The 144,179-nt window shown below is 37.5% G+C and overlaps 1 pseudogene; it reads right to left on the reverse strand.

Annotated features, from left to right (window-relative positions):
- Positions 1-32,353: 32,353 nt before the first annotated feature.
- Positions 32,354-32,445, reverse strand: LOC149179259 (U6 spliceosomal RNA; annotated as a pseudogene).
- Positions 32,446-144,179: the final 111,734 nt, after the last annotated feature.

Raw genomic sequence — 144,179 nt, forward strand, 5'->3', positions numbered from 1 at the left:
AAAAACCTCCTTCAGTTTATGTACAGGTATTATGATTTGAGAGAAATTCCCAAACTACACTTGCAACGGGAGAGTTGTTACACTTCTGTATAGTTTGACTTCAAGATAGATTTTTAGGGATTTGGAGGTGGTGTTGGCAGTGCTTAAGGATTCTACTGTGTATCAGACATCCTAAGATTTCCAATGGTACCTTCAAATAGTGATTTGGATTAGTGAAAGGCATCCAAAAGTGCTCTGTAAGTTGGAACTACGCGTTTGTTAGAGACACCTTGGGTTTTTGTAGTGACCTTGGGAAAATCAAATTTTCTCCCCGCCGGAGTGTCCGAATTACATTCTTTATGAGTCCATCTTGTAGCAGACTTCAAGAGATTTCCAATGAACTATCAAGTTTGCAATTTGGAGCAGTTTAAGGCCTCCAAATGCGTGTTACAAGTTGGCGTTGTGCTTTTGTGAACTGTGATGCACTTCTGAAGGTGGCGCCATGCTTTTGTGAACTGCGCTATGCTTTGTCCCTACATTTTTCCAACGGCACTGCTCTTGGGACAGAGTAGCCTGAAACTTGCAAAAACTCACACAAACTTCAAATTTAAGTTTGCATTCCTATTCCTTACTCTTCTAAGCTGATCAACAAGTAAGTACCATCATCTTACTCACTCTTTTCCTTTGGCAAAGAAAGTGCAAATGGTGAATTGTGTTCATCTAGGGTTTATGTGAAACTTCATGCTTCAAAGCTAGTGCAAATGATGGGATTTGTTAGTTATGACATTGAAAACTTTAAAATTTGTCATCTCATACCTCTGTACATATGTAATTTAGCATATCATTCACTAATCAAGTCATTTACCTTCAGTTTACCTCACCTTTACACAAACCCTAGCTCATACCTATCATTTTGAACAATTTTCCTAACGGGACTGTTTTTAAAATTATCTTACTCATCTCTCTCTCTCTCTCTCTCATTTCAATCCATTCAAACTTCCTAAGTTTTCTACCACCCCTATCCATCTCCCAAAATTCCCCTATTATCATCTCCCTTCCCTAACTCCCTCCTTTCATCATTTCCTTCCTTGAGCAAGAAAAAAATCAGCGTAAGGCTAAATAAATCATCATGGAGAAAGAGAATTCCAAGGTGTTGCAGAAAGGAGGCAAAGGAAAAGTAGTGTTGGAGCCTAGTGAACATGAGTAGCATGAAAAACAAGTTAGGAAAAAAGGGCCAAGGACCAAGGGACTCAAAAAGGCATTGAAGGAGGAGAAAGCACATAATCTGCTAGATGAAGACCTAGACATGGAGGGCAGAATTTCCTTGGAGATAAATGAGGATAGAGAGTATTGGCTAAGTAAGGTCAATGACCACTTAGAACAACTTCTTGAAAAAGAAAATAGGGATTATCAACTATTGAGACACATGGCCCATCATTATCAGACCAGAAACATGATTTGCAACATCAAGTTCAAGTAGTTGAAAAACAAGCTAAAGGAAACCCTAAAGGACAAAAATCAGAGGGATAAATTGGAGATGCTTGCTGAAGAATCCATGAGGGAATTACATACCTCATTTTTCACTTCATGATCAATTTTTAAGGTTTTCTGAGCATTTTTGGTTTTTTGAGAATTTTGGTGCCAAATTCAGAAATTGGGCTAGTCACAGAAGCGCAACACCTTGGGGTTGTGTTTTTTCCTCAGGGCTCTGTTAGGGCCTAGATCGACCTCAGGTTGAAGGAAGGCAGGTCTAGGGTAACATCAAACCACGCTTAACCTGGTAGCTAGCCCTACCAGGTTGGGAGAGGGCTCTCTCCTTGTCAATCTCAGTCAAGATGATTGAATCAAATATGGATTTTAGGTTAGGTATAGTAGCTCAAAGGATTTGATTGGATTTGTTTTGGGTCGAAAACAGCAAGAGAAAGGATGATTTGGACTTTGGAATCAATGTCAGTTTCTACTGGCAAACTTGGGGCAAATTAAGTGCCATGTTCAGCCAAGTGAAGATTGTAAATGTCAGAAGTATAAGGGAGAAAGCCCGCTGCCCTGCAGGCATCAAACAAAGGATGGATCTGCAGCAACAACTTTAGATGAAAGAGAATAACGAGGTTGCTCAACAGAGCATCTAACAACAGATGAATTTTGATAAAACTATCATTACAACTAACAACAAAATCATCATGAAAGGAGCATCATTATGGATGAATTCCTAACATATCACTTAGATAATGCTGAAACAAAGGAGAAAAACATAATGTGTAAATGAATTACAGGAGAAAAAACATACTGAACATTTAAGCACCGTGATGAATCCCAGGCCTAAAGGGCAAAAACTGCTTTATTATGATATTCAATAAAACTTTACACAGTCCAAATGCTTCTTTGCTGCCAAAATCCAACCTCTACACTATGAAATTCATAAAATATATACATTTTCTCATCCTTGTACTAAGGGAATTGAGCTCAACCATTTTCTTCAAAATAGAATCAGTTACATTAAACTTGGACCGAATTTCTGAAAATAGGTGTTGAAGATGAACTCGTATCTCCTAAACCATAGCACCTGTTACAAAACTGAAAGAGGTTTTTGTAGATAAGGTCATGTTGGAGAAAAACCTCTCTCAAATTTTGGAAATTCATTTCCAGTTGCTCGTAATCTGTGCCACAAAATCATCTCTAAAACAGAAAATCATTAAAAATTTAAATCTGTGAAAATGAGCTGTAAAGATATAGTCACATATCCAAATTCATGACACCTGTGACTAAACGGAAAGAGGTTTTTGTTATATGGCTCGTGGTTAAAAGAAACCTCCATGTGTTTTGCAAAATTACTTTCCATCTGTTGTAAAAGGGCACCTCACTAAAATGACTAAAACAATAAAATAAATGAAAAATTGGCTTTGTTTTAATGCAGGCTCCAAATATCACTGCATATATCCCACATAGTAACACTTGTGCATAAAACGAGGGAGTTTTTTGTTATTTGGTATGTGATGGACAAAAACCTCTTTCACTTTTGAAAAATTCATTACCATTATTTCAGAAACTGATCTTGTAATAAACTTGTCATTGTGTGCAGCAACTGACCTCAAAACATGCATAACCAAGAATCACTCATTCATTTCGATCATATCTTCTGATCCAGAAACCAGTTATGGGAATGTGATATACCGTTGGAAATATTTTTCCGAGAATATTCTGATGGAAATACTTAGGATATGATTTGCACTGAATATCATGTGCAAAAAATCTTTGAAAACCAGACGTAGTAAGAGCCCATTTTGATCCCTGGTGACAGGCTGTGAAGACTGGAACTAACAGGTTCCAAATGACAAATGGCTTACATTTTTGGAAATCTAATGATCTCCTTTCAAAATCCATTTCATCATATTTTTTATAGAGGGACCAAATTTTGAGAAAAAGGCAAAAAAGGGGCCAAAACATTCTGCCCCTCTTTTTGACAGGCGTTGCGCTTCTGGGGACACCTTGGGAGAATGCGTTTTTGAAGGCCTTCGCATGGGTCATTTTAAAAAATTCAAGGTGTTATGGAAACTAGACTGGCAAATCACATTGACCATTCTTTGATATCTTCATTTGGACCTCAGGAAGGCACCTTAAAGTGGGCTCAAATTCGGCGTTGCGCTTCTGCAAATCTCTGTGTTCTTCATTTAAATTTCACTGTGTAATTTCCTAGTTTTTAGTTTGACTTCGTCAAAGTAAAAAATCTTGATGTAATTGAAGTTATTTCACTGTTAGATGATGTAATCATGAATAAATAGACATGATAGGTTTTTTTTATGGTTTATTAGGGCTCATTAAGGAAGCAAAATCCAAAACAAAGTCTAAAAAAAGTGTTTGTATTTGAACTTCTCACTCTCACCTGTTGGTTGAGAGAATATTGGAAACAATTCCACCACCTAGGAATTCGGCTCCTAAAGGTGGGGAAGTGGTTCAATTGAGTCTATATGTATCATTTCTCATTCAGAGAGAAGGGTTGGACTTTTGTGGAGAAGGCTTATATCTTATGTTCTCTGCAGCTAATACAAGAGCAGTTGCAGCTATATTTCAGGAACTCTAGTTCAGTGATTCTATGGTGTTGTTTCCTTTTCCTATCAGTTTCTAATGGATAAATCATCTCTCTTTACATGATTTATCTTCTTCCTATGAATTTCCTTGCAGTTATATAGACAAAAATCTTGAATTTAAGCTCTGTTTATGTGGAAATCATAATTGTGTTTCTTTTCTTCTAAAGCTAATGAATACATGCTTTTACATGCTCATTAGGTTCTCTGAAACTCACAAATCTATACTGACATTGACAAACACTCTAAGTGCACCATAACATTCTAATATCTAGAATCTATTTATACTTGTCTCTGCATACTTGAGGCCCTGACCTAATTACATGTTTTAAACCTTAGTCCAACAAACCTAGAAAACCTAAATTCACAAATACTCAAAACAAACTTATACATCTAGCCTAAAACTTGTTTCTTTACATATATTCAATGAAAAATCCTTTGACTGATCCCTCTCTGGTTCAGTAGAGCTAGCTATGAGATGAAATTGGTTCGAGGTTACCTCTTTCAATCTCTTCCTCAACCTAGGAAATTGTAGGGGATAACATTTTGGCGTCATTGCCTCGGAACACGTGCTATATCTTCCTTGGGAAAGAACGACAAAGATTAGATCTGATTGCTAATGGTGAATAGTGATCAGACACAGAACAACTGTGCATCTTTCACCTGGCGACTCCAGTGTCGAAGAATCCAAAGGTTTAGAATTCTAATGGTGACTCCACTGTTAAAAAATCTAGTAGTTTGAAGAACTTCTTGGTGACTTAACTATTTTCAAAATGGATTCACCTGCTCAAAGGCATGCTCCTATGCATCAAAATCATATTCCTGGTTTTTCGAATCGTATTCCTTGTATAGATTGGCAAACAGGGCTATTAAAGTTTAAAGGTCAGGATGGAGAAGATGCTAGTTTGCATTTGGTCAAATTTCATTTTCATATTCACAAATTAAAGACTATGTTTCATAAAGATTGTCTGATGAAGATCTTCATGGCTAGCCTAGAGGAAATAGCAAGGAAATGGTATGAGAGTCTACAATCTGCTAGTTTAAATTCTCTAAAGGATTTTCATTCAGTTTTCTTTCAACATTATCAAAGCTGCAATTTTTCCTTATCAATGATGGATAGATGTTGTGAGATTGCTCAAAAATTCATTAAATTCTTGAAAATTCATATGGGGATGAAGAATGTGTGGAAGAAGATATATTAGAATCCCTTTATGATTTTTCCTCCCAACAAGAATTAGCAGTTTCCTCCTTGGATGAAACAGACTAAGATCAAAATAGAGACAAGCATATTCCTGATTTTGAAAATCAAAATCACCAAGCCAATGTTGATTTCTATAAAACTCAATGTTCTCCTCTATCTGAAGATGAAATAGATTAGCTCTTGAAAAACCATGTTACAGCCCAAGTTAAGGTAGGTTTGCAGTTCTCTCACAGTCAAGAATCTGTAAGAGAAATTTCTTCCATTATTGAAAATGAAAATCTGGGCTTAAATGATGACAGTCATGAGACTGATGAAACTATACAAGAAGTTGTTGTGAGTAAGCCAATTTGTGATGTAGATTTCCTACAAGGAGATTAGCTAACATGGATTGTTTTCTTTCATGAAGAGGATAGGGCTGAAATGTTTAATAATATTGAAGAATGTGTTCTGTTCAAGGATGATTTAGACTATGAATTGGAAGAGTATGAGTTTGAGATAGACAATATGCCAGAGATAAAATCGGAGTTTCTCATGCTTGAGGAATTTGCAGCCAACACTCAGGTAGCAGAAATTCATATTTCCCTATGCCTTCCTATGGATCAATAACCAAGTATTATTTTAGATCAAAATGAAAGGAGTACTTGTATTTTTGCTGGATTTCAAGACCAGGTAACATTTCAGATTTTTAAGGATCCTTACAATGATTTGCTACAGTGAACAGGGAAGATGTATTTTACTATATTTATGGACCACATACATATGTTCAGTGGACAGTTGGAGTGGCCTATCTTTTAATTTTTCTACCTTCTCAAGGAAATTAAGAGCACAATTCAAATAAGTATCCATTTTCTAGATTGGTTACACTGGACGGATCATTACACATGATTGTATATACGTCTTCAGCAGGTGGGCAATTATAATCAGGATTTGAAGCCCAAGGTGAAGGCCCTAAGATCCTGATGGTCTGCTGCCATAAGTAAGTTTAGTCAGTATCTTTTTTATATTCAAGTCAGTCAGTTTTCAATTTGAGTTTAGTCTTTGCATTTTGACTCCATGACCAATGAAATAAGGCTACTTGGTCTACCATGTTCCTGACACCTCCAAGGAGCTGCCATCCCCAGCTGGAGCCAATGTTAGTGTCAGTCAGTTTAGCCTATCACCAGTGATCAAATATGCTCTTACAAGGTGTTGTTAGGGTGTCAAGTCAAATTTTTGTCATTTCAATGAATCTTCAAATAAAAATTTGGTCACTAGCTATTGTGTCTAGGTCACTGCTGCTCCCTTCACTTACTCATGGTCTTAATCACTCATCATGGTCATTGTCTTACTCGTGTTATTATATCTTCATTTAAGTGTCTTGGGTCATGAAATGGTTAAATTCCTCATTTTAGGTCATGGTCTAGGGTTTCACTCCATGTGTCATTATGATACCATCGGTCAAACCAAAAACATGTCCATCATGTAATTCATAGGTTAGAGGGAGTTAAAAGCTTAGGAAAATCAAAATAAAGGTAACGGTAATGTTTTATTTCAAATAAGACAATGCTGCAGTACAATACCTCGTCTCATCATTTCTCATGGGGCCATTTTTGCTTCAAAATATGTTTGTTTGTTTGTTTGTTTGCTTGTTTGCTTGTTTTTTTTTTTTTTTTTATGTAAGACTAATTCTATTAAAAAAGAAAAAATAAAGTTACAACAAGGCCCTGCCTCTTCCTTTGTTTCTAGAGTTCATCAAAACAATCGAAGCTTCCCCAGATTGGGGAAACCAGCTTGACATTGCCAACATAACCAACATATAGCCCTGAACAGTCATCAACGTCTCTGGACTTGACAACAGAACAACAAAATCATCTATGGACTCGAAAACATAACAAAAAAATCATTGACCAGACAATCAAACTACAAAAACATTAACTGACTGGACCAACCCGTCATCAGCAGAAGGCATATCTGGCTCGAGGGTGGCACCGAATGCCAAGAGGCGTCACTTGTCATCTTCCTCCTCAGGTGGCTCCTTGACCACGAGGCAGGCATATTGGTCCCAAACTATACCTTTCCCTTTCTCATCACCACCTGGCTGCTCCTTAGAATGTTGGGTGCCGCTTGAGCTGCCAGCAAACCCGACCGTCAAGGCTGCGCCTACAGAGTTGCCACCAGCCCACTGTATGTCTCCTTCGTGAGCTTCTCCTCCCTGCATTTTGCCGTGACTGGGGCTTTGGCCAGAATCCTTCAAATTTTTCTCAGGACCCCACCCCAAATCCAGAATTCGCACCGCTTGTGAGTGCTCTGTAGGATTTCTTGCTTGCTCCCTGTTCAGCTCATCTTCTTCCGTGAAGACTATGGTCACATTGGCAGTTATGATGGGTCTATTCAGACGGCTTTGGAACCTGAATTGGGTAACATGAGGGACAGGGCTAGGACGTAGCTGAGGAATTGCAGAGTGGAGCCTGAAGTCGTTGGGAAAATCCGTTAATGCCATCCCACGCCCCTGCCTGCTGCACGTATTGGGATGTCTGAGCGATGACTTGGGAGGAGGCAGGTTTTCCTGGTACTGAGGGGGAGAGGGGGGAGATGAGATCTGCGCTACCTGAGGGCGAGAGCTGCCCACTCAAGTTCCTACATGGCGACTTCTCATTCTATGCCTGACCATGCCCATGAGGTCGGAGAGCAAATTAGCAGGGTAAGCAGTCGGGAGGGGATATTGGTAATGAAAACAGGGCTCCTGAGCAGGATTTACAGGGTAGAGCTTAGAGTGGGAGAAATGGTATCCATTTCCAAGATCAATGCAACAGAGGTTCTAGCAACGTCTCCTTGTAGCTGTTCTGCTACAAGAGAATTCGGCCTGCGGCGGATAGCAGCTAAGGAGCGGAGGATGGTTTGAAGGCTCAGGGGATGCCATTCTAATTTCAATTATTTCTAACTCTCGGCCTGAAGGGCCATTTATTATGACCTACGCACTGGCCAGGTTTCGTCTGCGATGAGCCTGGGTTAGAGTGCGTTTCACCGGCTGGCAGGTCCTTGCACCGGCAGTTCAAATGGTTTTCATTAATGATCTTGAGAAACACCTTCATCCGGGTGCGCTTCTTCCTCTTGAATCATTTCCCTCTACACCAAGTTCTTATACTCCAGTGTCTGTTATTCAGTGGCCAGCATAGAGAGAGTATCTGTATGTAGATCCTTTCCACTTTCTACTCCTATATTCACCAATAGGTCAACAACTTTGTTTCCTTCCCTTCGAATGTGCTGGAGATTGATTACCCTTTCGGTGGATAGCCAAGTTTCAATTAGTTTTAGTCGACTCTCCAGCCTCCAGCTGTTGCTCACCTTACTTGAGGGAGTTCCTTGCAAGATTTTGGTGACCATATTTATAATGATTTGCGAGTCTCCTTCTATAACAAGTGGAAATAGTCCATGTTTTTGAGCTAAGATGAGTCCCTGCCATAATCCTTCTAATTCTGTTGAGTTGTTAGTGTTCCATCCATGTGAGCCGAGGTAAGTAAGACAAGGATTACCTTTATGATTTCTGATTAAACCTCCAAAACCAGCCTTACCTGGATTCCCTTTCGAAGCTCCATCAAAATTTAGCTGGAACATGTGACGGGGAGGAGGAGCCCACTTATCTGGGATGCTTCTTTTTACTTGAGTTTTTCCTTTGATTATCAGTTCTTGATTCCACTGTAGATTCCAGTTTGTCCATATGTTTTGTTCCTGTGGGGTGGAGGGGAAGTCCTCCTCAGACCAAGTTTGTAGAAGTAGAGTTTCCCTTATGTTTTGACATATTGTGTTCCAAAGGTTTTCCACAGGCATAGATTGATCCTTGAAGATGCGTCGATTTCTCTCCTTCCATATTGTCCACATGAGAAATCCCGGAATTAGCTTCCATAAGGAGTTTAGAAGCTTACTTTTGAAAGGATTTTGTGCCTAGTTTCTAACAATGGAAATAATATCACCTTGTGACCTCCCATCCTTTTGGCAGCGAAAGTTGACTTTTTCCCAAAGCTTGTGCGCTAGTGGGCAAGAGTTCATAATATGCTGAGTGGTTTCCTCATCTTTCTTACAGTTGGGGCAAAAGGAGGGCCCGTGGAAGCTTCTCTTCCTGAGGTTGTCCCAAGTCAAGATTTTTTTGTGACATAAGAGCCATAGAAAGGTTGAGATTTTCGGCCAGATTTTGGGGTCCCATATTTTATTCCAAAGAGGGTCCTTGACAATGTATTCCTTCATAATGATGTAATATGCCTCTTTTGTGGTGTAGGTGCCTTTTTCCTCATATCCCCATTGAAGTGCATCCACTTCCTCAGAATATTGTATTCTTCTCTTTGTTAGTTCTATTTCTAGAGTTTGTTTTGCCAGTTCTGTGCCTTGTCTTAATATGCTATCCATGCTGCACCATTACCTGTTACCCTGCATTGTGGAAGGAAGCCAGAAGTGCCTGACTGTGCTTGACGATTACATATCCTGTTCCGGGATTTGATGAGGAAATAGTAAGTCCTTTAATTTGGGTTGTTGTTGCCATGAGTTGTCCCAAAACCTTGCTATATTGCTATTTTTAACTTCCCAGAAGCTATGTTGTTGTATTAAGAGCTTGTGTTGCTTGGCCACATTCCATATTAGCGATCCTAGGCTGACTTTTGAGATTCGAATTAATTCTTCTGTGGGTTGACCGTTAGCATACTTTGTAGTACAGAGATTGGCCCAGGGAGTGGACGGCACAGAGAGCCATTTCCACCAGATGCGAGCTCCCATAACAACATTGCTTTGATAGGGATCATGCAGACCCGTTCCTCCTGCAGCTTTTGGAAGGCAAACTGTGTCCCATTTGACTAGAGCCCATTTGCGCTTTTGATCAGTATTACCCCACAGGAAGGATCTCTGTAAACGTTTGATCTCTTTGAGTACCCATTTGGGAGCAGCTAGGATTGAGAAAAGATACAACGGCATGGATTGTAGAACCGCCTTGATCAGGACAAGACGACTAGCCATGTTAAGGGTCCTATGAGTCCAGGAAGATAGGCGTGCTTCCAAATTTTCTAAAAGTAGCCTCCATGAGGAGTGTTTCAGAGCTAAATCCATCAAAGGAGCACCAAGATACTTGGAAGGAAGAGTGGCAATAGAGAATCCAAGGATTCAAGCTATAGAAGCTTGGGTGACAACGGGAGTATGGAAAAAGAATATCTGAGACTTGGCTTTATTTATTTTGGCTCCTGAGGCATTTGAAAAGTCTGTCAATATAGAATTTAAGTGATGAGCTTCCTAAACTGAAGGGTGACCAAAGAGCATATTGTCATCCACAAATTGCTGGTGGGTGAAGGTGGGAGAGTTAGGGAAAGTCAGGCCTTTAATTTTCTGGGAAGACAACGTAGCTTTAATACTTCGCCCTAGACCTTTCGCCATTAATACAAAGAGGAAAGGGGAAAGAGGGTCTCCCTGCCTAATTCCCCGGGAAGGCTGAAAAGGTGAGGAGGGAATTCCATTGATCAGGATTGAGAAGAAAGAGGAAGAGATGAGACTCATGACCCAGCGCGACCAAGTTGAGGAGAAACCAAAAGCAGTAAGGATTTTCTGAATGTAAACCCAACTTAAACTGTCAAAGGCTTTTGAGAGATCGATTTTGAGTAGCATACCTGATTTCTTTGTGCTCTTCAGAGAATGGATGATTTCATGAGTTAGGATTATTCCGTCCGTGATCTGCCTGCCTTCTACATATCCCGACTGCTCTGGCGATATGAGAAATGGTAATAGCGGCTTGAGTCTTGTGGCTACAATTTTTGAAACAATCTTGTAGATGACGTTGCACAGGGCGATGGGCCGAAATTTGTCAGGGGTATTAGATTGAGCCTCTTTTGGGATTAGTGCTATGAATGTGGCATTCATTGCCGGCAGCATCCATCTCAGTGTTCGTGATTCCTCCACAACCTGCCAGACTTCCATTTTGATTAACTCCCAAAAATTATGGAAGAAGTTGGAAGTGAACCCATTGGGACCTGGCGCCTTTCCCTCTTTCAACTGATGGACCACATTTTCCACTTCCTGTAAGTCGATCGGCTTGAGTAGAAGTTGATTGTGCTCCTCTGTGATGACTTTGGGTATATTCCTTGTAATTTTTTCTATTGCTTGCGTTCTGTCAGCCTGTGGTTCTTGATGGGCTTGCTTAAAGTAATTGAGAAGTTCGAGTTCAATTTCTTCATGTTTTTCCACTCTTGTCCCCTGCTCATTTTGTATGTGGGTGATGTTATTGTTCATTCTGCGCTGAATAGTAGTTTTGTGGAAAAATCTTGTGTTTTTTCCCCTTCCTTTAGCCACCTGATGCGAGATTTTTGCCTCCAGAGCATTTCTTCTTGTTTGGCCCTTTCTGAGATCTGTGCTTCAAGAGATTTTTCCTGTTCTATATAGTCCTCTGTTCTGCCCTCTGTGATAATCCGTTGCTGCAGCCGCTTCATGTCTTGGTCGAGAGCTAATTGAGCCTGGAAGATGTTGCCAAACGTGGAATGGTTCCATTGCTTTATTTTTCCTTTGAGGTGTTTAATCTTCTGCTGAAATTGGAGTATATTTGTACCCTTTGGTGGATTATAGTTGGTCCATTTCGATTTAACTAGATTTGCAAATTCTGGATGTGTCATCCAAAAAGCCTCAAAGTGAAAAGGCTTGTGACTTGTGCTGCCTGGTCGAGACCATTGAAGAGAAATTGGCTAGTGGTCAGAACCTAAATACGGCAGAATTGAAGCTGAAAGGTCACCTCCTAAGTGGATTGCATTGTCAAAGATTAAGAATCTGTCTAGGCGAGATGCAATTTGTTGGGAGCCTGTTCTTTTGTTATTCCAGGTGTAAAGACCATTGTTGAAGGGCATATCAATAAGCCAATTTCCTTGAATGTATTCTTTTAGATTGTTACTTTCCTTATCCAGATTGTTCCTTCCGCCTCACTTCTCTTCCAGCTTGGTTATCATATTGAAGTCACCCCCATTTATCCAAAGTGGATGAGACCTATCTGCATTGATTGAGGACAGGGTATTCAAAAGTTCTACCTTATGCACAGCCTCCTGGGGAAAATATACATTAGTTAAGAGTCCATGTATATTGGTTCCTGTAATATGGAATGTCGCTTGAAGGAAATTCTTGTTGGCATGTATGTTATTGAGCTCAATGTTACGAGCATCCCATATAATTGCTAAACCTCCTGAGGCGCCTGAGGCATCTACTGCTGCTACTTGACTACCAGGCCAAGCTTTTGCTGCTATTCTGTCAAGAGAGATGGAATTGCATTTAGTTTCCTGCAAAAAGAGAATTTGGGGCTTTTCTTGCTTTATCATATTTTTGATCAGTCGGCCTTTCCCGGGGCTATTGAGCCCTCTTGTGTTCCATGAGATGATCTTCATGATGGAAGGTTAGAGAGAGAGTTGGAATACTTCGTGAGCTTGGAGTACCTTCCTGACTCCACAAGCATTAGCCCAATGCGTATGGTGCGTTGGAGATCCATTTTTCTTCCTCTTTTTTTGAAATCTTTGCTAATGTTTTTCCCATCCCAGAGACTTCCAGTTTAAATATTGAGTGATTATTGCCTTTGAGCTTTGGATAGAATTGCTTCCAGATTCTCCAATTGCCTCTCTGGAATTTTGTCATAATTCTTTGCTTTGCATGCCTGTTCCAAGCCAGGAATATCCAAATCCCCTATGTCTATGCTCTCTGGTTCTTCTTCCATATGCTGTATATCTCTTATTTCTTCTGTTGTTTCTCATGCCTTTGTAGGGTCGGTCTGCAAGTTGTCTACCTCCATTACTTGGGAGAACCAAGTGGGGATTGTGCTTTTAGCCGTAGTGGGAGGATATGTGATTAATGATTCCTTTTGGCTTTCCTTGGGATCGGACTGAGGAGATTGACTGTGCATCCCAGGATCTTCCTTGGAGGAGGTGTGGATCTCAGAGTTGTGATTATCTTGCTGGGCTAGAGCTTCAAAAGTATTGCTCATGGAGGGCTTTGAGGTATTAGCTTGAGGTTTCTTAGGGTTTGAAGTAGGTCTCTTATGGTTTTTTTTGCGGTTGACAACTTTTATGAAGCCGCTCAGCAGAGATATTCGAGGGTTTTTGAGTTAAAGGACAATCCCGAAACAGGTGACCCAATGCATGGCATCTCCTACACCGGAACGACACATGTTCATAATCAATTAACTGGACCCATTCAACATCATCGTGAAAGATACTTACCGCGTCTGGGAGAGCCTTATTGAGGTGCATATAAACGCAGAGTCTGGCATAAGAAGTATATCGTCGGAGTTTTGTTTCCTCTGCTGTTTTGACAAATTCACCCAGACCATTTCCTATGACTTGTAAAGTATCCTCGTCCCAATATTCCATGGGAAGAGAATAGAGACAGATCCAGACTGGTGCCCAGCTAAGATCCTCTTTTTCTGGATTGAAGTGCTTCACCCATCCTCTCAGAAAAAGACCAGCTGCGTTAAAGAAATAGGGCCCTCCATCTAGGACCCTGTTTCTGTCCTCTAAGCAGTTGAATATAGTTGTGAAGAACCCTTTAGGTCCTAGTTGCAGAGTTATATGTCCTTTTGGCTTCCATTTAGCCATTATCCAGCCGTGCAATGCTTTTTCTGTTGGCCACATTCCTATGAATTTTCCTATCAATGCATGGTCTCTCATGTAGTGGATCTAAGCATTGATCCGTTGACTTGGAAGTTCTATCTTCGGACGCTCAGCAGCTACTGGTCGACAGGTGCTTGAGGTAATCTGGGGATTTTCTCTATCACTCGTTTTAGTTTCTGGTGGTGCTGTTACTTCCTTGTCTTCAGTTGGTTCAGCTTGCTTGGTACCTTCCTCGCGCCGCCATGAAGAGTTGTCAGCTCTTAGGGGAGGCGCAGCATCCTCCCCTAGGGGGGTATTCATTCTTCTGTCACTGTTCCTAATTGGGTGTGGGCTTTTGATGTAGTTCTGGAATGACACTGGTACAGTGTTCTGCTCAGATCTGCCATTGCAGGTTTTGCAAAAACCCTAGTTCGCTTTCTCATGGAACCATCTTCTTCTTTGCTTCAAAATATGTTTCTGACCAAATGGAGAAGAATTTTACAAAAGGGAAAGAGGTTTTTGTCAATTATAGGTCATGGAACAAAAAGCTCCTGCACTTTATGTACAATTATTATGATTTGATAGAAATTCCCAAACTACACTTACAAGAGGAGAGCTGTTACACTTATGGAAAGTTTGACTTCAAGACATATTTTTAGGGATTTGGAGTAGGCGTTGGCAGCATTTAAAGACTCTATTGTGTAGTTGACATCCTAAGATTTCTAATGGTACCTTCAGATAGTGATTTGGATTAGTGGAAGGCATCCAAAAGTGCTTTGCAAGTTGGCGCTGCGCTTTTGTTAGAGACACTCCGGGATTTTGGAGGGACATTGGGAAAATCAAATTTTCTCCCTGCTGGAGTGTCCAAATTACATTCTTTATGAGTCCATCTTATAGCAGACTTCAAGAGCTTTCCAACGCGCTATTAATTTTGTAATTTGGAGCAGTTTAAGGCCTCCAAACGTGTGTTACAAGTTGGCGGTGTGCTTTTGTGAACTGTTCTACACTTCTGAAGGTGGCACTCTGCTTCAGTAAACTGCACTGCACTTTGGCACTGTGATTTTGCCAACGACACTGTGCATGGGGCAAAGTAGCCTGAAACTTTCCAAAACTCACCCAAACTTCAAATTTATTCTTGCATTTGTATTCCTTACTCTTATAAGCTGATCAACAAGTAAGTACCATCATCTTACTCACTCTTTTCCTTTGGAAAAGCAAGTGCAAATGGTGAGTTGTGTTCATCTAGGGTTTATGTGAAAATTCATGCTTCAAAGCTAGTGCAAATGATGGGTTTTGTTAGTTATGACATTGAAAAATTTAAAATTTGTTATCTCATACCTCTATACATATGTAAATCACCCTATCATTCACTAATAAACTCATTTACCTTCAGTTTAGCTCACCTTTACACAAACCCTAGCTCATACCTATCATTTTGAACAATTTTCCTAGCAGGACTATTTTTTAAATTCTCTTACTAATCTCTCTCTCTCTCATTTCACTCCATTCAAACTTCCTAAGTTTTCTACCACCCCTATCCATCTCCCAAAATTCCCCTATCATCATCTCCCTTCCCTAACTCCCTCATTTCATCATTTCCTTCCTTGAGCAAGAAAACAATTAGTGTAAGGCTAAACAAATCATCATGGAGAAAGAGCAATCCAAGGTGTCGCAGAAAGGAGGAAAAGGCAAAGCAGTGTTGGAGCCTAGTGAACATGAGGAACCTGAAAAACAAGTTAGGAAAAAGAGGCCAAGGACTAAGGGACTCAAAAAGGAATTGAAGGAGGAGAAAGGACATAATCTGCTAGATGAAGACCTAGACATGGAGGAAAAAATTGCCTTGGAGATCAACGAGGATAGAGAGTATTGGATAATTAATGTCAATGACCACTTAGAACAACTTCTTGATAAAGCCAACATGGGTAATCAACTATTGAGACACATGGCCCATCATTATCAAACCAAAAACATGATTTGCAACATCAAGCTCAAGTAGTTGAAAAACAAGCTAAAGGAAACCCTAAAGGACAAAAATGAGAGGGATAACTTGGAGATTCTTGTTGAAGCATCCATGAGGGAATGACATACCTCATTTTTCACTTCATGACCAATTTTTAAGGTTTTCTAATCATTTTTGGTTTTTTGAGAATTTTGGTGCCAAATTCAGAAATTGGGCTAGCCACAGAAGCATAACGCCTTGGCGCTGTGTTTTTTCCATAGGGCTCCAAATGACAAGTGGATTACATTTTTGGAAATCTAATGACCTCCTCTCAAAACCAATTTCATCATATTTTTCAGAGAGGGCCCAAATTTTGAGAAAAAGGAGAAAAAGGTGTTAAAAATCAACGTTCTGCCCCTCTTTTTGACAGGTGCTGCGCTTCTGGAGACACCTTGGAAAAATGCGTTTTTGAAGGCCTTCCCAGGGGTCATTGTCAAATATTCAAGGTGTTTGGGAAATTGGACTGGAAAATCTAGTTGACCATTCTTTTAGACCTTTATTTGGATCACAGAAAAGCAGGTTAAAGTGGGTTCAAAGTCGGCTTTGCTTCTACAAATTTCTGTGTTTTTCATTTAAATTTCAGTATGTAATTTCCTAGTTTTCAGTTTGACTTGGTCAAAGTCAAAATTCTTGATGTAATTGAAATTAGTTCGATGTTAGATGATGTAATCATGAATAAATAGACATGATAGGTTATTTTTATGATTTATTAGGCCTCATTAAGGAAGCAAAATCCAAAACAAAGTCTAAAAGAAGTGTTTGTATTTGATCTTCTCACTCTCACCTGTTGGTTAAGAGAATCTTCGAAACAGTTCCACCACCTAGGAACTCGAATCTTGAAGGTGGGGAAGTGGTTCAATTGATTCTATATGTATCATTTATCATTCAGAGAGAACAGTTGGACTTTTGTGGAGAAGGCTTGTATCTTATGTTATCTTCAGCTAATACAGGAGCAACTGCAGCTATATTTCAGGGACTCTAGTTCAACGAGTCTATGGTGTTTTTTCCTTTTCCTATCAGTTTATAATGGATAAATCATCTCTCTTTACATGATTTATCTTCTTTCTATGAATTTACATGCAGTTATATAGAGAGAAATCTTGAATTTAAGATTTGTTTATGTGGAAATAATAATTGTGTTTGTTTTCTTCTAAAGTTAATGAATACATGCTTTTACATGCTCATTAGGTTCTTTGAAAATCACAAATCTATACTACATTGAAAACACTCTAAGTGCACCATAACATTCTGATATCTAGCTCATATTTATACTTGTCTCTACATACTTGAGGCCTTGACCTAATTACCTATTCTAAACCCTAGTCTAGCAAACCTAAAAAACCTAAATTCACAAATACTCAAAACAAACTTATATATCTAGCCTAAAACCTATTTCTTTACATATATTAATTGAAAAATCCTTTGATAGATCCCTCTTTGGTTCAGTAGGGCTAGCTATTGAGTTGAAAATGGTTCGAGGTTACCTCTTTCGATCTCTTCCTCAGCCTAGGAAATTGTAGGGGATAACAACTTCTTCCCTCCTTTCCCTTGAGATCCTTGTTCTGGAGCTTAGCTTGCTTGGGAGCCTAGATGCTTTGGTTGGTCCATAACTTCCATTCCCTGCTTGGATTTATATTATTGAAAGGTGTCTTTGTATAGCTGTTTTTATTCCTCTGGGATGAATCTCTCATCTAGTTGTCGCGATTCATTCAATAGTCATTTCATCACTTGTTCTTCTTTGTTGAGATCCTTCTTCTGGTAGATGATCTCCATGTTAGCTTGGTCCAACATTTGCATGGAGGCTTCTTTTTCCTGGGGTTCCTCTTCCGCTTTTCTTTTAGTATTCGTCCCCCACTTTTGAGGAGTTAGGTGATTTTCCAGGCCCGTCTTTGTGTTAAGTGTTTCCACCCCACCCTCTTCCTCCTAAAGGAATTCGTAGCGATTGTGGTTTCGTAAGCCTTTTCCACTTGGGGAGTGATTGGGATTTGGTAGGTTCCTCTGGTTTCTTTTCCTTCTTTGGAATTCCTGGAAGCCCTTTGCATCTTCCTTTTCTTTGGTCTCGCCGTTTCCATTGGATGCTTCTTGCTGTTCACTCTGATTCATAGGGCATGCACGAAACAAGTGCCTCTACTCATGGCATCTATGACATCTAAAATCTATATGCTCGTAGTCTAGGGGTTGTTTCTAGACCTTATCATGGTATTCTAGCTCTATGAATTTAGGCAATGGATTTGCTATATTCATGTAGATGCAGATCCTAGCATATGATGTATACCTTCCCTTTTGTGTGGAGTCTGCAACCTTGACAAAGTTTCCAATGGAGTTTTCGATCCCCTCTAAGATCTCTGGATCCTAGAAGTCGACTGGTAGGGAGAATAAACGAACCCACACTAGTGCCACTAAGATTTTTTCCTGATCAGGGTTATAGAATTCCTCCCAGTGTCTCATAAAGAGACCAACATTGTTAAACAAGTATGGGCCATCTTCAAAAAATCTTTCTTTGTCTTCTAGGTTGGTAAAGATTACTGTAAACTAACCTTTTTCTCCCAGTTTAAGCTCAATTTGAACTTTTGGCTACGATCTATGTTGGATCCATTTGACAAACTCCCTTTCTGCCAGCGAGACCCCAATAAATTTACAAATTTGGGCATGGTCCTTCATATAATTCCTGTATGTCTCCAATTTGTTGTTGGGTATGACAAATCATGGTTTTTTGGCATCCCTTGGAAGACATTGACCTCTCAAGCATACTTGCCATTGAGATCCCAGAACCAGAGGTCCTTTGTTGTTGCTGCCGTGATTGCCTAACGTCGCTGCTCCTCGATTGCTTGTTTCTCCTGCCGCTACATTCTGGTAGGAGGGGATCTCTCTCCCCCTTGTTGCAATACTCATACCTTTGTCAGAAGGCTTGGGCATGGTAGGTACGGGTGCTAGAGCCTCCGCTGCCAAGTGGTTGATGCATAGATGTTAGGGTTTATAGACTGAAACCCTAACCAGAAAAGTTAAATCACTCTTTGTTCATATTCTTTTCATTTTTTTTTAAAATACGATTATAAAATAATATTCTCTTTATTTTAACTAATTTTGAACTTATTTGTTCTTCCTATATTTTCTAACTTCTTTGAAAAAAAAAAAATTATTGGAAGTCACTTATATATAAATATAAAGAGTTTCAACAAATATTTTTTATTCCATCTAATTTCAATAAATATAACATATTAAAAAAAAACATCTTAATTAATTAAAAAATAATATTTAATATTGGCATTGTCTACCAAATTTACAATTTTGTCTAGAAGGTGAAATTTTTGCAGGAATCTAGCGATTGTCTTTCAAGAAATCCAATCTTGGAAGTGTTTGAATTGTTCCGTTAGAAATCGATTCAACACCAGGAACCTCTCCATGGAAAATTTTAGGGGTTAATATTCATAGGTGGGCTAATTTTCCATGATCTTTAAAAAAAAAATCGTCAATTTCCATTTTTTATAAAAATGATTAGCCCAAATTTTACATTATAAAATTATTTTACCTTAAAAACTACCAACATTATATAGAGAGTATATGTAAAATCATTATAAATTTGAACACTTTTACAAATACATCAATAACCATTTTATAGTTTGCATATTAAGGACTACTGAGATTCGATAATATTTTAAACTTTAAGATAAATTCCATCCTTAAAATTTTCCCTAAACCCCTCAAGTACCAAAAATCCTGAATCTTGACAACTGTAACTTGAATTTCCAAACATTTCTGTTGTATTTTCTCAAATTCTGCAGTAATTTCCATTGTTTTCCCAATGAAATTATTGCCTTAGACTACAACTTCAAGATTTATAGTGTTAATAAATGAAAACTTAAACAATATTTAATGTTTATGGTATTAATAAATGATAAAAAAATAGATGATTTTTATACCTTCCAAAGATAGAGCATATTGTAATCAGTTTAAAAATCAATCTTTGACTTTCAATTAATTGCTTTGAATAAAAATGTTTCCTAAAGTTTTATAATAGTTCTCAAATATTTAAATATTAAACCAAATTTTTGTTAATTATAAAAATAATTTATGATTTTTACAAAAATTATATTGCAATTTTATGATTGGTTGAGTACAATGATATGACTAATTTTACTAGGTTTAAAATTTATTTGTCAGAAACAAAAATTTACTTAAAATATTTTAAAACTAAAAAAAAAACTCATATTAACACGTCCAAAAAATTAATTATCAAAGTTTAATTTGATGTTGCACTCAGTGTTTGATATCTACACTCCAAAAATTCCTCATCATTTATTTATTTTGTTATTGAAAATTAGAAACAATGTCGTAAATTATAAACTACTTAATCTATTTGGCTAACTACTTAGCAAAGCGCATAACAATCGAAGAATGGATAACTTTATTTACTAAAGTGCATATCTCAATCACTAAACCATGTGGTGTAGATGGGTTTTAAAATGTAGTTCACTCTCTATACTTTTCCTTGCTTCTATAGATTTGTTACATTCCACATTTATTAAGAAATAATTTCGTAACCTGAATAGTATGATGTTATGAAACCAGCTCACAAAAATATAGAAAAGAGAGATGAACGCCTTAGAAATAAGCCTCTTCAAGGGGGAAACCTCCTTTACATTACACAAATGAATAATTCTTGGATGATTCAAATGAAAAAACCTCCTTTCTATATATAGGAGTTTAAGGGGTCACAATATAACCAAGCCGACCTAACAATAATAATAGAAAGGCACAAAAATAACAATAGAGGGGTTCTATGGGGCACAATAATAACAATATGGGGACAATAGGGGCACAACAATAACAATAAGGGATACAACGACAATAGTAATGGGGGAATCACTAGTATTATAGGGACCTAACATGCCCCTCTCCTTCAAAAAAGTGTTGTCCTCCACGCTTGAGTAGTTCTGGATGCTTCTGTATAAAATTCTCATCCTCCCATGTGGAATCTTCAACGGGTAAGTTCTTCCACTTGATGAGATACTCTGAAATTGATCGATTTCGTAGCTGTCGAGTTATTCCTCATCAAGTTCTGGAAATATTGTTTGAACTGGAATCTTGTCACCTATAACCTTCTTTAAGCATGAAACATGGAAAGCTGGGTGCACTCAGGAAGCTGCAGGAAGCTTCAATTTGTATGCCATAGTACCTATATTTTGCAACACCTTGTACGGACCATAATACTTTGGTGATAATCTATTATCCTTCTTAACTTGCTTGAGGGACATTTGTTTATATGGCTGTAGACGTAGGAATACCCAATCACCTACATCGAAACTTCTTTCGCTGCGATGTTGATCTGCCTACTGTTTCATTCTATTTTGTGCCAAGGTGAGGTTATCCTTTAAGAGTTGGAGAACTTGTCGCTGATGCTCGATGTGATCTTCCACTGCTTGAACCTTAGAATTTTCTATTAAATATGAAGTGATGGATGGTGGATGATATCCATAAAGTTCCATAAATGAGGTCATTTTTGTTGCAGTATGGAAGGAAGTGTTATACCACCATTCAACCAAAGGCAACCATTTGACCCATTGTGCCTGTTTATTAGATAAAAGTAACGACTATATCCTTCCAAACATTTGTTTACTATCTCAGTTTTCCCATTAGATTGAGGATGATAAGATGAGCTATGAGCTAACTAAGTACCAAGACAAGAAAATAATTCTGTCCAAAAATTTCTAGTGAAAATGGGATCTCTGTCGCTTACAATAATATTTGGGTTTCCATGTAGCTTTTGAATTGTTTCCATAAATGTAGTAGAAACTATACTCGCTTTAAATGGATGAGATAATGCACAAAAGTGTGCATACTTGGTAAATCTGTCAACTACCACCATGATAACACTCTTTCCTTCGGACATGGGTAAACCTGTGATAAAATCCATTGAAACCTCCTCCAAACGTTGGCTTGGAATGGATAAAGGTTGTAATATTCTTGGGGTCTTAATTATTTCAACTTTATTTTGTTGGAAAACCAAACATTCCACCACAAACTTTTGAATATCCAATTTAAGGCCATCACCCAAAAAATCCTTCTTAACCCTATGGTAGGTTTTTAGAAATCCTGAGTGCCCTCCTAAGGGAGAGGTGTGAAATTCCCTAAGAATATTTTGTTTGAGTTGGGAATTCTTACATATGTATAACTGATCCTTGTACCATAATGAATCATTTTTACAGCTAAATGTATCAGATGTACTGGGATCTTGTTGTATCTTTTGAATGAGTGCCCACACTATCTCGTCATTCTTCCATTCATGCCTCCTTCGTTTATCCAATCTGGTTGGATAATAGAAATGGCGCAAAGAAATGCTTCCACATCCTCATACTTTCTTGAGAGTGCATCTGCCACAACATTTTGCTTCCCTTTTTTGTAGATGATTTCAAAGTCATAACCCAACATCTTTGTGACCCATTTTTGCTGCTCTTCTGAAGATAATATTTGTTCTAAAAAATATTTAAGACTATCATGATCTGTTTTTACCTTGAAGTGTCTTCCCATTAGGTAGGGTCACCATCTCTTAAGTCCATGTAGTATTGCTAACATTTCCTTCTCATAAATAGCTTTGTGTAAATACTTTCCTCTGATTGGACGAATTTTGAAAGAAATGAGTCTTTCTTCTTGCATTAAAAGAGAACCAATTCCATTTCCTGAGGCATCACATTCTAGAATAAAGGTTTTTGTGAAGTCCGGTGTAGCTAAGACTGGTGCTTGGCACATTGCCTCTTAAAGATGTTTAAAGGCCTTCGTTGCTTCTTGAGTCCATGAAAATGCATCTTTCTTTAATAATGTTGTTAGAGGTGCTACTATCCTCCCATAATTCTTAACAAACTTGCGATAATACCTTGTCAACCTCAGAAATCCTCGTATATGCTTTATGGATGTGGGGATTTTCCATTCCTTAATGGTTTTAATTTTGCTAGGATCTACCTTAACACCTTCATGAGATACAACATGACCCAAATATTCGACCTTTTGTACTCCAAAGAGACATTTCGATATTTTTTCATATAATTGTTTCTCCTCCAATAGTTTGAGCACCATGTCAACATGTTGGACATGATCCTTTCAAGACTTGTTATAGATTAGTATATCATCAAAAATTACTAACATAAATTTTCTAAGGAAGGGTTTGAAAATGGACTTCATCAAAACTTGAAATGTAGAAGGTGCATTAGTAAGGCCAAAAGGCATGACCAAAAATTCATAATGACCCTCATGAGTTTAAATTCCATTTTTGGAATGTCTTCAGTCTTCATTCTGATTTGATGATATCCTGAACTAAGATCCAACTTGGTGAAGTATATTGATCCATGCAATTCATCCAATAATTCATCAATGAAAGGAATGGGAAATTTATCTTTAATAGGGAGCTTGTTGAGCTCCCTATAATATGGACACATGCGCGATGATCCATCGTTCTTGTGAACCAATACTACTGGAGAAGAGAAAGAACTTTGATTAGGTTGAATTATACCAGCCTCTAGCATTTCTGCAACCATACGTTCAATTTCACTCTTCTGGACATAGGGATATATGTAAGGCCTGATGTTTGGAGGAAAACTTCCTGGAATCAAATTAATGGCATGATCATGATCACGAATAGGTGGGAGGCCTTTGGGAGTCTCAAATACCTTGGAATGATTGGCCAAGACTTTTTGGACATTTGGAGAAATGGACGATTTCGATGTGGGAACCTCTAGTGAACATAATTGTGCAATTATGCCTCATTGTTCTTTCTTTAGAAGCTTTGTCATTCCGTTAGAGTTGATTATCTTTCCTGGTTTCCCTGCGATACCCCTTAATTCAACTTCCTTTCCTTCTGAAGAGAATTTCATGAAAAGTTCTTGAAAATTAAAAGTTATTGTACCCAAGGATTGTAGTCATTAGACTCCTAGTACAACATTAGCACCACCCATTGGAATGGAAAGCATTGGGCTATTCAATACATATTCTCCCATGGATAGCTTGATATTATGGCACTTTCCTGAGCAATTTATGGTTCCTCCACTTGCAACCATCACTTGACACTTTGGTGCTGGATATAGGAAGCAATTCAATTCCTTGGCTATCTTATAATGAATAAAATTATGGGTACTTCCCGAATCAATCAACACTATTACCTTTTTCTTCTTGATATGCCCTTCTATCTTGATAGTTTGAGGAGTGGTAATTTCAACCAACGCATTACAAGTTATGGTCAGATTCATTTCTTCTTTTTCTTCATGAGTCATGCTAGAGCTTTCAGTTTGCTTACTAGGTTTTTCCATTTTCTTTCTTCAGGGCATTAATTACTGATAATAATGCTTCACTATGCCCTTTGAATTCCTTCAAACTAATTTTTCAAACCAAGCTTATGCAAAAATTTTAAAAAAACTACACACCTTTTTTCACTTTGTAGGAGCTCGATATTGAATCTGATGTGTCTCTGTAATTTTGGATCACCCAGGTCTAAAATTTCTTCCTGTGGTAACCCTTTGAGTAATATTTCTAAACCCACAAGTCTGATCAAGATTGGCTTCTCCAATGAAGAGTTATGACAAATCTCCCACGATGACCTGCGTATAGACTGGTTTAGTAGAGCGAACTTGTACGATGTGCTGTGGGTCATTGTTTCAACTTTAGGTTCTGATAATGATACTCAAAAAAACTACAGTTTGTCCTATATCTATAACTTCTTACGAAAATTCAATCTGATGCTCAGAGTGAATGTTATGACGATTTTCCCAAGGTGACCTGTTTGGAATGTAATTCGGGGGTCTGAAAAACCCTAACTTCCTCAGATTATATCTCCTACAATATAGCGAGACAGGATTTGAAATTTGGACCGGAGCTTCAGCTCGATTTTTTCTCAAATGGGTTTATTTTTTAGCTTCTGAAACGTTGCAGAAAAACAATTATAGTGAAAATTGCAAGATGACCTGTTTGGAGCAGCGAAACCTTAGAATCCAAAGCTCTGATACCAAATGTTATGAAACCAGCTCACAAAAAGATAGAAAAGATAGATGAACGCCTTAGAAATAAGCCTCTTCGAGGGGGAAACCTCCTTTACATTACACAAATGAATAATTCTTGGATGATTCAAATGACAAAACCTCCTTTCTATATATAGAAATATAAGGGGTCACAATATAACCAAGCCGACCTAACAATAATAATATAAAGGCACAAAAATAACAATAGAGGGATTTTATGGGTCACAATAATAACAATATGGGGACAATAGGGGCACAACAATGACAATAAGGGATACAACGACAATAGTAATGGGGGAATCACTAGTATTATAGGGACCTAACATATGATGTCTATTAATTTATTATGCTTGCCTACCGAGTAGGTTTATATTGTAATAGGTTTTTTTCAAAGTTTTTTTGATTTTTCTGCTTTTCAAATATTTTATAAAATTGATTAGAAATTATTATATTAAAATAAATTTTCTAAAAATTAAATTTATTTTTAAAATTTTAAAATTTAATTATTATTTTTTAATTAGTTAAATTAATAATTTAAATATTTTTATAAGGTTTATTTCTAATTTGTTAAAAAAAATATGTATAAAATATAATTTTGAAAAAATATATATAATATTAACACTTATACTGTAATAATAACCATTTGTATCAATTTAAATATATTGATTTTAAATTTTATAATATTATTGTGGAATATAGATAGTTTACCATATCCAATAAAAATTTTGTTACACATTAAAGTATAAATTTCATAATATATTATAAGGTTGATACTTAATGTAATTGACATTAATACTTTTGTCTTATAAGTAAGTAAATAGCAACTAAATAATATGCTTTTGTCTCATATATATAAGTAAGTAAATAGCAACTAAATAATATGATACAATCTTAGTTAATCTTTATTAGCTTTTTGTTAATTATTACATGTATTACCTTTTGCATTTATTTTATAATGACATAGGAGATAGAAATAAAAATTTAAATAGAAAAAACTGTAATAAATGTCATTTCATGTTTAGTATTCATTTCAATATTAATAATTTCAATATTAATAATTATTTAGTATTCATTTTAATGTTAATAATTATTTTTTCCAATGTTAGTGTTTACAATTTCATAAAGGATTTTTCTTATAAAATTCATAAAAGATGGATAAATTAAAAAATATTTATATGAAGAAATATTAGTAAATGAGAACTTTAATATTTAGGTTTATACTTGGTATTTTAGGATACTACATTGTTCTCTATGTTTTGACTCAAAAAATTTGAAATTTCAAGTTTATGTGACCTTTTTTTTGGATTCTTAGGTGCTTAGGTCCAATTGAAGATAGGCAAATGAGACTTATACAACTCCTTGGTTTATATTCTCTTCATGTAAACCTTTATGGTTGGACATGTTAAAATCACGTTTTCTTTTTTTTTGTGAATCTATTTCTAACAACTAATGATTTAGAATTATATATGTAATTTTAGTTCTTTATTGCTTTTACTTTGATTTAGCTAGCAATTATTTTTTACATAAGAAACAGGTACTAAGCAACAAAGCTGCATATTACAAGAGTTAATGTTTGCAATATTATCATGTATAAATAATGTGGAGCATCTATTTCTCGATCAATCAAGTCAATCTTCGAAAATGCCGTGATTAAACGTGGAAATTGAGAGAGAAATAACAAAAGTATGAAGTCATCCTCGCTCAAAATTAGACGTTCTTATGAGATTTCGCTATTTTCCGTTGTCCAACTGTCTAGGCAGATTCCACCGTAAGGCGAATGGGTTTTATCCACACATTCCCTTTCATCTCTATTCATTTTTCCCAACCTTTAGAAATGCCAAATGTCGGTCATGACAGGATGCATGTGGATGCTTTTGATTGCGGGGCTGTGGGGCAGAAGAGATAGGACGAGGATTCTACTTATGATGCTTATAAATATATTCTTCTCTATCACCCGTTTCAATGCATTTCTTCTTCAATATATTCCTCTCCGTCGCCCATTTCCATGCATTTGTTCTTCAACTCATCTATCCTGATTCCTCAGTTCGCAAGTCTACGCAGGTTATTTCCCCTTCCCATAAAGTTGGGAGGATCAATTCATAATTCCCAAATTCCCTACAGGGTCTTCATCAGAAGAGCTGTTGTTAAAGTTTCTGGCCATGGCAGAAACCATTTGTTAAATGTGAAACGAATTGAAGCTGACACAACTGTATTCTTATCACTGCCCACGTCGAAAGACACCAACTACGCCTTTCTATTACACCGTCCATTGACTTCACTGTGCAGTCATGTTTTCCATGAATAATAGACATCTGTGGTTTTTCTGTTCTCCATTCTTGTTTGTTTTGTTCTCTATTTATGCTATAATTTGTCTTTGTACTCTGTGTTTCTCCTATCAACTGTTATCATAGCTAAGGGTTGTGAATGTGGAGATTGCCATGGAATTTTTTCTTACGGTAAACATTGAACTCCTATTCAGAGGAATCAGTGACTGAGTTGTGAGTGATATTGTTGCTTGACCGAAGGCGTAGACTAACGCTGAAGGTTGAGGATGCTGAGAAATTATTATGCGTGAGTCTAACGCCGTGGATGCAGAGATTCCGCTGGACGCAGTGAGTCCTTCATCTTCTTAATAGGCCCGTAGTCTTTGCAGAAAAACTGAGCGCTAATCAATTGATCTATTGCAGTGTCCAGATGTTATGTTTTTGTTGCAGTGTTACGGTATTTATTTTGGCATGTGGAAATGAGGCTTAATGCCTCTCATATTTTTCCTTGGGTGTTCTTTTTAAAACCTTTTATTAATAAGTGAAGCACGAAGCGGATTACATGTTTTACAATCCTATATTATGTATGTTTTATATTTATTTTGAGAAATATATCATCATATATGTTTTATAATTATGGTTAATTTTGTGAAGTTTGGATATTTTAAAAAGTAAAAAGGGGGTTAATTTTTTTGAAGTTTGGACATTTTAAAAAGACAAAAGGGGAAAGGTCATCATTTGTTAGATGCTATTTTTTTTTAAGGAGATTCATATTGGCTTTTGAATTTAAAGTTGGTAAAGTGTGATAACTAAATTTTTATATCATAAGTGGAGCTTTGATCTTTAGGGGCATGAGTTTTATTGAGAATGGAGACAACAATTATTAATATGGAGAAGTTGAGCAAGGCTAATTTTTCCCTATGGAAATCATAGATGGAGGATATGCTGATTTTAAAATATCAATATTTTCGGATTGAGGGCACAACAAAGTAACCCTCATCTATGACAAATTAAGAATGGAATAAGTTAGATAGAAAGGCGATTGCAACAATCTGCCAATATTTAGCAAAGAATGTGTATTTAAATGTGTTCGGAGAAAAGATGACAAAAGGATTATGGAAGAAGCTCCAAGATCTATATGAGAAGAACATGACATCAAACAAAGTGTTCTTAATGAAGAAGCTTTATAATTTCAAGATGAAGGAGGGTGCTTCAGTTGCTGAGCACTTGAATGAATTCAATATTATTACTAGTCAACGTGCCTTTGTTAAAATCATTGTAGATGATGAAATTAGAGCTATTTTGTTAATGTGTTTTATGCCAGACAAATGGGAAAATTTAATTGTAGTTATGAGAACTTCAGCACCTGCAGGGCCCTAAAGTTTCATAATGTCAGCAATAGTTTAATGAATGAGGAGCTGTGACGCAAGTCAATTGTAGAAAACTAGGGAGGAGAAGTTGTAGCTCTAGCTGATCGTGGTAGGAGAACTGATCGAGGGCGACAAAGGTGATCAAGACCGAGAGGATGGTTGAAACCAAGGAGGGGAAGGATCATCTACTTTCATTGTGGTAAACTCATGCACATGAAGAAATAATGTCGAGTTTGGAAGAAAGGACAAAAGGATCAGAAGCTGATCAGTACAAATCACAAGTCATATAACACAAATAAAGGTGAGACTACTGCTATAGTCACATATCGTGATGTGTTATTTACTGTTTTAGTAGAATATGCATGTTTATATACATCTATTGGTAGCTTTCATTGGATCCTTGACTTTGAGCATCCCACCATGGAATACCATGCAAAGATAGTTTTGTTGCATATAATCCTGGTGATTATGGTATAGTTCATTTGGGGGATAATGATTTTTGCAGTATTTTTGGAGTCAGAGATGTCCATATCAAGATGAAGGATGGACAAGATATATTGTTGAAACATGTGAGCCATGTACCAAAAATGTGCATGAGTTTGATCTCTATGGGACAACTAGATGATGAAGGTTATTCCACAAGCTTTGGAAAAGGAGGTTAGAAGATTAGCAAAGAAGCATTGGTCATGGCTAAAGGACCCAAGACAAGAACATTAAATACAATGAAGGCAATGATAGGAAAATCAGATTTGGCTGTTGTCACAAAAGAAGGAAATTTAGCAGATCTATGGCATAAGTGCTTGGGTCACATGAGAGAGAAGGGCTGAAAACTCCTTGTTGGTAAAAATTTATTGCCAGGTTTGAAATCCTACAATCTTGATCTTTGTGAGCATTGCATATATGGTAGACAAATAAGGGTTTCATTCCTTAGATATGGCCATGACAGAAAGAAAAAATCGTTATAATTGATACACTCATATGTGTTTGGTCCTGTTAACATCAAGTCATTAGGAGGAGCATCATATTAGTAACATTTATAGATGATGCATCTAAGAAGGTTTGGGCCTACCCTATGAAAAGTGAAAGTGAAGTGTTTGAAATATTTCAAAACTTCTATGTTGTTGTTGAAAGACAGTAACAATTTTCTCAAGTGATTGAGAACATATAATGGTGGATAATATTGCTCAAATTCATTCAAGGAATACTATAATAAGTTTGGCATAAAACATGAGAAGATTGTGCCTAGTACTCCTCAACAAAATGGTGTTGCAAAAAGGATGAATCACACCATTATGGAGAAAGTGAGGAGTATGTTGTCCAATTCTTGTTTGAAGAAATTTTTTTAGGCAGAAGTAGTCAATACAACTTGTTACCTTTTAAATAGATCTCCAACTACAACCTTGGATGGAGGCAGTCCTGAAGAAGTTTGGACTAGTAAGAAGTTGAATTATTCTCATTTGAAAATATTTGGATGTGAATCTTTTTTACATATTCCTAAAGAAAATAGAACTAAGCCAGATGATAAATCTATGAAATGCATTTTTTTGGGATATGAAGGTGAAGAATTTGGTTATCGTCTATGGGATCCAGTCAAACATAAAATTATTAGAAGCAAGGATGTTATATTTAATGAGTTAGAAATGTTTAATACATATGTAAGTTAGGTGGAGGTCAAGAAATTTATTGATAGGTTTGAAGAGTAGTATGAAGACATCCCACCAATGCAAGAAAATGGACAAAACATTTAGTAGCAGGAAGGACTACGAGTGGAAAATGATGAAAAGCAAGAAGAAGGAATCTTACAAGAACCTTTACAGGAGATACAACCTGATAATCCACCACCACAGTTGGTTTGCAGATCTTCTAGGCCTCATAAGCCTTCACAAAAGTATCCTCCTTCAAACTATATCTTATAAGCTAATGAAGGTGAGCCTAATTGTTTTCAAGAAGTTTGTGAAGTTGAGCACAATAAAGAATGTAAGAAGAAATGAACTCTTTGCTAGAAAATAAAACTTGGGAGTCGATAAAGCTTCCAAAGGGTAGAAAGGCTTTGAAAAACAAATGGTTTTACAGGATTAAGCATGAAGGTGACGAAAAGAAGGAGAGGTATAAAGAAAGGGTGGTGGTAAAAGGATTTTCCCGAAAAGAAGGCATTGACATCATTGAAATTTTCTCACCTATTGTCAAAATGTCATTGATTAGATTCATTCTTGGTCTTGTTGCTACTTTAGACTTAGAATGTGAACAGTTAGATTTAAAAACAACTTTCCTTCATGGTGAATTAGAGGAAGAAATTTATATGGAGCAGCCAGAAGGCTTCATAGGAAAAGGAAAAGAAGACCTAGTTTGTAGGTTGAAGAAGAGCCTCTACGGGTTGAAACAAGAACCTCGAAAATGGTATAGTAAATTTGATTCATTCATGTTGGAACATGGTTTTCATAGGTTGGAAGTTGACCATTTTGTATATATCAAGAGGTATGATCAAGGAAAGTATATCATATTATTTTTATATGTGGATGACATATTGATTGTTGGGCATGACAAGAATATTATAAATAGGTTGAAAAAATATTTGGGCAGCAAAATTGCAATGAAGGATTTGGGTCTAGCACAACATATATTGGGCATGCAGATCATGAGTGACAATAAAAACAAAAGGTTGTGGTTGTCACAAGAAAAACATATCAAGAAGGTGCTTGACAGGTTTAATATGAAGGATGCCAAGCCAGTTGGCACACCCTTTAGAACCCACTTCAAGTTGAGTACTGAATTATGTCCTAGTAATGGCAAGGAGAAGGAATAAATGAGTAATATTCCTTATGCTTTAGTAGTTGGTAGCTTGATGGATGCCATGGTATGTACACAAGGATACATTTCATACTCAATGGGAGTAGTGAGTAGGTTTCTTTCCAATCCAAGAAAACAACATTGACAAGTAGTAAAATGGATGTCGAGGTATTTCAAGGGTACTAGTCATTATTGTTTATGATTTGGTCATAATGAGATTGTGCTTGAAGGTTTTACAGATACAGATATGGCTAGAGATATGGACAACAAAAATGCCACTACAGGTTATTTGTATACATTTGTAGTTGGAGTAGTTTCTTGGGTATCAAGGATACAAAGAATAGTAGCTATCTCTACAACAGAGACAAAGTACATAGCTACAAAAATATATTGTAAAGAGATGTTGTGGATGCAACGATTCCTAGGAGAGATAATAATAAATCAGGACAAGTATGTGCTATATTGTGATAGTCAGAGTGCCATTCACTTGGTGAAAAATCAAGCATTTCACTAAAAAAACAAGCACATTGAATTAAGGTACCATTGGATTTGGCATGTGTTGGAGGAAGGACAGTTATCCTTGGAAAAGATCCATATAGATAAGAACCCTACTGATATGCTCACTAAGATTCTATGAAGAAATAACCATGAGTTATATAGAGGCTTGGTAGGACTTGGTGTGATTTGATTCATGATTCTTCATTTGGATTCAAGTGGGAGAATGTTAAATGTGAAACCAATTGAATCCGACACAACTGTCCTCATCTGTCTTCTTACCATCGCCCACATCAAAATATACCACCGACGCATTTCTATTACACTATTCATTGACTTCATTGTGCAATCATGTATTCCACATGAGAGAATTGGAGAGTTCTAGATCTTCCCCCACCTATGAATTTGTAATCTCTCCTCTACCTGAGTAAGCCAAGGCAAGGTCTTCCATGAATAATAAACATTTGTGGTTTTTCTGTTATTCATTCTTGTTTCTTTTGTTCTCCATTTCTTCTATAATTTGTCTCTATTCTCTGTTTTTTGCTTATCACCAATTTGGCTAAGGTATTTTGATCAGATCATTTGCAACTTTCCAGTTTTTTTTTTTTTAAATATCAACCATTTATTTATGTGTGCCATTTTTTGGGCAGGGGCCATGTTAATCTTCTCTATATAGTTTTATTTTTATTGGATGTCTCCTAATTTTTTTTACAGATAAATATCTAGGCAAACAATGTTTCTTTGTGTCTGTGGATATGAAATCCAAAATCTATTATAATGTTAAAGAAAAATGTCATTATAGGTGATCCAAGCAGAGTGGACACATACATGATAGTGTTGAGAAAACAGATCCTAGAGCTTTGAATGTAGGAAATAAATTACGCACGTTGACAACACTGAATGAAGTGGGATAAGTTCTGGTCCATTACTTACGCAATGGAAATTAAATTCTCCATCGACAATATACTTACCGTAGGTGTTAAATTATGTATCATGGAAGCTTTCAAAATGATGATTTTTTTTTTAAATTACCTTTATTAGTCATGAGGCATAAGACTATAGAAATCGAGTTTTAATCTCAGCATTAATATATTTGCAAGTAACCTAAAGTTTTTTGTTGCTATTTCATGAAATAAGATTGATCAAGCTATCAAATAGATGCATTGATTTTTACGTCGAATAAGAGTCAAGTTTTTTGTTGCTATTTCATGAAATAAGATTGATCAAGCTATCAAATAGATGCATTGATTTTTACGTCGAATAAGAGTCTTTTTCATCTTATTTGGCCTCTTCCTGAGGTGAGGAGGCCATAGAGATTATATCATAAGGATTAGTTTCATTAATTTTCTAAATATAAACTAATGTTGGTATTAGTTTCTGGCATGAAATGTTTGGTTTGTGAGGGGATCATTTGATTAGTTACCGAAAGTCCTTGGTACCACAATGTGTAGGAAATCCTATCAGTCAACTTCCACAACACCCACCAGTACTGGCCAATCTCCCTTCATATCGTGCTTTCACTTGGTCAACAACTTAGTGGTGCTCGTCTTAGCCATTATATATTTCTATTCTAGCAAGCTAGCAATCCATTTCAAGTCCTTTTAGTAGTTAGCTTGGTTTTTGGGAAGCTCGCTGACCAGGAAGATCGTGTATTCATTTCACTTTCACTAGAATCTAGGAATAAGGAAGACCCGTTATGGATGATCAAAACTTTATTCTCTACCTATCGAAGTGCTCCATCCAGTGTCCCTTGTTTTTCCTCTTGTGGATATTATACATGCTCTTCTATTTTACCTGCTTCAGTCTAGAAATGACATATAAGGGATTGAAGTGTCTGATGAGAGTGAGCTTTAGAACAAAGGGGACAAGATTGTTAAGTAAGGAGGGGGCATACATATGCAAGGGAAAATGTATTTTTTTATAATTTTGTCTTACATGTTGCTTTTTCTTCTTTCCGTCATGTGGTTCATTCCTTCTGCAAGTTTTACACAATACAACTTGCAAAATTTCAATTGCTTTGCATCTGGTACAAGTTTTTAACTAACAACTCCCACTGATGTCGTAACTGATCAAGGGGCTTCTCGAGGTGGAGTTAGGAAGATGCTACTATTATTACAACAATGCTATCATTTTTGGCAGACATAGGAGGTTGCTCATGGGCTGGTTCATCCTACTGCTATACTCCATGGGGATGCTAAACACTTGGACTTAGACTAGCACTGGAGCTAAACCAAAGCAATAGATCACCAAATATAGGGTTGCAACCATTACAACAATTATCAAAAACTAATTGAACCATATAATCCATATAAACAACGCCGTAGCCATCACACCAATCTCCACCTCCAAGTCTTCCTTAGCGTTCCTGCCTAAGAAATATGGCAATGGGTAAGAAATTTTAGCATGAAAGGTTTTAATTTCTAAAAATCATTAGTATCCATAGCAGGGGGTCAATAGAAATATAATGAACTCTCATCTTTATGCATCAGAAGCCAAGCCTATCAGATTTCCGACCAAACAACCGAGAGTTTGTTGCAACCTCCTAAAAGGCTAATAAATACGAGAATACAACTAACTCCACGATGACATACTAAAAATCCAATACCGAATGAGGTATAATTCAATCGAATAATTCATCAACCCAACAACGAAAGGAGTGAACAACATATAAAAGGCATATAAGGAGGAAAAGTAAGAAAATACATAGGTCACATCATCATTTAAAGATCGAGATTGAAAGCCCATAGCCAAGGCATCTGAGGATCAATAGAAATACACACAAAATGAAAGTACATTTGAAAAATGGAGAGCACACTTGCATAAATTCAACAATTCTTGAAGCTTCCTATTCATTCTCATTCTTCCACTATTATGCACGATCTTTGTAATTGTGGTTCCTTTCAGTATTATATCCTTCCCCCCCAACTCTTGCTAGGTACTCTTGTTGGCCCCTGTACAGAGTTCCAAGCCGCCAACTACTAATATAGCTTTGTTGGTTTTAAACAAATAGAAAAGAGAGACCAAAATTCTAAATCTAAACAGCCATATGGTTTACCTTACCTAGGTGTTTCTATTAAGAAAAATGAAAGGTTTGCATACATATACTAAAAACCACATAAAAGGATTAACAATGAGAACAATACCAAAGTTCAACATCTGAACGAAAAGCAACATATTACAAATCGAAGCTCAAAAATATGGTAGGAAGAGTAGGTGAAAGCACTATGCTCTTGCCATAAAAATAACACAACAACGATCTTAGCGCAAACAAATTGGAGGGACTTTGTAAAGCCAAATGTGAAATTCGGTAGGGAAACGTATGAAAACTGGAGAAAGACGGTTTTAGAAAAACATGATTGTGTTCAATAGAGAGATTAAAGCAGAGTCTCATGACATGTATGTCTTTGGCATAATAAAGATTTAAGACTATTGTGTACACACCTGTGCTACATGGAGGAGTTATTCTACATATTTTATATCTGATTCTCAATAGCAATTATTCAACTTATTTTATATTTAATTCTCAACTTGTGTTCACAGAAAATGTAATTAAAAAAATATATATATATATAGTTGACAGAAAATTTAATAAAAAATAAAATATAATAAGTAATATTGATGCAAATGGCTGAATTTATATATTAGCCTATTTCTCCTAAATTGGTATAAAAGAGTAATTACATGCCTCTATAACTAATTCAATACCCTTCTTCTAGATTACTTATATCAGAGACATACTAGGATGTTACAATGGTGGGCTACTTAGCCATACTAAGTATATTTACAACAGTACGAGCATAACGAGATTTAGTATCACAACAAGGAAGGCTGCGAAGCAGCTAGTCCCTGCACATAGCTCAGAATGATCCAACCAGCTTAAACATATGTACAGTGCCGATATAAACCAAAGTTAAATTAATACATAATATATAAGTAAAAGAAAGATGAAACCAACCAGAATTGACGTGCATTATTAAAGGATTAAAAAAGAAGTCCAATGCACACTTTCGCAGCCTTGGAATTCATAAAACGAGCTCATTTTACCAGATCCAAGCCGTAAAATGAAAAGGAAAACATCATATCCAACATCGCTTTCAAATGACAGTGCCGACTGTAGAATTGAAGATAATCCTCCAGGTTTTCCTGGTCAAGTTCCAGTGCAGAAAATGGGAAAGCATAAGTAAATAAATGTGCACACACGCGCTGAATGAATACCGAGTCTATTCTTTATGACATTCCAAGCCGTAAAATGCAAAAGAAAACAACATAGTATAATTGGCCAAAACAATTCGTGCAGTAAATATACAGTAACAGACGTGCGAAAAGAAATTGCGAGTGATTTCCTGTATCAAATCCTAGGTAACATATGCAAAAGAAAACAAAAAGCCAAAGTCCGCATTGTTTCAGTCAAAGCGCAAAACCGTAAAAACATAAAACTTATTTCGAGCAGTACAGTATCAAGCTGCAAGCCGTAAAATGCCAGTCTTTTATTCCTCAGATATGCATAAAATACAAAAGACGTGTGCACAATTTCAAGAAAATCAAGAAAAGCTAAATTTATGTTTATGAACACCATTACTGCAATTACAACTGTTCTTCTTTTTCAAACCCAAGTCATCGCCATCAAAGTGTTCAGTCTGAAATCTGTATACAAATGAACCAATATTATAAACCTACCAGTGTCTCGCACAGTTGCTCTAACACTATATCCTCGCTCAAGCAATCGCATGATGAGCCATGACCCTATGAACCCAGCAGCTCCTGTGACGCACACTGTTCCTCGATGGACCGGAGGATTCAAAGGCGTTTCTTGTGTTAAGGCAGTCTGCTCTTCGCCAAAAGCCATTGCAGTATCCTGAATCAACCGGCGAGCTAAATTTCCAACCAGCTTAAACATATGTACAGTGCCGATATAAACCAAAGTTAAATTAATACATAACAGTGCCGACTGTAGAATTGAACCTGCATCAAGTTAACCCTTGTCCGGCCGGAAGTGTGCACACTAGCGTTCTCCTCTAAGCTTCTAGTTATGGGAATAAACGGATATGTGTTTATTTCTGATGGCCAGCTAACTCTGAGCAGGGCAACATCGACTTAGAGAGGTGGAGTTAGAAGATCGATTCCCTGCCCTTCAAACAGAAGACGGACAGAAGACGGGCATGTCAAAAATAAGCACTGGAATATTCTTGAGCAAGACAGGATTGAAAATTATATATTGGAATGGATTCTATCGAGCCCTTGGTTGCTGTAATAGCAAATTCTTGGCTCGGTTGTTGTTCAAGAGTGCTTCCCCACACACCTGGGTGTTATGGTTGTTGCAAAGCATAACGCAAGAAACCGGCTATATTTCAGGCCAAAATTGTGATAATGGAGTTGTTAGACACAGTCAGTTGTAAATAAAACTCAAAGCACAGATATCGCAAGGAGAAGACCTTAAAATAAGTTAGAAAAGTAAAAGTGGAGCCCATTTCACTCGACAGATAAAGATTCAACGGACTTAAGGTAAGGGTTTTTTGATGGTAAATATGCAAAGAACTCTAGCCGCAAAGTGACAAAACCAGCAGAAGACTCCAGAGACTCATGAATACGGCGTATAGAAATGCAATAAGGTCATTAAGAACGCAGAAAAACCCTAGCACTATCTTTTGGATTGTTAGGTTAACCTAATACACGTGGCATCACGGATAATCTCCACGCCTGAGCGTAGAACAATCCAGAAATCCAAAATTCATTGCATGAGATTTGATACAAACATTAACATAAATATAACCCATTAAAACCACATTCACGAACCATGAGAGACTAGTGTCATTTATTAAAAAAATGCCTCATTAAAACATTACAGTGAGCCAGCATGCAAGTTTGGACTTATAATAATGCAAAGTTTGGACTTATAATATATGTAATCAAATGTTTTAGATATATTAAGCATATTGTTTTCACCATCACATAGACTTTGTGTTAAGCATTATTAATGGTTTTCATTTAGTGTGCTCCAACTGGTTGCTCCTCGTCTCTTCCAAACTCTCAACTGTCAACACTTGGCAGCGTGAAGATTGTCGATCTCATAAGGGTAACAATTGCCCTTTTCCTTGCTTCACTCCGGCCATTCGTGCCTCTGCCGCAAGGAGGTCTCGGCTCATCCACTAGTTGCAGCCCTCTACGGTGACTCTTTCTCCATCTTTGGAGAGAGGAAGATTGATGCTACTTCCTATGCTTTCCCTGCTTCCTCACGGTAAACAGAGTGCACCAGAGTGCACTGGCTTTGGCTCTGGATCTGCTGCGGAATCTACTGCTTGCAGATAAACAAAGTTCATTGCAATTAGTTCTGTCTCTGCGACCTATGCCTATGTATCTCCTGCTTGCAGATAAAAAAAGTTCATTGCAATTAGTTCTTTCTCTGCGACCTATGCCGGTGTTAGCGACGAAGGGATTGTTTGCAAGAGAAGGTTGCCAAGTTAAGATACGAGCAGGAGGCATGCCACGCATAGTATAAAAACGGGCAAAGAAGAGGATTGATGGATAGAGGGAAGATACATATATTATATAGATGCCCCAAAAAGCAGTAGGAATCGGCTGTTGGTGGAAGGTTTTGCAGGAAATGAATCACTAGTATAAGAAGGGCACAAGGACATCTTTATCTGGAGCTCTGTGTTTCATCGCTTTCTTCGTCCCTCGGATCTCTGAAGATCAGGCAGAGCCATCTGTTAAAGGCGGTGATAAACACGACCCTGGTTAATGCCAGCATGTTTTCTTAGGGTAGCTGACCTGAAAAAGAATTTCCCATGACGAGTGAGAGAAAAAGAGTGGTGCACACAATACAATACAGGACTTCTTGCAGCAGACAAGCACATCTGCGAAAAACAGCCCGTCGTCAGAAAAGACTGGACATGAGTATTTGCAAGGCGCAATATATAAAAAAGTAAATTTACCAGGCTTCATGTCGAGACCAGCTTATTATACGGGCATTCAAATCGCTCTTATCCGCTCTCGAGTCCATGGCTGAAGAAGAATAATATAAATGCTTAAAATACAACTGTAAGTCTCTGTTTAGATTCAGAACCATCAAATTAGTTTGAAGTTACAGTTAGCCATGGTTCATTAAACTAAAAAATACAACTGAATTTGGATTTCGATCGAATTAGAACACCACCTTATTAGCAAAGCCATAGATCTTCAAAGTTAAGGCTATAGATTTTCATACAGCAAAAGAACAAGCAAGAGTTAAATTCGCTGAATGGACTTACTGGTATAGCAGGTAGGAGAATGGAGAATGGACGAGGCTCCTGTTCAGCTAAAACTCCCAGGCTCGCTGCCAAAATGCCTCGATGATGTTTTCTCGGCCCGGCTTCTGAAACTCACGGAAGATCGTACGAATTTATAGTTCGTCTCCAGCGACTTGTCACAGAGAACAATAGCAGAAGAGTAGGTAAAACGGTGTCGTTGGAGGACTGTGGTATATGGCTGCGTTGAGCTACCTAACATTCTAGTTGACATGCCCTGGTTAGGCAGGATTCTCCACTGAATACATAACGGCGGAATGTGCATCCGAACACTGAATATACTGACGAAAGTTAGGAGAGGAAAGTTGCTTTAATGCAACAGCTGCAGTGCATGCAGCCTGCATGCTGAACACTTGCCGCCGGAGAATATGCCAAACCTTAGCATATGCCTGTTTGCAGAAACCTTAGCATATGAATCGATGAATTAATGTTAGCATTAACATCAGACCGCTGACGGTCACAGCGAAACATACACGCCTATTTCCGAAATAGCCTAAGTTTTGGCCTCTCCCGCCTCGGGAAGAGGCCAAATAAGATGGCAGTCCTTCGGCATCCTGGCGGGGAGGGCAGACAGCCTTGAAACTTTGATCTAACCTTGATCTAACCACCGTATAACAGAGAAGGAAAGGGGTGAAGTAATGCTAAGTAGGGGTCATATCGATTACTATAGTCCCTACCGGATGCCAGATGGCAGGGACTAATAATGATCCTATTCAGCTAAGCCTTTATTTAATTATCACTAAGCACATCATAACTAGTCTAATCATGTTAGCCTTGTAGATATATCTATTGCTTATGGATATTTGGGCGTGTCTTGATCGAGTAACAGAACATGTAGTATACCAATGTGATAGAAACATTGAATACATGATATTAAGGTCATAATTCTATGTGTAATTCCCTAAAACTGAATGCCTCATGGAATAAGGTTCACTAACGGTAAACCAGGGATATATCTTATGCCTTTGGTCATACATGAATAAGATTAACACAATACGCCTTAGTATATTCTTGATATAATCTATTGCTTAGGTTTTTAAAGGTATAGTCTAGTACCAGTGAAATATGGATAAGTAACCTTCATTCATTTTGAATATCTATGGGATTAATACCCTTATCATGTTGTCCAGCCCCACTAGTTCTCCCCATATTGATTCCCCGGAAATAAGAATTTAGCTCACGTCATTAGCAGGATATGAACACATTGATTGTCGATCGCTAAGAACCAAAGGGAGGAATAATTCGGTCGAGGAAATCATACAACAAGGAGGCACAAAAAAATGAACACAACCCAGTTCACACGACATGAAATTCATTTCCAATCACTGATAGAACACCCATCAGGCATAAAGCACATCGGAAAAATAAAAAACCGACACGACGCATCATATCTTACCGAACCGATCCCTGACAAAACAAGGCCTGCTCAAAACATGGACTCGCTGCCCCACAACCCTCCTTATTTATCATATATTTACGAAGAGAAAGCCTTACATTTAAGGGAAGCCCATATATATATATATCTATATATATATATATATTTTTGCAGTTTTCTAAGTAGTGAAAAGATGAACAATCTACATTAAGGTCTCTATAGATGTGCGCTTGCATATATTTTCATTTATGAAAGTATACAAAATAAGTTTAAAGATATTATATTATGGAAAAGGAAGTACTAAGGTTATTGGGAAGTTTTTATCTGGAACCCAATTAGCTATCTCAGTTAACACATCTAAATCTATTATACATTCCCATTCTCCAATTATGTATCTTGAATATCAAGTGATTTCTTCTTAAATTAATGAAGGAATATTTTCTCTGAAGCACTAAGCTAATCTCTCTACTTTTAGTTGAGTGCGGGAGCTTCCATGCTCCAGAAAATAGAATATGCCTCTCCTGCTATGGGCCATTTGGCATGAAATAGTGAGACAGGGTTGATATAAAAATGAAAGACCTTGAATAGAAGAGAGAATACAAAATGGAAATAAAAATTGACTAACCTCCCTAAGCTACCCACACAAAGAGGATCTAGAGTAGGGGACCAAGAGGGGTCTATGTTTAGAAGACAATAAGTCTGCACAATAATTAGAAGAGCGAACCGACAAAGACATAATGAAAATATATAGACTAAAACATGCAAGACCAAACTAGAGCTTAGAAGGAGTAGCCAAAAGTAAGAATGCAAAACTAAAACTACATGTCCGAGAGTGCAAGTTGTGGAAAGAAGCCAACAACGAAGGAAAAAAAATCACAACATAGGGGACAAAATAAGATACTAAGAAGAACACCTGTGTGAAATAGAGAAGGAGAAGGCTGAGAGATTCCATGAGAATTAAAGATATGCTAGCCAACCAAGCTTGGTACTGCGAATAAAACTTTCCCTCATGTTTTAATCCTCTTGGTGAAATGAATGGACACTTCCACTTTTAGTGATAATTTTTCATGAGGGAGCTAGCTAGGACTAGATAGTTCGATGACTATCATTCTCCATTTCCCCATAATTAACCTAATAGAACTCCACTAATTTCTAAGCATTAACTCCACACATGAAACAATGTGAGTCTACACTTTGGAATCAATTAAAAAACTCCCCATTTGTGCGATGTGATTATGGAATAACTAGGGCCTTGGGAGTGGTGTATGGCCTTGTCCATGACTCTTGATATGTGGTGTGATGGTGGCCATGCATCACACCATCCCCTCACCCCCCACATGTCATGTCCAAAGAACCCTATCTAGGAAGTATTGTAAATTTATTTATGTGCATCAATATAAAAAGAAATAATATTCATTAAATTTCATAGTTTTGTTTATTCCAATGTGTTTTTTGTGTGTTAATTAAATACCAGTTTTACATATCATTACTTAAAATTATTTGTAATAAATAATAAATGATTATGATAATTATCATTTACTAAAACTGTGTTAAGGTCTTAGGGTTCTTATATTAAAAGTTTTAAGAAGCAATCAATATAAATTTATTATATTCAGGTTAGCCTAGTGGTAGATTACATCATGTCACTTACGATGAGGTTGCCTTGGCACTCTCATTTTTAAGGGATGCATTATCTTCTACACCAATATTGACAACACCTAATTTTGGTAAAAAATTCTTTGTGGAATCTGATGCAGCAAGACAAGGAATTGGAGTAGTATTGACAAAATAGAAGACCATTGACTTTTGAAAGTAAACAATTAAAGGAAAAATATAGTCGAGTCCCCATCATTAAAGTACCTTTTCTATTGAGAGGTCAATGGCTCAATTCTTTCAAGATCAGGCTCTATGGTTGAGCCAAAATGAAGTTATCCTTTCGGGTGGGTTTGTACCATGACATATTGGTCACCAATCTTCGTGGTCCATGAACCACATAGATAGAAAAGAAATGAAAGCAATTTTACATGCAATTAAGAAATGGTGAAAATAGAAAAGAAATGAAAGAAATTTTACGTGCAACTAAGAAATGGTGATAATATATCATTAGGAGACACTTTAAAGTCGTAGACCACGATAGTTAAAAGTACCTTTTAGATAAAAGAAAGTCATTAGAAAAATAACATAAATGGGTAGCAAACATGCAAGGGCTTGATCTTGAAATAATCTACAAAGAGGAGAAGTACAATGTAGTAGTGGGTGCTCTTTTTAGAATAGAAGAAGTCTCAAGTTTATATTATATTACATCTTTTATTATTGTATGGTTGGAAGAAGCTCACCATGAATGGAAAATGACAACAATACTATATATAAAATGCATTGTATAAAGGAAAGGATGAGTTATATGAAACATTAGGAGTGGAAGGGAGATATACTTTTTTTGGTATGAGAGTAGAATATTTTTATGCCCTCAATAAAAATTGAAGAAACAAATATTAAGGGATTTCCAAGTCTCATGAATGTGTAGTGGAAAAACATTAAGGGCTCCTTAAAACATATCAAATGATCAAAAAGGGTTTTTCTTTTTTAATTTTTTATTTGGGGCAGGGGGAGGAATGATGAAATATATTCAAACATTTATAAGAGAATGTCAAGCTTTCCAAAGAATAAAGGAGAGACAGTGATAGACCCTTAGTTTATTTAGCCATTGCACATAGCTAATCACAGATGGAAGATTAGTGAAATTTATTACTAGGTTACCAAAATTAGAAGGTAAGGATGCCAATTTTTGGTCATTAATAGACTCACAAAAAATGCATTTTTTTTTTACAAAATTCTAAGGAAACGTACAAGAAGATGTTGTAGGGAAAACCCAACACCCCCCATTACTTAAAATAATGTGGACCCTTTCCATTAATTTTTGGCTAAGCATCTTTTATGATTTTCATTTAAATTAATTGTCTTACAATTTTGTCATTTTTTTTTCATTTTCATCGGATTTATATTTTGATTGTTTCATTGAATTCGAATTTTCACTAGCTTTCCATCGATATTTTTTTCACCTCATTTGGTCAACCAGTTTGTAAATAACACTTCTTTGAAGTTTGATCATTTTCTCGCCTGGACTAAAAAATGTAAATAAATGTATGATATTTCAATTTTTGCAATTAAAATAGTCATTCATTGTGAATATTAACTCTCAGTTAATTTTTACTAATCATTTCATTTTTCACTAACAGTCCTACAAAATGACCCAGCTAAATTGTACAACAGATGAAAACATGTTTCAGGATCTTGGTAATTTACTCCAATTTTTTATTTTGAAACAAATTGCCAAACCCAAAACCCCAAAATTGCAAAGTGACTATAGTCCAATTTGTAGGATTGTTAATTGCTCCACTTCACATCCCTTCGCTTCCTTCTAAAAAATGCAATCTAAAAATTTTGCGAAAAGAAACTGCGATTGCGAAATTGCGATATCACGAGATTGCATATCGCAATTTCATCAACACCTTGTTTATAAAATTCACAATCTCCGATTTAGAAAACATGCGATTTCGTTTCTGTTTTTATTATAAAGTTTTAAAACTCCTTATACCTCTCGACCCACTCACCATACCTCACCCTCACGTCACTTACCTTCCATCTTACCACACCCCTTATCCCTCCATACTCTCCCCATCCTCCACGTTAACACTCCTCCATAAGTCTTCACGAATGGAGTGTTTTAATAAATGAATGGTTTTCTTTGGTTACATATTGATTCTAATGGTTTGTTTTTGTTATGAAATTTGAATTAAAATATAAAAATACAATATCTATGTTATAATATAATTATAATTTATATTACAATTTTAATACAATTTAAATTATAATATAAATATAATATAGTAATATTAAATATAATATAGTAATATTTTAATTAATTATTAAATTTTGTTTAATTTAGTTTTTAATTTAATTTGTAATTAATTAAAATACAATTAATTAATTAATTAATATTTTCAATCTAATTTAAGTTTAGCTTTTTAATAAAAATTTCTGATTTTTAGTCTAGGTAATAGAAATTCCAGAATTCTGGCAGTTTTAATACACGAACTTTGAAAGCTCATAAATGGAATTTTACTTGGCCAAATGAAGCTGGGGACGACTCATTGGAAAGATAAAATTATGGAGAATATTTATGAAATAGTGTGATTTCTAGATTTGATCATTAAATGAGTCTAAAATCCAGCAGAAGATCAAGCTCTGATTTTTTTAATGAAATTATTTTTCCGAGTTTAATTTTCTACGTTCTCATTTACCCACTGCTTCTTCTGAGTTCAATCCATTCGTTTATGTTGCCCTTGACCAATTAGATCATCACATACATAAATATAAAGCTATGATTCATTTTCTTTAATTATTTAATTAAGTTTTGATTGTTTATGTTTTAATTCTAGATTTGGCATTTTGATTTTATTTTTGCATTTTAATTTTGTTTTGATTTGTTTTTGGAGGAAAACAGTTGAGAAGATGATGAGAAAAAGATATCAATCAATGAAAATACTCCAGAAATAGAAGAATGAAAATTGATGGAGCATATTTCTTCTTGAACAAACTTTCTGGTTGAGAATTTTTTTGTAAATATTATAAATAACAGATTGTAGAATGTATTAAGGGCTTCTCTCCTATGAAATTTTGGAATTCTAAAAGATCTATTGTAATAGAGATTTAGAGTTGTAGGTGAGAGGAGAGAAAATCTCAGATTTGGGGATTATTGATGAATTTTTTTTTGCATTATGAATTATGTATGGAGAACAGAGTTTGCACTACTGCAACTCTTGTTGTAACAACAGAAGTTTAAAGATTGTAGAGGATTGTTGGAGACCAAAACTAGAGAAATGGATTCAATAAATTGGTATTTCTAATACTATTGTTGTAAATACTAGTTTCATCTTATGATGGTAGGAATGTGTCATTTTATTCATATTTGTGAACTATTGTCGATATGAGTAATTTGTCTCAATTATATGTTATTATTTATCTTCGCTCTTATGGGCTGAATTTCTGATTTCTAGGTAACTATTTACTTAGAAATCTATGTTTTAATACTGATTTAACAAATAGTGATATGCTGTGAACTATTTCCTCATATTATTGTTTAATAATATTCGAATTGTTGATTTAAAAATTAATATCATTTTGTGAACTACTTCCTAATTTTTGTTGATTGATTATTTCAGTTAAGAGGTCTCTGAATATAACTCGTTTTGGTATTCATAATGTTAGTTAATTGAACTACTTTGTTATCTTGATATTCATTATAAGCCAGACATTTTTAAATCCCAATAATTTAAATATATTGCTCTCGGTTGGGTTATATCTATATCTGCCTAATTGAGATAGGATTAAGATTTAGTTCCTTTTGCTTTCATTTTAGAATAATTTTGCATTTAGATTAATTCTGCATTCCTAAAAGTCCTGTTCCCAAAGAGGTAAAATTTAGTTGTGGCTTGGCTGAACCCCAGATCAACTTAGGGATCACTTTCTTGCCTGATTAGAAAGAGGGTTGATTTGATATCTCTTCTCCATTGGTGGATGAAAGTCATATTTTAAGCCATTGGAGATGGAGAGTAGGTAACTGGACCTAGTTAAACCAGTCAGAACCACCATTCCAAACAGAAAAGGAGTTGCTCTAAGGTCCGGACCAGGTGGTCATCCCCAATGTTGTTGCAACGAATTTCGAGACATCAAAGTTTTTGGCTCTAGGAGGGTTTGAAGGCTTGTTGTCCTTTGGACTTTTTGTATTTTAAAATTTTTGTTTCATAATGGCTCCTCTAAAACTTCCAATTTGGAGTTGTATTTTTGGACGTGCATCTTCCAATACTCCACCCAAAGTGGTAAAACTCTTGTCTCAGGTAAAGTTTAATGGTAAGATGAATTCTTCTACTTTTGATAACGCCTTTCAATTTATTAATTTTTTTTCAAATTTCAATTTTCATGATATTGATGAAGGCATTTTATGCGGGATTTTTACTCTTACATTATTGGAAAAAGCCAGAAGCTGGTGTCAATCGCTTCCAGTTTCTTCGATTCATAGTCAGGATCAATTTGTTACAATGTTCCTTTGTAAATTTTACCACTATAACTACAAATAGGGATGTGATTAAATCAAAGATTTACGAAGGTTTGAAAATGAGTCTTTGATTGATTTTACCATTCGATTTCGTTTAAATTACTTGAGATTTAAAATTAAAGAAAAACCTTCAGAAGAGGAATTATTAGATTTCTTTGAATATATATTCTCTCTTCCTCCTTTTCTAATCCATGTGATATTACTTTATCTCTCTAATTATCGAGATCTAAAAATATGTGGCTTTGCGACTGTGCCATGAGAATGTCCAAAACATAGGGCCTGAAACCTACAAACCTTGACAAGTATAGTAGAAGTGGTAGAACAAAAAACCATTAGCAAGAACAAGATGCCAGAAGTAGATGGGGGGGAGAGATCCCCTCCTACTGGAACGCATCGGCTGGAGAGTGAAGCTGGAAAACCAATAATTAGCTGAGTTCCCAAGAAGCGGCAAGTCCGACAAATGGCCCAGTCCTCGTAGCGAGATGGTAGGCAAGAAGCAGAGGGCAGTTTCGGTCATGTGCAATAGAGAAACCCAGATTTGTAATCCCAATGAACAAACTGGAAAGATACCGTAGCTATATGAAGGACCACATGATGATCTGTAGGTTCATAGGGGTCTGGCCAACTGGGAAGGACCTAATCAAGCAGATACAATAGAAATGGAAACCAAAAGGCCATATCGAGCTCAAGCTAGGAGCCAGAGGCTTCTTCACGGTAATCTTCTCAAACCTGCAAGATAAGGAAAGAGTATTTGAAAATGGCCCATATTTTCATTATAATGTAGGCTTGTTCATGAGATATTAGGAAGAATGTTACAATCCAAATAAAGAGAAATTCTTGTTAGCCCCAGTCTGGATATGACTCTTTGAGCTCCTAATGGATTTCTGGGACCCAGAAATATTGGAAGGAATCGGGAACACAATAGGAAAATTTGTCAAATTCGCTGAAACCACAAAAAGTGACCAATACACTTGATATGCTAGAATCTATGTGTATATGAATATAGCTGAGCCCATCCCTAAATAAGTAGAGCTAGAATACCATGAAGACATCTGGCAATAGACTTTGGACTATGAGCATATCCCGTTTCGAGGCTGAAGGTGCCATGAATATGACCACTTATTTAAAGAATTCTCGTTGAATTAGGAAGGACCGAATCTAAAATAAAAATGAATGAAACCCCCACAGGAGGGAAATGAGGGGTTCCAAGAAGTCAAGTACAAGACAAGGCCCCAAAAAGGATCCCATAACCCAAAAACTATCAATAAAACACAACCGAGCAGTAAAAATAGATATGAGGTATTGTAAGAGGAAGAAGATATAGAAAACAAAGCACAACTCATGGATTACAAGGAAAAAGAAAAAGAAAGTAGTTCAAGTCAATAAAAACATCACCAAAGATGAAAGCTCAAATAGATCTCACAGATAAAGAAGAACAGGCAGGAATGGATCTCACAAGAATGGAAATAGACCCAGGCAAGGGGGAGGATTTAAGCATGGAAGAGGAAGTTGTAAAGAATTTGTTAAATGACTAGAGACACTTGGATGACATATTTATCTCAGAGGATCAAAAGAAATTGTACAAGGAAACCTTCCAACAATACAAGGCCAACCAAGGACAGAGACAAGTAGACATTGGAGAGAAACTGGGCACACAACAAGAAAACCCCTAAGAATATCAAAATAGAACAAAAGGAGGAAAGAAAAGAGGAACAAGAAATGTATAGGAATCGATCCAGATAATGGGAGAAATGTTGGTAAACACAAGAAGGGTAGTACCGCTATCAGCGGTCTTTCAACAACTCAATGAAGCTACTCAATGATAGTATTATCCTGGAACATAAGAGTCCTAAACAACTGGGGAAAATAGAGATATCTAATAGATCGATTGAAAAAGGAAAAGCCTCAAATAATGCTTCTCCAGGAAACAGAGATAACATGAGAGAAATTAGAAGAGATTCTAAGGAGGATGAAACCAAGATATGAGGTAATTGTAGTGGATGTGAAAGGAAGCGCAAGGGGCATAGCTATCATCTGGAACCCAGTAGAGGTAAAGGTAGACTACCAGATAGGTATGCATAGAGTCCTCACATGTCACTTTTGGAATACAGGGACCAAAGATTGGTTTATGATCTCAGCAGTCTATGGGCCACATATTCCAGTTGAAAAGGAAAACTTCATACAAAGCATAAGGACCCTAAACCAAATGCATGATGAAAACCTTTGGCGGATTGCAGGGGACTTCAATATGATAAGTACTTTGGGGGAAAAAAGGAGGGATTAGAAGGGAAGAACCTGAAATGGAACAATTTATGGATATACAAGAAGAGATCCACCTGGTAGATATCCCTATAATCAATGGAATGTGCATGTGGAATAATTGAAGAGGAGGAACCCGTCAAATAGTGTCACGATTAGACAAATTCTTGGCAACTGAAAACTTAATCAACAGAGATGTATACTATGAGGCATCCGTCTTGCCTTGCATGGGATCAGACCATTGGCTAATTAGAGTAGAAGTGGACATGAAACAAGGGAAAACCAAGAGACCCTTCAGGTTTGAAGCATTCTGGTTGAGAGACCCGACCTTCCTAGGAAAGCTGAAGGAATGGTGGAAAGCAAGTAAGAAACAAGGAAGAAACCAAATGCATACATTCCAACTCCGTCTCAAAGAAATCAAAGATAAAATAAAAAAATGGAACAAGGAAGATTTTGGTAACATACATCAGGAATAGGAACTGCTATAGGTAAGGATGGAAAAGGTGTAACAAAAGATAATAACAAATGGTCGTATTGAACCCCTAGTGGAGGAAGAAGGACAACTGCTGAATAGGTTGGAGGAAAGGAGGCAGCAGGAAGAGATTCAATGGAAACAAAAATCAAGAATTCAGTAGCTGAGGGGGAAAGGAACACTATATTCTTTCACAAAGTGATGATTCAACATCGCCAGCATAACATGATCTTCTCCTTAGTAGACCTATATGGAAATCACCTTATTCAAAAGGAAGAAATGGAGAACCTACTAGTCCAACACTTCCAAAATTTATTGACTGAACCTAATATAGACAAGACAAAAATATAAACAAGATTACTTGGCATATCCCTTAGCTGGTTAGTAGGGATCATAACCTAGCTCTAATGAGGGAAATTACTATGCCTAAGGTGGAAGAAGTAATCAAAGGGATAGCAAAGAATAAAGCTCTGGGCTTGAATGGATTTACAACAAAATTTTTCCAGGCAACTTGGACGATTCTAGGAGAAGATGTCATTGCAGTAGTGGAGGAGATCAGATGAACTAAAAGGATGCACCTGGCCTTGAACTCCACCTTCCTAATTCTTATCCCCGAAAAATAAATATCTAATTTAACATTAATTTAAATGAGAGTGGCACTTACCTAGCCCAATAAACGTGTAATTAATTAACTAAATTCAAATTGAATGAATAGTGCTTACCTGTTTACCTGTGGTCGAAGTAGGCTTACCGCAACAAGGTTTTGGGGATGACTCTCCACCCAACCGTAGGCTCAATTGTGCAATGTCTTGCTACAACTGGCCACCCCCGAGCCCTCAATCAATGTACTACTGCCAGTGACTCCTAGGTCTTAGTATACCATTCTCCCAAGAGAATGAAGACGGAATCTCGGAAAGATGGAATGCAGGAATGCCTCTCATCTTCCTCACCATCTATTAAATAGAACAACATTGGAAGAGGAACCACATGCACACACTCCATGTGTCTCATGCAACTTTCTTTTGATTTCTTTCTTTTTGATAGTTTCATTTTCTTGTTTTATTTCCTTCTTTTTGATAGTTTCCTTTTCTTGTTTTATTTCTATTTATTTTTATTTAGAGTTTTAGTATGGTTATTACTATTTTTATCTTTATTATTTTTATTTATTTTCTTGTATTTTAAATATCATTTATTATTTAACATTTATGATTTATTATTTTTATTATTTATTGTTAAGTGATTTATTATTTATATTATTATTATGATTTATTTTGTATTATTTATTTATTTATTATTTATTATTTATTATTAAGGGGAGGGATATTACATACTCTCCCACTTTAAGGAACTTCGTCCCGAAGTTATGTTGAATTATGTATTATTGATTATTTTTATTATTGATTATTGATTATTTTATTTACTTCATGTTGCCAACACCCTCTGCTGAACTAGTATAACCAGCAGGCATCGAAAGTCCCCAACACCCCAGGAAATCTCAAGGAATCTCTATCCTTTTTCCCACTTTTGGCACCAGGCTAAGCCTGACCCAGTCTGTATCCTAGTCCAAGGCTGGCCCCAAGGCTCGCGCCTGACTCAGACCTCATCTACCCCAAGGCAGGCATCCGATCCGGTACTCAATGACCCCGGGCATCTCGCAAGGCTGGCCCACTACCTCCACAACTACTAAGGCGCACAGCCCTAGGCATTGAAGTCCTTTACATCCCTTCCAGACTTCGGCATCCCAATCCAATACTAGGCACCTAGCCTAGAACATCAGGCACGTGGCCTCCTCAAGATGGTCTCATAGTTCTTCTAGAGCTATCCATCAAGAGCCATACACAAGACAAAGGAACCACTGGCATATGTAGTGTTGATTGAGTTTGTCCCTAGCCCATATGGTGTTACTTATTCTCTCTCATGCGTATGGGCTCACACGAGATCATTGAATAAACCGACCCTTTCGGCCCATTTGTGGAGTACTGTGAATCATCACACCTCAACATGCAACCAATGCATTAGCTATACCATCATAGTATCATAGAAAATAATCCACATGCCAAGTCTTGCATGTCATCATGAGAACATTCATCATTGTTAATCGCAAAAATAACGAACTGCATGCTCATGCATGTCATAAATTGGTATGCAACTATCACATGCTTCACCTCATGAAATACCATCATAAGTTATAACATCAACATGACTTCACGTAATAAATGAAACACATGTCAGTATACATCTTATCATAACATCATGATCCCTATGAATATCATACCCATTATGAGCATTCAACATCGTTATAATAACAGATAAATAAAGAAGCATCACATATACCCTCATACCATCACATCATGAAACATCATTAATATGATAACCATCTCAATACTTATCAAATATAGAACAACAATGCACTTTAAGCATTATTATCATGAACTGATTTCATTTAATTATATAAACAATGAATACTAACTATGAATTAAGATTATTCAACATCCCTCTAAGATCTATGTTATCTCATGAATACTATTATTGTCATGTTTTCATCAAGATACCAATTGCTTTCCAATATTTATTTTCACTTCTTTCAACTAGGAAGTTGACAATTCATTAAGTACATCGTGAGCCTCATCAATTTTGAAATTTAATCTCTCGTCATATTTTCTTCCTTCCTCAATATATTACTAGCCTTACAACATTCCTTAAATAATTAATATTGGATTTTACATCAATTACACCTTTGCCTTACTGTCTCATTATATTCATCCTTAGTTAATCATTTGAAGCCCAAAGCCACTATCATCCACAAAAAGGTTTCATATGCTTGGTGTGCTTGGTAACTCCTTCCATTTCCCATGGTAAAAACTTAATAAATTCTTTTGCAAAAGCCTCAGTATCATGAATCCAGTACATCCTCTATTAATTTATTTTCTCTTCTCTTATCAATTTATGTGTAGTCCTTCTCAAGGTTTCATTATATAATTCTTTTTCCTAGGCTTCATGTTTGGTGTTTAATATTAGTCTGCATAGTCTATATCATTTTCCCACAATTAATCTTCATTTTCATCCTAGTTTATCACTTGACATTCTCATCAATTACAAGTATTCTCAACTTCTAATTTAGACACTTTTAAAACTACCAATTTTGCATCTACTTGCAAAGTTATCCAATTCCCATCATACAAATATTCATGCAGTTATTACTTCTATAACCCAATGTTACCATAATTTCATTATTGCCTTTATTAAATTTTTTTTGTGCATGCTATAGGGAGCATAAAAAAATGTCATCATTCCTTGGCTTCTTCTTAACATATGGAATTTCTTAATGACATGAATTGCGTATTATAACTTTTTGATCTAACCACTAGGATGCCTACAAACTCTAACAAAAGATATTGAAAGAATTGTTTACAACTTTTGACCAATACAAAAAAAAAAAACGCAACCATAACTATCATTATACACAAATTGGACAAGAAAATAATCTTCACCAAGTCAAGAACTTGCATCCACTACAACTTAAACCATATTTCACCAATTTCATTATTAATGATTCTTATGAGATTTATGTATAACTTGATCTTTTTTTTTTTTTTTTTACCATATCCATATAAAGTGTATTCAAATTCTGAAATAATACTTATTTGTAACCATATTGAATATCGTAATTTCACTACTAAAATATAATACATTATGGAATTTGACAAAATATTATGATTAATAACAAAATGCATGATTGGATTTTAAAACAGATCATTCAAAAATCACTTAGTTTAGAAAATATGGCTACTATTAAATTCCCTAACATTAAATATATATATAATATAAACCATAATTAAAATATTATAATTTCTTATTAACTTATAATTCAAGTTCACCATATATATATAAAGTTATATATTGAATAAATCAGCGTTCTCAAAGGAGAATCAAAATAATAAGAGCCGTCAATAACTCATTGTTGTTTGTCATTTCTTAAAGAAGATTTTATTTATTTATTGTGCAAGTTTGTTAATGGAAAAGAATTCAAATTTATAGTGGGATGAAATGTAAGTATTTATATGCCACTTCTCCCAGTTATATTGGAATTGATTTTAAGTTGTATCAAATTTACATAAGTTCTATGTCTAACATTGATATTACAGTCAATCCTAATATAATTTTATGATGATACTCATCCTTTCATTGTTGCCACTAACCAGCATATGGTCGTTGTATAGTTTAAGGAATACCTTCATACTCATACTCCTATTTTTATACATTCTAATTCATTAGTGTCATTTTAAACACCTAATTTGGAATATGAACAGTGTGCACAAATTGCAGATTTGACATTATAGGTTGGTTTAAAAATTAATAAATCAAATTTGAAGGAATAAAAATGTAATCTCGCTCAGGCAGAATTTGAGTTTGCAAATTCCAACCGGTTAAAATTTAAGAGTTTGGATAATTTCCTATAATTGAAAACACCAAGTTTTCCTATATACTTTCTCCAGGGCAAAATCCTACTCATCATGAGCCAAAGCAAATAGTTTGATCGACTTCTTGAACAAGAGACAAAAAGAGTACAACAAAGCTATCAGCAAGACGCAAAGGAACCCTGACAAGAAATAGAGCAAAGATGATAGCATTCCAGCACATGACAACTAAGCATTATTCAGTCTATGTCCAACACTGTTTTTTTTTTTTTTTGAGAAGATCAAGACATTATGTATGCTACACCAAAAGCTGCAAGGCTTACATCAGAGATAGACCTAACAGATTTTATATTCAGTCAAAATGAAATCGATGCGAGTAGATGACCCAATGGAAAGCATAGAAATCCATGAAACCTCTATGGAGATTATTAAAGATAAATTAAAAGACCATGTACAAGACATAAAAGGCTACATAAAGAGATAGAGGTGTTGAACATTAGGTTAAAAAAATTGACACTACCCTTGTCTCACTTAGCACATCCAAATCTACAAAAGGGATTGCACCTACTTCGGTAAAAGAAATCCTGGAGCAAGTTTATTTTTCCACTGCTTCAAACAAATTTTTTTTTTGAGATATTCTCCTATACATTTAAGATGAAGGGAATTCACTTTTCCTTTAAACAATTTAGCCTAGAAGATTCATGCTTATGACAATGCTTTCTAGAAACACCTATCTAAATTCAAAACTTTTAAAGACAAAGAAATGACAAAAATTTTGGACCGACTTACCAGTATCCTGAGATGACATTGCCTGAAGTTGAACTGCCTCATATTGTAAAGGTTAAGGAATGGTCATATTATATGTGTTGAAAAAAAAATTGCAGTTCCTTTAGATTCTTAAATGATGTAAGGGGCCCGTAAAATTATTAGTTTATATCACCAGATCAACAAGACATGACCAAATAAGTTTTTCGAGTGAACCAAACAGTCAAGGTGAGGAGGGATTTCATCGCGAAGCATGCTACGGCTTGGATCAAGAATCTCCAACTGCTTGCAATTTCCAATCTTGGGTGATATTTCCCCAAGCAGATTGTTTCCAGAAATATTCAAGACCTTCAAGGCAGTCAACTTTCCAATACCAGATGGTATGTAGCCTGACAGATTCTTGAGAATAAGAGACCATACCCTGGACAGATACTAGCTGTGCAGTCTGCACCTCCCCAATCACGATAGAATCTGAGGCCATCCACCCGTTTAGATTATTCAATGGATACACAAAACTTTTCTTAATCTCACTGAGATCTTGTCATTATTGGTTCAGCCCACTGAGCTGAATGACTAAGGCTACAAAAAGAACAATTCTCAATGGAAAGAAATCGGCTCTAAAAGGCCTTCATGTTTATTTGAAAACGCCACTGTTCTTAGCACTACAAAATGTCCCATGTTGAAAGTAGTAAAGAAGCCATTTCCAGCAGAGCAAAGGTGTGGTAATATAATGGATCTGAATATATGTGATCGATCTTGAGGAGATTTGGAACTGCACAGTACAGAAAACAAAGCATAATTGCAAGTGCCAAGGCTAAGAAATTTCACTGGAGACCTTACTTTAGAAATGGAGATTTTATCAAACAAGCTATCAGACAATGAGATCTGGGAAATTCAAAGAAATTCTGTGGCAAAATTGCTAATTATGAACCTGGTATTCCTTCTCGTATCTTTTATATCAAAAACTTTTTGTGGATGTAAAAGACACAGACCTACCAGCTTTATATATTCAGTTAAAAAGTCCTGGAAAGAAGTTACTCTTCCGAGTGGTTAAGGCGTGTGCCTGCTAAACCCGGCGAGAGTTCGAATCTCTCAGGCGACGCGTCAGACTTTTGTTACCTTTCCTGATACATAAACAACAACGCTATCTCTGCAGTTAACAATCGATTTCAGGTTCAAGGAAAAGCTAATGGTTATTCAGTACGGTCACGCGGTTAAGGATAATGACAAGCCTACAGATTAGAAAAAAAATGATCACGCAGGCTCAACATATGGAATATCTAAATCATGTAAAATCATATGGCTAGATCTGCAAATTAAGGGTGTGATCAACATAGCCTCAGAATTATATAGAAAACTAGTGGAGGAAAGATATTTGTGGATGTGTCAATCTGAAAATTGAAGGATTTATTTAATGCATTCTCAAACTGTAGGATGGACACGCTGAGAAGATCAAAACAGCCAAAAAAAAATAAATATTGTTTTAGATATTTATTTCCTAATGAATGTCTTGACTAGCTCAACCATGCAGATGAAAAGATGTCATGATTCTTGACAAAGATACAATACAAATATATCAAATTCAGATTTAAGGGAGTACTGGAACCTGGTAGATATACCTTGCCGTTATGATTAGAATAGAATATCATTGATTTAGCATGACCCATCAGTCCCAAGGATGGACTTACATTCATTTAGTGCCCAGGTTTTAATTGCTTATTAAATGTGTTTTTCCATTTTAGAGGTATCTCTGAGAATTTATAATGAAATGGATGACGACAAATGCTTCAAAGCATCCTAATCCATTACCAGACTTAAAAACACATGCATGATAAAACTCAAAGTTTCAGAAAAATGGTTTATGTCAATTGAACTTCATTCTGCTTCTACAACATTTATCTTACCATAAACTTCACTCAGCTTTCAATGATTGATAGATTCAAATTTCCGGATGGTGCAAATAGAAAAGTAGACCTCGAAAGTCTTATTCAACAAGAGACACACATGCGCCAACACTCCATGGCCTACTAGAAGAAACCTCAAAATGACAACACATAACATTGCAACGAAGGCCCTAAGGGTTACTGCGGAAATTAAAAGGGCAGTCTAATGTATTTTCTGATTTCAAACTTGAAATATCAAATATAAAGATCTTTCCCATGGATAAGCTTTAACGTTTCAAACCTTCAACTTGCAACCTCTAAGGCTACGACCCTTTGAAAGAATACAATCTCATATTACATTTATTCCACTCCTTGTGGTAAACTATTAAAAATTGTGGATCGATATTGTACTCAATTCACAACTGAAATTCTTCGTATACGGTGACTTTGATCACAACGACAGCTAGCAAATAATAGCGAATAAATTGAACAACAAACGATGGCTTGTGGGCTGCTCACAACAGTGACGGGATGCAGCTTCTGGTGGAGGCTCTCTCCGAATGAGCAATGGTGGTTGACACCAGCTGTGGCTGCTCCTTAATATTTTGTCGGCTTCTTTAAAACCGATGGTTTTCAAATCCTCAACAAACTTTATTTAGGTCGTCTGCAGACTAAACGACCTCAGCTAAGGGGAATGGAATCTTCAATTCCTAACCTTAATTAAACACACCCAAAATGTGATCTACTACTCAATTACTTGCTTCATTCCATTGCTCAAAGCTTATATTATTATAAATACGAGAAACAACTTAAAAAAATAGCTACGCTAATCTTGAGCCCTACACACATCGTGACTGACACAAAACTGACAGCTAAATTTATCTTTCTAAAAATATCTCGAAATAATAACTAACTACACTAAAAACTTCAGTTAGCTTATCTTAACTCATGGATGAGTGCATGCATGCGGTAGTAATGATCTCCGTCACATATTGAATAACGCCATACAATCTGAATGGTGCGGGAGTAATGATCTCCATCATATATTCATTAACGCCATACAGTCCGAATGCCTCACCTCCTCTGCCTCACCACAGGTGTTGGAAGCCAAGATAAATTTCATAATGAATATAAGATTGCCTATTTCATTTATGAAATCACATAAGCTATGTGGGTGTAAGCCTGAGTATAAATTTTTCTCCCTCGTATAAAATCAATGTTTACTTACAAACAATCACGTGTACTATCCATTTCTTCATTAATTTTTATCTTAAATGTTTTTTTTTTTTTTTTATCAGATTCTGAAAACCCATAAGAGTCGAAGTCGCGGAGAAAGGTAAAAGGAGTTGAACAACCCAAAAGAATCCCAAAAATAAATTTTTTCGAAGATGCCCATAGGCCCCAAGGGTTGAGCCAAAGCTCTGATATCACATGTAACAGTCCAAAAATAAATATCTAATTTAACATTAATTTAAATGAGAGTGGCACATACCTAGCCCAATAAACATGTAATTAATTAACTAAATTCAAATTGAATGAATAGTGCTTACCTGTTTACCTATGGTCGAAGTAGGCTTACCGCAACAAGGTTTTGGGGACGACTCTCCACCCAACCGTAGGCTCAATTGTGCAACGTCTTGCTACAACTGGCCACCCCCGAGCCCTCAATCAACGTACTACTGCCAGTGACTCCTAGGTCTTAGTATACCATTCTCCCAAGAGAATGAAGACAGAATCTCGGAAAGATGGAATGCAGGAATGCCTCTCATCTTCCTCACCATCTATTAAATAGAACAACATTGGAAGAGGAACCACATGCACACACTCCATGTGTCTCATGCAACTTTCTTTTGATTTCTTTCTTTTTGATAGTTTCCTTTTCTTGTTTTATTTCCTTCTTTTTGATAGTTTCATTTTCTTGTTTTATTTCTATTTATTCTTATTTAGAGTTTTAGTATGGTTATTACTATTTTTATCTTTATTATTTTTATTTATTTTCTTGTATTTTAAATATCATTTATTATTTAACATTTATGATTTATTATTTTTATTATTTATTATTAAGTGACTTATTATTTATTATTTATATTATTATTATTTATTTTGTATTATTTATTTATTTATTATTTATTATTAAGGGGAGGGATATTACAGAATGGTGGAAAGCAAGTAAGAAACAAGGAAGAAAAAAAATACATACATCCCAACTCCGTCTCAAAGAAATTGAAGATAAAATAAAAAAATGGAACAAGGAAGATTTTGGTAACATACAACAGGAATAGGAACTGCTACAACTAAGGATGAAAAAGGTGTAACAAAAGATAATAACAAATGGTCGTACTGAACCCCTAGTGGAGGAAGAAGGACAACTGCTGAATAGGTTGGAGGAAAGGAGGCAGCAGGAAGAGATTCATTGGAAACAAAAATCAAGAATTCAGTAGCTGAGGGGAAAGGAACACTATATTCTTTCACAAAGTGATGATTCAACATTGCCAGCATAACACGATCTTCTCCTTAGTAGACCTATATGGAAATCACCTTATTCAAAAGGAAGAAATGGAGAACCTACTAGTCCAACACTTCCAAAATTTATTGACTGAACCTAATATAGACAAGACAAAAAATATAAACAAGATTACTTGGCATATCCCTTAGCTGGTTAGTAGGGATCATAACCTAGCTCTAATGAGGGAAATTACTATGCCTAAGGTGGAAGAAGTAATCAAAGGGATAGCAAAGAATAAAGCTCTGGGCCTGAATGGATTTACAGCAAAATTTTTCCAGGCAACTTGGACGATTCTAGGAGAAGATGTCATTGTAGTAGTGGAGGAGTTAAGACGAACTAAAAGGATGCACCTGACCTTGAACTCCACCTTCCTAATTCTTATCCTCGAAAAAGACCATTCAGAAGAGCCTCAGGGGTTTAGACCTATAGCTCTATGCATGTAATATATAAAATTATGGCTACAATAATGGTAAATTGCCTTAAACCTATCCTTCCTAGCTTAATCTCTCAACAACAGACTGATTTTGTCAAAGGAAGGCAAATTGTGGATGGGATAGTCATGGATCAAGAGGCAATTCACTCCCTGAAGACCCAAAAAGCTAAATGTATGATGATAAAACTAGACCTATCAAAAGCTTACGACCAACTAATATGGTCTTACCTCTAAGGAATACTGAAGGCATTTGGCTTCGATCCCGAATTGATAAACTGGATCTATTATATGATATCAACCCCTGTGTTCGCAATCCTTCTAAATGCAGCTCCGAATGAGGAATTTAATGCAACAAGGGGACTAAGACAAGGTGATCCAATGTCCCCTTTTTTTTCTCATATTGGCTACTGAAGGGCCAGGAAGATATCCAAAAGTGAAGGTGCAAGGAGGTCAATTTATAGGCCTGCGAATGTGGGGCAATGACTTGCCATTAACACATCAATGGTTTGTCGATGAAATAATGATGTTTTGGAAAGAAACCCTCAAGGAAGCCATAGCCTTAATTGAAATCTTACACGATTTGATGAGTGCTTCAAGAGCGAAGATCAATAAAGAGAATTCAGATATCTTCTTCTTCAATACAACAACTCAATCCTAAGCTTTCCTAGTGATAATAATGGGCTTTCGTATAGAAAATCTCTCCTCGAAGTATTTGGGGATCCCATTAAGTCTACACCTGATTAGAGTGTCAAATTGGAAAGCTCTTCTAGAAAAGATCCAAGGGAGGCTACAGAATTGGACTTTGAGGACTCTGAATATGGCGAGTAGAGTTATATTGTTAAAGGAAGTGCTTCAGTCAATATCGATATACCAATTATCAAGCCAAGCTGTCCCAAAAGCTGTCTGCCATGGAATGATTGACATCTTCAAGAAATTCCTGTGGTAAGGGCCAAACACAGTAAAAAAATGGGCACTTCTATCTTGGAATTGGCTAAGAAAACCAACCAAAGAAGGAGGGCTACCACTCCCAGACTCGTATATTCTAAACTAGGACATGGGGCCTAAGTTATGGTGGAGATGGATTAAGGGAGGAATAGACCTAGGAATGAAATATGGGAGAGAAAATATGGAATGCCAAGATCGACAGAAGGAAGGTTAAGAGTCCAGGAAAACATAAAGGGGTCAGCCAAATGGAATCTGGCATCGGAAAACAAATCACTGATAAGAAATCATATTTTTTGGGAAATAAGGAGAGGAGACAAAGCAAGATTCTAGCAAGAGGCGTGGCAGCAGAGAGAGAAATTATACAATCGGCCAGATCTAGTAGAAATATGCCTATATACAAATAACCCTGCTAATTAGCCAGTGAAAAATTATTGGGGAATGGATACAGGGGAACACTGGAGAAAATGGAAGAGGAAACAAGATTGGCTTGGTGCACTAGATTTGATTCAATGGGAAACCTATGAGAAGGAGATGGAGTCCCGAAGAATAACAATTTGAGGAGGACCAGACATAATAAGGTGGGGATATAGAATAAAAGGGATGTTCACCATCCAAGAAGGATACGACCTGCAAGCAAGACATCATCAACACCAAGGGCTACCCATATGGGAACAAATCTGGAAGGACAAATTGTGGCCCAAAATAGCCTTTTTCCTATGGGTTGTCCTGCACAGTAGAGCACTAACATGGGATCCATTACCGATAAGGGGGAAGCAAGGACCATCGATCTGCTACATATGTGAAAGACAAGTAGAATCGATGGAACACTTATTAAATGCCTGCAGTTATAGTGAGGTTCTATGGCACTATCATGTGAAACTTTTCGGCCATAGAAACAGGGACGAAACAATTACGAAAATAAAACTAGAAAAATCGAGAAGGAAGCCTAACCAGAATCCCATCTTGAACCGAGCTTGGCAGATATCCCATGGATTCCTGCTCTAGTTGGTGTGGAAGGAAAGAAACCAAAGAAATTTTAAAGGGGAAAAGAGAATTAACAGTTGAATTATGGGCAACGATAGTTCAGAAAATCCGAGAAATGATTCTTGCAGAGAATTGGTACCCAGATGATTAGGAAGCCAATCTACATGAAGGTCGTATATTGGTAAGGTTAAGACTGAATCCAAGCACGCTGATGGATAATTCATGGAAACAAAAACCTACTCCCTGTGACTCCCCAACCCTCTTTGTGTTCCCCCAGGAAGAGTTCATAAAACTAAACCTTAACAGAGCAGCTAAAGGGAATTCGGGGGCTGCAGGCTTAGGAGGGGTGTTCTGAGACCATCAAGGTAACACAATTTTCCTATACGCCATAAATTATGGAATAGAAAGCAACAATGAAGCAGAGCTATATGTGCTAAAGCGGGGGATGGAAATATCTTGGAGAGAAAGGTTTCATAGACTAGACATGGAAGGAGACTCGAGACTGGTAACAGAGATAGTAAAAAAAATCCAACAAGGAACCAAATGGGAGAAGATAAGATGAAGTTGGAGGACGACAAGACTGGTTCAAGAAATAGGAAATCTAATACAAAGGATAGACTATATTATTCTAAAACATGTCCGCGGATTGGGGAATGTGGCAACAGATAGCTTAGCCAATTGGGGATGTAGAAAAACAGGAAACAACTTTGATATAAGGGGCGATGAGTTAAGTCGAACGAAAGGAATGAGAAACATTGAGGAAATCCTGAGAATAGACAAGGAAAAAGGAGAGAACCCCCAATTGGGGTGTGACGGGAAATGGAGGGTAGAGAGAAGAGAGGCCGGACAGATGGCACAATAAGCAGAGGGAAGTGAGGCTAGAAAAATGGCAAGGGAGCTAGAAAGTGGATGTGGAGAACTAAGCAACTCATGGCAGGAGTAGCCGGAAGTGGGAAGGAAATTATGAAGGAAATTAATTGGAAGGTAAGTGGGTGTTCATCCCGAGACACACATGCGAAGGGAACCGAGGCGACCAACGGAGCAAAGCATGTGGCGGGTTTCTTGGAAGTGAGGTCAGGTAGGTGGAAGAGAAAATTAAAGGAAAAGGTGGCAAGGTTGAGGGGCATTTTCATGCAGGAAGTGAAGGGAGAACATGTAGTTGGAGCTGGCAAGTGCCGAGAGTTGGGGGACATTGACTAGCATTCGACCTTCGCCTGTAAAACCTGGTATGTGCTTCCGACCCTCCCCTCCGTCGGTAAGGAAAGTATGAATTGGAATTTGAGATGAATTTCGACTGTAAGAGGAACAATAATGAGTCTTGTTGAAGATTGCTGGTTAATTATTATGGTTTCCCCAGTTGAATATAAAAATGAAGCTTTCTGGTTTCCTTGGGTTATTGGCCTATCAAACTGGGTTGGGATAGATCTGATAGATATTCGGGGTTGGGATTGATCTGATAGATATTCATGGGGGGAAGGGATATCTGAACCTCAGCTCAGGGTAGCTAGGTCTTGGGGCAGAAGGAGACTACTGGGCCAAATCGATTTTGACAGTAGTGTCATTCTGAGCGTTTTTCACTACATCTGTAGGAAGAACTTCTTATGGTAGTTAAGGAAGGGTATATGGCTTGGGGGGGAAGGAAATAAAAAGAATAGCGAGAGGCCTGGAGTGAAACCTGACCTTGGTGCAACCTCTGGCCCATTGGTCTGGATGCACCCCCTAAGTACAGAGTCAAAGAAAGACCTGGAATGGGCTAATAGAAGTGGGAGCAGTAACTGGCCCCGCGACCAGGGAGGGGAGATAATCCAAATATGGCTTTAGCTAAGTTTCATCGATGGGATTACCTGGCGAAGGGTAGGATTCTCACATTTTGGTGACAGAATTATTGACTGGTGGGAAAGTTTAAAGAAATTTCTCGCTCTCTGGGTTGGAGAAAACCAGGGGAGGAAGCCTTCTAGCAGTCGCATTGGCAGGGTTGGTAGCATAGGATGCTAGAGGCTTAGGGTGGTCTTGCGGGATTCGAGCAGGGGGGAAATTCAACTACTCAAGGGCATCAACCTAAAATATGGAGCTTCCTCTATTTGCAAACCTTTGATGGAAGAGAGGGGAACCTGGGAGTCACCTGGGGAAAGCACAACAAAGAGGGCACAAAGTGGATGAAAGAGACTGTGCCAGAGTAGTCTCAACCTAAAATGGGGAAGAATGCTGGGAATTTAGGAAGGAACAAGGCCAATTCTCAGGCTATGAATCAAGGTAAGAATATAAGGACTTATGACAAAACCAAGACCAAAACCCAGATCATAAATTACTATGTGTTCACCATGGATAATTTCATTCTAGTTTATAATGTCTTAATTCTGGTTTCTAGTATAGGTAGCATAAATGCTAGTGTTCAGAAGGCTATGAAGACATGATACTTGAACCACGCAAGTGTGTACCAGGCCCTGGTCCAGGCATGCCATTCAAACATGAAAGAAAGGAGCAGCGAGAAGACACAGATGGTGAAAGAAGGAAACCAACAGGCAAGGAAAGGGAATAGAAGACCGCGAAAGACAGAGAAAAAGCTGAAAGACTTGGAGCCATACGCATGGAAATCTTCGAGGAATAGAGGAAGGAAAATAGGAAAGGAAAGTATGCATAATCTCATCAATGCCTATTATGTAGGAACCCTAGCCGAGGTGAAAGCAGTTATTTCTGAATGGGAAAGAGAGCTAAATGCTAACATCGAGAATGAAGAGATTCAGACAGAACATTGGGAGACAATAGTCAAGGATCCAGGAATACCCGAGGCCGCCAAACATTGTTTCGGTAGACCATACAACAATATCGGGTTATGAGAAACATCCTGGCTAAAGCAATGACCACCTACAAGGAAAGAGAAGAACCAGAAGAAGACATACCAATAGAACCAAGTCTAAAGGATCTTCAGAAGGAGATACAGTCTGTCCAAATGTAGCTATATTAGAACAATCTCTGCCTAAATAGAGTCGAGCAACACCTCTAGAATATGATGCAAAGCGAAGTACCGGGGTCAAGTGCGAAAGCCCCAGCTCTAGTTGATTCTTTAGATGAATGAAGTGGTCCAGTTAGTTAAAATTTTCTTTTATGATGGTTAGCATTTACTTTTCTAGTATGAAGAATATAGAATATAAGGTAGCCAATGTAGCATGGATGATTATAATTACTTTGTTTAAATTTTGGACAGCGTTTGATGCAGACAGGTGGCCAACAAACCTGGTTTCCTGCGGGTAGGTTGAGGCCACTAGCAGTATTTTGAAACCAAAGACATTATGTTTATGAAATATTAATAGAAAACGAGATCTACCAAGCTTACAGAAAAAAAATAATCCATATGAAATTATTTCAAGCTTTTCTCAATCTCCTTCTAATTTCATTAACATAATTGAGAATTCCAATATGGAGGTGCAAACAAATGATGATGAAGTGACCTCTATTATGTATGATCAATTTCTTCATTTAGTGCACACTCCCTACAATATTAATAATGATCAGGATGCAACTTTGCATGTCAGTGAATCTCAATCACAAAGCTTGGGGAATTTTACTATTCAAATGCAAGAAGATATTAACAACAATCTTGAAGAAAATAATGCTTTGAAATTTGAAAACCAGTATGCGTTAAATTCAGAAAATCAAAAACATAAATCAGCAAGTACAAACAACAATCAAAGTTTCCAATAACACGCAACCTGCCGTACAAATTTTTGAATTCTTTTGCAATGAGCAAATGCCAGATTTAGAAAAACAAAGCAACATTCTTCAAGAAAGAACAAGTACACAAATGAATTATCTCAAATCTGAAATTTACAATGAACAGAATGCACAAGAGTTCTCAAATAGAGGCACTTTTAAATCCATTGCTTCTAATCTCCTTTTTCACTTTATCCTGATATTTTTTCTGATAGTAATTTATCCCCTCTTAACATTAATGACATTTCAGAAAATAGAGAGGCTGATATTATTGAATTAGCAATTAGTTTTTATCAAGATAGAGAATTAATTATTGATCATTCTTCTGGCATTAATGAACATGTGCTTCATATTCCTTCTTGTTCTGATAGATTGGATGAGATCAAAGGGAATTCTAATGACTAATGTGAGGTCATTTATGATAGTTAATTTGTCATTGAGGATATTGATTTGTCTTATTCACAATTGAATCCTCATGATCAAAGTTGAATCACATGTAAAAATGAATAACACTCTAATTCAGAAATTGTTTCAAATAGTGATCATTTTCAAATAATTAATCATACTCATAATTTCAACATTTAAGAAACCATTCAAATTCATGATTTATTTGACAATCAAGCTTTCATTCCTATTCATAGTCATAATTCTCTTTCTAAATCACAAGTTGGTATTATCAATCATTCAAATTATATTTTAAATCAAACCTATTTATCTCTGAGATAATTCCAGGTTAATTAATTATGTGAGTGCATCTAAACTGTTTTGGTTTAAAAGTTTTTGGATGAACAATGTTATGAGTAGGTGAAAGCAGGTGCTTAAACCTTATCAATACTACATATTATGAAAGGGATGATTCTTTATCTTTGAACAATAATTTGATCTAAAGTGTATGGAGAGGAAGAATTGTAAAAGGGTATGATTTCCTAAATATTCAGACTGAATTTTTAGTTAATCATAAGAAATCATGCAAGTAAACAATTTTTACAACCCAAAAAAATGTATTTAACCTGATGAAGATGGTTCACAATTTATAAATGTAGAGGATCTTATAAAGAAAAAGAATCCAATAAAGTATTCCCTAAAATAGATTATAAATTCAAGGGGATTTAAGATAGACTGATATCTGATTTTCTCTTACCCAATTATCTTCATAAAACTTAAATACATGTAGAATGACAAAAATGAAGTGAAAACATTAAGACAAACTCACAAAGTAACAAGATAATTGAAGCAAACTCAGAATCTTTTCATTAATGTGAAGTAATTTGAGTCTGATACAATTCTGCTTTAGAGGAACTTATGCAAGGGTTCAACCCTTATTACATCTAATCACTGCTTATTTATACAAAAATATATATTCTAGAAACACCTGAACTAAATTAAAAAAATAATACTAAAATATAGAACCGTTTAAACTATTGAGATGTTGGCACTATCTTCAAGTAAGTTGTTGATGACTTGGCCCCCAAATGTTGTCTTGCTGTCTATCTGTTGGAGGTAAAACTTTTTAATCAATGGTATCACATAACTCATCCCATCTTTCATCATTTTCTATAGAAAGATTTATTAGCTTTCTATAGACTTCATCTACTTCAGTGTAATTCTTGAAAGTTGGCTTGTTGATGAAGGTATACTTGATCTCATGTTTGATAGTTAAATCAAAGTCTAATGCATTAATAAATGTTTTCCCTATGACATGTCCCTTAATACCTGTAAACTTTGATGTATATGTTGCAATAGCGTAAATCTTTTCATAGTAATCTTCCAAGCTAATTAGTCTATCATTTGGTGCTACTAGCCCTAGTAGCCCTGTTTGATTCAACAAATTGACTTTAGTATGAAATCTCTCGATAACATTTTCCAGAGCTTGAGATTTAGAATCCAATTGGATCATTAAATTCCTTTTCTGTAATACCTTTTTGATCTCTAGGAAGGTCTCTGTTCTATCTACAATTTGAATCTATTCCAACGGTTGGAAATAATACTCAGGGGTGGGGGTGAATCAGTATTAGTCAAGTCAATAATATTTTACTTTTCATACTCACATTTATATACACCACTTCAATTAAGGTAACTCGCGTGTACATGCAACTGTGTTTAAGGAAACCAGCGTATATCCAACAGACTTATGATTCAGTTAATTCATCATATGTGGATTTTTAATCTGTGCATCAGTACATTATTAAACATTAAACAGTAACCATGAGCAGTTAATAACAGAATGAACCATCACACAAAAGCAACACACATGAACACCAAGATTTAAGGTGGAAACCTAATGTGGGTGAAAACCACCTGCTACTGTCATCTCTGTCTTCTTTTAATAATAAGAAAATCTGTTTACAACATTATACTAGTGTAGACTCATACCAGTACGCAGGCTTATACCTGCAGAAGGCTACAACCTTCTCTTGTTCTCCAGCTTCTACTGGAAGGGAGCTACAACCCCTAGCTCTTTTACTAGCCGATATGTTTACTAGCATGTAGGCACCAACCTACGGAAGGCTACAACCTTCTCTCTTCCTCCAAGGACCAAGTTTCATAAATTTTCAAACTGGATCCATCAACAACATCATAACTATAATTTAATCATCAAATACATCTGCATCAACCAATCACTTTCTGAACCAACCACAATCGAATCAATCAATCACTTTGACAACCCACCAATCTGATCATTCAGAATACTGCCACTAGAATATAGTAACCAGAACCCAAAGAGGAACCTAGAACTTTGCAACAGCAAATAGAAGCAACTGAAACATTTTTTATAAGGTATACACTACTTCCCTATTTCGAACCTTGGTGTGTATGCACTTTTATCAAATCCAACCAACGTATACATCTGTAAATATTAATTCATAATTTTGCAGCTATTCTAGACTTCAGTTATACCCAGATCACAACATTTACAGAGTATTACAAGCGTCAGTATTTAGATCTAGATTATTCATGATCAAAACTACATAATGATAATTCATTTCAAGCCTTAAGATTCTGATCCATCATTAGATCTTATCCCTCATCAACCGCTAAGATTCCTCCTTTGTTCAGATCAAGCAGAGAATCATAAACCAATAACCTGCATACTGGATCTCACACTTCATCAAATATTCAGTGCTTGCACACTTTGGCCTAATGGTCTTCTCCTCCTTTTATAGTTTTAGGCCTTTCTCAATACCATGGACCAAAACCACTTAGGACCAATACCTTGGACCAAATACCTAGGGTCAATACCTCGGACCAGATACCTTGGAACAATACCATAGATCAAAATACCATGGACCAAATACCTCGGACAAAAACTTAGCTTTCCAAGATATACACGCTTTTCCTTCTGTGAAAGTGCATGTGTACGTTGTATGCTCCTTCTTTTCTATTAACCTGTGTGTATACACAGCTTGGTCAAGGTGAACCTGCATATACCTCTCTTTCTTCATTCTTTGTAGTCTAAACTGTAATTCTTTGTTGTTGTCATGATGTACTATGATCTTTCATCTAAGTGAGTTTCCTTCTGAGCTGATTCCTTGAAATTGCCCTGCATTTCATCACATCTGTAAACACTACTGTCATGCATTCTGTCACATTTGATATCTCTTCTGAAGATTCATCTAGTTACCATATACAAGTGAGTTGTTCTGCTACAAGAGATTTTCCATCAAGTACAACAAATGCATCATAATGCCAACAATCTCCCCCTTTGATACCAAGGGCAAAGGGCTGACCAAAAAGAAGACTTCCATATCTGAATAGTTGAATATAAACATTGATCATGCTCCCCCTATGCGCATGCTGAACTTTCTAATTAAACTCCCCCTTTGTACATGCTGAGATACACTATATCATCCACGCTCCCCCTAAGTACATGGAGAGTCTGAAAATATTTTCCAAAAGAGTAACATGACTCTATCACTTGACTATGTGAGTTTGACCTTCCTATCACGACGACTCATACATACATCAATATCCCAACCAAGTGGGGATATACCAAATTTGACTCATCCTCCCAACCAAGTGGGGATATACCAATTGTTTATACATGATACAAATTACATCATATGACCAAAAAGGGCTCATCAAAAGACTACGACAGACAGAGAAAAATTATTACATCATGGGTCTTTATATGCCCTTTACATCGAATGATATATATGACATTTATAACTGAGACCAAATTTCTAAACAAGACCATGATAGTCATCAAAAACTATCATACAACATGTATGATGTGCACCATAAGCATCTGTCAGCATCCAAACTAGCAACCTGTATATGTTCATCATTCGTTCCCAAGATATGACAATGTAAATATCATCACCCTATGACAAAGTATGATGTATATAGATATCGACTCATCCTCTTGATCTCATCAAGATCAACTTTCTTCGTTTCCTTAGAAGAAAGAGCCTTATCATAACCTTCGATGAATCAACTAAGCATATGTCATATCTCCAAGCAGTAACACAAAATCATATCATATGTGAAAACACCATAGTCATCACATCATCATCAAGAACTACATGATCTTTCACAAGAACCCTTAATATATCAACCACGTTTCATCACTAGGGAACATCCCACATCTGATAAGAATCAATAAACATATATGAGTATCAATCTATCATCATAAGGTAAGAACTCATCATCATTATGTGTCTAAGTAAGCCATGTCTTAGAATATCCATGTCTTCAAATACCTATGTCTTCATTTGACCTGCAATAACACCATTCTCTTGGCCAACCAACAATATGCAACTTAAATAATCATCCATGTATCCATCAAGGAGATATCAATATGTATCTAGAAAACCATGAGCTCATGGTCATTTGTCAATATTTCTTGATATCATCAACAACAACAATCCTCAATCATGAGAGAGTCAAGAACTATAGGAATCCTGCATCATAACTGCACCATATGAACTTATGCATCTTTGAAGGCATGATGATAGTAGCATAAAAGAAATGAGTGGCTCATCATCAAATAATGAAGTTGTGTACTCAAGCTTTGTACTTCTCCTTGTCCTTATGAAGATCACCATGTAAGAAAAAATATATGTACTGTATATATCATCAAAAATTCATCCACAATCATCCATAAATCTGATCTGAATAACAACTATGTAACCCCAGTCAATACAAGTATCATCTGAGATTTCATCATGGGCAGCCAATAACCGTCACATAGCAAGATGTATCATTTAAACACTTTAGCCATATAAGCATCATCATCATTGAAAAGGCTTCTAAACATAATGCCAACAATGCTTTGTTAGAAGCATAACATGTTCTACCCCTGAAACTGTTCCACCTGTTCATTGTCAGATATGATCATTCAGTATCAAGGCATCATCATCAATCAGATATACATCAAGTTATCAACAACTTGTGAGGATAAAAAAAACTTCTAAATAACATCCACAGACTATAGTCATCTATCACCACAACATAAAAGATAACTAATAATTGTCAGAATCATATCAAATCAGTTTTTATGAGTCTGTCCCACTGCATTTTTCCTCAAACCACATATACACGACTATGCAGCTTCTAACTTGCGTATATACGCAACTTGTCTTCATGAAAATTGCGTATGAGATTTAGAACATTGAAGTTTCATACTTTTGGCTTCTACTGAGTCTGTCATGTCTGTGCACTGTGCCATGCTACATTTTTCTAACTGTACTTCCTTCTTCTTCCATATCTTCGAGTGTGATGATGTTTTCTTCTTTCGGTATGGTGCCAAAAATTTTCTCCTGCATTCCTTTGTTGTATGTCCAAACTTGTTACATACATAACATCTTACATGTTTCATATTTCTTCTATAGCAGTCAATGGCTTTGTGACCAAACATATTGCAAGAAAACCAATATCCCTTAAAGTACCTGGAAGCTGATGATCTTTCTAAGTGATGGTCTTGAACCATTCTACTTCCGCATCTCGCTGCAACATATCCAAGATTATGACATATAAAACATTCAACAATTTGAGGTAATAACCGACTGTAACTTCCATAGTTAGGAGTAAAGGATTTTCTTTGAGGATTTTCTTTCCTTGGTTGTTGATGGGATTGACCTCTCATCTCCTTGTTGAGCATTTCATATTTTGCATTAGAGTTCCTTGCCTTAATTTGTGAGCTAGATTCACCTTCAACAGACTCATGAAAACCAATACCAGTTTTGATCGTAGGAGACCTTTTATTACTGAGAATATAATCCAAAATCTTAGTACTCTCTTGAAATCATAAAAGCTTATCCTTTTCTCCTAATTTACCTTTTAGGATATTTACCTCAACTTGATATTTCTCTTCCTTTTCAAGATACTGTTTCTTCATGATTTCTTTAGCTCTTATTCCTTCTTCCATCTATTGCCTTAATTCAAGAGCTTCGTTTTCTTGTTCTTTAAGAGCTTGGAGTAGTTCTTCATTCTGCTTATTTGATTTTTCAAGATGTTCTTTTAGAGAGAGGATCTTAGCTTCAAGACTTTCATAGTAACTGGATCTATCTTTGAGTTTCTTGATTGTTGTGCTCCTTTTATTTACTTCATTTCTTAATGATGTTACTTCATCTTGCAGCTTTTGACATTGTTCTTCCTTTTCCTTGTTTCCTTACTCTAGTTGACCTTTTAGTTTGGTAACTTCTTCTTTGAAGGCACAATCCTTTTTGTCCAATATATCTTGTTGATCTCTAATTTTGTCTGTGAGCCTTTTAAATTTTGCCTCTATTTGATATCTTTCTCTCTCACCAATAAGAGCAAATTCAGTTGTTTTGTTATCACTTTAATCATCTTCAAATGGACAAAGAAATGTATCACCAGAGGATAACAAGTTCATACCTGATAGTTCTTTTGTTTGTTCATCTTCATTCTGAGGTGATTTTGAATCTAAAGAGTTGCTTCCACATAATCCCTAGTCGACTTTCCCACTGTCATAGTTCCTTTGAGATGACTTCTTCTTATGAGATGCTTTCTTCTTTAGCCTCTTTCCCATTGTTTTACGGATCTCCTTCAAGCAATCAAGCTTCTACCAAAGGACCTGATCTGATACCAATTGCTCGAAATAATACTGAGAGGGGGGGTGAATCAGTATTAGTCAAGTCAATAATATTTTAGTTTTCATAATCACATTTATATACGCTACTTCAATTAAGGTAACCCGTGTGTACACGCAACTGTGTTTAAGGAAACCAACTTATATCCAGTAGACTTATGATTTAGTTAATTCATCATACGTTGATTTTTAATTTGTGCATCAGTACTTTATTAAACATTAAATAGTAACCATGAGTAGTTAATAACATAATGAACCATCACACAAAAGCAACACACATGAACACAAGGATTTAAGGTGGAAATCCAATGTGGGTGAAAACCACTTGCTGATGTTGTCTCTGTCTTCTTTTAATAATAAGAAAATTTGTTTACAACATTGTACTCATGTAGACTCATACTAGTACGCAGGCTTCTACATGTAGAAGGTTACAACCTTCTCTCGTTCTCCAGCTTCTAATGGAAGGGAACTACAACCCCCTAGCTCTTGTACTAGCCGATATGTTTACTAGCATGTAGGAGCCGACCTACAGAAGGCTACAACCTTCTCTCTTCCTCTAGGGACAACGTTTCATAAATTTTCAGACTCGATCCATCAACAACATCATAACTGTAATTCAATCATCAAATACATCTACCTCAACCAATCAGATTCTAAACCAACCACAACCGAATCAATCAATCACTTTGAAAACCCATCAATCTGATCATTCAGAATACTGTCATTAGAATATAGCAACCAGAACCTAAAGAGGAGCCCAGAAATCTACAACAACAAACAGAAGAAACTGAAACATTCTTTATAAGGTATATGCTACTTCCCTATGTCGAACCTATGTGTGTACGTGCTTTTATCGAAGCCAACCAATGTATACATCTGTAAATATTAATTCATAATTTTGTAGCTATTCCAGACTTCAGTTATACCTAGATCACAACATTTACAGAGTATTACATACATCAGTATTCGGATCTAGATTATTCATGATCAAAACTACATAATGATAATTCTTTTCAAGCCTTAAGATCCTGATCCATCATTAGATCTTATCCCTCATCAACCGCTAAGATTCGTCCTTTTTCAGATCAAGTAGAGCATCATAAACCCATAACCTGCATACTGGATCTAACACTTCGTCAAATATTTAATGCTTGCACACTTTGGCCTAATGGTCTTCTCCTCCTTTTATAGTTTTAGACCTTTCTCAATACCATGGACCAAAACCACTTAAGATCAATACCTTGGACCAAATACCTAGGGTGAATACCTCAGACCAGATACCTTGGACCAATACCATGGACCAAATACCTCGGACCAAAACTTAGTTTTCCAAGATATACACGCTTTTCCTTCTGTCAAAGTGCGTGTGTATGTTGTACGCTCCTTTTGTTCTATTAACCTGTGTGTATACGCAATTTGGTCAAGGTGAACCTGTGTATACCTCTCTTTCTTCATTCTTTGTAGTCTGAACTATAATTCTTTGCTATTGGCATGCTATACTATGATCTGTCATCTGAGTTAGATGCCTTCTGAACTGATACCTTGAAACTGCCCTGCATTTCATCACATCTGTAAACACTACTGTCATGCATTCTGTCACATATTATATCTCTTCTGAAGATTCATCTAGTTACCATATACAAGTGAGTTGTTCTGCTACAAGAGAGTTTCCATCAAGTACAACACATGCATCATAATTCCAACACCAATTTTGACCTAGTCTTTGAATTCAATATTCTGATCATGGAAGTAGCCTCTATTGGTTTTTGTCCCAGTGTTGTTCTGACCTGTTTAATAGCTGTTCTGCATCTATCGATTAACACTTCTTGCTAAAATATAATCTGGATAGATGGTCACACCTCAGTTATGGCATGATTTACATCCACCCAGATCCTTTCCTTGGCTTAGGCCAAGGTGTAAGCAATTAGTGACTAATTTTCCAATTGGTCAATATTAGCCAATTGGTGAGATGTTTTCATTTCTTTCGCCAAAAGAATTTTTTTTTTTTTTTTTTTATATATCTTTTGTGCTTCTATATGTTTGAGATTTTTTTGAAGCCTGTAATTTTCTTGTTTATGAAGAGACATATCTTGCACAACTTTATTTAAATCATCAGGTGTTGATGTCGAATCTCTTGTCGTATCTACAACTATGAATGGTATGGTTGTCAGTGGAGCTGTAATTAATTTTGCAACCTCTTCTTTTTCCTTAAGGAGTTTCTCAATCTATTCCTCCATCTCCTTCATCTGTATATTTTTCAGTTTGAACATGTCTTCTTTATGTTGTTCACTTTCTTCAATTTATTTTGTTAATGGATCTTTTGTAGAAGGTAATTTCAATTGTTTCCTGAGTGTTGCAATGTATCCATTCTTCTTCTTGATGATCTCTTCCACTGCTTTGGCATCACTGGGATCATATCCCAGCTTGATCACCAAATATTCTATTGTTTTGATTCTGGTATCCTTTGACAGTGAAGAAATTTTCTCCAGTTTCAACTGAGTTTGGACATTTGTGAGAGATTTCCTTAACTTTGAAAGTTCTATGGTAGTATTTGTCATGGTGGAGAAAATTATTTCTCTAGACTGTTTGTGCATATCCATTTGATCAATGGGATGTATTAACTTTGCATCAAATGAGAAAACAGTCTTCCTATAATCTGCAAACGTTTTGGAGATGGTACTTGAGCCTGTATGAATGCCATTTGCATTCTTCCTTTTTCACTGTGAAATGTTGTTAACAACCTATGCTGGGAGGTAGAAGTCTTCTTCCAAAACTATGCATAGGTGTTGGCCTTTAGTGTTTCATTTTTCTGCTTAATCTACAAAAACTTGTTGAAGATATTGGGATCATCAAGTTCACCGATTTTTTTTTATTGTGATTTGTCTGAAGGATTCTGTGAGGCCGAAGAGGATGGGTTGTCAGGGAGGTGTTATTCTGACCCTGTGGAAAATTGTAAACCACTCATAACAATAGTTTGCTGCTCTTCCTCATTTTGAAAGGTGATATCTTTGAGCTATGCCTTCTACTTCTTCTGCTGAATAATGAATTCTTGAGCACTTATTTCTATACATGCTGGAGATGAAGTTTCTTCTCTTGGCCTTTTCCCCTGTTTATCTTGACGTAGTGGAGTTTGGAGTGTAGCTATAGACAAAATCTGCTCTTCTTCTTCTTGTAATGTATTCTCCTCCAATTGGTCTTGATTCATAAAATTTTCGATCTCTGGTCTAGGGTATGATTATAAAGTGTGGTTTTGAGTTCCACCCATAACTTAGAAATAATGTTGAATCGATCATACGACCAGGTGAAACTAGGCTGAAAGTTGAATTGTCTGAGGACTGAGTCTGCCTCATCTCCTGTTGTTCTAGAATTGCAAATGAATGGTCCTACTTGAGTTTTGATTTTGAATTGTGATTTCCTTTTCCCTGAAACAAAATGGATTTCATCCATGTTGATCATTTTCCTTATGTATTCCAGAGAGAAAATTCTCATTGGAACATACTTAGGCAGCTTGTATGGATCCAACTCACATCCATATACTCTTGTTTTTGTGTAATTCTAGTATAAATACCAGTCTGCGGTCTCTTTCTGCTCACTCAAGTGTAAAACCGTTTTTATTTCTGCACTAATCTTTGGATAATTCTAACTGTTAAGAAGCCCTGCAACTATATGAACAAGACTGTCAATGAATTTAGCAAACTTAAACTCTATTGAGTTTTTCCTGACTAACAAGGTCCATTGTATCATTGCTTGATTGATGCCCTGATTATATTGCCTATGTATATTTATAGGAAACTTGTCTCCCTGCTAAAAAAACAACATGTAGACTAGTATAGATGTATAAGTAAATATGTCTTATGTAGTAATATTCATCATTTGTTCATGCACATTATCAGCCAAAAATAGGCTAAATTGTACATGAATGTTGGCTTGTTCTCATTGGAGAAAATTGATAAAAATCCTAAGATAGGCTCATCTACCCACTGGTATGATGGATACCCTAAAAGACAAGAAGCTAATTCAATTATCTGCTTGGTTTTCTCAGGGAACATAGAAACTGGATAAGAGGGATTTTTCATAGGAAGCTATGAGTCTTATGGGAGAAAAATCTCAAAAATCTGGGCTCTTTGGGGAAAGGTGAGCTTATGATACAGATCCATAAGAACAATTGTAGAAAAATGGCTGAGGGAGTCATTCTGAGGAATCAACATCATCCAGTTTATGGTTTCTGGTGTAATGGAGATCATAGTGTCTCCATTCTGAGCCACAATGGTCCTTTGCAATAGATTATATCTGGCTTGACACCACATGACCAGATCATGGAAATAATGACCCTGTGGAAAGACAAACATAGGTAACAGGGATTCCTAAATATTAATGTCATCCTACTGGTCTAGGTAATTTTTATTTAACCAGTGATGTAATTCGAACAAGTCAAATTCACACTCGGTGTCAACAATCTTAAAATAGTGATCTTATAATGGCATATGATCTAGGTCTAAGGTAGTAGAGGTCTTAGTGTTATCATCGTTTTGAGATTTACTGCTTGAAGATTGTGTTTTTCCCTTTGGTGCCATGACTAAGGCTTTTGAGGAAGAAAGAATATCAAAGGACAAAATTTGGCTTTAATAGGTACCTGGATAAGCAAATAGATCTCCGTTAAGGGTATCTGGACTCTGAATTTCCAAAATGGATAGGTGTTGAACAATAGGAGTGCATAAACTTAAAATAGTACCTGCAATTTGAAAGCAATAATCAAAGTGGGTAGGGGAGCCGCGTGAAATGTGTTAAAGTGATTTTATAGTCCTTCATCAATTACTAGTGGGATTGAATAATTACCAAACGAGATTTAGGTGCATTAATGGATAACAGGAACATGATAACGGATAAACGTGCAACGAGAAAATGATAATGGGAATAGATGTGGGTGAATGACAAATGGACAATGTGGCAAGCTGTGATTATCAGAGGTAAATGTGCGGGAGGTTACATATTGACCGTTGGCGGGAGTGGAGGAGTGATAAGAGGATTTTGGAGGGGGGGGGGAGATGGTAAGCGGTTTAGGATGAGGGGGGTGCGAAGTCATGAGAGAGTGCTACGTTCCGTGGGGTTCAGGAAAAAAAATACCACTTTTCGGACCCCCCTCCCTCGATGTAAATGTGAAATGGGACGAGGGGGTGTGAATTGGTTTTCCCATCATTGATCTGGGAGGGAAAAATCATGGTAGTTGAAACATGCCCTTTGGATATTACAAAACGAAAAAACATCAAATCATCTCCCATCATAAAAATAAAAATCAAGTTTAAAGCTTATTACATGGCACTAATAATGTTTAAATGACATGATTAGTTTATTTTTAACTAAAATAAATCAATCAGAGCATAATTAATAATTTTAAAGGCGCATTTGATCAAGCATGGCCTTTTTATTTCCTAAAATCTTAACCCTATTATCGTACCTAAAATTCAATTTGACCAGGATTAAATGCTTTGGTCACTTTTTCCTCTAATCTATCCTATCTTATAATTTCAACCAAGATTAAACAGTTTGGTTGAATTATTTTCTAATCCTAAAACATAAATTTAAACACATTTGATCATGATTATACTGTGTGATTCAAACATAAATATTTACGCCGTAAGGCGTTTCCCTTTGGAAAAGACTCCCCTAATTGCCACTCTCCACTGTTTTTCACCGTTGATCTTTGTGTTAGATGATTGAAGTATTATTCTCCGTCCACGTGAGTTTTGGTTGGTTACTGTTTTTCATTGGTTATACAGTATAACGGCTTTTGTTGTAGCTTACCTTCTTGTTTATTTTTAAATTTGAGTTTCCTGAAAATGGGAGGAATCCTCGACAAATTGCACGCCAATAAAGTGACAACAAATGAATGTGAAAAGATGGGGACCGGAGTCGATCACGAGTCTATGACTACAATACGGAAGATTCGCAGCAATTCATCCGAGCCGTTCGAAGATCTATTTAAGCCACGCAATGATCTCCTTCAATTCCCCCCCTTCATTTCATTAACATCGTTAGCTTGTTTATGTCCCTCTGTATTACATTTTATTCTGCGAGTCCTTGTTTTTTTCTTTCAACATACATTGCCTCCTTTCCTATTGCATTCGCTCTTCTCCCCATATTCAACATATCTGGTATTCTTTAGAACCAATCTTCTTTGATTCTTCTGAAATTGTCGGAGTTTTATAATTGGAACATAATTATCTTGTTTTGATGCCTTTGATGTGCATATACTTCAGTGTATCGGGATAATAATGTTTTTGTATATGTATTGCAGAGTCATCCATAATGGTGCTAGCTGAGAATCGACTCGTGACAGAGAAGGGCCCTCAATTTGACTGCCTTCTGTTTGGTGAGCATCACACTTATTTCTTTGGCTTTTAAGTTTTTCCCTTTTCAATGGTATTAAGCTAAAGCTGTATGTATTCGTTTCTGATTCCAATCTGTTGTTCTAGATCTAGATGACACATTATATCCCTTAAGCTCTGAACTAGCTGCAGCATGCACCAACAACATCAGAGTTAATCTTGTAGCTAATCTGCCCCTAAAAAATTGTGTAATTTTAGTGTTCTTTTGAAGGAAATGTTAATCTTTAGATTTTAATCTAAACCAGAGTCTGAAATGAAACCCGGAAAGCTTGGAGTTGCATATTTAGATTGCCACCGAATAATTTCTTGGAATTTACGTGAGCTTGTTATATGCATCTCCAACTTTTCAACTTGAAGGTGATCAGACCCAGATGGACTATGGGCTTAGTGTTCATATTCAACATGCCCAATATATTGTCTATAACTAACACACTGTTGCACACACAGAGTTGGATCACCCCACCCCTACTGGGGTTGTAGATGCAATTAAGACTTCTCTTAAGCCATTGAGGTAACTTTTGAGGTTTGAATTGTGTGTGTGATCCAATTGTTGTGTGACAGATTATGTGAATCAAAAAATGGGAGTTGAAAAGAGCAGAGTCCCTGACTTGAGCAAGAGAGTTGTATAAAACTTATGGGACAACCATGGTCGGACTCAGGGTAAGCATTCAATCCCTATTGTTTCATGTAATCCAACATGGTATTTCAACTTTTAAGGTTAAAATGACTGACTTTTAGCATTGGGAGTCTTCTGTAGCTGATTACTGAGGAATTTAGCGACCCCCTTATGTGTCATTGGTTAGCAAGTAGCTTAAGAGTGGGGTCCCTTATGTGTCATCGGTTAGCAAGTAGCTTAAGAGTGGGGTTATGAGTTGCTTTCAATCAGAACCTGCTTCCTGGAATGACTGCAGAACATCTGAGACATACTATCCATAATTACTCCATGGTTTTCTATGATTTTACTGGCCACTACTCTGCCAGGATACCTTTTGCAAATTCATGAGACTGAAACCTTGTTTCTCATCTGTGGTCTTTAAGCCTCAAGGAACTCTCTTCTTGCTCCGCTAATGATAATATATGAATGCAAATATAAGGTTTTCTAGATGTCTTTATTTAATAACTACTACCGATATCAATTTTTAAAATATGGAATTATGATCAAGGTTATGGCTAGGAATTGCAATTGGATTGAGAACCTTTTTCTCAACTTTCATGTTCATGAATTCCTTGCATATTTTGACAGTATTCTTTGTTCTACACAGGCAGTGAGCTATGAATTTGACTATGATGATTACCACAGGTATCTAAGAAATCTTGTATCATCTTCTGGTTGGTAAATTTACAGCTATCTAACATTTCAACTTTCGACAAAATCAGAGAAAATGCCAGTGATTTGACTTTCATTGTTTAGACTGTTTGGAATACCATCGATTGCTTTTGGCCTTACACGCTATCCTATTTCACTCACTGAAAACCGACATTTCTTATACAATTTTGTTCACGGAAGATTTCCATATGAAGATCTTAAACCAGATCCTATGCTGAAGAACTTGTTATTAAGCATGCCTCAAAGGAAAATTGTAAGATCATATGGATCCCTTCAAATTCTTTTTACGATGATATTAAATGAAGTCCTAGGTTTTGTTTGGAAACTTATTAGCGTGCTCGTTAACCGCTTGTAACTCTGTTCTGCAAAATCAGATATTTACAAACAGTGACAAAGTTCATGCTGCAAAGGTCCTTAACATGCTGGGATTGGAAGATTGCTTTGAAGGCATAATATGCTTTGAGACACTTAATCCTCTTTCAAATATTACTGAAAGCAATAATGAATGGAATATGCCCGCTAATAAATCTACAATCCTGAAGACATCCATAATTTGCAAGCCCTCAAAAGGTGCCATGGAGCAGGCTCTTCGCCTTGCAAATGCTGATCCACAAAAAATTGTATGGTAACAAAGATTTTGATGGCCATTTTCCTTCAGCTATCCATTTTTTAATGAAAAGATTGACTCATCCAGGTATCGTAAAAAGTTTATACCATATCCCCCTTAGTAAACAAAGAAGGATAGCTAACACCTCTGCTTTGGCCCCAGTGTGAGGGTACAGGGGTATCCTATAGCGATACGTTTTCTAAAAATGACCATTCTGGCTAAAATCCCCCAGGGTGAATGACCTAGTTGTCTTTTGAGAAGTTATGTTGCAGTGGCATTTTCACAAGAAAAAGATGCATGTTGCTCTGATCATGTCCCACATATTGCACAATTATCAACTTGTCTCTAAAAACAGTCCTTTTTCAATGAGGAGGATCTACAAAGAGAATATTGTATTGAGTCCCAAAACATAAATCTAAAGGTGTGTGACAGAGATGTTTAAATAAGAAAGAGATGTTTGTTAGTCTGATCACATCCCACATACTGATCAATTATACATCTGTTCCTGAACAACCCCTTTTCAGTGGGGAGGAGCTACAAAGGGACTGTTGTACGCAATTGTAATCTAGACTCAAACCAATCTGGCAACCTGCAATTCGACATCATCAATTTTTATTTACCTTATGCATATCATTTCAACAACATCTATTGTAAGAGTTTCTATTTAATCTATTATGCTTCCGTGCAGATTTTCTTTGATGACAGTCCCAGGAATATAGCCGCAGTAAAGTGCGCAGGTCTCCATACCGTATTGGTAAAGACCATATAACTGTAAATGGGATATAATGCTTTTGTAAAAATACATAATTGGTTGAATCTTCATCTACTTATGATGTAAGGCATTTCCCTTTGGAAAAGACTCCCCTGATTGCCACTCTCCACCATTTTTCACCGTTGATCTTTGTGTTAGACGATTGAAGTATTATTCACCGTCCACGTGAGTTTTGGTTGGTTACCGTTTTTCATTGGTTACCATTTTTCACCATTGATCTGTGTGTTACATGATTCAAATATTATACACCGTCCATGGGAGTTTTGATTGGTTAGAGTAAAATCGTTTTACAGTGTAACGGTTTTTGTTGGGGCTTATAGTTGGTTAGGGTAAAATCTTTATACAGTATAACGACTTTTGTTGTGGCTTACCTTCTTGGAAATGTGTCAGAGCATGGACTCATTTACATTTACATTGCCGGTGGAGATGATGAAGATCAAAATCATTTGCATGACCCGCAGTGGTTTACAATTTGTTTGTAGACCATTACAATTCCAGACATGAACCGAGGACACGATGAATGCTTTGGTGCTTTCATCAGTGACAATTTTTTCGTTATTAGCCGTGATCTAATCAGGTGGAGTGCGGAAGTTTATGATCCAGAAACAAGGGCATGGACAACACTGGAGACTATGGGAGATAAAGAGAAGGGAAAGGCCCACTGGCATGTCTGGTTGTTTCTTCTTGCAGCAAGGAGTGATGGAATGTGATTCCAATGAAAACGTGTGGAGGGCACTGGGTTCTCTTGCTAAAACCCTTGAAAGGATTTAGTGTTCTGGGAAGATTTTTGTTTACGGTAATGCCGAGAGTAATGTTAAAGTTTGCTATATCTATGAGCCGCCTATAAGAACTACAACAGGAAAGCAAACAAAAATGATTGGGATGTACAGAGTATTGAGATTTGAAATTAAGTAACAATGATTACCATATTGTTATTTGAATAATGTAGTAAGAAATTTCACTTTCTTGTTATCGTTGAAGGAACATTGGTAATAGATTTTGTCAGTTGAATAGCGTAGTAAGAAATTTGACATTAATGTTATACTTGAATGAACATTGGTAATAGATTATGTTATACTTGAATGAACATTGGTAATAGATTTTAGAGAGTTCCTGCATTAAAAATGATGTTATTTTTTTTGGATGAGTTTAGAGGTGAATAACTGAGCAATGTTGGTTGGTTGTTAAAAATTTCAAAAGTTTTATGGCATCCCAGAATGTTCCAGAATACAATTTTACAGAGATTGAAACTCAAAACTTTTTTTTAGGTAAATTGTGTGTGGTTATTGATCATTTTATATTTCTATGGCATTTGAGAGGACAATTTTTACCATATTGTCGTTTGAATAATGTAGTAAGAAATTTCACTTTCTTGTTATCCTTGAAGGAACATTGGTAATAGATTTTGTCATAGTAAGAAATTTGACATTAATGTTATACTTGAATGAACATTGGTAATAGATTATGTTATACTTGAATGAACAGCGGTAATAGATTTTAGAGAGTTCCTGCATTAAAAATGATATTATTTTTTTTGGATGAGTTTAGAGGTGCACAACTGAGCAATGTTTTATGGCATCCCAGAATATTCTAGAATACAATTTTACAGAGTTATTTTTTATTAAATATTTCATTTGTTTCATGGTATTCCAGAATACGAATTATGGACCTTAAATTTGTTGCAGTTTCTCGATGCATATCCCTTCTCTTCTCGTTTCATTTTGTCAATTTTACTTCACCAAAATTATACACACTTTGATCAAATCAGAATATTTAAGCCTCCACTTAATGAGTTCTACTCTCACCATCCCATGAGTCGTGAGATTCGGTAGTTTTGATATTCAAGTTTTTTCATAATTAAAGTTTATATGTTTAGCATAATGTTAGATTCTATATTTAGTCTTGTCATGATTTTAGCTTTTATTATGGGTAATTTATATATCCAATTTCATGTTTTTACTTTCTAGATTCTATATTTAGTCTTGTCATGATTTTAGCCCACAACGACTCAACATGCTATATGTTTTGGATTTTCAAAATAATACTTTTCACCCACAACATGCTATATGTTTTGGATTTTCAAAACAATACTTTCATTTTATGTTTTGACTAGATCATGAACTAAGATCATGTAAGACATTTTACGATTAATGTAAGAATGTTTAGTTTTTTTCTCATGGAAAAAAAAATAAAAAATAAAAAGTTTCATATAGTAAAGAATTCTGTTTGCATTTTTTTAATACTAGAGAATTTAAAATGATGTTGTTTATTAATTGGGTGAACAAAGTATTACTATAATACAACCTCTAATAATTATAATATGTGTCATGATACATTCAAATAAGCTAACATTATATGTAACACATTTATTAATTTAGTTATGTTAGTTAACTAAAATAAGTTAAAATTTGTAAGTATTGATAAGAGTAAACCATTACTATTATTACTCATAGTAAGAATTAATGGTAGCTATCATCATGAAAAAATTGAGATAGCCAAAAAAAATTTATAGTGTAATTAAATTATGTTAGGAAAATTATTTTAAATTGAAATTATTAGAATATATTAAAAAATATTTCTTTATAATAAATTAAATTTCTAATATAGTATTACAATATATTAAAAGGAAATAAATATGTATTACAACAAATTACAATGTAGTTGAAGAAATTGAAGGTAGATGTTGAATCATATTAAATAATTTCTTAAATTCAAAAATTTTAATGTAGCGATAATTTTAATATGGTCAATAATAGAAATAATAAATTACAGATTATTATAAAAATAATAGAATGAGTTCCATGTATTGATCCACCCTTTATTGTACAATTATAAATGAGTAGTTGTTAGTGTTGACAACTAGAAAAACCACATTATTAAATGTGGTTGATATACACAGTAAGCTACAACTTAATATATACTATATTATAAACTTATAATAATATTATAAGCTCACAAAAGATTAGAAAATGCAACATATTATTCATATTATAAACCCAAAGGGTTATAAAGCACAACCAAATAGTAATTATATTATATTATATTATATTATTAAACCCTATCATTATTATAAATCCAGGGTACTAATATTATTAACTCTTTGGAATTTATTGTGAGTATTAAAATGTTTAGATATTTGTTTTTAGATATTCTAATATGATCCCACATTCAGGGTGCTAATATTATTAACTCTTTGGAATTTATTGTGAGTATTAAAATGTTTAGATACTTGTTTTTAGATATTCTAATACGATCCCACTGCAGTAGAGAGAGGTGCAAATGTTGGAGAATTCCTAAAACAAAAAATACTTGTCCCATTTTGTCTTCTTTTGAAGTTGAAAATTCTTCAGAAAAAGACGAATTTCTATATCTCGTAGTTGTTTAAACACTGGGACATAAATAGAAAATGATCTCTAAAACACTAAAGCATGGCACCAATATTTACTGGTCCATTTCAAATTGACATTGAGAAAATAACGTATTACTTTTGAGTACTTGGCAAAACTAACCCATAGAAATTGCTAGAATCCCTACAAACATATGATAAAATATTCAACATCACATCTATCAACATCAAGATCTTTAAAACAATAAAGCATGGCACCAATATTTACTGGTCCATTTCAAATTGACATTGAGAAAATAACGTATTCCTTTTCAGTACTTGGAAAAACTAACCCATAGAACTTGCTAGAATCCCTACAAACATATGATAAAATATTCAACATCAGATCTATCAACATCAACATCAGTCATGCCAACAAGAGGTATCTGTTTTTTTTTTTCAAATTTCCATTCCAGATTGTGCAATGTATCCATCCTTTTTCATTCACTTCTTAGCCTCTCAACTTTGAACTTCATTTTCTGATTCAATAGTGTATCCATTCTTTTTCTACCTTTTCCTATTGTGCCATAAAAGTTTTTTACTATTTCAGTAATTTGTCCATTATTTTTGTTTAATAATTGAGCAATGTTTGATATTGTGGGAGCCTTTATCACTGTTGAGGGCAATACCACATTCACTAGGCATTAAAACAACCTCTCTGCTGTCTTTCTGAGGCTGGGAAAATTGAGCAATGTTTGATATTGTGGGAGCCTTTATCACTGTTGAGGGAAATACCACATTCTCTAGGCATTAAAACAACCTCTTTCTGAGGCTGGGAAAATGCAGAGAGGTTGATCTTCATATTGGAAATTATAGAGCATACTATTTTTATTACTAACATTGGGTATGCTTTTCAACTTTTCAAGTCCAGGTTGGTTAAGAACTCAGATTCTGGATGGCAACCAAAGTCTAAAAACAGGGCACATAGGGAGATCCCAGGCATCAACGATATGGATGCTAAGACTCCAAAGATCCCTGGGTGGTGCTCACTCTGTGATGTTACCTGCAGCGCAAAGGAAGTTCTTCACAAACAACATGTGTTTGGGAAGAAGCACCAGTCCAAGTTAAAAAAGTTGAAGGAAAAGGGTTCAGAAGATTCAGTAAAGCCACAGAAAAAGTAGCCACAAGGACTGGTGGGGTGGTGTTCTCTTTGTGAGGTTAGTTGTGGAAGCCTAAAAAATCTTCATGAGTTGCATTTGTCAGGGAAAAGACACCTGTCCATGTTAGGAATGGCAAAGACAAAGGAGCAGGAGACAACAGAGACTGGCAAAGACAATGTTCTTGGAAAAAGAAAAGATGATTCAGTGAAGGAAGAAAGAGATATGCCATCCAAGAAACGCCACAAGTTACATAAAGGAGATGCTGCCCATGCCCAGCTTATAGAGGATGGAAATTCTGAAGCCCATTTATTGGTCTATGGTGAGACAGAAAGTGTTGCTGGTCGCAAAGTTGAGGAAGAAGCTTTTGTCAAAGCTCAAGATGAAGGGGCAAATTAAATGTTCCAAGCTTTCAAGTGTTTTAGGTTTTGTGGACATTAGATTTCAAAATTTTCTTTAAGTTTTTGTGACAGCTGAGACACTTCACGATTGCAGAATAGAAATCCCTGGAGATTCATAAGAAATGTTTTTGAACATGCTGGAATTAAATATTACGTAGGGTTGAATTTCAAAAATTTTGATGTGATTCATAAGAAATGTTTTTGAACATGTTGGAATTAAATATTGCGTATGGTAGGATTTAGAAAATTTTGATGTGATTTTGAACTTTTCATATGTAAAACAGTTCTTAAGGTGGTTGTGATTATGAAAGAATTGATTAACCTCTTTGCAAGTTAATTGGTTTATCCTTTCAACATTGAAAGGTTTTTATAGAAGGCTCTCTGTAGCAAGGGGCCTTTGTAAAACTAAGGCACCTGCTGTCTTTCTAAGGCTGGAAAAATGAAATTGTCCCCATTCACATGGGAGGCAGGGCAATGCCACCTACCCTTTCTCCTCGATTGATACCCATGACCTTAGAGACACGATGATTAGGGATCCCTATAGACAACCCATTATACTTGTGCCATTTTGTCTTCTTTTGAAGTTGAAAATTCTTCAGAGAAAGATGAATTTCTCTATCTCTTAGTTGTTTAAACACTGGGACATAAATAGAAAATGATATCTAAAACACTAAAGCATGGCACCAATATTTACTGGTCCATTTCAAATTGACATTGAAAAAATAACGTATTACTTTTCAGTACTTGGAAAAACTAACCCATAGCACTTGCTAGAATCCCTACAAACATATGATAAAATATTCAACATCAGATCTATCAACATCAGTCACGCCAACAAGAGGTATCTGTTTTCTTTTTCAAATTTCCATTCCAGATTGTGCAATGTATCCATCTTTTTTCATTCACTTCTTAGCCTCTCAACTTTGAACTTTGTTTTCTGATTCAGTAGTGTATCCATTCTTTTTCTACCTTTTCTTATTGTGCCAGATTTTTTTTTACTATTTCAGTAATTTGTCCATTCTTTTTGTTTACTAATTGAGCAATGTTTGATATTATGGGAGCCTTTATCACTATTGAGGGCAATACCCCATTCACTAGGCATTAAAACAACCTCTCTATTGTCTTTCTGAGGCTGGGAAAATGCAGAGAGGTCGATCTTCATATTGGAAATTATAGAGCATACTATTTTTATTACTAACATTGGGTATGCTTTTCAGATTTTCAAGTCCAGGTTGGGTAAGAACTCAGATTCTGGATTGCAACCAAAGTCTAAAAACAGGGCACATAGGGAGATCCCAGGCATCAAAGATATGGATGCTAAGACTCCAAAGATCCCTGGGTGGTGCTCACTCTGTGATGTTACCTGTAGCACAAAGGAAGTTCTTCCCAAACAACATGTGTTTGGGAAGAAGCACCGATCCGGGTTAAAAAAGTTGAAGGAAAAGGGTTTAAAATATGTAGTAAAGCCACAGAAAAAGCAGCCACAAGGACTGGTGGGGTGGTGTTCTCTTTGTGAGGTTAACTGTGGAAGCTTATAAAATCTTCATGAGCTGCATATGTCAGGGAAAAAACACCTGTCCATGTTAGGAATGGCAAAGACAAAGGAGCAGGATACAACAAAGACTGGCAAAGACAATGTTCTTAGAAAAAGAAAAGATGATTCAGGGAAGGAAGAAAGAGATATGTCATCCAAGAAACGCCACAAGTTACATAAAGGAGATGTTGCCCATGCCCAACTTATAGAGGATGGAAATTATGAAGCCCATTTGCCGGTCTATAGTGAGACAAAAAGTGTTGCTGGTCTCAATGTTGACGAAGAAGCTTTTGTCAAAGCTCAAGATGAAGGGGCAGATTAAATGTTCCAAGCTTTCAACCCGTTGAGCGTAAAATGATCTTTGTTTTAGGTTTTGTGGACATTATATTTCAAAATTTTCTTTAAGGTTTTCTGACAGTTGAGACACTTCATGATTGAAGAACAGAAATCCCTAGAGATTCATAAGAAATGTTTTTGAACATGCTGGAATTAAATATTACGTAGGGTTGAATTTCGAAAATTTTGATGTGATTCATAAGAAATCTTTTTGAACATGCTGGAATTAAATATTGTGTAGGGTAGGATTTAGAAAATTTTGATGTGATTTTGAACTTTCCATATGTAACGGTTCTTAAGGTGGTTGTGATTATGAAAGTAATTGATTAACCTCTTTGCAAGTTAATTGGTTTATCCTTCCGATGTTGAAAGGTTTTTAGAGAAGGTTCTCTGTAGCAAGGGGCCTCTGTAAAACTGAGGCATCTGCTGTCTTTCTGAGGCTGGGAAAATGCAGCTGTCCCCATTCACATGGGAGGCATGGGAATGTCGCCTACCCTTTCTCCTCGATTGGTAACCATGACCTCAGAGACACAATGATTAGGGATCCCTATAGACAACCCATTACTGACAGAGAACCCACTTCGGGATTGTGGAAAACAAACTTGAAAGTTTGGAAGCCATGATGAAGAGAATCAGGATGTTGGCTCAAATCCTCTAGCAAAAACTGACGGTGAACATTAAAATGGGATCTGATTTTCTCCATGATGAAGAAATGACTCAAAAGTAACAGACCCGAGGTAATTACTCTACAAATGTCAACAAAAAACAAACAAAGAACATGCATCATAGAAATGACCAGATAGATAATCCTAGCTCCATTCAATTGAAGCCATGTTAGTTGATACATTTGATTTCATAGAATATTTTGACAAAGGTGGGAAACAACAAATTACGTGGCTTTGGGAAACTGATAATAGACCATGCTTGGATGGTAGAAAAGGCATTTTACTACAACCAAACTCTACTCTCAAGCCTAAGATAATCACCAATCAATCTCAAGTATGGTATTTCTTACAATTCTTTTCAGCTATTACATTGAGGAGATCTGAACCACTTGCGGAGGGAACAACTCTCGATGTGACAAAAGGAAGTTTTTGTTTGTTAATAATATGGACAAGTAATCATGTGGAGGAGAGAAATCAAACACTACTAGAATTAAAGCACTCCCATTTAGGCATACTTGTTTAATGGGATAGGAGATTTCTCAAGATCTATATATTTGGTAATGAGACCTTCATTATTCCAGGCATCGACAAGCATATAAATATACATAATAGCAAGAGAGCAGCACTTCTCCTTTAGATTCTCCAAAGTGCCCACATAGGAACCCAAGGTAGCCACTCTTCCACTCCAGGAGTACTGCATATCATTTTAGGACATCATTGCTCCTCTTCAGTAGTCTTCCTACCCTAAGAGAGTTTGGTTCAGCTTCTTATGCATCATGTACAGGTCCAGCCATAGTGAATAAAATTTCTTAAGAGCACCAACCTTTTGATGAGAAGATTCCTAGAGATGAACAAATTGGGCTTCAAACAAACAGGAACATGCTTGCTTCCATACATAAGAAAATATGGATAACAATGATTTTTGAGTTGTACAAAAAATGGAGAAGCAATAATTGTTTTATCATTATCCATATTAAGTTTAACCTCTCATTGCTATTATAAGGTTTAACACTAAAATTATTATGCTCTAATATGTCGGATTTTGAGTCTGAGTCAGTAAAGAAAAATGCTCAAATGTAACCATGTGCTCCTTCAGCAACCATGATGTCATGGTGACTTGGGAGCTCCACAAGCAATTTGTGAATTTACAACCATTACATTAACCCACTTGCAACTTATCTTGGTAATTCGTTCCTCGCATCTCTATTAGATGCTTAATAGACATTTTAACATGGGATAATGTCTAAAACACACGGAGAACATCAAGGTCTACAATGGAATTTATAGTGAGTATTAAAATGTTTAGATATTTGTTTTCAGATATTCTAAGATGATCCCACTGCAACAGAGTGAGGTACAAATGTTGGATAATTCCTAAAACAAAAAATACTTGTGCCATTTTGACTTATTTTCAAGTTGAAAATTCTTCAGAGAAAGACGAATTTCTCTATCTCGTAGTTGTTTAAATACTGGGACATAAATAGAAAATGATCTCTAAAACACTAAAGCATGGCACCAATATTACTGGTCCATTTCAAATTGACATTGAAAAAATAACGTATTACTTTTCAGTACTTGGCAAAACTAACCCATAGAACTTGCTAGAATCCCTACAAACATATGACAAAATATTCAACATCAGATCTATCAACATCAGTCACTCCAAGAAGAGGTATCTATTTTTTTTTCAAATTTCCATTCCAGATTGTGCAACATATCCATCCTTTTTCATTCACTTATTATCCTCTCAACTTTGCACTTTGTTTTCTGATTTAGTAGTGTATCCATTCTTTTTCTCAGTATACTTCATGGTCTTCCGTGCAACAAATTCTGCAAGTGCATAAACGTGTAGATTCATGTGTTGAATCTAGAAAAGTTCAGTTTATTAATGCGGATTAAGTTATATTTTGTTGCAATTTTGATGTAATTCAGGAACAAGTGACGCAAAGAGGAAGAGCCACGAGGATAAACCAGCAGAGCAGGATGTTTCCACTTTCGGTGGTAAATGGTATTTTATGCAAATTACTCTGCCTAACCTTGATGGGAATATCTCTTCTCTAGGTACTGGTATTCAGTATACTTTACAGCGTCCCATGCAACAAATTCTGCAAATGCCTAGACTTGTAGATTCATGTGTTGGCTACAGAAAAGTTGTTCAATTTATTAATGTGGACTAAGATCCTTTTTATTGCAATTACGATGTAATACAGGAACAAATGATCGAAAGCAGAAGAGCCCCGAGGATCAACCAACAGAGCAAGATGTTTCCATTTCTGGTGGTAAATTGTCTTCTATGCAAATTCCTCTACCTAACGTTGATGGGAATATCTCTTCTCCAGGTATTGGTATTCAGTCTACTTTGCAGTGTCCCATGCAACAAATTCTACAAGTTCCTAGGCCTGTAGATTCATGTGTTGGCTGCAGAAAAGTTGTTTAGTTTATTAATGTGGACTCAGATTCTTTTTATTGCAATTATGAAGTAATACAAGAACAAATGACCGAAAGTGGAAGAGCCCTCAATTAACCAACAGTGCAGGATGTTTCCATTTCTGGTGGTAAATTGTCTTCTATGCAAATTCCTCTACCCAACCTTGATAGAAATATTGCTTCTCCAGGTACTGGTGTTCAATCTACTTTACAGTCTACCATGCAACAAATTCTGCAAATGCCTAGACCTGTAGATTCATGTGTTGGCTCCATCTCTTCTATCTCCTTAACAGATGTGCCTGTGACATGACCCCTTATGATGCCTCATTAATCAAGGACTGTTTATGGATATCAGTTGCTCAATTTCGTACTTGAATGGCCGCTTTCATATGGTATTCCTTTGGATATCTTGGAAAATCTGGGAACATCACTTATTCCATCACTTGATACCATATCTCAGTCATTGTCACCCAGTAACAATCCAATTTCGTCGACTGTGATCCCAAATATGGAATTCTATGATGTCTTATATTTTGACCAATAGTTTAAGGAGAAAATTTGATTTTGATTTTTGGTGTGATTGCTCTTTTGGAGTATCTTGTTTTCTCTTCAAGAATCAACTATTTTTACAATGTTGTTAGTCCCTTTACAATGTTACAAGTCTTTCCCCTTTCGGTTGTTAAGACTATAGTATTGTATTTTTGTTTTTTAATTAATTAGTTACAAAAAATGATGATATACAATTGTTTAAATTAAAGTTTTGTTGAAATCACATATTGTATTTCACATTATACCTTATGTTTAAGTCTCAGACTTTATTTAACCTCTTCCCAAGATAGATATCTAATTCTTCAACCCATATATCTTGTGTTATAAGTTACATTTTGATTAACATTTTTTCACAAATAAACTAATGCTAGCATTAGATTACTAACATTAAATGTTTTCATGAGTATCCCTCGAACTTGATCTTTCTTTGCACCATTTTAAACTTTCCACCACCTTGTAAGTTTTATGACTTCTAGACTTTGTTTTATAAAATGAAAATGTTTGACAAGTGTTAGAAAATCCGAAAGACAAAAATATTTTTACCTATAAATATTGGTACAAATTTAAGAATATTTCTATAATTTTGGTCGTTTACAACATTTAGAAAAAGTGAATAGATATGTTGATATTTAGGTCATTGGCATAATGCACACACTACATGGATAATGGATTTTTTCACTTTATGCCTTACGGCGTTTCCTTTGCAACATCTGGTGCAAATGCTAGTTTAAGTGGCATTTGAGCTTGCTCACTTGTACACTTGTTTTTCTTTTGATGGGGTTTCATTTAATATTTTTCATTCTTTTATTCTATCTTTAATTTTTTTTATACCCTCTTCTATAAATATATAACTTGTCAAAAATATTTATTTTACAACATCGGCTCCAACTGGGGACTTATTCCTCTTGCAGGATGCATAGAACTTGCAGATCCATGTGCCTTCTCCTCAGGCTAATGGATGGTGAGCTCCAGTATTGCAGCAATAATGCTGCAACTCCTGGGACTCCCTTCTTTACTTTTATCAACCCGGTAGTTCGTAACAAACTTGGAAGCGACGGTGCTGTATGCACAAGTACTAGCTCTTGCCGCAGCTGTCACTTGGTCAGCTGGCACAAGTCCGCTAGGGGCTTAAGCCAAATTCTATGAGCTCTGAGAAGAAGCTTTTTAACTGATGGACGAAAGCTAACATAAAGAAGGCTGAGCTACTTGCAGAAAGAAACTAGAAAGCTAAAAGGAAACGTAAATCCTAGCAAACCCTAAGAGACAACCTCCCTACGAATCCTCCCCTCAAGCTTGGCTGTCAGCTGACCCATGATTGCTTGGTTTTGCTCCAAAATTTGTCCAAAAATCCTGAAATAACCACGTATTATCCTCCTAGGTAGAGTGACCACCCTTATTCGTTCAAATAATACAAACATACTAAAAAAACATGCATAATCTATGAAAAATGGAGGATTGAACAAGGAAAATTAGGCAAAATGAGCCCAATAGGTTACCCAATTTGGGGGCTCATCATCACCCCCCTGCTAAATTGGTTGCTCATCCTCTGAGCAACTAGTCCAGCTCATCATCCTTTATGGCTTTGATCGCCTCCCTCACGTCCCAAGCCTCTGCTGTGATATCCTCTTCCCGGTCATGGAATCCTACCTTCCTTTCCACTTCCTCCCCTTGTCTACCTTCTTCCTCTTCCTTCACTCCTTCTAGAAATCCAAAAAGTAAAGGAGGATTGAATTTCAAGCCAATCCAATTGGCCTGCAAGTTTTGCATCAACTGTTTGTAGACGGGTACCCTTGCCAAGGCTTCCCTCATCCTAGTGGGAGAGTGGTATTCTTTTATCTTCAGGTTGTGAGGCAGTGTGTTCCACCGCCTTGTGCAGGAATGCATACAATTTTCTCCCAATAGTCTCTCCATGTCCTCAAAATGGGCAATGGCCTGAGCCTGTTGCTCAATATATTCCGGTAAATCCCGAGGGCTGTTGGCCAAGTGCTGGTGGGTGCTTATCACTGCTGATGGGACATATGGCTCTGCTCTAATCATGAGAGGCTCACTGAGCTCTCTGCCTATGATACTGCGGACCTCTGCTGCTCTCTTCTCCTCATGGCTCATCCAAGAGGCCATGGCCATAAGATGGACATCTCCTATCATCGTGTTAGGATCCCATGCATTCATGTCCGGAAGGGCAAAGTTGTGCAGGTAGAACTCTAATAATTTGGCCCTGTCCTCAGATGAACTACTACCACATAGAGCTGCAAACTGATGATAATTTTGGAATGGGGTGATGCCCCTTTGAGCCAAGGTATTGATCTGAAACTGTAACCACTGATCCTTGAGGTATAGGGCATAGGATTTTTCAGGCTACCTACACTACAGAGCTTCCATTGCCCAGCTGGCCATGCAGGCCAATTGGGCCTCCTTTTCTTGTATCTGTTGTTTCAGTGATTGTGTCTCCAATTCTTTTTCCTGTAGCTGCCGATCCAGTATCTCAATTTATGTCTGCACCCCTTCCTTTCTCTGCTGTTCATCAGGGGTATCTCTGGCTATTGTGTGCCCCTCTTGCTGCTGTTGTTCCCCCAATATGTGAGGCCTATCTTCCTTCCTCTGTCCCTGTAATTATAGCTGCTGTCTAAGCAGCTCATTTTCTTCCTGTAGCCTGACCCGCTGGCTCCTCTCCACATGCCGTACTAGAGCCAATTCCCTCCTTGCCTCTTTGAGCTATTCCTCCAAAGGACCTATATCTGCCACACCCTTGGAATTAGCGATTTTCATCCAAGTGTGGGTCCTCACTCTCTCTTCCTCTAGTGAAAGGAAAAGTGGCATTGTGAATTTCTGAGGAATGATTTTTCTGGCCTCCAAGAAGTTATAATAGGAGCCCAAGCTGGGTTGGGGGCTAGGTTCCATAATCTTTTCTACCTTTTCTTCCCTCTGAGGTGATTTAGCTGCCTCACCCTCCATTTCTTCGGTCTCCTTCAATCTAGCCAGTGTTTCCTGTAGAATAGCCTCAACATCCTGTAGAGAGGCCTTGGTGTCCAAAATTTTCATCCTCTCCCTCCAGGTGGATGTCTTTGGGCTTCCCCGTTCATAAATGATGGCTGCCTTGGAGGGGGACCTCTCCTTTGGTGTGGTAGGGGTGTCAACAATGGTTATTGGTTCTTTGGATGGTGGTTGGGGTCTACCGGTTTTAATCCTCACGCTCCTTCTCGCCTTAAAATATAGTGGAAGCTCCCTCTTTCGCTTCTCCTTCTTCTTGGGGGTGTGCTTAGGGTGGCCAACACAGTTGCTGCCTCCCTAGCTAAAATCTCAGGCGATTTCTCCTTCTGCTGCCCTTTCCCCAAACTTCTTGTAGAAAGTCCTGTAGTGGCCGTTTTCTGGCTTCCTGTAGAAGCAGTTTTCTGGTTTCCTGTAGAAATAGTCTGCTGGCTTCCTGTAGAACCAGTTTTCCCTGATTTGGCTTGCTTAGCTGGGGGTGCCTTCTCTTTGACTTGTGCTATGGTTGCCTTGGGTGTGCCTCTACTTGTTTGGACTTTTTTCAGTCCTCTCTGCCCGGGTTTGCAACCCCTTCTCCCTTGGCGTTTGTGTTTTTACTCCACTCATAGATTTGGCCTCAGCAACTTGTCCTTTTTCTTGCTTTTCCTCTTGACTTTCCTGTGGCTTTTCCTGTGATGGTCTGCCCTGGGTTTTCTTACCCTTAGCTTCCTTACCCTTAGTTTTCTTCTTTGCCTCAATATGCTCCTTCTCCTCACTGCTGGATGAAGTGAGTTCTTCGGCCAGAGTCCGGATATCATCATCCTTGGACATATTGTGGGAAATATCCCAGGAGATAGGGACATTATAAGTATGGAGGGAATCTTCTATGAGGATCTTGATAAGCCCATGATGAGCCAGCTAGTCTAGTGTCCCCTCCTTCAGTTTTGTGCCACACTCAATCAATGACTGCAGGAGGAAGTATGGGATGCTCAATTTTTATTCTGAGGGCAAATCCATCTTATGCCTGAGCTCAGTTAACAAGCGGAAGTGATAACCATACACAATACTAAATCACCCCTCACAGGTACTATATTTCATAATCTGAAGGCTGACCTCACTCCAAAATGGATGTAAGCTAGCTCTCTGGACCCCATTTTTATCCTCTAAAAACTGCTCCTCTTGTAGGAAGAATTCCCTTTTGGCTTTTTGGCCTAATTTCCTTTCTTCTTTATCCCAGGGTATCCCCAATGGAAACTCCGTGACCCGACTAATGAGTTGTGGAGTGAGTTTTAAGGTCAATCCTCTAAACTTTACAGTGGCCAGTGTTTTTGATTTGGGCTGCAGGGACCTTAGGAACTCCTCAGTTATCTCATCATCGTGACCTTGAATTTTATCACAGAAGGTCATCCAATTTGCATGGGTAAATAGGTCTACCACCTCAGGAGCTTCTCGCAACTTATTGGAATCCGAGGGTTCTTTTCTGATAAACCCTTTTGGCATGGTGAAAATACCCTGTTTTCGGCTTGAGCTCTGGTTAGAATGGAAATTTTGATATGGTTTTCCTCCTTGACTCCCAGGACAGGGTTTCTCCACTGTTTGTATCTCGCCTTTCACCAATTCTCTGGTTATAATACTGCTGCCGCCCAAAACTCGACTTATCAAAAGGAATTAAGCTCTCACAGACAGAGTGCAGAGCTAATTTTCACACCAACCATATAGCAGTCACAAAAATTTTATATGTGCACAGGCAAGCCTTACAACGGTTTATCGTTATAATGGGGAGAGTTTGTTAACAGGAACCATGGAGGTGAATATGACGCAGCACCATTTGAAAGAAATTCTATGTATCATATAAGCAAACCACCATTCTTGACCCACAGGCAGATTGGTTTTAATTTCCCCACTTCAAACAAGCTAGTTCACCACCTTTCGAAAATTAAGCATGGGGATGGCGTGTTCGAACCTACCTCTCTTCGAAATTTCCAATTCCGACACAACAGACACGGGTTTCTCTGCTCCGAGAGCTTTCACTATGCTTCCTGTAGAGAGCATTTGCTGCTTCTGGAGGACGTCACGGCGCTGCTGAGCAAGTCTGGGACGCGGAAAGAGTTTGAACTGGGCCGAGAAACTCGGGCTAACGAATTGCAAAGGAGGAGGATGCTCACATTGCTGAAAACCAGTGGTAGGCGTGAATGACAGTGGTTAATGTGAGTGCTCTGGCCGAATGATTTTGAAATACAATGCAATTCATGGCGCGGGGGGTGAGGTGTCTAGGCCGAGCCATTAGACAACGTCACGACCATCATTCCCCGGCGTGTCTTTGACTGCCAATGTCTATCTCCGCCATTACCCGCCGTCATCGCTGTTAGTCCACCGATTTCACTGCAAATCTACTAATTTTCCCCGACTGGACACTTCCCACGTGTCGGCTCCACGTCGTTCTGGCGGAATCGAGCATAACCATGCTCGTTCGGATCCCACGAGGCAATTCTACTAGTTGTGGGTGGCCAGTTGACTGGCCATTGCATTCGTTCAATCCGCCCCATTCACAGATATGCAGTGTTCATAGTATAGCTTATGCAATTTGACGAAATAAGGTTAGGAACTTACCTGTGTGGCCATGGACGTGTTTCGCAGGTTTTTGGACGTGAAACAATGGCTTTGCTCACTGCTGCTTCATGCACAGGCATTTGAATTTCCTCGTTCATTGGCTGATGCTGGATGCAAGGCTTTCAGGACCCGGTCCTCTGGTGGTGAACGTTGCATGCACGGCCCCATCTTTTCTCAGCTGTTGAGGAGGTGTTCACATTTACGCGGAGCTGGTTGCATGCCTCCTGTGTTGATTTCAACTGCTCTTGACTCCATAGTGTGTACTCCAGGCGGATTAGCTGCTATAGGATTCATGTAGGACATCCTGTGGCTGCTTCTCCTCTTGGGCTGCATGCTAAAAAAGGCACGGATATGGTCATGGATGAAGGGTCCTATTGAAGCTTTTGATAGGTAGGGTGTGCGAGCTTTTGAACGCTTGATTTGTCCCTTAGGAAAAAAATTCACTCTGAGGAAAACATGGCTTTTTGCATGACTGTTCTGGAATACAGGACCAAATTGTTGTAATGGTGGTGGAGAGAGATGAAACAGGTGATGGATGCGAAAGAGGGGTGGCTGCAAGCCTCATCACCAAACCTCAAGCTTTAAATCCCATTCTAGAATCGATTTTTGCCTTCCCATGGGTTCTACAGGATGTTTCCTGTAGAAATGCAGAACTTCCTATAGAAAGCCCTGAAACTTCCTGTAGGAGGTTGAATCTTGACCCGAATGTGTCCAAATCCTGGAAAAAGTGAGTGGCCATGGAGGGAGTGTCTGTGAGGATGTCTGGTAGCTTGGGATGGACCCCTGTCCTTGTTTTGCGTGACCTTCTTCATCTGCACTATAATCCCTGCAACCTGCAATAATTTCAAAGATCAGACCTGTTTTTTCTTCTTTTTCTTTTTCTTTTTTCCTTTTTTTTTTGAAAGACAGCAGGGGTGCCTTTATGAGGTTTTCACCCCCACTATCTGCCCTGGGCGCCTCAGAGAGGTTTTCACCCAAGGATCTATTTATTCAAATTCTTTATTTTCTGAGAGACAACAGGGGCGCCTCCCTGAGGTTTTCACCCTCACTGCCTGCCCTGGCCCCCTCAGAGAGGTTTTCGTCTAGGGACCTTTTTATTTGTCTTTTTTTTTTTTTTGATGATCAAGGTGTGGTTGGAGCAGAGGCAGAACCCTGCTCTATTACCAGCACTGATTTTTCCACAGTTTCAATGAACTCCTGCCTTGAAAGGGGTATCTTGTAGATTTTCAGTCGATGCCCATTGACAAGCATGGGGATGGCCTCTTCATCAATGGTCCCGATAAGGACTGAACCATTGTCATTACATTTCTCCACTGTATATGGTCCTAACCATCTTGTCCTCAGCTTCCCTTTGAAATCCTTGTATCTTGAGTCATACAGCAGCGCCCAATCTCCCAGCTGGAATTGCTTCTCATTAAGGTGCCGGTCACGCCATATCTTCCTCTGGAGTTGAACTACCTCTGAGTGGAGAAGGGCCTGCATCCTTTGTTCATCTAATCCATTCAACTGCAATAATCTCTCACGTTGAGCATGGCTGAGATCTAGGTCCAGCTAGGCTGCACCCTCAATGTATTGTACTCGAACTCTATGGACAACAAAGCTTTCTTCCCGTAGACTAGCTCATAAGGTGTGAAATCGGTTGTAGTCTTCCAAGTGCTGTTGTAGGCCCAGGTGGCCTCAACTAGGCAATCTGCCCAATCCTTTCTGCTGCTGCTCACAACCTTAGTCAAAATCCCTTGCAATGCTCTATTAGTGACTTCCACCTGCCCATTTGCTTGAAGATGATAGGGGGTGGAAGTCCTGTGCTTGATCTTGTGATGAGCGAGCAAATCTTCAATCAGGTTGGAGGTGAACTGGCTTCCTTGATTTGTGACTAACTCTCTTTGGTAGCCATACTTGTAGAAGATATTTTCCCTCAGAAACTCAGCCACCTTTTCTTTTGTTGCTGCTTCGATTGCTTTCGTTTCTGCCCACTTGGTCAGATAGTCGGTGCACACAATGATGTAAGATCATTGCTTGGAAGGAGGGTTGATAGGACCCACAAAATCCATGCCCCACTTCTCAAATGGATTGAAGGTCACTTGAGGTTGGAGAGGAATTTCATCTCTTGGAGTCGGTTTCCCCATCCTCTGACATTGGTCACACTGGCTGATGTATCTTCTGACATCTTAATGAAGAGTAGGCCAATAGTAGCATGCCTGTAGAAATTTGAAGGCAGTCCTTTTGGCTGCAAAGTGGCCTCCACAAGGTCCATCATGACAGGTTAGGAGGATGTCAAAGACTTCCTTCTCCCTAACACAACGTCTCAAGATCTGATCTGGGCCAAGCTTAAACAGGTTGCCCCCGATCCAAGTGAACGGGGCGCTCTTCCTTACGATTCTGCTCTTCTCTTTTGAGGACAGATGTGGAGGGAACTGTGTTGAGACCAAGTAATTTTCTATATCAGCAAACCATGGAGAGAGTACTGAGATGGCAAGTAGATGTTCATTTGGCATCTGGTCATCCACTGTTTCTTCTTCACCTGTAGGCAAGTCTAATCTAGACAAGAAGTTAGCAACAACATTTTCCTTACCTGGCTTGTCGACAATCGTCAAATCAAATTGCTGTAACAAAAGTAACCATCTAATAATATGAGCATTGACATCAGGCTTATTCATTAAGTATCTAATCACAACATGATTAGTGTGTATAAATGTTTGATAACCGGTGATGTAGTGTCTGAACTTGTTTAGGGAATGGACTACGGCCAGGAACTCTTTGTCGGTTATAGTATAGTTCATTTCTGCCTTGGACAAGTTTTTGCTGACGAAGTATATGGCATATGGGAGTTTCTCCTCAACTTGTCCTAAGGCTGCCCCTATGGCTTTGTTCGAGGCATCAGTGTGGATGTGGAAAGGTAGGGCCCAGTTTGGACCTCTCAAGATCGGGGCGGACACCAGCTTATCTTTCAATTCGTCCAGTGCCCCTTGACAGTTGTCAGTCCATTTAAACTCAACATCTTTCCCTAAGAGTCCAAACAAAGGCGAGGCTAGCTTACTGAAGACTTTAATGAATCTTCGATAATATCCTGCTAAGCATAGAAAACTTCGGACATCTCTTACCTTTTGAGGAGGTGGGACCTTTTGGATGATAGTAATTTTATTAAGATCCACTTGTAATCCTTGCCGAGAAATGGTATGACCTAGCATGGTCCCTTCAGTCATCAGGAATTCACATTTTTTAGGACTGAGGGACAGGTTCATCTCAATGCACTTGGTTAGAAATTTTCTCAGGTTGGTCAATGCTTCTTGGAAGTTGGACCCATAAGGAGTGAAGTCATCCATATAGATTTCTACCGAATCATGGACCAACTCAGAAAAGATGCTCAATACTGCTCTCTGGAAAGTGGCAGGAGCGTTGCATAGCCCAAAGGGAAGGACTCGATAGGAAAAGGTACCCCAAGGACAAGTGAAGGTGGTTTTATCTTGGTCTTCGGAGCTTATTTGGATTTGGTTATACCCGCTGAACCCATCTAGGAAAGAGAAGAACTTCTTCCCTGCCAGTCCATCCAAGACTTGATCTATGAAAGGCAAAGGGAAATGGTCTTTCTTGGTGGCTTTGTTAAGTTCTCAGTAATCTACATAGATTCTCCACTTCCCGTTCTTTTTGGGCACCAGCACTAGAGGCGAGACCCACTCACTATCGGGGATAGGATAGATGAATCCTGCATCCAATGATTTTTGCAATTATTCTTTGACAATGTCCTTAAGGGCTGGATTCATTCTCATCTGAGGCTGCCAGACCGGTTTAAAATCTTCTTTAATGTGTATGTGATGGGTATAGACCGAAGGATGGACTCCTTTCATCTCCTTATAGCTCCAGGCGAAAGCATCTAAATGATTGTTTAGTAAGCTACACAGCTCCTTCTCGTGGGAAGGAGATAGGGAAGAGCTGATCTTTAAAGTTCTTCCGGGACCAAACTCCACATTCTTAACTCTGGGAGAGGTTGGATCAGTCACACAAAGGTCCACTGAGGTGCTGGCTTGGGTATCCTCCACCAATTCCTCCAAGGATAGTGCATTGGGAGGAGGACTTTGAATCAAAGTCTCAATCAGATCATCCTCAGTTTGAGGGCCTCCCCTAGTGGTTTCTACTGTGCACAATGGTGCAGAGTAGACCTCATCCTCATCTCCTTCTTCCAACCAGAGTGGTAAGTCATGTTCTAGTAGAGGTTGGGAAAGAGGGTATAGGACTAGCTGCTTGGAAATAGGATCATTTTTGATGGTCATGTGTACAGCTCGGCAACTGATGTAAGCATCTGCAGTGGCTAACCAAGGCCTTCCCAAGATGAGGGGGTATCCAGTAAGCTTTGCCTTTGGCTGAAGGACCAAGAAGTCCGCAGGATACTCCCAAGAGTCAACAGAGACCAAGACATCCTCCACAATCCCTTCAGAAGTCACGGTGGAGCGATCTGCCAACTGCAAGACCATCGAAGTCTTCCTTAAGGAACTCTGAAGGTTGAGTTTAAGCATGGTGTCCCTGGTCATCACATTAATGGTAGACCCTAGATCAATCAAGGTATGGGGGATAATGGTGCCATTGATGTGGACATCAACTACAGGACTCCCAAGGTCCAAATACTTTGGACACATTACTTGCCCCAACATTAGATCAGACAATTGTCCTATGACATTGATAGTCAAGGCATCTCTCTTTGTCCTGCCTGGGTGCTTGAAACACTTCTCCTTAATCAAATTGTTGTATATCGGTACATCTTTGATGGCCTGGAGAAGGGGTATTTTCACACACAACTGTTTCAGTTCCCCTAGAAGTTCAGTCTCCTCCGGGTTTGGTTGTGTGGTTACTGTTAGTCGCTCAGGAAAGGGTGGAATGGCTTTGGGTTCACTTTCCTGTTTGTCTTCCTCGCCCTCTGGGGGAGGAGGTTGGCGATCTGGAAGGGTCTTCCGGATCGCAGGTTGATCTCCTAGATCTCCATAGCATAGGTAGGACATGTTGTCTCCCCAGTGTATACCTGCTGGGCCTGTCGGTTGTTGGGGTTCGGGTTCGGTTGGGTAGGCATCTGGGGTTGTCTTGGAGGAGCAGGAGGTAATGGTTGTGGTTGAGCCGGTGGTGGAGGCAGAATGGCGGGAGGAGAGTTGTATTGGGGCCTCCACCCCGGTTGAGGTGCATTCCACTGAGGCTGTGGCTGGACATGTGAGTGAAACGAATGAGCAGTGGGTTGAGTATGGTATTGAGGTGGATAAGACCACGAAGGAGGTGCAAGCCAGGAAGGATGAGCAGGGGGACCCTAAGAAGGCATGTGAGTAGATTGGTTGGGGCTATAATAAGCTTTGGATGTCCCTTGCATCCCCTGTTGGTAAGGTCTCGGTCCATGCGGTCTCCTTTGGTTGAGAAAGTAGAGAGGTTCAGTGGGTGCCTCAGTCCCTTTGTACATGGCTTTGAATCTGGGTAAGGTTGGGCATTGGTTTATGGGGTGGTCCTCCTCGCAAACGAAACATACCTCTACTGAGTGCAATGGAAACTCGTTCTTAGGGTGCTTCCTCGTACATCTGGGACAGAAGATGGCCAAAGCCCTCTCAACTTCCTCTTTCTTTTGTTGGATTTGGAAAGTATCAAGTTGCATGGCAATGGTCTGTCTCATCTCACTTTTGAGGTCTTCCATCTGATTAGCAAACTCATGCTTGGAGAAGGTAGTACTAGCTGAAAGTGGATTCCCCCTACCTATTTTCCGGGCTGCCCTAGACTGGTTTCTAAACACAGTCTTTATGTACTCATAAGGTAGTTGGTAAATATCTCCACCAGCTAGCATGTGAAGGGTATCTAGAAGGTCTTCGGGGACTCCTCGGAGCAGAACCAGCTTTAGAGATTCAAGGTCAAGTGTGCACCTCGCCCGTTTATAGCAGACTTATGATTCAGTTAATTCATCATACGTCGATTTTTAATTTGTGCATCAGTACTTTATTAAGCATTAAATAGTAACCATGAGCAGTTAATAACAGAATGAAACATCACACAAAAGCAACACACATGAACACCAAGATTTAAGGTGGAAATCCAATGTGGGTGAAAACCACCTGCTGATGTCGTCTCTGTCTTCTTTTAATAATAAGAAAATTTGTTTACAACATTGTACTCGTGCATACTCATACTAGTACGCAGGCTTCTACCTGCAGAAGGCTACAACCTTCTCTCGTTCTCCAGATTCTAATGGAAGGGAACTACAACCCCCTAGCTCTTGTACTAGCCGATATGTTTACTAGCATGTAGGAGCCGACCTACAGAAGGCTACAACCTTCTCTCTTCCTCTAGGGACAACATTTCATAAATTTTCACACTCGATCCATCAACAACATCATAACTGTAATTCAATCATCAAATACATCTGCCTCAACCAATCACGTTCTGAACCAACCACAACTGAATTAATCAATCACTTTGACAACCCATCAATCTGATCATTCAGAATACTGTCATTAGAATATAGCAACCAGAACCTAAAGAGGAACTCAGAACTCTACAACAACAAACAGAATAAACTGAAACATTCTTTATAAGGTATATGCTACTTCCCTATGTCGAACCTGTGTGTGTACATGCTTTTATCAAAGCCAACCAACGTATACATCTGTAAATATTAATTCATAATTTTGCAGCTATTCCAGACTTCAGTTATACCCAGATCACAACATTTACAGAGTATTACATGCATCAGTATTCAGATCTAGATTATTCATGATCAAAACTACATAATGATAATTCTTTTCAAGCCTTAAGATCCTGATCCATCATTAGATCTTATCCCTCATCAACTGCTAAGATTCCTCCTTTGTTCAGATCAAGCAGAGCATCATAAACCCATAACCTACATACTGGATCTAACACTTCATCAAATATTCAATGCTTGCACACTTTGGCCTAATGGTCTTCTCCTCCTTTTATAGTTTTAGACCTTTCTCAATACCATGGACCAAAACCACTTAAGACCAATACCTTGGACCAAATACCTAGGGTCAATACCTCAGACCAGATACCTTGGACCAATACCATGGACCAAATACCTCAGACCAAAACTTAGTTTTCCAAGATATACGCACTTTTCCTTCTGTCAAAGTGCATGTGTATGTTGTACACTCCTTTTGTTCTGTTAACCTATGTGTATACGCAACTTGGTCAAGGTGAACCTGTGTATACCTCTCTTTCTTCATTCTTTGTAGTCTGAACCATAATTCTTTGCTATTGTCATGCTATACTGTGATCTGTCATCTGAGTTAGTTGCCTTCTGAACTGATTCCTTGAAACTGCCCTGCATTTCATCACATCTGTAAACACTACTATCATGCATTCTGTCACATCTTATATCTCTTCTGAAGATTCATCTAGTTACCATATACAAGTGAGTTGTTCTACTACAAGAGAGTTGCCATCAAGTACAACACATGCATCATAATGCCAACACCAATTTTGACCTAGTCTTTGAATTCAATATTCTGATCATGGAAGTAGCCTCTATTGGTTTTTGTCCCAGTGTTGTTCTGACCTATTTAATAGCTGTTTTGCATCTATCGATTAACTCTTCTTGCTCAAATATAATCTGGATAGATGGTCAAACCTCAGTTATGGCATGATTTATATCCATCCTGATCCTTTCCTTAGCTTGGGCCAAGGTATAAGAAATTAATGACTAATTTTCCAATTGGTCAATATTAGCCAATTGGTGAGATTTTTTCATTTCTTGCGCCAAAAGAAAATCATTTTTTTATCCTTTGTGCTTCTATATGTTTGAGATTTTTCTGAAGCCTGTAATTTTCTTGTTTGTGAAGAGACATATCTTGCACAACTTTATTTAAATCATCAGGTGTTGATGTCGAATCTCTTGTCGTATCTGCAACTATGAATGGTATGGTTATCACTGGAGCTGTAATTAATTTTGCAACCTATTCTTTTTCCTTAAGGAGTTTCTCAATCTATTCCTCCATCTCCTTCATCTGTATATTTTTCAGTTTGAACATTTCTTCTTTATGTTGTTCACTTTCTTCAATTTATTTTGTTAATGGATCTTTTGTAGAAGGTAATTTCAACTATTTCCTGAGTGTTGCAGTGGATCCATTCTTCTTCTTGATGATCTCTTCCACTGATTTGGCATCATTGGGATCATATCCCATCTTGATCACGAAATATTCTAATGTTTTGATTCTGGTATCCTTTGACAATGAAGAAATTTTCTCCAATTTCAACTGAGTTTGGAAATTTGTGAGAGATTTCCTTAACTTTGAAACTTCTATGGTAGTATTTGTCATGGTGGAGAAAATTATTTCTCTAGACTGTTTGTGCATATCCATTTGATCAATGGGATGTATTAACTTTGCATCAAATGAGAAAATAGTCTTCCTATAATCTGCAAAAGTTTTGGAGATGGTACTTGAGCCTGTAAGAATGCCATTTGCATTCTTCCTTTTTCACTGTGAAATGCTGTTAACAACCTGTGTTGGGAGGTAGAAGTCTTCTTCCAAAACTATGCATAGGTGTTGGCCTTTAGTGTTTCATTTTTCTGCTTAATCTACGAAAATGTGTTGAAGATATTGGGATCATCAAGTTCACCCATTTTTGTTGATTGTGATTTGTCTGAAGGATTCTGTGAGGCCAAAGAGGATGGGTTGTCAGGGAGGTGTTATTCTGACCCTGTGGAAAATTGTAAACCACTCATAACAATAGTCTGCTGCTCTTCCTCATTTTGAAATGTGATATCTTTGAGCTATGCCTTCTACTTCTTCTGCTGAATAATGAATTCTTGAGCCCTTATTTTTATACATGCTGGAGATGAAGTTTCTTCTCTTGGCCTTTTCCCCTGTTTATCTTGAGGTAGTGGAGTTTGGAGTGTAGCTATAGACAAAATCTGCTCTTCTTCTTCTTGTAATGTATTCTCCTCCAATTGGTCTTGATTCATAAAATTTTCGATTTCTGGTCTAGGGTATGATTATAAAGTGTGGTTTTGAGTTCCACCCATAACTTAGAAATAATGTTGAATGAATCATATGACCAGGTGAAACTAGGCTGAAATTTGAATTGTCTGAGGACTGAGTCTGCCTCGTCTCCTGTTGTTCTAGAATTGCAAATGAATGGTCCTACTTGAGTTTTGATTTTGAATTGTGATTTCCTTTTCCCTGAAACAAAATGGATTTCATCCATGTTGATCATTTTCCTTATGTATTATGGAGAGAAAATTCTCATTGGAACATACTTAGGCAGCTTGTAGGGATCCAACTCACATCCATATACTCTTGTTTTTGTGTAATTCTATTATAAATACCAGTCTCTGGTCTCTTTCTACTCACTCAAGTGTAAAACCGTTTTTATATCTGCACTAATCTTTAGATCATTCTACCTGTTAAGAAGCCCTACAACTTTGTGAACAAGACTGTCAATGAATTTAGCAAACTTAAACTCTATTGAGTTTTTCTTGACTAACGAGGTCCATTGTATCATTGCTTGATTGATGCCCTGATTATATTGCCTATGTATATTTATAGGAAACTTGTCTCCCTGCTAAAAAAGAAACATGTAGACTAGTATTGATGTATAAGTAAATATGTCTTCTGTAGTAATATTCATCATTTGTTCATGCACATTATCAGCCAAAAATAGGCTAAAATTGTACATGAATGTTGGCTTGTTCTCATTGGAGAAAATTGATAAAAATCCTAAGATAGGATCATCTACCCACTGGTATGATGGATACCCTAAAAGACAAGAAACTAATTCAATTATCTGCTTGGCTTTCTCAGGGAACATAGAAACTGGATAAGGGGGATTTTTCTTAGGAAGCTGTGAGTCTTATGGGAGAAAAATCTCAAAAATTTGGGCTCTTTGGGAAAAGGTGATCTTATGATACAGATCCATAAGAACAATTGTAGAAAAATGGCTGAGGGAGTCATTCTGAGGAATCAACATCATCCAGTTTATGGTTTCTGGTGTAATGGAGATCATAATGTCTCCATTCTGAGCCACAATGGTCCTTTGCAGCAAATTATATCTGGCTTGACACCACATGACCAGATCATGGAAATAATGACTCTGTGGAAAGAAAAACATAGGTAATAGGGATTCCTAAATATTAATGTCATCCTACTGGTCTAGGTAATTTTTATTTAACCAGTGATGTAATTCGAACAAGTCAAATTCACACTCGGTGTCAACAGTCTTAAAATATTGATCTTATAATGGCATATGATCTAGGTCTAAGGTAGTAGAGGTCTTAGTGTTATCATCGTTTTGAGATTTACTGCTAGAAGATTGTGTTTTTCCCTTTGGTGCCATGACTAAGGCTTTTGAGGAAGAAAGAATATCAAAGGACAAAATTTGGCTTTAACAGGTACCTGGATAAGCAAATAGATCTCCGTTAAGGGTATCTGGACTTTGAATTTCCAAAATGGATAGGTTTTGAACAATAGGAGTGCATAAACTTAAAATAGTACTTGCAATTTGAAAGCAATAATCAAAGTGGGTAGGGAAGCCGCGTGAAATGTGTGAAAGTGATTTTATAGTCCTTGATCAATTACTACTGGGATTGAATAATTACCAAACGAGATTTAGGTGCATTAATGGATAACAGGAACATGATAATGGATAAGTGTGTAACGAGAAAATGATAATGGGAATAGATGTGGGTGAATGACAAATGGACAATGTGGCGAGCTGTGATTAGCGGAGGTAAATGCGCGGGAGGTTACATAGTGACCGTTGGCGGGAGTGGAGTGATAAGAGGATTTTTTTTTGGGGGGGGGAGATGGTAAGTGGTTTAGGATGAGGGGGGTGCGAATTCATGAGAGAGTGCTATGTTGCGTGGGGTTCAGGAAAAACAATACCACTTTTCGGACCCCCCTCCCCCGATGTAAACGTGAAATGGGATGAGGGGGTGTGAATTGGTTTTCCCATCATTGATCTGGGAGGGAAAAATCATGGTAGTTGAAACATGCCCTTTGGATATTACAAAACGAAAAAACATCAAATCATCTCCCGTCATAAAAATAAAAATCAAGTTTAAAGCTTATAACATGGCACTAATCATGTTTAAATGACATGATTAGTTTATTTTTAACTAAAATAAATAAATCAAAGCATAATTAATAATTTTAAAGGCGCATTTGATCAAGCATGGCCTTTTTATTTCCTAAACTCTTAACCCTATTATAGTACCTAAAATTAAATTTGACCAAGATTAAATTCTTTGGTCACTTTTTCCTCTAATCTATCCTATCTTATAATTTCAACCAAGATTAAATAGTTTGGTTGAATTATTTTCTAATCCTAAAACATAAATTTAAACAAATTTGATCATGATTATACTGTGTGATTCAAACATAAATATTTTAAGTGGCATTTGAGCTTGCTCACTTGTACACTTGTTTTTCTTTTGATGGGGTTTCATTTAATATTTTTCATTCTTTTATTCTATCTTTAATTTTTTTTATACCCTCTTCTATAAATATATAACTTGTCAAACATTTTTATTTTACAACATCGGCTCCAACTGGGGACTTATCCTCTTGTAGGATGCATAGAACTTGCAGATCCATTTGCCTTCTCCTCGGGCTAATGGGTTGTGAGCTCCAGTATTGCAGCAATAATGTTGCAACTCCTAGGACTCCCTTCTTTACTTTTATCAACCCGGTAGTTCGTAACAAACTTGGAAGCGACGGTGTTGTATGCACAAGTACTAGCTCTTGCCGCAGCTGTCACTTGGTCAGCTGGCACAAGTCCGCTAGGGGCTTAAGCCAACTTCTATGAGCTTTGAGAATAAGATTTTTAACTGATGGACGAAAGCTAACTTAAAGAAGGCTGAGCTACTTGCATAAAGAAATTGGAAAGCTAAAAGGAAACATAAATCCTAGCAAACTCTAATTCTACCAGCTAACCCTACTGATGCAAGGAAGAGGATGCAAGCTACTGAAAGAACTGCCATTGACTTCTAGGAAGGTAAATACATGCATCTAAGCTACTTCTACAGTAACATCTGGAAAAAACATCTTTTTGTATTTTTGAATAAGTTGCCAGAGTTATTATGCATATGATTTGACTGTTTTTGGGTTGTGCAGAGGTGGATGGGCGAGAAGAAATGCTTGGAGGAGGTCAAGAAGGTTCAGAGAGGGCCTAAGGGGTCCCTAACACCCTTCCATAGAGTTTCACCGAGTTTGGCTATCAAGAAACCTCATTCGTGAGCCTCTACAGGAAGTCTGCAGGGGTTCTACAGGATGTCTGCGATTTTCTACAGGATGTTTAGAAATGTGGTTTTTGGTGGATGAATGGAGAGGGAAAGGTGAAGGAGTGAGTGTGGAGGTAGGGTGAGGGTTGGAGATGGTCTAGGACTCGGTGGATGGAGTTTTGGACAGGTGTAGATGGCTGGATTTGGTTCAAAGAAGACTGAAGCAATGTTACATGCAAAACTAGGGTTATGGGAGAAAATGGCGAACAGGAGGCAAGGATGCTAAGTAGAGGGTGGAGTGGATGGTTCTGATGGAGAATAAACAGATGAAGGAGTGGTACAGGTGCTCTGCAAGGTGTTTTTCCAACTGATCCAACGAAGACTTGTAAATTCAAAAACCTAATTACGTTAACCTAATCTGCTAGCTGCCAATAAAGAGAATGAACAGAAGTGTGACCTGCAATGAAACCATGTATTTTAACTCATGCAACTAAGCAAGAAAAAGTCTGAACTTGTAACCAACTTCTACACATGAAAATCAAACACTAGTGATTGCATGGCAAAGCAAAATCAATGTTTTTGTGGGCAGCAAAGTTATCTTGATCCCAGCTCCTGATCCTACTGAAGGAGAGGTGAAACCAGAGATGTTTGATGGCCCTTTTCTTGAAGCTTTTTCCTGTTAACAAACTATCAACTAAATCTGAGCATTCAAAAGTCTTTCTAACCATTAACAGTGACCTAGTTAATCAACGAACTTTAATCTACTTAACAGAAATGTTTTTTCAAATGCATAAAGAACAAATAACAATACATAAAGGAGGCCTTAGCACTCAGGTTGGGTGCAACCCCAAGAGCTGCAGGCTCCTATAAAGAACTCAGATCTGATGCCATGTAAAGCTGCTTCTCATTATTCAAAAATAATCATCATATGAAAGTTGTATAGTAGTAGCTACAAGAAAAGAGGCTGAGCAAATGACAACACTATAGTGCAAAAATAACAATAGTTCCAAAAGTAAACTACAAAGGCTGAGGCCTTCCTATTTGTACAATACGAGGGGGCTAGTAGCCCTCCTAGATTCAAGGGACTCGGCTGTCCCAACTGCTAGTAAACAGTCACTCTTCCCAAAACTGCTTGGCTGCCTTTAAAACTCGTTTTGGTGGCCTGTGGAGCTCGGAGTTGAGGGTGGATATTTCGAGGAAGGCCATTTAATGCAAGAGACAACCTCCCTACGAATCCTCCCCTCAAGCTTGGTTGTCAGCTGACCCATGATTGCTTGGTTTTGCTCCAAAATTTGTCCAAAAATCCTGAAATAACCACGTATTAGCCTCCTAGGTAGAGTGACCACCCTTATTTGTTCAAATAACACAAACATACTAAAAAACATGCATAATCTATGAAAAATGGAGGATTGAACAAGGACAATTAGGCAAAATGAGCCCAATAGGTTACCCAATTTGGGGGCTCATCATCACCCCCCTGCTAAATTGGTTGCTCATCCTCTGAGCAACTAGTCCAGCTCATCATCCTTTATGGCTTTGATCGCCTCCCTCATGTCCCAAGCCTCTGCTGTGGTATCCTCTTCCCGGTCGTGGAATCCTGCCTTCCTTTCCACTTCCTCCCATTGTCTACCTTCTTCCTTTTCCTTCACTCCTTCTAGCAATCCCAAAAGTAAAGGAGGACTGAATTTCAAGCCAATCCAATTGGCCTGCAAGTTCTACATCAACTGTTTATAGAGGGTACCCTTGCCAAGGCTTCCCTCATCCTGGTGGGAGAGTGGTATTCTTTTATCTTCAGGCTGTGAGGTAGTGTGTTCCACCGCCTTGTGCAGGCATGCATACAATTTTCTCCCAACAGTCTCTCCATGTCCTCAAAATGGGCAATGGCTTGAGCCTATTGCTCAATATATTCCGGTAGATCTTGAGGGATGTTGGCCAAGTGCTGGTGGGCGCTTATCACTGTTGATGGGTCATCTGGCTCTGCTCTGATCATGAGAGGCTCACTGAGCTCTCTGCCTATGATACTGCGGACCTCTGCTGCTCTCTTCTCCTCATGGCTCATCCAAGAGGCCATGGCCATAAGTTGGACATCTCCTATCATCGTGTTAGGATCCCATGCATTCATGTCCGGAAGGGCAAAGTTGTGCAGGTAGAACTCTAATAATTTGGCCCTGTCCTCAGATGAACTACTGCCACATAGAGCTGCAAACTGATGATAATTTTGGAATGGGGTGATGCCCCTTTGAGCCAAGGTATTGATCTGAAATTGTAACCACTGATCCTTGAGGTATAGGGCATAGGATTTTGCAGGCTACCTACACTACAGAGCTTCCATTGCCCAGCTGGCCATGCAGGCCAGTTGGGCCTCCTTTTCTTGTATCTGTTGTTTCAGTTATTGTGTCTCCAATTCTTTTTCCTGTAGCTACCGATCCAGTATCTCAATTTCTGTCTGCACCCCTTCCTTTCTCTGCTGTTCATCAGGGGTATCTCTGGCTATTGTGTGCCCCTCTTGCTGTTGTCGTTCCCCTAATATGTGAGGCCTATCTTCCTTCCTCTGTCCCTGTAATTATAGCTGCTATCTAAGCAGCTCATTTTCTTCCTGTAGCCTGACCCGTTGGCTCCTCTCCACATGCCGTACTAGAGCCAATTCCCTCCTTGCCTCTTTGAGCTATTCCTCCAGAGGACCTATATCCGCCACACCCTTGGACTTAGCGATTTTCATCCAAGTGTGGGTCCTCACTCTCTCTTCCTCTAGTGCAAGGAAAAGTGGCACTGTGAATTTCTGAGGAATGATCTTTTCGGCCTCCAAGAAGTTATAATAGGAGACCAAGCTGCGTTGGGGGCTAGGTTCCATAATGTTTTCTACCTTTTCTTCCCTCTAAGGTGATTTAGCTTCCTCAACCTCCATTGCTTTGGTCTCCTTCAGTCTAGCCAGTGTTTCTTGTAGAATAGCCTCAGCATCTTGTAGAGAGGCCTTGGTGTCCAACATTTTCATCCTCTCCCTCCAGGTGGATGTCTTCGGGCTTCCCCATTCATAAGTGATGGTTGCCTTGGAGGGGGACCTTTCCTTTGGTGTGGTAGGGGTGTCGACAATGGTGATTGGTTCTTTGGACGGTGGTTGGGGTCTGCCGGTTTTAACCCTCACGCTCCTTCTCACCTTAAAATATAGTGGAAGCTCCCTCTTTCACTTCTCCTTCTGCTTGGGGGATGTGCTTAGGGTGGCCAGCACAGCTGCTGTCTCAATAGCTAAAATCTCGATCGATTTCTCCTTCTGCTACCCTTTCCCCAGACTTCCTGTAGAAAGTACTGTAGTGGTCGTTTTCTGGCTTCCTGTAGAAGCAGTTTTCTGGTTTCATGTAGAAACAGTCTGTTGGCTTCCTGTAGAACCAGTTTTCCCTGATTTGGCTTGCTTAGCTGGCGGTGCCTTCTCTTTGACTTGTGCTGTGGTTGCCTTGGGTGTGCCTTTACTTGTTTGGACTTTTTCGGTCCTCTCTGCCCGGGTTTGCAACCCCTTCTCCCTTGGCGTTTGTGTTTTTGATTTGGGCTGCAGGGACCTTAGGAACTCCTCGGTTATCTCATCATCGTGACCTTGAATTTTATCTCCTCAGGAGTTTCTCGCAACTTTTTGGAATCCGAGGGTCTTTTCTGATAAACCCTCTTGGCATGGTGAAAATACCCTGTTTTCAGCTTGAGCTCTGGTTAGAATGGAAATTTTGATATGGTTTTCCTCCTTGACTCTCAGGACAGGGTTTCTCCACTGTTTGTATCTCCCCTTTCACCAATTCTTTGGTTATAATACTGCTGCCGCCCAAAACTCGACTTGTCAAAAGGAATTAAGCTCTCATAGACAGAGTGCAGAGCTAATTTTCACACCAACCATATAGCAGTCACAAAAATTTTATATGTGTACAGGTGAGCCTTACAGCGGTTTATCGTTATAATGGGGAGAGTTTGTTAACAGGAACCATGGAGGTGAATATGATGCAACACCATTTGAAAGAAATTCTATGTATCATATAAGAAAACCACCATTCTTGACCCACACGCAGATTGGTTTTAATTTTCCCCACTTTAAACAAGCTAGTTCACCACCTTTCGAAAATTAAGCATGGGGATGGTGTGCTCGAGCCTACCTCTCTTCGAAATTTCCAATTTCGACGCAACAGACACGGGTTTCTCTGCTCCGGGAGCTTTCACTATGCTTCCTGTAGAGCTCCTTCCTGTAGAGAGATTTTGCTGCTTCTGGAGGATGTCACGACGCTGTTGAGCAAGTCTGGGATGCGGGAAGAGTTTGAACCGGGCCGAGAAACTCGGGCTAACGAACTGAAAAGGAGGAGGACGCTCACATTGCTGAAAACCGGTGGTAGGCGTGAATGACAGTGGTTAATGTGATTGCTCTGGCTGAATGATTTTGAAATACGACGCAATTCATGGAGCAGGGGGTGAGGTGTCCAGGCCGAGCCATTAGACAACGTCACGGCCATAATTCCCCGGCGTGTCTCTGACCGCCAATGTCTATCTCCGCCATTACTCGCCGTCATCCCTGTCAGTCCACCGATTTCACTGCAAATCTACTGATTTTCCCTGACTGGACACTTCCCACGTGTCGGCTCCACGTCCTTCTGGAGGAATCGAGCATAACCATGCTTGTTCGGATCCCACAAGGCAATTCTACTAGCTGTGGGTGGCCAGTTGACTGGCCATTGCATTCATTCAATCTGCCCCATTCACAGATATGCAGTGTTCATAGTATAGCTTATGCAATTTGACGAAATAAGGTTAGGCACTTACCTGTGTAGCTGTGGACGTGTTTTGCAGGTTTTTGGACGTGAAACAATGGCTTTGCTCACTACTGCTTCATGCACAGGCATTTGAATTCCCTCGTTCATTGGCTGATGCTGGATGCAAGGCTTTCATGACCCGGTCCTCTGGTGGTGAATGTTGCATTCACGACCTTGTCTTTTCTCAGCTGTTGAGGAGGTGTTCACATTTACGCGGAGCTGGTTGCATGCCTCCTGTGTTGATTTCAACTGCTCTTGACTCCATAGTGTGTATTCGAGGCGGATCAGCTGCTACAGGATTCCTGTAGGACATCCTGTGGCTGCTTCTCCTCCTGGGCTGCATACTGAAACGGGCATGGCTATGGTCACAGATGAAGGGTCCTATTGAAGCTTTTGACAGGTAGAGTATGCGAGCTTTTGAACGCTTGATCTGTCCCTTAGGAAAAAAATTCACTCTCAGGAAAACAGGACTTTTTGCATGACTGTGCAGGAATACGGGACCAAATTGTGGTAATGGTGGTGGAAAGAGATGCAACAGGTGATGGATGGGAAAGAGGGGTGGCTACAGGCCTCATCACCAAACCTCAAGCTTTAAATCCCGTTCCAGAATCGATTTTTGCCTGCCCAAGGGTTCTACAGGATGTTTCCTGTAGAAATGTAGAACTTTCCATATTCTGATTCATATACGCTACTTCAGTTAATGAAACTTGCGTGTATACGCAATTGTATATAAGGCAACTAATGTATACCTTGTAAACTTATAATTTAGTTAATTCTTCATATATTGATATTTAATCTCTGCATCAGAACCATATAAACAGTAACTAGGAGCAGTAAAAACAAAATAGACAGTCACACACATGAACACAAGATATAAGGTGGAAACCCAATGTGGGTGAAAACCGCCTGCTGCAATCATGTCAATCTTTCTTTTAATAAGAAACTTCTTTTTACAATATTTTGTACTGGTGCAGTGTTATACCAGTACGCAGGCTTCTACCTGCAGAAGGCTACAACCTTCTCTCATTCTCCAGCTTGTCCTGGAAGGGAGCTACAACCCCCCTGGCTCTTGTACTAGCTGGTGTACTAGTATGTAGGTGTTGACCTACATAAGGCTACAAACTTCTCTTTTCTTCCAGGGACCACGTTTCATAAATTTTCAGACTGGATCCATCAATGACATCAATCAAACGTCAAATATATCTGCATCAACCAATCTCTTTTGCACCAACCAAAACTGAATCAAACAATCACTTCTCTGAATGTTGTAACCAGAATACAGTAACAGTAACCAGAACCTAGAACACTGCAACAACAATTAGAAGTAGCCAAAGCATATTTTATGAGTTGTACGCTACTTCAATGTGATGAACCTGCATGCATACGCACTTGTATCAAGGCAAACCTATGTATACACACTTTTGAATTGCCGAACTGGCGTGTATACGCGCCTTTGCTATAATGAACCTGCGTATAGATCTGTAAATGATGATTTAACCTTTACAATTATTCAGACATCAGTTATACCCAGATCATCATATTTACAGATTACGACATGCGCCAATTATTAAGATAAAAGATCAAAAACCACACAAAGATACTTCTCTTCAAGCCTTAAGATCTTGACCCATAAATAGAACTTATCCTTCATCAAGCGCTCAGGTTCATCCTTGATTCAGATCCAGCTGTGCACCATAACCCAATAACCTATAATCTAGATCTTGCTCTTCATTAGATATTCAATTCATGAGTGCCTTTGCCTAATGATCTTCTCCTCCTTTTATAGTCTTAGGCCTTACTCAATACCATGGTCCAAAACCACTTAGGATCAATACCTTCGACCAAAAACCTGGGGTCAACACTTCAGACAAGATACCTTGGACCAATACCATGGATCACAATACCATGGACCAAATACCATAGACCAAAACCAAGTTTTCCAACATGTACGTGCCTTTCCTTTCGTGAAAGTGTGCGTGTACGCCATACACGCATTTTGGTTTGCAAACCCGTGTGTACATGCGGCTTGGTCAATGGGAACCTGCGTATACCTCTCTTTCTCTTGAACTATGATCTGTCATATGTGAGAGTTGCCATCAAGGACAACATTTGTGTCATAGTGCCAAATCTATGTCATAATGCCAACATGAGATGGCTACCCCAACTTCTTTTATGGTCTTCCAGTGTTTTCTTAATGAATTTAACTAGGCTCTTGTTTTAGGACTCTGCTAGTCCATTTCCTTGTGGATAGTAGGGGGTAGAATGATGCAACAAAATTTGCTATTTCTGACAAAATTCAATCATCTTGACACTGCTGAATGTTGTTGCATTGCTTGTAACTATTTTTGGGGGGCATCCAAACCTAGATTGTATATTCTCTTCAATAAATTTAATAACTATAGTGTCAATTTCATTTCTAACTGGAATTACGTCTACCCATTTGGTAAATTAATTTGTGGTAGTCAATATCCATCTATGCTGGATGAATTTCCCCAATGAAATCCAATCCCCATTGTAGAAAAGGTGCTTGAACTAGTATTCGAACTAGAGGTAGTGTTGCTAATATTTGTTTTCCAGCAAACATTTGGAATTGGGTACAACTTCTAACATTTTCTCCTACTTGTGCAAACAATGTGGGCCGATAAAATCCCGCTCTTAAAATCTTATATGCTGTAGATCTCCAAGCATAATGTCCTCCACAAATACCTGCATGAAATTGATCAATAATTTCTTCTGTCTCACTTTCTGTCAAGAAAAGTAAACAAATGTTGAGTGGATCCTTTCAATACAAATTTGCATTGATGATACAATATTTTATGGCCTTCAACTTTAGTTTTTTACATTGATTCTTTGTAAATTCAGATGGACACTCAAAATCTCTAAGAAAATGTACAATATCAGTGTACCATTCCGATAACAAAAATTTCTCCTCAATATGAATAAGTCTAGTTGAATTGATTGAATCTGAAGGTTCTTGTGCATTCTTCTCTACTGAAGATTGTGAAGGTTCTTGTGGATTCTCCTCTTTTAAATATTGAGAAGGTTCTTGTGGATTCTTCTTTTCTAAAATTTCAAAAACATAATCTATTCCCAAGACTTTACAATTTGAATCAGCTAAGAGTTTATCCAAGCCTTGACACTTTACCAACTCTGTATTTTTGACAACCATATCAAATTCTAACATTTTGGTAATCCATCATCCTCTTCTTCCATCAATATCAGGTTGAGTTAACATAGTTTTAACAACACTATGGGAACATAGGAAATAATGGAAGAATGAAGGACATATACTCTAAAAGCTTTCAAGGCTTGAACTAAAGAACAAGCTTATTTTTCAATAATATCATATTTGAGCTCATCATCTCTCATAACTTTACTAAGAAAGGAAATAGGATGGTCATTTCCATCCTTGTTTTTTTGCAAAAGAATAGTAGCTAAGGTAGTTTCAGAGGTAAAGGAAAATATGCTAAATGGTTTGGAATAGTTTGGACTAGCCAGTATTGGGGCTTATGAAATAGCTTTTTTAATCTGATCAAAAGCATATCTTGCTGGAATTTTCCATTTAACTTCATGATATTTCCTCAACATATCAGTGATATCCTTAACTATTTCAGCATAATTAGGTATGGATCTCCTTAAAAAGTTGAATTTTCCAAGAAAAGCCTGAATTTCCTTCTTATTCCTTGGTAATGAAAGTTCTTGGATAGCTAAAACTCTTCTAGGATCAATAACCACTCAGAAATAATATGGCAAAGAAATTTTCCTTCTTTGATTGCAAACATGGACTTTTTGGGATTAAGTGAAACCCCAAACTTCCTACACCTATCAAAACCTTTCCTCAAGTGATTTAAATGTTTTTTTATCAAAATTAGAAAATACAGTCAGATAATCAAGATAAATGACAACAAATTTATTGTCTTACCCACAAATGCTAAATCCATAGCTCTTTGAAAGGTAGCTCCAGTGTTGGTTAATCTGAAAGGCATCCTTGCATACATAAATGTACCCCAAGGAGTTGTGAATGTTGTCTTTTCTCTATATTCTGGGCTCACCATGATCTGATTGTATCCAAAAAAACCATCTAACATAGAAATTCTATTAGTACTCGAAATTTTTTGAAGCAATTGGTCCATCTTGGGTAATGGATAATTATATTTCAAAGTTGATTTATTTAAATTCCTGAAATCTACACACAGTCTAATTTCACTATTTTTCTTGCTTACTAGAATTAAATTATCTACCCAATCAGAATATCTCAATGGAACTATGATCTTGGCATCAAGTAGCTTTTTAAGTTCTTTCTCTGTTTTTTTTTGGTAGGTAAGCACCCACGGGGGATTTGAACCAGTGACCTATCGCAGGGAGTGCCTTAATAGTGCACCCATTCATCGTCAATCCAAAGCCCCATGGGCCACTTTTTAAGTTCTTTCTCAATGGTAGGAAGAAGGACATGATTAATTCTCCTTAACTTTTGCTTAAACGGTTCAGCTTCAAGTTTTAAAGGGATTTTATGTTCAATGAGTGTTGTATCATATGTCTTCAACTAACTATAAGACCAAGCAAAAACCTCTTTAAAGGCTTTAAGGAGAGCTAAATATTTATCTTTCACTTCCATTGGAAAAGATGCATAGATTTTAATATTTCCATTTTCTTCTAAAGTTCCAATATTGCATTCTTCTATATCTTCTTTAGGTGAATTTGATAATGGATTGTTAGGAACATCATTGTGGTCAAACAACTTTTCAAGAGGGACTAAGCCCTTAGGAATGAAATTGTTAGATAACTGAATGAGACTATGGTCACCAATTCTTGAGTCAAATGGTGAAGTTTGATTTTCCTTATTCAACTCTTTATTATCCAGCCGTTCTTCTTCAAATTTTAAGGATGAAAATTCATCAATTACTTGCAAAAATGATTTCAAATGCTCATCATCATCAAATATTTTCCAATGTTTAATATTGTGAGGAATTGAAGGCCTATATTTAACTTGAATTTGATATTGCACAAGAATTTGATTAGGAATTTTAAAAGAACTAGCTAAAACAGCTAAAGGGTGCATGAATATTTTCATCCCTTGGAATAGAAGTGATGTTAAATGCTTGAAAGAAATTATCCAATGAACCCCATACCTCATTTCTATAACATCTAAGTCTAGCATGCTTTGTTTGACAAGGATTCCTTACTTGTTTAACAATGAGCTCTGAGTCACTGAGTACACTTAGATTTTGCAATTTAAGGATTTTGGCTAATTCCAATCCTAGAAGGAAGGCTTCATACTCTGCTACATTATTTGTCACATCAAATTCAAGCTTATAGGATTGAAATATATTCTCTTTGTCTAGTGAAACTAGTACAATAGCAGCTCCAACTCCTTCCTTTGAGAAAGAAACATCGAAGTATAACCTCCAAATATCAATCTTAATGGTATTTGGCTTTTCTACAATGTTTTCATCGCTAAGTTGAGTGTTTTGTAAGTTATTTGATGATAATTCAAAGCATCCAAAATATTGATCTACTGCATAAATGGGATGATTTATTTCTTGATCCGATTTGCAAACAATATTGATGAATCTTGTTTCTCTGTATAATCTGAGATGCTCACCCCCATATACAAGAATGGTAGCATAAGACATGTTCATTTGAAGACTTCCTCCTAATTTGGCACAACATGATCTTGATAATAACATGCCAAATGTAGGAGGAATATTAGTAACTACAATGTCTAATACCACATTCTTAACAAGAATTGAGATAAAGTGACCACTAGATCCTTTATAGGTCCAAGAAAGGGTACTTTCTTGGAATAAAAATTATATAGACCATGATAAATTTGGGTAACTTATAATTGAAGTTGGTCCATGATTACCTTTGGCATCAGATTATGGGAGGCTCTAGAATCTAACATGCAGTTGTATAATACAAAATTATAATTTTTTAGAGTAACATAGAAAGGTGGTACATTTTCATCAATCATATCTGAGCTGGGACCAAAGACTATTGAAGGTTTTTCATCATGTAAGCTTGTTACATCTCCTTCAACATCAACACTTGATGACTGAATCCATTTAGGAACTTGATTTTTATATCCTGGATTCTTTGAAAGTTTAGATAAAGGAATGGGTATTTTGACTCTTTCTGTTATGGCCTAAATCTAACTCAGGCTGAGAAAGGCGAGATCTAGGGTAACATCAAACCACGCTTAACTTGGTAGCTAGCCCTACCAAGTCGGGAGAGGGCTCTCCCCTTGTCAATCTCAACAAAATATGATCAATGAGGCTTGAGATGATTGATGTAAAGACTGATTTTAGGCTAGGTATGTGTTCAAAAGAGTTTGATTGACTTTGATGATGTTTTGTTGGTTCAAATGTGAAAGGCAGATTTGGGTCCAGGGAATGAGGCTAAGTTTTGTAGAGATCTCTATGGGGTGAGGTAGGAAAATGGTTTGGTACTTCAAATTGAGTGATATGGAGAGATTTTAGATAGGTGAGGAGTTGAAAAGGGCATGAAAAACTCAGGGATCCTATTCAAATAGCTGAAAACATAGATAACTAAACAAACCCTAGCTAGAGCACTGCCTTCAATGTATTATACCTTTATCCTTGTTTGATTTAGTTAAGATGAAGCAAAGAGAGATAATGGCATACATAAAACACATGTAAACTTAAAATTACAGAAGAAAAAAAAATACCAAAGCAAGATGCCACAAGAATCCCATAAAGTGCTGCAAACCTTGGTCTATTCCTTTGCCAAACTACTGAAATGAGTATACAGTGAAGCTCCAAGCTTTCCCAAAAGTCCAACCCTTACCAATGACTGAAAAATTACAAGATATACGCAACCAATAACTCATCCTAGCCTCTAGGGGTTGAACTCATAATTTTAGGAGCCGTTCCAAAAAAATCTAAACTGAGAACTAAAAAGTAGGCAGTGGAATAGCTTGCCTCTAAAAACTAGGAAACTGATTCATTCAGTTGCAAACTACCTTTTGATGCATGAATCTACCTCTATAAGTGAAAATTTAGCATAATTACATAAAAATGCATCAAGTCACATTAAATTACATCATGAGTTTTACTATTAGAAAGAAAAAAGTCAAACTGTGAAGAAACTAGGCGAAACACAGAGTTTTTTGGCCAAAATGAGCAAATTTCCTCCAATGCGCCGCGCTGATTTCCCAATGCATAGTTCCTTTTTGTAGCTTATTTTGGAGGCCTTACCATGCACCAAATTTTCTCCAAGTGTTCTTGTTGGAAAGTTCTACATGTCTACTTTCCACAACAAGTGGAATTTCTGAATTTGGCCTCAATTTACCCATCCAAAATTGAGTTCTCCCAACACTGCTTCCTGTATGTTCAAAAAGGAGCAGAAAGGTCATTTTTAAGGTGTTTCTGACCTTTTTGGAAGCTCAAAACTTGTCAAAATTTCTTGGCCATGTGAGGGCATTCATATTTTTCCATGCAAAATCCAGGAATGTTGAGTTCTCCTCAAAAGGAGGTCCCTAGCAAAAGCGCGCGCCAGGTGGCGTGGCGCATTAGGTAGAAAAACCTGTTTTTTAGCCCAAAATTTTCAAAATTGCAAATTTTTTCCCAAATTTCTTGAAATTTGGGCTAAATATTCCTCATCAGGTGCTATGTTGGGCTAAGGAATTCTCAACCAAGATCTGAATTCTATCTTTCTCTTTTCTCTTCCTCATGGCTTTCTTCAACTTCGCCTTCAAATTCTTGATTCTTGCTTTGCACACCATGTTTCTTGACAAGTAGTGGTATGCCATGTTGCTCAACATATTTTTCTCATTGTTGGCCTTCTCCAGCATCCTCTCCAAGTGAAATTTTGTCACCTTGAGGCAAGATCTACGATCAGCTTTAATTTCCCTTTCAAGTGTTGTCAATTTGGTTTTCCTCCTCTTGGCAGCTTGCCGATTTTTCTTTATGTTTTTGAGCTCCATGGATGAGTGGGACTGATGAGGGGAGGATTTGATGCTAACTATAGGGTTTTTGAGAATTAAAGAGTTTAGGGAATAACATTTAGGGATTAGAGATATTTGATTAGGGTTTGGGATAGTGGGATTAGGGATTTAGGGTTGGTAGTTTAGGGATATGGGGAATATGGAAAGGGTAAATAAAAATGAAAAGGGAGGGAGAAAATGAAGTGAGGGAGTGAGGTGAGTGAGTGAAAATGATAGGAATGGAATTTAGCAGCAAAAATACAAGTTTGTAAACCCTAGGCAGTGTTTTTTAACAAGCAATGCAAGGAGCTAGGGTTTCAATTTTTTCCCATTAAATCACCATAAACACTAAGACAAACTCATTCATTGGCCATGAAGGAGTGTTAGCTTAATTGGGAAATGAAGAATTTAGAAATTTGAGAGTCTTTGAGGAAGATCTGAGCGATTTCAGGCCTTGAAGTCCTATGTGTTGCGCTGCCTCAATGCATCGCGTCCGTTATAAAAATACACTATAAATCACTGCCCAATGCGCCATGCTGGCTCAATGCGTCGCGCCTTTGGCAAGAGACTTTTGGAGACCTTACTGTGTCCAAATTGGGCACAGGATAGCTTGGTGGAAATCTTATTGAGTTTACTTCCCAACACAACTTGAATTTTTCAATTTGGAGTTCATTTGCCCTATCCAAAGTCAAATCTCCCAAGACTGGCCAAAATGTGCAAAATGAGGTTGCCTAAAGGCAGAGTGCTGTTGCAGTCAACTTTTGAAGGTCTTTCTCAACTCCAAATTGAGCTCATGATAGCTCATTGGAAATATTTTTGTGTCTAGTTAGTATTTGACTCATTAAGAAAGTCATTTGGCCAACCAAGCTAAGAGAAATATTGATTTTGTCAAGGTCACTTCAGAGGTGCATGAATTCTCCTACGGCAACTGTATTTTTGACATTTCTCTAAAACCATGACACCTGTGTAAAAAATGAAGGAGGTTTTTCTTCCTTGGCCTATTTTGGACAAAAAACTCTCTCATGTTTCCCAAATTCATCTTTTCTTGCTCAGAAACATCATTGGAGTAAAACCTATCCCGATGTGTGGAACAGGGGATTTGTCGAAATGAAGTGAAATGAAGGGGATAAGGGGCTTCTAAATTCTTGAGAAAATTTTGGGAAGTAGGGAGGGATGTTAGGAAGTAGGGAAAGTGGAATTTCAAATATTGAGTGAGGGGAAGTGGTCCAAAAGTGAAAAACACAGGCCTAGCCTAGAAAATTGTCAAGTTGTGGCAAGAAACTAGGGTTTGTGTGAAAATGAGGAATTTGAGGGATATGACTGATAGGAAATGCTTAATAAAGTACATTAAGGATAGGGGAAGGTGTATAAACATCAAGATACAAGTTTTGTTGATGATTTGACCATCCAAGAGAAATTACCTTCAAAACCCTAGGAGAGGGAAATGAACATTACCTAGGCACAACTGAAGTAGGAACAAGGTGTAAAATGACCCATTGGAACCTGACTTGATTATGACAACCCTCTAAATGATGGTACACTTAGCTGAATGGTGACATGGACCGACATTTGGACAACTTTGAAAGGAGTGAAAAAAAACCCTAGACCTAATACCTAGTGACCAAATGTTACTTGAAGACTCACTGAAATGATGAAATTTGACCCTGACACCTTAAAATCACTTTGTAAGAGCATGTTTGATCACTAGAGGAAGGCTGCAAAGACTGAGACTAACATTGGCTCCAATGGGGATGGTAGCTCCTTGGAGGTGCTAAGAATCGCAGATCTTTGGGAGAGTAGACCAGTGCCTTATCCATTGGGCAATGGAGTCAAAAACTCAAGTTGAAATGCATGACTGAAAACTGACAAATTGACGACACAAACTGACTCTCACTCAACTAAAAACTGACTCTATACTTAAACACAACTGACAAACTAGAAATGGTGCTCAAAGTAGAGCTTATTCATTAAAACCTACTCTAATAGTTTCATTCATCACCTAATCAAGTGAAATGAAACAACCAATGCAACCAAGTTTTTTTGCTACTGTTTGAATTCTCCACAAGTGCTCGCTTATGAACAACAACAGAGAACTACTGAAAGGAAACTCCCATGAAAGCTTGTGAATAGATCCGTTGAATACTATGGATTCTCTATCCGCCTCCAAAAACACTGCATAAGGATCTTGAAGTTCATGCACACTGGGACTTAGCTCATCCAATGGATTACTTCTCTTCTCCTCATACCATGAATGCAAACTTTGATCTGAGCTTTGTGACGAGACTCCTGCTAAAAATGACAAAGAAACCAAGTATCGGGTCAAGTTTATATCAGTACACGTTTCAGGCTCACATGTAGTCAATGGAGAAGGGCTTTGACTGCAGACCTCATCCAAAGCATCAGCTATTGGATCATGAAAAACTTGAAAAGACTGCTGCAACTCATTTTCTATTGGTTCCAATGAGATTACATGACTTCCTACAGGCTGCTCATTTGAAGATATACTATGCAATTTACCCTTCAAAAACTGAAATGATTCAAAACAAAATGGTACAGAATCATCTTGTATCATTTGATCATATGTTCCAGCTTCCAAATCTTCATCTGCAACTTAACAATCAAAGGCATTTGGGGGCTACAAATTTGGATATGAAAATTCTTGAACAAGGTTTTCATTGCCCTCAAGATGGTCCAAATCAAGACTTGTCGACAGTTGATTTCTGATTGCATGAATGTTGTCTCTGACGAACCGAAACGAAGAAAAAAAGGCAAAGATCATTCACTTACTTCAAAATTTGCTGCACTTTCCTTGTCATTTCCATAGCTGATATGTGATGGCTGAACATTGTATTCGAGCTGCTGAAAGTGAAATTCTTCCTTCCACAAACCAGCTGCTGATTTGTCTGCAAGACTAGCTTCGGTTTGGAGAACATAATCATCATCATACTGATCAAACTGAGGCAAATTATCAGTATAAAATACATCATCAAGCATACATGTCATATCAACAGATCTCTCTTCTCCAAGATGATCTATAAAACAATCATTATTAGATCTATGACAACTGGGATAAGAAAGAAGATGTTTTGGATCAGCAACTTGTTCTTCTTCAATCAGTGAGCCATGGGCTTGAACATTATACTCATTCCTTGTGATGATCCTTTGCGTCATCTCTTCCACTGCACTTACCAAAATGTCAAGATTTACCTCTAGAGATGTCGATTCCTCTGGATCTATGTTTTTCATCTCTTCTTCCTTCAACTTTTGCCTTCGGATCAGCAAATGAGCCTCTACATCTACTGCATTTTTCTACATCTCTTCAAGTGTTGCAATATTCCTTTCTCTCAGTTGAAACTCCATTTCTGGATCAAAGGCACCCGGGTAGTGCAAGAGAGCGGATCCAAGAGGAGGCCTTATATTAACCAGTATCGAAAAATAGACTTTGTTAAACCTAGAAGAAAACTGTTGTACTGTCTCCCCTGGCAGTCTTTTCAGCTGTTTATACTCTTCTATAATCAAGAAAGGGTTTTGTCTGATCATCCACCTATCGAGGAAAACTGTGACGAACTGCTGGAAATCTGAGATGCTCGCATCAGGCAGGGTTTTGAACCAACTCTTGGCTTTGCATTGCAAAGAAAGAGCAAAAAGCCTAATACTGACATCTTCTTCATCAACTTCAAAAAGATCAAGAAAAGACTCAAAATTTAATACATGTCTCTCAGCAGTGATGTTGTCGCGTTCACCATCAAATCTTGGTAGATATAGATCATGATTTTTAGGGAAAGCATGGGATATAGGAGGTAAAATCAGAGGCTTGTATCGATCTGGAATTTTACAAGGTAGTGGGGTATGTACAAAAGCTGTAGAATTAGTCTTGGTCTCTTGAGGCTCATCAGTTTGAAGACGGTCATCACAAGATTCAGAAAAAGGGTCTTGATCAAGCTCAAAGGCATGCAAATCTTTGGTATTCACAATCTTCAAAGGGAAGGAATCAAATGCAGGCTGAGGATATTTTCTCAAATACAATATACTTTGCAAAGCCTTCTTGACATTCTCGGGAAAAGAGAAGAAATAATTTATAACAAAGAACAAAACGTCTTGGATGAAATTACAACTTGAATACCTGATTTTTCCATATTGTCCTTTCATGTTTTTGATGGTCGAGTTCATGCTCTAGTGGAGTCCTTGGATCTGATCTCGAAACTGATTTAGAGTTGCCAAGTGAATGATTTCAGCCTTGCAGTGTCTAATCATTGTCCACCATCAACAATCAGATCTGAACTTGATTACATTTTGCTGAGGAAACCAGATGTTCAGTTCATAAACTAAACCAGAGATTGACTGAAGCAGCATTCATCTACTTTTGCTAATGCAAAGTAAGAGTGTTTTGAAGGCTACCTAGCTAACTTCAGGCTCCGTCTGTAGTTTATAAATCAAACAACAAACTTTTCTTCTCCCCAATATGGTCGCCGCTATGTTAAGGCCTAAATCTACCTCAGTCTAAGAAAGGCGAGATCTAGGGTAACATCAAACCACGCCTACCTTGGTAGCTAGCCCTACCAGGTCGGGAGAGGGCTCTCTCCTTGTCACTCTCAGCAAAATATGATTAATGAGGCTTGAGCTGACTGATGTAAAGACTAATTTTAGGCTAGGTATGTGTTCAGAAGAGTTTGATTGAATTTGATGATGTTTTGTTGGCTCAAATGTGAAAGGCAGATTTGGGTCCGGGGAATGAGGCTAAGTTTTGCAGAGATCTTTATGGGGCGAGGTAGGAAAATGGTTTGGTACTTCAAATTGAGTGAGATGGAGAGATTTTAGACAAGTGAGGAGTTGAAAAGGGCATGAAAAAATTAGGGATCCTATTCAAAAAGCTGAAAACATAGATAACTAAACAAACCCTAGGTAGAGCACTGCACCTTCAATGTATTCTACCTTTATCCTTGTTTGATTTAGTTAAGATGAAGCAAAGAGAGATAATGGCATACATAAAACACATGTATACTTACAATTACAGAAGAAAACACAATACCAAAGCAAGATACCACAAGAATCCCATAAAGCGCTGCAAACCCTGGTCTATTCCTTTGCCAAACTGCTGAAATGAGTATACAATGAAGCTCCAAGCTTTCCCAAAAGTCCAACCCTTATAAATGACTGAAAAATTACAAGATATAGGCAACCAACAACTCATCCTAGCCTCTAGGGTTCGAGCTCATAAGTTTAGGAGCTGTTCCAACAAAATATAAACTGAGAACTAAAAAGTAGGCAGTGGAACAACTTACCTCTAAAAACTCGGAAACTGATTCATTCAGTTGCAAACTACCTTTTGATGGATGAATCTACCTCTATAAGTGAAAATTTAGCATAATTACATCAAAATATATCAAGTCACATTAAATTACATCATGAGTTTGACTATTAGAAAGAAAAAAGTCAAACTGTGAAGAAACTAGGGAAAAAATAGAGTTTTTTGGCCAAAATGAGCAAATTTCCTCCAATGTGCTGCGCTAATTTCCCAATGCGTAGCACCTTTTTTCAGCTTATTTTGGAGGCCTTCCCATGCACCAAATTTGCTCCAAGTGGGATTTTTGGAAAGGCCTTTCTGTCTACTTTCCAAAACAAGTGGAATTTCTGAATTTGACCTCCATTTGCCCATCCAAAATTGAGTTCTCCCAACACTGCTTCCTGTGTGTCCAAAAAGGGGTAGAAAAGTCATTTTTAAGGTGTTTTTGACCTTTTTGGAAGCTCAAAACCTGTCAAAATTTCTTGGCCATGTGATGGAATTCATATTTTTACATGAAAAATCTAGAAATGCTGAGTTTTCCTCAAAAGGAGGTCCCTAGCAAAAGCGCATGCCAGGTGGCGCGGCACATCAGGCAGAAAACCCTGTTTTTTAGCCCAAAAATTTCAAAATTGCAAAATTTTTCCCAAATTTCTTGAAATTTGGGCTGAGTGTTCCTCATCAGGTGCTGTGTTGGGCTCAGAAAGTCTCAACCAAGATCTAAAGTCTATCTTGCTCTTTTCTCTTCCTCATGGCTTTCTTCAACTTGGCCTTCAAATTCCTGATTCTTGCTTTGCACACCATGTTTCTTGAAAAGTAGTGGTATGCCATGTTCCTCAACATATTGTTGTGTGTCGAGCATGATTGTTCAGAGGTCTTTGTTTCAGCCGGATGTATACCCCAGGAAGTTTGTACACCCGTCCACACGGGGGGGTGCGGGGGGGACTTGTCTCCCCCGCGGGGGTCCGGGGGCCAGCAGTCCCCCGGCGGGGGCTCAGGGGCAGCGCCCCCGAAGCTAAAAACAAATGTAAAATTGCCTTGTAAAAGTATAGTAATTTCTAGTCAATCTGGGCCGTTCATTAGGCGGATGATCTGACGGTAGAACTTATGTTTAGTTTAGGGTTTTTTTCCCTAGAAGGCAACCACTCTCTTTGTATGAGGGCATTGTATTGGAGGCTGAGATATAGATGTGTATTCTGTGAGCGAGAAACAGAGAGGTGAGACTGTGAGAGAAAACAAAGGATATTACAGCGGATTTGCTGTAGGTTGTGTATCTTCATTTTGCTGGATAATAGAAAGGAAGGACTGGCTGTTCGGGGTGGACGTAGCCCAAACTGGGTGAACCACGTATATCTGTGTCTCTCTTGTTTTGTGCGTTTTCTATGTTTATATTTCTGCAATATTTTATGTGTTCCATTGCTTCGTAATATATAATTTTCTAACAACTGGTATCAGAGCCGAAGGTCTATTTGGCTGATAAACTTGCAGGAAGGAAGGGTTCCTGGTTCGAGTGGGAGCAATGGCGGAAGATGGTAAGTTTAGGGTCGAGAAATTTAACAGCCAAAACTTCTCGCTATGGAAGATGTAGATGGAAGATTATCTGTATTAGAAATATCTATACCTACCATTGGGCGGAAAAACAAAGATGCCGACGGGTATGAAAGACGAAGAATGGAACCTTCTCGATAGAAAGGCACTCGGAACAATACGGTTGTGCCTTGCTGCGTCAGTGGCCTTCAACATTTCGAAGGAAACCACGACAGAGGGTTTGATGCAGACGTTGTTGAAACTATATGAAAAACCCTCGGCCCCAAACAAGGTATTTCTTATGAAACGGTTATTTAATATGAATATGTCGGAAGGTGGATCTGTTGCAAACCATTTAAATGATTTTAATACAGTTACAAGTCAGTTAAGTTCTGTAGGGGTAAAATTTGATGATGAAGTTAGAGCTCTATTATTCTTGTGCTCATTACTAGAAAGTTGGAATGGTTTGGTAATGGCCATTAGTAACTCCGTCTCTGGATCTAGTACTTTAAAGTTTGATGATGTTGTCGGTGTTATCCTTAGCGAGGAAATGCGACGGAAAAGCTCCGGTGAGACATCGGGAAATGCTTTGAGTGCAGAGTCTAGAGGAAGAAAAATGGAAAGAGGAAAGAGCTCAGGATATCACAGTAAATCAAGGAAAGGCAGATCCAAGTCCAGATCGGGGATAGTGTGCTGGAAATGTGGAAAGAAAGGACACCTAAAGAAAAACTATAGATCTCGGAAGGGAAAAGAAGGAGATGCATAGCAAGAAAACTATCATGAAGAAAATGTGACAGGTGAGGTGTTACAAGAGGCTTTGATTCTTTCTTTTGAAAATATTACTGATTCCTGGGTTGTAGATTCAGGGGCTTCATTCCATGCCACACCTGATAAGAAATACTTTCTTGACTATGTTCAAGGAGATTTTGGACAAGTTCGTCTGGGTGATGATAAACCTTGTAAAATCGTTGGAATGGGTAAGGTTCTTGTAAAACAGCAGAATGGAAACCAATGGCTATTAAAGGAGGTAAGGCATGTTCCAGATCTAAAGAAAAATCTGATTTCAACAGGGCAGTTAAGCGATGAAGGTTGTGTGACAACTTTCACAGATAAAGCTTGGAAGGTCACCAAAGGAGCCCTGGTAATAGCAAAAGGCGAAAAGGTTGGTACATTGTATTTATGCAATGGTATTTCTAACTCTGTTAATGCTTTAACTTCCAAAGGAGAAGATGCAGCATTATGGCATCATAGGCTCGGACACATGAGTGAAAAGGGAATGAAGATTCTTCACTCAAGGAATTTGTTGCCAGGTTTGAAGAATGTTGATTTGGACTTCTGTGAGAATTGCATTTATGGAAAACAGAAGAGAGTCAGATTTCTCAGAGTTGGGAAAGAAAAGAAGAATGAAAAATTAGAACTTGTGCATACAGATGTATGGGGACCTGCTCAGGTATCATCTCTCGGTGGCTCTCGTTATTATGTTACTTTTATTGATGATGCAACTAGAAAAACTTGGATTTATTGTATTAAGAATAAATTTGATGTATTTGATACTTTCAAGAAATGGAAAGCTTTGGTTGAGATTGAGACAGGAAAGAAATTGAAGTGTCTTAGATCAGACAATGGAGGTGAATATTGCAGCAAAGAGTTTGATAGGTACTGTTCAGAACATGGAATTTGTAGAGAGAAGACAGTTCCAAGAACACCACAAGAAAATGGTGTATCAGAAAGGATGAACAGAACAATCATGGAGCGTGCAAGGTGCATGAGATTGCATGTAGGATTGCCTTTACAATTTTGGGCAGATGCTGTAGATACTGCTGTTTATCTAATAAACAGAGGGCCTTCAAGTTCCTTGGATGGTGGTGTTCCGGAGGAAGCATGGACAGGTAAAAAGGTAAACTACTCCTTTTTAAAGCCTTTTGGTTGTGAGGCCTTTGTCCATATTGATAAAGAAAATAGAACAAAGCTTGAGGCAAAGTCAAAGAAATGTACCTTTATTGGATATGGTGTTAATGATTTTGGTTATCGCTTATATGATTACGAAAATCACAAAATCATTAGGAGCAGAGATGTAATATTCAATGAAAAGGTCTTGTATAAGAATCAGTTGCAGGAAAAGAAATAGGAAAAGGAAAACAAGGAATACACAGTTCTTGATGAAATCACTGAAAAAGGAAAGGTGCCTGAAAATAATAATAATCAACAACCACAACAACAGGCACCCAAAAAAACTGAAAATGGTGTTAGAAGATCTGCCAGGATAAGTAGACTCCTTGAATGATACTCTCCTTCATTATATTATTTATTGTTGACTGATTCCGGTAAACCCGAATGTTATGAAGAAGCAATGCAGGTTGAAAGCAGGAAGAAGTGGGAGGTAGCGATGGAAGAAGAGATGGACTCCTTAATGCATAACCAGACTTGGGATTTAGTCAGGTTGCCTGTAGGAAAAAATACATTGAAGAATAAATGGGTTTACAGACTGAAGGAAGAAGATGGAGGAAAACAGAGGTATAAAGCTAGACTTGTGGTGAAGGGGTTTGCACAAAAGAAAGGTATTGATTTTGATGAAATATTTTCTCCTGTTGTTAAAATGACTTCAATCAGAACTATTTTAAGTCTTGTAGCAGCTGAAGATTTGCATCTTGAGCAGTTAGATGTAAAGACAACCTTTCTCCATGGGGATTTGGAGGAAGAGATATATATGCAACAGCCACAAGGATATGAGGTGAAAGGGAAGGAGAAACTAGTGTGCAGGTTGAAGAAGAGCTTGTATGTCTTAAAACAGGCTCTAAGGCAGTGGTATCTAAAATTTGACAAGTTTATGTTTGAACAAGGTTATACTAGATGTCACTCTGATCATTGTGTTTATCTAAAAAAGCAAAATGATGGTAGCTATATTATATTGTTATTGTATGTGGATGACATGCTTTTTGCAAGATCTAACATGCAGGAAATAGATGTACTCAAAAGAAAATTGGCAAATTCATTTGCAATGAAGGATTTGGGAGCTGCAAAACAAATCCTTGGTATGAGAATCACTAGAGATAGGAAAAATCGCAAATTAACATTGTCTCAGAATGAGTACATACAAAAGGTGTTGAAAAGATTTAATATGCACAATGCAAAACCAGTTAGTACACCTTTTGCTAGCCATTTCAAACTTAGTAAGGAAATGCACCCAAAGACCCAAGAAGACATGGATTATATGTCTAAAGTTCCATATGCATCAGCAGTTGGAAGCTTAATATATGCAATGGTCTGCACAAGGCCTGATATTGCACATGCAATGGCAGTTGTAAGCAGGTACATGAACAATCCAGGAAAGGAACATTGGATGGCAGTGAAATGGATTCTCAGATATTTGAAAGGTATCACAAATCAAGCATTATGCTTTGTTGGTGCAAACATTTCTCTACAGGGATATGTTGATGCAGATATGGCAGGTGACAGGGATAACAGGAGGAGCACTACAGGATATGTATTTACTGTTGGTGGAACAACTGTCATTTGGGTTTCAAAAATCCAAAGTGTTGTTGCACTTTCAACAACAGAAGCAGAGTATGTTGCTGCTACAGAGGCTAGTAAAGAAATGATTTGGTTACAAAGGTTTATGGGTGAATTGGGTAAGGAGCATGATATGGACACGTTATACAGTGATAGCCAAAGTGCCATTCATCTTGCAAAGAACTCAGCATTTCATTCTAGGACTAAACACATACAGCTCAAGTACCATTTCATACGATCAGTGTTGGAAGATGGAGAGTTGAATCTGGAAAAGATACACACTAGCCAGAATCCTGCAGATATGCTAACAAAATTTGTAACCAGGGAGAAACTGAGAATATGCTCAGTTTCAATTGGTCTTCAAGGATGACGATGAAGATGAGAAACAGCCAGGTCCAAAGAGGAGTCATTGTCAGGGAAAATTTTAAGAACCCCCCCTAAATTTATAAATATAATAAATGGGCGAATCTCCATGGTATATAGGAAAAATGGAAGGCGATTTTATCAATAATATAATATGTATATATAATTTTTTGGCGAATCTCTCACTAGGCATGGCGAATATTTTACTCAATTATAAAATCTTGTAAGATCTTGGCGAGTCTTTCACTAAATAAGAAAACTTTGTAAAGTCCTAGTGAATCTTAGCATAGGCTACATGCTGGTTTAATCCCCCCATTTAAATAGGCTACATTCCAGGTGAATACCATGGGTCAATACCATGTGCCATTTTGGTGAATACCATGGGTCAATACCATGTGCCATTTTTATTTTTATTAATTCTAATATTAGGGTTAATAATGGTTTTTTGCATGGTATTAATAACAATCTAGTCCATGGTACTTGTCCCATAGTATTTTGGCCATAGGTTTCACCTAAATATAACCCATTTTTTGAGTGTTCGTAAATATAAGGTGACTTATTGAGTAAATATAAAAAAAAATAAAATATTTGTTTACCATACCTCTCGTTTATTTATATTTTTATTAATTTACCATACCTCTTTTACAAATATGGTATTTGGCCCATAGGATTCACTTAAATAAAACCTCTTTCTTGAGCCTTCATAAATAGAACGAGGGTTATGGACTAAATATAAAAAGAGGTTTTATTTATTTACGATACGTCTAGTTTATTTATATTTTTATTTATTTACCATACCTTTTGAGTAAGTATAAAAAGACGTTTTATTTATTTACCATACCTTCACTTTACTTATATTTTTATTTGTTTACACCCTTACATGTATATAAGGTGACTTATGGAGTAAATATAAAAAAATGTTTTATTTATTTACCATACCTCTCATTTATTTATATTTTTATTAATTTACCATACCTCTTTTATAAATATGGTATTTGGCCCATATGATTCACTTAAATAAAACCTATTCTCGAAAATGGGCGAATGGATTCACTTAAATAAAACCTATTCCTGAAAATGGGCGAATGGAAGGTTGTAAGTCCTAATTTCAAGGGCTAAATTTACCTTTTTTACCCTCTCCCTTAAAATAAGGTGGGCTATTTGAGGTGATTTGTAAAAATGTACTATGATACAAAATATTCCCCCACTAAAAATTTAAAACCTTTTAATTTCGCCAAAGGGCGAACATTCGCCCCTAAAATTATCCTTGGTCATTGTCCAGCAAATGAAGCAGCGGTGGAGTTTCTACAATCATTCTCCAAGTGGGAGATTGTTGTGTGTGGAGCATGATTGTTCAGAGGTCTTTGTTTCAGCCGGATGTATACCCCAGGAAGTTTGTACACCCCTCCATGCGGGGGGGTGCGGGGGGGACTTGTCTCCCCCGCGGGGGTCCGGGGTGGCCGATCCCCCCTGGCTGGGGGGTCCGGGGGCCAGTGGTCCCCCGGCGGGGGCTCGGGGGTAGCACCCCCGAAGCTAAAAACAAATGTAAAATTGCCTTGTAAAAGTATAGTAATTTCTAGTCAATCTGGGTCGTTCATTAGGAGGATGATCTGACGGTAGAACTTATGTTTAGTTTATGGTTTTTTGCCCTAGAAGGAAACCCCTCTCTTTGTATGAGGGCATTGTATTGGAGGCTGAGATATAGATGTGTATTTTGTGAGCGAGAAACAGAGAGGTGAGATTGTGAGAGAAAACAAAGGATATTACAGCGGATTTGCTGTAGGTTGTGTCTCTTCATTTTGCTGGATAATAGAAAGGAAGGATTGGTTGTTCGGGGTGGACGTAGCCCAAACTGGGTGAACCACGTATATCTGTGTCTCTCTTATTTTGTGCGTTTTCTGTGTTTATATTTCTGCAATATTTTATGTGTTCCATTGCTCCGTAATATATAATTTTCTAACACATATTTTTCTCATTGTTGGCCTTCTCCAGCATCCTCTCGAAGTGCAATTTTTTCACCTCGAGGCAAGATCTATGATCAACTTGAATTTCCCTTTCAAGTGTTGTCAATTTGGTTTCCTCTTCTTGGCAGCTTTCCGGTTTTTCTTTATGTTTTTGAGCTCCATAGATGAGTGGGACTGATGAGGGGAGTATTTGATGCTAACTGTAGGGTTTTTTGGAATGAAATGGTTTAGGTAATAACAATTAGGGATTAGGGATATTTGATTAGGGTTTGAGATAGTGGGATTATGGATTGAGGGTTGGTAGTTTAGGGATATGGGGAATATGGAAAGGGTAAATATGAATGAAAAGGGAGGGAGAGAATGGAGTGAGGGAGTGAGGGAGTGAAAATGATAGGAATGGAATTTAGCAGCAAAAATACAAGTTTGTAAACCCTAGGTAGTGTTTTTTAACAAGCAATGCAAGGAGCTAGGGTTTCAGTTTTTTCCCATTAAATCACCATAAACACTAAGACAAACTCATTCATTGGCCATGAAGGAGTGTTAACTTACTTGGGCAATGAAGAATTTAGCAATTTGAGAGTCTTTGAGGAAGATGTGAGCGATTTTGGGCCTTGAAGTCCTATGCGTTGCACTGCCTCAATGCGTCACGCTTGTTATAAAAATACACTGTAAATCACTGCCCAATGCGCCGCGCTGGCTCAATGCATCGAGCCTTTTGCAGGAGTCTTTTGGAGGCTTTTCCAGTGTCCACATTGGGTGCAGGTTAGCTCGTTGGAAATCTTATTGAGTCTAATTTCCAACAAAGCTTTAAATTTTCAATTTGGAGTTCATTTTCCCTGTCAAAAGTCAAATCTCCCAAAGACTGGTCAAAATGTGCAAAATGAGGCTGCCTAAAAGCCGAGTGCTATTGCAGTCAACTTTTGAAGGTCTTCCTCAACTCCAAATTGATCTCATGATAGCTAATTGGAAATTTTTTTGTGTCTAGTTATCATTTGACTCATCAAGAAAGTCATTTGGCCAACCAAGATAAGCGAAATATTGATTTTCCCAAGGTCACTTCAGAGGTGCTTCAATTCTCCTAAGGCAACTTTATTTTTGACATTTATCTAAAACCATGATGACCGTGTAAAAATTGAAGGGGGTTTTTCTTCCTTGGCCTATTGTGGACAAAAACCTCTCTCAGTTTTCCTAAATTCATCTTTTCTTGCTCAGAAGCATCATTGGAGTAAAACCTATCCCGATGCGTGGAATAGGGGATTCGTTGAAATGAAGTGAAATGAAGGGGATAAGCGGCTTCTAAATTCTTTAGAAAATTTTTGGAAGTAGGGAGGGATGTTAGGAAGTAGGGGAAAGTGGAATTTCAAATATTTAGTGAGGGGAAGGGGTCAAAAAGTGCAAAACACAGGCCTATCCTAGAAAATTGTCAAGTTGTGGCAAGAAACTATGGTTTGTGCAAAAATGAGGAATTTGAGGGATATCAGTAATGGGAAATGTTTAATAAGGTACATTATGGATAGGGGAAGGTGTATGAACATCAGGATACAAGTTTTGCTGATGATTTGACCATCCAAGAGAAATTACCTTCAAAACCCTAGGAGAGGGAAATGAACCTTACCTAGGCACAACTGAAGCACGAACAAGGTGTAAAATGACTCAAATGGAACCTAACATGATTATGAAAACCCTCTAAATGATGGTACACTTAGCTGAATGGTGACATGGACCGACATTTGGACAACTTTGAAAGGAGTGAAAACAAACCCTAGACCTAATACCTAGTGACCAAATTTTACTTGAAGACTCACTGAAACGACGAAATTTGACCCTGACACCTTAAAATCACTTTGTAAGAGCATGTTTGATCACTTTCTAATTCCTTTTCAATATTGAAAGTGGTTAAAACATCTTTATCAATTGAAGTTGTTTCATTTGATTGATTAAATGGTTGGATTTCTATTGTTTGAGATTCAGTAGATTTGATTTGTGGTTCATCTACAATGGGATTTTTGGGAGGTCTACCAGGCCCTAACCTAGGTATTAAGTCATATCTCCTATTCAATTCTGTAATAAAAACTTAAAAAAGGCATGAAATTTTGAAACTTGTGAGTCTTCTTGATCTTACCGAGAAGACTGATTTAAAGGAAGAGAGAAAATAGGATTTTTTATAGATGAATGATCAAGCTTATTTATATCCTTAGTAATCAAAGGGATAGTGTCTTTAGGTTTCTGATCATCAGTCATCAAAGAAGGTTAAATTTGTTGATTAGTACTTGGTCTTTGTAAGATTTGGATTTGGGGAGCTCTCCTAAATTGAGTTTGAGGTCTAGCAACAATTTTTTGAATTGTTCTAGGTTGAGCTTCTATTTTTGAAATTCTATTTGAAAGGTTTCTAAGAAATGTAGTGATTTCATCTATCTCTTGACCTTGATTTTTAGTTTTTGAGGAAGAACCTTCTTACTTAGATTTCACTTTCCTCTCAGCTTTTTCTGCCTTAGATACAAGTTTAACTAATGCTGACCTATTGGCTTCAACTTCTATGGCACTTGTTTGCACGTCTTCTAGGGTATTAGATGTCCTGTCCCTAAGAATAACTACAAAATTATCCTCAAATTCTTTAGAAAATCTAACTTTGGCTGCAGCTACTGGTGGTTTACAGTCATGAGGCATTTTATGCTAAATTTTATTAAATCTAATTATGAAATCTTCCACAGGCTCACCATGGTTTCTTTTCAATTCTTCAAATTCCGTGAGAAAGTAAATAGGATCCTTCTTAACCCCCCATTGATACTTTAATATGGTAGTTAATTCATTCCAAGATCAAATAGATTCATCTCTTAGTTGTCTAAACCAAATTATGATATTCCCTTCTAGTGATTGAACAAACAATCTCATATATAAATCTTCGTGTTCAATGTTCGTGTTATCAGCAAAATCCAAGAAGGAAGCTAAATGGTCTTTAGAAGACAAACCAATTTCTCCATTAAACCTATGTAGGTGTTTAAAATACCCATCAGAAAAATTATTGAGTATATTAGGAAGCTCTAAAGCGGCATACCTAGCTTGAACAATAGGTCGACAAGCAGCGATACTTTAAGTTGAAGATGAATCAGTAGAAGATGTGGTAGAAGATGATGAGGTAGAGGATGATGAAGTTGTAGGTGAAGATGGATGTGTAAAAGTAGGTGGAGGAGGATAAGAGGGTGGAGGATTTATTAAAGTTTTCAAAGGTATTTTGATGACTAACTTCTGGACCTTTGTTTCAACTTCTTCTTTGTTTTCAAACAAAGAATATGAATATACAAAAAAATATTCCTTAGGTTGGGCAGAAGTAGATGGAAAAGTATAATGAGTGGGAGAGATAAAATCAATAGGTTTTAACTCAGGTAAATGTACATCCAATTCTTCTTCTGAATTGGGTGAATCTAAAGGTATTTCAGGAATTTGATATGATTCAAGTGAATGGACTAAAAGAGTTGACTACAAATCAAATCCTTTGGATAGTAGTTCTAAAACCCTAGGTTTCAAGTCAGCCAAATCTAATGGAGATGGACCAGACCTAAAGGGATCAAAGGGTGAAATATCCTCAGGTTGTAGTGGTATAGAAAAAGAGGAAGAAGCTTCAAGTATTCTTCTTAAAGAGGCTTCTCCTACCAGTCTCGTTGGATCAGATATTGGAGAAACAATTTCAGAATCAGAATGCGACCTGGTGTGTCTTGAAGGAGCCAGTTTGGGTTTGTGAATTCGCTAGGTGAAATATTTTAACCTACTATTCCTTTATTCATGCTAAAGGAAAAGCTCTATCGCTGCCCTAGGGAAAAATAATTGAATTTTCATTCCCCGGCAACGACGCCAATCTGATGTTGTCCTTTGAGATAATTCCAGGTTAATTAATTATGCTATAACATCTAAAATGTTTTGGTTGTTTCAAAAGTTTTTGGATGACCAATTTTATGAGTGGGTTAAAGAAGGTGATTAAACCTTATTAGTACTGCATATTATGAAAGGGCTGATTCTTTACCTCTGAACAATAATTTGATTTAAAGTGTATGGAAAGGCAGAATTGTAAAAGGCTATGATTTCCTAAATATTCAGACTGATTTTTTAGTTAATCATAAGAAATGATGCAAGTAAACAATGTTTACAACGCAACAAAATGTATTTAACCTTATGAAGATGGTTGACAATTTGTAAATGTAGAGGAGCTTATAAAGACAAACAGTCCAATAAAATATTCACTAAAATAGATTATAACTTAAGGGGGCTTTAAGATAGACCGATATCCAGTTTTCTCTTACCCAATTATCTTCATAAGACTTAAATAAATGTGGAATGACAAAAATGAAGTGAAAAAATTAATACAAATTCACAAAGTAATAAGATGTTTGAAGAAAATCCACAATCCTTTCATTAATGTGAAGTAATTTGGGTCTGATACAATTCTGCTTTAGAGAAACTCATGCAAGGGTTCAACCCTTATTACATCGAATCACTTCTTATATATACAAAAATATGGATTCTAGAAACATCAGAACTAATTGACAAAAATAATACTAAAATATAGAACCGTTTAAACTGTTGAGATGTTGGCACTATCTTTGAGGACATTGTTGATGACTTGCCCCCAAACGATGTATTGTTGTCTATCTGTTGGAGGTAAAACATTTTAATCAATGGTATAGAAAGATTTATTATATTTCTATAGACTTCATCTACTTTAGTGTACTTCTCGAAAGTTGGTTTGTTGATGGAGATATGCTTGATCTCATATTTGATAGTTAAATCAAACTCTAATTCTTCAATAAATGCTTTCCTTGTGACATGTCCCTTAATATCTGAAAACTTTGATGTATTTGTTGCAATGGTGTAAGCTTTTCACAGTAATATTCCAAGCTAATTAGTCTGTCATTTGCTGCTATGAGCCCTGGCAGTCCTCTTTAATTCAGCAAATTGAATCTAGTATGAAATCTCTAGACAACATTTTCCAAAGCTTGAGACTTAATCTCCAATTGGGTCATTAAATTCATTTTCTGTAATAAATTTTTGATCTCTAGGATGGTCTCTATTCTATCTACAATTTGAATATGTTCCAACTTTGACCTAGTCTTTGAATTCAATATTTTGATCATGGTAGTAGGCTCTGCTGGTTTCTGTCCCAGTTCTATCTGACAATGTTCAATAGATATTCTACATCTATTGATTAACTCTTATTACTCAAACATAATCTGGATAGATGGCCAAACCTTAGTTATGGCATGATTTATATCCACCCAGATCCTTTCCTTGGCTTGGGTGAAGGTGTGAGCCATTAGTGACTGATTTTCCAATTGTTAATCTTCTTGGCTAGTTGGTGAGATTTCTGCTTTTCTTCCACCAAAAGAGAATCATTTTTTATCTTTTGTGCTTCTATACTTTTGAGCTTTTGCTGAAGCATGTCATTTTCTTGTCTATGAAAAGACAAATCCTCCACAACTTTATTTAAATCATCAGGTGTTGATGTTGAATCTCCTACTATGTCTGCAACTGCGATTGGTATGGATGTCACTGGAGCTGTAATTAATTGTGCAGCCTCTTCTTTTTCCTTAAGGAGTTTCTCAATCTGTTCCTCCCTCTCCTTCATATGTATATTTTTCTCAATGATCAGTTTGAGCGTTTATTCTTTATGTTGTTCACTTTCTTCAATTTATTTTGTTAGTGGATCTTCTATAGAAGGTAATTTCAACTGTTTCCTAAGGGTTGCATTGTCTACATTATTCTTCTTGATGATCTCCTCCACTACTTTGGCATCACTGGGATCATATCCCAGCTTGATCACCAAATATTCTAATGTTTTGATTTTGTTATCCTTTGATAATGAAGAAATTTTCTCCAATTTCAACTGAGTTTGGAAATTTGTGAGAGATGTCCTTAACTTTGAAAGTTCTATGGAAGTATTTGTCATGGTGGAGAAAATAATTCTCCAGATTGTCTATGCATATCCATTTGACCAATGGGATGTATTAGCTTTGCACCAAATGAAAAAATAGTCTTCTTATAATTTTCAAAAGTTTTTGGAGACGGTATTTGAGCCTGTAAGAATGCCATTTTCATTCTTCCTATTTCACTGTCAAATGTTGTTAACAACCTCTACTAGGAGGTTGAAGTTTGCTTCCAAAATTGAGCATAGGTGTTGGCCTTTAGTGCCTCATTTTCTTGCTTAATATGCAATAACTGGTTGAAGATATTGGGATCATCAAGTTCACCCAATTCTATTGATTGTGATTTGTTTGAAGGATTACATGAGGCCGAAGAGGATGGGGTGTCAGGGAGGCGTTCTTCTGACCCTGTGGAAAACTGTGAGCCACTTATAACAACAGTTTTTTTCTCTTCCTCATTTTGAATGGTGATATCTTTGAGTTGTGTCTTTTGCTTCTTTTGCTGAATAATGAATTCTTGAGCACTTATTTATGTACCTATTGGAGATGAATTTTCTTCTACCAACCTTTTTCCATGTTTATATTCAGGTAGTGGAGTGTGGAGGGTAGCTGTAGACAAAATATTCTCTTATGCTTCCTGTAATGTATTCTCCTCCCACTTGATTCATAAAATTTTTGATCTCTGGTCTGGGGGTATGATTATAAGGTGTGCTTTTGATTTTCACCCTTAACTTAGAAATAATGTTGAATGGATCATATGACGAGGTCAAACTAGGCTGAAAGTTGAATTGTATAAGGATTGAGTCTGCCTCATCTTTTTCTATTCTAGCATTGCATATGAATGGTCCTACTTGAGTTTTTATTTTGAATTGTGATTTCCTTTTCCCTGAAACAAAATGGATTTCATCCATGTTGATCATCTTATCCAGATTTAAATAGGAATGCAACAAATTACAGATATAGCCATAAATATAGAGATGCGTTAGAAATAACACTTCATTTCATTAATATCAAATACTAAAATATGCTTACAAACAGAATGGAAATAAGATTAGCTCGGGTGATGGTAGCTTATCTTTGAGAAGAGATGTGGCGGCTACATGCTTCCGAAATGAGTTACAATGAGGCTCAAGGGAATTTTTATTATTGAACAATAAGAGAAAATTGTAATCAACCAAAACCCTAACCCAAGGAGATGTAACACCAAGAGTTTATGAGTGTTGTTGGGTAGCCAACTTCCCGGGGTCGTAACTTGGTCATATTATCTCCATTTGATGCATATGATACCTCATTAGAAAGATCTCTTCAAGAAATACAACTGCTGAAAGCGATTTTAAAACAAATTGTCATATTTCTATTTTTCCAAAAAAATTGTTTAGGGCCTCAAAACGAATCCGGAAGTTCAGGACCTGAAAAGTTGGCAAAAATAGTAAACTATGCTACAATTAAGAAAACTGCAAAAGTTGAAAGAACAATGGTGAGGGTCTAGGTGGAATAGGTGGGTGGACACCAATATCCACTTGGATCAGTCCTCCCCCTTAGGAAGAAATGTTCTCCATTGCGTTGAGTTCCTCCATGAGATGAGGAAACTTCTACTGAACTTGGTCCCTAGTGAGCCATTTTCCTTGGTGCAGTAGTTGGTCGGCTTTGATAACTCGATATAGATGGATATTCTTCTAGTGATTGTTATTTATCTACGTGTCCATGATACAATCAGTTGCAACCTGTTCCATGCAGTATGGATTTAACTTTGCTGGTGTGAGATGTTCTGTAATGTCAGATGTGTCTAGTAATGGTGGAAAGTATGGCTGAAGGCGATCCACATTGAACACTGGTTACAGACCAAGGAATGGGAGAATACTGAGCTCAAAATAATTATGTCCCACAACCTTGGTGATGGTGTATAGCCCATATCGAAGCGGGTGAATCTTGCGGTCAGGCCCAACGAGGCACTCCTTCTCCAAATGTAGGAAAACATTGTTGCCCACCTGGAACTTGTGTGGCATCCGATGCTGATCACGTTGTTGCTTGTACTTAGTATTGGCTTTGTCCAATATTTCATGGACCTGTTGGCGAATGTGTTGAATGTGCTCAATGAAGCTATTTGCCTTATCGGCTTCAGACTGGACATGAGACGAATATTCTGTTGGAAATAATACTGAGAGGGGGGGGGTGAATCAGTATTATCAAGTTCTTTTAATAAATCTTCCTTATTTATACTTTGAATTATTTTTGCATGTCAGTACCATAAAATAATGAGCATGAACAAGAAAAACAGATAGTCACACCAAAGAACACCAGATATAAGGTGGAAACCCAATGTGGGTGAAAACCACCTGCTGCAATATGTCTCTATCTTCTTTCAAATTAGAAACTCCTTTTACAATGGTTTTGTACCGGTGCAGTCCTTTACCAGTATGCAGGCTGCAACCTGCAGAGAGCTACAACTCTCTCTCGTTTTCCAGTCTCTCCTGGAAGGGAGCTACAACCCCCTACTTTTTTTCTTTCAAGGACCACTTTTCATAAACTTTCAAACTGGATCCATAAACATCAAGATATCATCAAGTACAAGTAAATCACCCAGTCAACTGCAGTAACCAGATCAATAGTAAAAGTAAACTAAACTCAAAACACCTTATTAACAGAAAAATTCAGCCAACAAAAGTCTTAAGACAGATCCGCAGTTTTTCTTTATTTGGTCTGCGTGGCTCCGCACTTCACCTACTGCTCCCCTGCGTATACCCGCAGAGAGCCTTCTGCTGCACTGTGTATCTACGCACCTGCACCTTCTGTCACGCCGCGTACATATACTGTAGCTCCGCACCTGCGGCTTCTATCGCGCCGCGTACCTCTACTGTAGCTCCGCACCTGCGGCTTCTGTCGCGCCACGTATCTTTACTGTGCCTCCGCACCTGAACCTTATATCGCGCTGCGTACCCATGCACTGCGCGTTCTTCTGCTCTGCGTACCCACGCACTGCGCCTTCTTCTACTCTGCGTACCCACGCACTGCGCGTTCTTCTGCTGTGCGTACCCTCGCACTTGCACCTTTAATTACCTGCGTACCTCTGATTAGGGCCAAATTGGCAGTCCACCAGTGTGCCACAGATAGTCGGATGCCTAGATCTGATCATGCGCCCGAGAGATCACACTTCATATATTCACTTTCAACTTTACTTTTATATAGATCAAGCTTTTAAACCGATAACCCGATATTTCATATCTTAAGATATTCAATTTGCAAAAAAGATGCTTTGGCCAAGTGATCTCCTTCCCTATTTATAGTCAAGCCCTCATTCACACCATGGGACAAAACCATCAATAACCAATACAAGGGATCCAAACTGGGGCTAAATTAGATCCTATACCACGGGCCAAAACCATAGAAACAAGAACGGCGGGCTAAATACCATGGGCCAAACATAGGAAACCCCACGTGAGCGCGCTTCTCTGCCTTGAAGTGAGTGAACTGGGGTCTGCACCTTTTACCTGGTGTACCTGCGGGTATGTACACACTTCCTGGCCAGCGTACTTGCGGGTCCGCACCTTTTGAACCATTCACTTGTGTACCTCTTAATTTCCAACATTTTGAGAGTCTGAACAGAGCATTGCCACTTAAGAGAGTTGCCATCAAGTACAACACGCCATACCAGAATCATAATGCCAATAATCTCCCCCTTTGGACTTGATGGCAA

Source organism: Pinus tabuliformis, chromosome 4_1 (assembly GCF_031772625.1).
Source record: "Pinus tabuliformis cultivar Carrire ecotype Pingquan chromosome 4_1, CPIR1, whole genome shotgun sequence".
Taxonomy (NCBI): domain Eukaryota; kingdom Viridiplantae; phylum Streptophyta; class Pinopsida; order Pinales; family Pinaceae; genus Pinus; species Pinus tabuliformis.